Source organism: Rutidosis leptorrhynchoides, chromosome 4 (assembly GCF_046630445.1).
Source record: "Rutidosis leptorrhynchoides isolate AG116_Rl617_1_P2 chromosome 4, CSIRO_AGI_Rlap_v1, whole genome shotgun sequence".
NCBI classification, from domain to species: Eukaryota; Viridiplantae; Streptophyta; class Magnoliopsida; order Asterales; family Asteraceae; genus Rutidosis; species Rutidosis leptorrhynchoides.
In genome coordinates, this window is record NC_092336.1 from 616,131,326 (window position 1) to 616,275,504 (window position 144,179).

At 33.6% G+C, this 144,179-nt stretch overlaps 1 protein-coding gene, 1 long non-coding RNA gene and 2 other non-coding genes across 4 annotated transcripts; 3 read left to right on the forward strand and 1 right to left on the reverse strand.

The window, feature by feature from the left end:
- The first annotated feature begins 2,522 nt into the window (after window positions 1-2,522).
- LOC139846033 (small nucleolar RNA R71) lies at window positions 2,523-2,629 on the forward strand. The gene has a single exon (XR_011758780.1). It is a non-coding gene; the product is annotated as a small nucleolar RNA R71 (small nucleolar RNA).
- A 35,185-nt stretch (window positions 2,630-37,814) lies between these two features.
- On the forward strand, window positions 37,815-111,844 carry LOC139904089 (uncharacterized). The gene is made up of 3 exons (XR_011778653.1): window positions 37,815-37,939; window positions 38,034-38,090; window positions 111,754-111,844. It is a non-coding gene; the product is annotated as an uncharacterized lncRNA (long non-coding RNA).
- On the reverse strand, window positions 42,554-42,660 carry LOC139845959 (small nucleolar RNA R71). Its single transcript, XR_011758709.1, has one exon. It is a non-coding gene; the product is annotated as a small nucleolar RNA R71 (small nucleolar RNA).
- Window positions 111,845-115,750: 3,906 nt separating the features above from the next.
- LOC139843045 (uncharacterized) lies at window positions 115,751-116,479 on the forward strand. The gene has a single exon (XM_071833127.1). The coding sequence runs from the start codon at window positions 115,751-115,753 to the stop codon at window positions 116,477-116,479; it is 729 nt and encodes a 242-aa protein (XP_071689228.1).
- The last annotated feature ends 27,700 nt before the right edge of the window (window positions 116,480-144,179 follow it).

Sequence of the window (144,179 nt, forward strand, 5' to 3'; positions counted from 1 at the left end):
AATACTTGCAATGAAATAATCAACGGTTTCCTTGTCGTTTTATCATTATTCAAAGAGTCTCCATCACAGGCATCAATAACTGTCTATTACTTGTAAAAATGGAAAAGATCAAACCTAGACAGGTGATTAAACTTTAGGTCATAGACTCACTTATTTGCGTTTTGATGAAAAAGAGATATTTAAAAACTTGAGGGTTTCAAAATTAGGTTTTTGAAAATTCAACAAATCAGTATATGACTAAATAGCTTAATCCCACACTTAAAGTGTTGATTGCCTTTCATTTTAAAACTTTTGAAATAATGTAGCAATTAATTCACTTAAGCTCTAGACAAGTAGGAGATGTGCATTCATCCTAAGAAATGTTGAAAATTTTATTTTAAGTTTCACTTTTCACTTATTCAATTAACCTAATTATCATAATCTAACTACTACTAAAGCTATAGAAAAATAAACACACACGGGTTGCCTCCCGAGAAGCGCTTGTTTTTGTTCGAGTCACAAGCTTGACTCTAGCCTTATTTCTAAAGAAATCTAGACGGCTCCCTTGCATCCATCAGTAGACAAGAGGTAATATTGGAACATACCGATGGAATTGATTCGAACATAGAATAAGGTATGTCCAATTAGAGGAGAAGGTGGTTGGAAGTGAATGTTTTGTTTAACTTGAGGTATAACAAAGCTATCAACTTCTTTTACCTCCTTGATTGGTGCGGGTTGGTCAAAGGTGTCCTCATCACTCCATGATGTGTATGCCATTATGTAGCGGAGTTATGGTTTATAAGGTAGCCCTGACGCAAAACCCGTCTTTCTTCTTTGTGACTTCGGGTTGGTCGTAATGTTGTATTCTAAGGATGGAGGTGGGACGATGTCCATTGACGTCTCTAATATGGTAGCAACATTAACAACTACTTCGGTGATAGAATCCTCCATCTCTTTCTTCTTATCCGGGCTTTCCATTTCTATTTCTTCATCCACCTCCTCGTCACTCTGGTCGGGAGATTTAAGTATAATTGGTTCAGAGAGTTCTTCTAGAACGAAATCCTCTACAGTCATTAAAAGATCAAAATAAGGTGGGAGTAAAGATTGGGTTGGTGTAGAGTGGTTATTCTTCTTGTCTGCTACTTCTATTTTCTTCTCTTCATTCTCGGAATAGAAGGCGAATTTCCAAGTGGAGATGGTATTTACTTCGGCGTTCTCATCAGAAGGACATATAGACTCGTCGGTCGTGAAAGTGACCTCTACTCCACGGCTCTCAGGGTGATAGTCCATGAATAAACGTCAACGATTGATTTGGCTGTATTCATGAAAGGCCTTCCTAAGATGATAGTGGTTTTCATGTCTTCTTTATAGTCCATAACCACAAAGTCGGTCGAAAAAAGGAATTTGTCGACCTTAACCATGACGTTCTCAGCTATTCCCTTAGGATATCTAGTGGATTGGTCTGCTAGCTGGATGCTAATTTTGGCAGGGTTAAGGTTTCCAATTTTGAGTCTCTGGAATAGTGAGTAGGTCATGAGATTGATGCTAGCACCAAGTTCAGCGAGAGAATAGATAGTACCAGATTGGTAGATAGAACAAGGAATGGTAAATCGTCCGGTATCCCCTAGTTTTTCAGGAAGAGTATTTAAGAGAATGGCTGAACCATCCGCGTTCAGCGGGACATTGGGTACTTCGGGTACCTTATCCTTGGATGATAGGAGTTTCCTAAAATACTTCTTACTATGAGGATTTTTAGATACAGTGTCCAAAAATTTACCGTCAAACTTGAAAGATTTCATCTTGTTATGTCTTTGCTTGAGATGGCTTGGGAATGGAATGGGTGGTTTCTCAGTAGGTTTAGGTGATGACTCAATGACTACTACCGAATGGGTATTAGTTAGTTTCTTCTCCTTAGAAGAAACTGAAAGTTGGCTATGTGCCACCTTTAAGTCATTTTTAGGACAACCTAAAGAATCGAGACGTTGATTTAGCTGACTTATTTGATTTTCAAGACTACTCAAGTGATTAGTCATGACTAAGTCAGCTGCTTCTTGTCTTGCTGTGATCATGGAGATGATTCGCAGTAGGACATCATCTGGACTTATCTCTGGTGGGGTAGTAGATTTTGTGAGTGGGTTGTGCGGATGAGCTAGGATCTTATCGGAGTAGACAACAGAGTCCTCACATTCAGCCTCGTATACCTTGGCCGAATGTGGTTCAGTACAATTCTGGCATAATTGCACTTGAGACACATGTTGCGGGAGTTTCTTTAGCTCTCTGACTTCTTTGGTGAGGTTTTCTATTTGGTCCGAGAGAAATTTGATGGTTTTATTTTTGATAGGATCGGAGGCGGAGAGCGGTGTTACTGATGAAATGTGCTCTTCCGTGTTCCAATCGTGATGGTGCATAGTCATCTCCTCGATCAATCTCCAAGCCTCGTCTGCGGTGAATTTCATGAAGTTACCTTGAGAAACAGCATCAAGAGTAGACTCGTTGTTCTGATTCAGACCTTGCAGAAGGTCAAAATCTGATCAGAGCTCTCAAGATTGTGGTTCGGGCATCTCCGAAGCAAATGTTTAAATCTCTCCCATGCAGTGTAGAGTGATTCATCGTATGCTTGTTGAAAGTTTACGATATCATTCCTAAGTCTGATTTGTTTTGATGGGGGAAAGTACTTGATTAAGAAAGTTGTTGACATTTCCCCCTATGAGGTGATAGAGTTGGGTTCTAACCCCTCGAACCAGGTTTTTGCATGAAGAGTTAAAGAATAGGGGAACAGATACAGATGAACTATATCTTGTTCATGTAACGACCTGACAAAATCTCCATTGACGGAACTTAGGTCCCAATACGTGGTCATAGTCCCTAAATGAGACGCGTTTAACCAAAATTATGTCGCATTCATTTGAAACGTGTATGACTTGCAAAGTTTTAAGTTACCAAACAGTTCGACAACAGGTTTAAGTTTACGAAAGTTGTAAAGTATAATGAAATAACTTGCGACATAGCATAAGTTGAAAATCAAGAATGCTATCAATAGCGTATGCATGTAAACATTAAGCTTGAATCCAAAGGTGCTATCACTAGCGTATGCATGTATGCTTGACCCCAAGCAAGTAATCAAAGTGTGCGGAAGCATGTATCAAGTAGCCAAGTATGAACCTGAGAAACATATAGAAAACTGTCAACGAAAAACGTTGGTGAAATCATAGGTGTATTTGTAAATGTTGTTTTTGAACCACAAGATTTAGTATAAGTTGATTATCAAAGCGTATACATCCCAAAAGATGTTGTCTATATCACGAGCACCCAATTACCAAAGCTTAACTGAATCTTACCTCTGCATAATAGTGTTAGAACCTACACTATATACCGAAAATACGATTCATTCATCCGAATGAGGGTTCGTCAAACCTGTATGGCCACACAACATAAGTTCTCACTTACACTGAAATACCCCGTTCATATTAATTATAAACGTTTCATATTAATTGGTTTCATTGCGAGGTTTTGACCTCTATATGAGACGTTTTTCAAATCTTGCATTCGTTTTTAAAAACAACCATAACCTTTATTATTGAATAAAGGTCTTAATGACATAATTTAGATTGTCTATCAAAGACAATCTCCTCAAATAAATAAGTTTTTACACAACCCATTACAATATGATCAAATATATTACAACAAATACTCTGAATGCAAGTTTAAATAATATAAACAATTATGCCGACTCCAAATCTTGACCTTGGGTTGGCATACGACAGCGGAAGCGTTTTTAATATTCACCTGAGAATAAACATGCTTAAAATGTCAACAAAAATGTTGGTGAGTCATAGGTTTAATTTCTATATAATAATCATAACATTTAATAAGCCACAAGATTTCATTTAATTAAATGCATAGGATCATTACAACTGCAAAAATCATTCATACGATGAGTCGCCTGGTAACCGACCTTAACATAAAGCGCTTAAGATATCTGGCACCATATATTCCACTATTCAAATGTATGACAAGAACCCTTCGAAGTACTAAAGCATTTCCACTATTCGAAAATGGGGGTGGTTGGTGCCCGTAGAACTACCTTTAGGATTCGCGTCAATTAATGTTTTTCACTAATTCTTAGGTTACCAAGCATAATAATAATAAGTACAGATATCTGGTATAACAATTCAATCGTAGAATGTAGTTCCATGAACTTGTGCTTATTTTGTAAAACTTTTATAAATTTTGCATGTATTCTCATCCCAAAATAATTTAAATAGTAAAAATGAGACTATAACTCACTTGTGATGATTTCTGAATAGATGGTGATAAGACTTGGCCTCTTGACAAATTCACGAACCTAATAATAATATTCTTGTGTCAAGATATATATATATATATATATATATATATATATATATATATATATATATATATATATATATATATATATATATATATATATATATATATATATATATATATATATATATATATATTTAATATTCCATACTTATGATACTTGTGATAATTTTAATTGTCCATTGTTAGTAGTCCAACGTTCGTAGTCCAATAGTCCAATAGTATAAATATAAATGCGTATATTGTGTTAGAATTCACTAACACTATAATATATTGTCTTAATATAATAAGACACATAATATGTATATTGTCTGAAGCAATCCGTGACCCATTGTATACATGTCTCAGGCTCGATCACAACTCAAAGTATATAATATTTTGGAATCCACTTTGACCCACAGCTAACTCGAGATTACTTCCAATGGTGTCTAATAGTTCGTTCCAATAATATATATAGAAGAAATCAAAATGATATGTCAAAACTTTGTATACGAGTCCACGGTGGTCAAGTCATATATATATATGGTGCCTTACGATCTTTATTAAGAGTATAATATATTGTCGTAGAACTTAATCATGACTATTATAAATTGTATTTCCATAAGTTCGGGAACAAGACATGTATAAATACATGTAGGATACAAGGTAAGTTAGCTAGGATAAGGTTAGCATCCATTTTTATAAATCATGTCAGTAGCTAAAAATTAAGAAAAATATCCAATTTTGTTTTACCCATTATTTCTTCGTTACAAATCCGTTTTGAGTGATTCGAGTTGCCATGGTTTCGTATTGAACTCAACATTATTAATCTTAACAGAAAAAGTATAGGTTTATAGCCGAAAATACATCTTAGGTGTCAAATAAGAGAAGATAGTCATATCCGTCGTAAGAACGGCATCTTGATGACCCTTTTTGAAAAACATACTTCCACTTTGAGTTTAACCATGGATTTTGGATATATTTCATATCCATATAAAATAAGAGTTTTTACCAAAGGAAATCTTTTAATTCAAAGTTTAAGATAGGTTTTTAAAATTAAACCCAAAAAGCCCCCGTTCGACTAAGACGGCGTATATTCGATTTTAAGGTGTTCTTCGTGTTTACAAGTTTTATATCCTTATGTTAGCTTGACATACTGTCATAATACATGTGTTGAAGTATTTTAAAAGTCAAGTTAGAAGGATTAAGTTTATTTGCAAACAAGTTTAGAAATAATCAAAACTATGTTCTTGTTGTTATTAGTTATAACTCAAAATAAGATAGCTATATGAATACGAATCGAATAAGATTATGAATAAGGTTACTATCTTAAATAAAATGAGTAAAGTTGCTAGAGAAATAAGGAGAATGTCTTGAGTTCAAAGATACCCTTGATGGCTTGGAATTCTTGAAGTGTTCTTGATCAAGCTTTGTTATGATGATTATAACTTGGATTATGAGACCAATACTTGCTGAATTAAATGGAGGTTTGAGAGAGTGTTTGAGTATGTGTTTAGAGGGTAAAATGATGTAGTTAATTGGAATGAAATGGATGGTTATTTATCCTACATGTTGGCATCAAAATGGGGACAACAACATGGCTCCATGGTTTGTAATTTTATGCATTTAGTCATACTAGTTTTCAAGCCATGGTTCTCACAATTCTACATCATGTTTATACATGTCTCACAACTGATTGAGGGCTGCTAAGATCAATGATTTGGTATGCATATACCTATAGTAAATACGTATAGAAGCTGGGTATTATTCGGGTATAAATACCGTATGAATACGAAATAGGATTCTTGATAAAATTGAATGAGAAAATGAGTATAGCTATCTTTATTAAGTATAAATATATTGATATATATTATTAAGTCTTTCAAAAGTGTATTAATACATATTAATACAATACATATACATACATTTTAATTTAGAAGTTATTACAACGTTAATCGTTATATATATGTATATAGTCTTGAAGTCTTTAAGTTAGTAATCTCATTTTATGTATATAACCAATTGTTATTATATATAATGAGATACTTAAATATCATTTTAACAAATCATAAGTATATATATATATATATATATATATATATATATATATATATATATATATATATATATATATATCCATATATACATCATTATATAATTATTTCAAATTATGATGTTCGTGAATCGTCAGACAGACTGGGTGGTCAAACATTTGCATAAAATCAATTCCAAATATATATATCTTGACAAGTTTGATTGCTTAACATGTTGGAAACATTTAATTATGTAAATATTAATCTTCAATATATTAGCGGAAAAATCCGGGTCGTTACATTACACACCCGTTAAATTAAATTTCGTCCCGAAATTTAGAATAGTACCTAGTTAACGTGCGATATCGGAAAAAAAATGTGGGTACTTCAGCTTCATTTGGTCTTCTCGTTCCCAAGTGAATTCAGGTCCTCTACTAGCATTCCACCGAACCTTAACGATTGGTATCTTACTTTGTTTGAGTCGTTTGACCTCACGATCCATAATTTCGATGGGTTCTTCGACGAAATTTAGTTTCTCGTCAATCTTAATTTCGTCTAAAGGGATAATGAGATCTTCGGTAGCTAGGCATTTCTTCAGGTTCGAAACATGAAAGATGTTGTGAATCTTTTCTAATTGTGGAGGTAATTCAAGTCGATAGGCCACCAGCCCAATGCCTTTTTCGATCTTGAATGGCCCAATGTATCTTGGGCTCAATTTCCCTCGCTTTCCAAAATGAGTAACACCTTTCCAAGGTGATACCTTAAGCATAACCATATCACCCTCCTCAAACTCTAAAGGTTTCCTCCTAACATCAGCGTAGCTCTTTTGCCGACTCCGGGCTGTTTTCAATCATTGCTGAATCTGAATGACCTTGTCGGTAGTTTCCTGGATAATTTCTGGACCTGTAGTCTATTTTTCCCCCACATCACTCCAACAAATCGAAGACCTGCACTTCCTCCCATAAAGTGCCTCGAATGGTGCCGCCTCAATACTAGAATGATAGCTGTTGTTGTAGGAAAACTCAGCTAATGGTAGATGTTGATCCCAACTGCTTCCAAAATCAATAACACATGCTCGTAGCATGTCTTCGAGTGTCTGAATCGTCCTTTCACTCTGCCCATCAATTTGTGGATGATAGGCAGTACTTAAATCTAGACGAGTTCCCAATGCTTCGTGTAATGCCTGCCAGAATCTAGAAGTAAATCTGCTATCACGATCAGAGATAATAGATATTGGTATACCATGTCTAGAAACAACTTCTTTCAGATATAATCGTGCTAATTTATCTATACCATCCTCTTCTTTTATTGGCAGAAAGTGTGCTGACTTATTAAGACGATCGACTATTACCCAAATCATATCATAACCACCTGCGGTTCTCGGTAACTTAGCAATGAAATTCATGGTAATGTTTTTCCATTTCCATTCTGAGATTTCAGGTTGTTGAAGTAGACCTGATGGTTTCTGATGCTCAACTTTGACTTTAGAACAAGTCTAACATGCTCCTACATATATGGCTATATCGGCCTTCATTCCTAGCCACCAAAAGTTTCTCTTGAGGTCTTGGTACATTTTCCCCGCTCCGAGATGTATTAAATATCTGGTTTTATGTGCTTCATCTAGTACCACTTTCCTCAAATCACCATTCCTTGGTACCCAAATTCTTTCAGCTAAATACCTGGTTCCGTCTTCCCGAATATTAAGCTGTTTTTCTAATCCTTTGGGTATTTCCCTTCCAAAAATTCCTTCCTTCAAAACCTCATGTTTTGCCTCTTTTATTCGAGTAGTAAAATTAGTATGAATAATCATGTTCATAGCTTTTACTCGAATAGGTTCTCTTTCCTTTCGACTCAAGGCATCGGCTACCACATTTGCTTTCCCCGGGTGGTAACGGATTTCACAATCATAATGATTTAGCAGCTCAACCCACCTACGCTCACTCATATTTAGTTGCTTTTGATTTAAAATATGTTGGAGACTTTTATGGTCAGTGTATATGATGAACTTGACCCCATATAGATAATGTCTCCACATCTTTAATCCAAAAACAACGGCGCCCCATTACAGATCGTGTGTGGTGTAGTTTTGTTCATGAATTTTGAGTTGTCGAGAAGCATATGCAATCACCTTCTTCCGTTGCATAAGAACACACCCAAAACCCATTCTTGATGCGTCGCAGTAGATAACAAAATCTTCTATTCCGTCAGGTAACAATAAAATAGGTGCCGTAGTCAACTTCTTTTTCAACAATTGGAAGGCACCCTCTTGTTCGGAAGTCCATTCATACTTCTTCCCCTTATGTGTCAATGCGGTTAAAGGTTTAGCTACTCGGGAGAAATCTTGAATAAATCTCCTATAATAACCGGCTAAACCCAAAAATTGACGTATTTGCATTGGAGTTTTCGGGGTCTCCCAATTTTTGATGGCTTCAATCTTGGCGGGATCAACTTTGATTCCATTACTACTAACTACGTGGCCAAGAAATTGTACTTCATTTAACCAAAAAGCACATTTAGAGAACTTGGCATAAAGTTGTTCTTTTCTTAACAGCTCTAACACAAGTCTCAAGTGTTATTCGTGTTCTTGGTTATTCTTCGAATAGATAAGGAAGTCATCAATAAAGACGATAACAAACTTATCTAAATATGGACTACATACTCAGTGCATGAGGTCCATGAAAACTGCGGGTGCATTGGTTAAACCGAATGGCATAACCATGAATTCGTAGTGGCCATAACGAGTTCTGAAGGCTGTTTTCGGTATATCGGCTTCTATAACCCTCAGTTGATGATAACCCGACCTTAAGTCGATTTTGGAGTAAACGCTCGAACCTTGGAGTTGATCAAATAGATCATCGATTCAGGGTAAAGGGTATCAGTTTTTGATGGTTACTTTGTTCAGCTCACGGTAATCGATACACATGCGAAAAGACCCATCTTTCTTTTTAACGAAAAAATTTGGAGCTCCCCATGGTGACGTACTCGGTCGGATAAAACCACGTTCTAATAATTCTTGTAGCTGACTTTGTAATTCTTTCATTTCGGTGGGCGCAAGTCTATATGGAGCACGAGCTATTGGTGCGGCTCATAGTACAAGATCTATATAGAATTCAATGGATCGGTGTGGAGGTAGTCCCGGTAATTCGTCCGGAAACACCTCAGGAAATTCTCTTGCAACGGGAACGTCATCGATTTTCTTTTCTTCTTTTTCAACCTTCTCGACGTGTGCTAGTACGACATAACAACCTTTTCTTATTAATTTGCGCGCCTTCAAACTACTAATAAGATTTAATTTGGCATTACCCTTTTCTCCGTACACCATTAAGGGTAACCCGTTTTCTCTCGGAATGCGAATCGCCTTCTCATGACAAACAACTTCGGCTTTCACCTTGGACATCCAGTCCATTCCAATAATTACGTCGAAGCTTTCCAATTCCACCGGTATTAAATCAATTGCAAACGTTTCGCTAACTAAACTAATTTTTTGATTTCGGCAAATTTTATCAACCTTAATTAGTTTACCGTTTGCTACTTCAACTATACACTTTTTATCCAAAGGCGTTAACAGTCAATTTAATTTGGCACAAAATTCTCTACTCATATAACTTCTATCGGCACCCGAATCAAATAAAATATAAGCAGGTGTATTGTTGATAAGAAACGTACCCGTAACAAGCTCCGGGTCTTCCTGTGCTTTCTCCCCATTAATGTTGAAGGCTCTCCCACGGCCTTGCCTATTTCCATTCCTGCACTGGTTTATGGTATGGCCCGGTTTTCCACATCCATAGCAAACAACGCCGTTATTATTTGTTCCGGCATTATTTACTCCTTTGTTTCTATTTGGTCCGTAGACTTCACACTTTGCTGCAATATGGCCATTCCTATTACACTTGGTACATAATTCTCTACAAAACCATTCCGGATGAAACGTATCACACCTGGGGCATATAGTTCTTTGCCTTTTGTCGTTGTTGTTGTTGTTGTTGTTGTTGTTGTTGTTGTTGTTGTTATTGTTGTTGTTGTTGTTGTTAGGGTTATTGTTGTTGAGTCGTTTGTTGTTGTTATTGTTGTTATTGGGATTGTTGTTGTTATTATTATTGAGATGGTTGTTGCAGTTATTGTTGCGGTTGTTGTTGCGATTATTGTTGTTGTTGGGGTGGTTGCGATTGTTGTTGTAGTTGTTGTTTTAATTGTTGTTGGGTTACTGGTGACCCTGATCACTACTTTCCTCCCACTTTCTTTTTCCCTGTTTCATTATGGCCTCCTCGACCGCTTCTTCTTTATCCTTCCTGTAATTTGGCCTATCAATTTGTGGGCTATACGGCTCGCTTTCTGCATTGTTGCAGGGTCGTTAGCACCTACATGCTCTTGGATTCATTCCGGCAACCCTTTTATGAATGCTTCAATTTTTGCTTCTTCGTCCTCAAATGCTCCAGGACACATTAAAGCCAGTTCATTGAAACGTCGCTCGTAGGTAGTGACATCTAACCCTTGGGTTGTCAGTGCTTTAAGCTCTGCCTCGAGCTTGTTGATTTCGGTTCTGGGACGGTACTCTTCCATCATCATGTGCTTGAAAGCGGACCATGGAAGTGCGTAGGCGGTATTATGTCCTACGTAATCCATGTAGGTATTCCACCATGTCAAAGCAGTACCCCTGAAAGTATGTGTGGCATACTTAACTTTATCCTCTTCTGCACTGTTGCTGATTGCGAACACGGCTTCAACCTTCTCTGTCCACCGCTTTAGTCCAACGGGTCCTTCAGTTCCTTCAAACTCATTGGGTTTGCAGGCCATAAAAGCTTTGTAGGAACATCCTACCCGGTTGCCATTGTTTCCTCCACTGCTGGAACCCGATTGGTTATTGTTGTTCATTGCATTCACCACTGCAGCCATATTTGCAGCGAAAGCTTGAAGTTCTTCTATGTTCAATTGTTGTTGTCTAGTAGCTGGAGGTGCCATTTCCTTCAAAAATAGCCAACTGAGTTAATCATATAGAATTTTAGAAGTAGCCAAAAAGTATTTTGTAGCTTAATATGAACTTATTATTATAAAAGCCTTTTCTTCATATTAGCGTTTTATAACTATAATAATGTTCATACTTAGCAGCTAACACACAAATTAACTACTAAAATTCTAATATGAAAAACTATGGTAAGTTATTACGTTACTACGTAATAATAAGTTGTAATAATAATAATAAACCTTCCATACTTATTCTTATTATTATACAATCATAAGGAAAATTACATTGTGGATTTTTTTTACAAACTTAAGCACACAATATAATACATATTATACAATGCATGGAATACAGGATAGCTGCCGATGGTTCAAGAACGGCGAGATTTCTTAGATGTTGACGTTGTTTCTTTCTCGGCCAAATGTTTGGATTTTCGTTTGGATAGTTCTTTTTCCAATTCCTCCCAATTGGTTCTTTCGGCTAATTATTTGGGAGCAAAACCAACAGTCATTATACGAGCAGTAATTTTATAAACTGATCTCTTAGATGGTTCAGGTGGATGATCACAAACATTTTGGGTCATAATAGGTTCATCGGGTTTGGGATCGGGTATAATAGCCAAAGATTTTCCCAAATCACATTGTGGTTCGGTAATTTCCACAACTTCTTAAGGATCCTCTTCTTCGGGTTCCTCTTTGGGATCTTCTTCCGGATCCTCTTCTGGATCCTCTACTGGCAATTGTGAATCTTCCCAATTTTCCCAACAATTTTCCACTTTAATGGTAGCACCAAAAGTTAACTTTTCCGTTGATTCATAAATCGTATGCTTTGACTCAGCCTCCGAATCACTTGATAAGTAAATGAAATCTGAATCACTAGAGATGCTTATATGATCGGATGAAGTCATCTATCACATAATGGCAGGCACGTTAAGAGAAAGATATATCTTATAATATTTATATGTTAATAATCTTATGTTTCCAACAATTATATTAAGCAATCATTTTTAAAATAATTACGGTCGAAGTCCAGACAATGCATCAAAAATCAGTTAGACACACTAATGAAAAATTTTCTGATTCTCTAAGACCAACGCTCGAATACCAACTGAAATGCCCCGTTCATATTAATTATAAACTTTTCATATTAATTGGTTTCTTTGCGAGGTTTTAACCTCTATATGAGACGTTTTTCAAATCTTGCATTCGTTTTTAAAAACAACCATAACCTTTATTATTGAATAAAGGTCTTAATGACATAATTTAGATTGTCTATCAAAGACAATCTCCTCAAATAAATAAGTTTTTACACAACCCATTACAATATGATCAAATATATTACAACAAATACTCTGAATGCAAGTTTAAACAATATAAACAATTATGCCGACTCCAAATCTTGACCTTGGGTTGGCATACGACAGCGGAAGCATTTTTAATATTCACCTGAGAATAAACATGCTTAAAACGTCAACAAAAATGTTGGTGAGTCATAGATTTAGTTTCTATATAATAATCATAACATTTAATAAGCCACAAGATTTCATTTAATTAAATGCGCAGGATCATTACAACTGAAAAAATCATTCATACGATGAGTCGCCTGGTAACCGACCTTAACATAGAGCGCTTAAGATATCTGGCATCATACATTCCACTATTCAAATGTATGACAATAACTCTTCAAAGTACTAAAGTATTTCCACTATTCGAAAATGGGGGTGGTTGGTGCCCGTAGATCTACCTTTAGGATTCGCGTCAATTAGTGTTTTTCACTAATTCTTAGGTTACCAAGCATAATAATAATAAGTACAGATATCTGGTATAACAATTCAATCGTAGAATGTAGTTCCATGAACTTGTGCTTATTTTGTAAAACATTTATAAATTTTGCATGTATTCTCATCCCAAAATAATTTAAATAGTAAAAATGGGACTATAACTCAATTGTGATGATTTCCGAATAGATGGTGATAAGACTTGACCTTTTGACAAATTCACGAACCTAATAATAATATTCTTGTATCAAGATATATATATATATATATATATATATATATATATATATATATATATATATATATATATAATTAATATTCCATACTTATGATACTTGTGATAATTTTAATTGTCCATTGTTAGTAGTCCAACGTTCGTAGTCCAATAGTCCAACAGTATAAATATAAATGCGTATATTGTGTTAGAATTCACTAACACTATAATATATTGTCTTAATATAATAAGACACATAATATGTATATTGTCTGAAGCAATCCGTGACCCATTGTATACATGTCTCAGGCTTGATCACAACTCAAAGTATATAATATTTTGGAATCCACTTTGACCCACAGCTAAGGTGTCTAATAGTTTGTTCCAATAATATATATAGAAGAAATCAAAATGATATGTCAAAACTTTGTATACGAGTCCACGGTGATCAAGCCATATATATATATATGGTGCCTTACGATCTTTATTAAGACTATAATATATTGTCGTAGAACTTAATCACGACTATTATAAATTGTATTTCCATAAGTTTGGGAACAAGACATGTATAAATACACGTAGGATACAAGGTAAGTTAGCTAGCATAAGGTTAGCATCCATTTTTATAAATCATGTCAGTAGCTAAAAATTAAGAAAAATATCCAATTTTGTTTTACCCATAATTTCTTCGTTACAAATCCGTTTTGAGTGATTCAAGTTGCCATGGTTTCGTATCGAACTCAACATTATTAATCTTAACAGAAAAAGTATAGGTTTATAGTCAAAAATACAGCTTAGGTGTCAAATAAGAGAAGATAGTCATATCCGTCGTAAGAACGACATCTTGATGACCCTTTTTGAAAAACATACTTCCAATTTGAGTTTAACCATGGATTTTGGATATATTTCATATCCATATAAAATAAGATTTTTCACCAAAGGAAATCTTTTAATTCAAAGTTTAAGATAGGTTTTTAAAATTAAACCCAAAACAGCCCACGTTCGACTAAGACGACGTATATTCGATTTTAAGGTGTTCTTCGTGTTTACAAGTTTTATATCCTTATGTTAGCTTGACATACTGTCATAATACATGTGTTGAAGTGTTTTAAAAGTCAAGTTAGAAGGATTAAGTTTATTTACAAACAAGTTTAGAAATAATCTAAACTATGTTCTTGTTGTTATTAGTTATAACTCAAAATAAGATAGCTATATGAATACGAATCGAATAAGATTATGAATAAGGTTACTACCTCAAATCAAATGAGTAAAGTTTCTGGAGAAATAAGGAGAATATCTTAAGTTCAAAGATACCCTTGATGGCTTGGAATTCTTGAAGTGTTCTTGATCAAGCTTTGTTATGATGATTATAACTTAGATTATGAGACCAATACTTGCTGAATTGAATGGAGGTTTGAGAGAGTGTTTGAGTATGTGTTTAGAGGGTAAAATGATGTAGTTAATTGGAATGAAATGGATGGTTATTTATCCTACATGTTGGCATCAAAATGGGGACAACAACATGGCTCCATAGTTTGTAATTTTATGCATTTAGTCATACTAGTTTCCAAGCCATGGTTCCCACAAGTCTACATCATGTTTATACATGTCTCACAACTGATTGAGGGATGCTAAGATCAATGATTTGGTATGTATATACCCATAGTAAATACGTATAGAAGCTGGGTATTATACGGGTATAAATACCGTATGAATACGAATAGGATTCTTGATAAAATTGAATGAGAAAATGAGTATAGCTATCTTTATTAAGTATAAATATATTGATATATATTATTAAGTCTTTCAAAAGTGTATTAATACATATTAATACAATACATATACATACATTTTAATTTAGAAGTTATTACAACGTTAATCGTTATATATATGTATATAGTCTTGAAGTCTTTAAGTTAGTAATCTCATTTTATGTATATAACCAATTGTTATTATATATAATGAGATACTTAAATATCATTTTAACAAATCATAAGTGTGTATATATATATATATATATATATATATATATATATATATATATATATATATATATATATCCATATATACATCATTATATAATTATTTCAAATTATGATGTTCGTGAATCGTCAGACAGACTGGGTGGTCAAACATTTGCATAAAATCCATTCCAAAAATATATATCTTGACAAGTTTGATTGCTTAACATGTTGGAAACATTTAATTATGTAAATATTAATCTTCAATATATTAGCAGAAAAATCCGGGTCGTTACATACACCCTACAAGTGTAACTAATGATAATTGGACTTGAGGATTTTTGTTCTAACCCGTATGTATCTTTGCTTTAGTATTTGTGTTCAAAATATAAAAGTATAAACCGTATATGTTTCTCATCCCATGTTTTAAAAGTATAAAAGTTGTTGAAAGGATGGGACTATGATCTCACCGTAGTTGCACGCCAAAGTATTTGAAATTAAACGTTGTGCAAACGAAAGTTGCTTAGCCTTGACCTAAACAAATAAGTTGTATCAATTACGGGTTACGACACAAGGTCGGGCAAAATGTGTTCAATTGGTCATATGGCTCGTTACGACTCGATTATATAGCATGTGAATCAAGTTGTCAAGTTTCATGCAAGAATCAAGTATAAAAGAGGATTAGAACGATTGCACACGTATTTGGTTAAGTTTGACTAAAAGTTAAACTTGATCAAAGTCAAAGTCAACGGGGTCGGGTCGGGGATTCTACAATTTTTCTTCAATTAGTAATCATATATAAACATGTTGGCCAAGTTTCATGTTAATCGGAGGTGCGTAGCATAGTTAGAATTAAACGGTAAACGACCAATCAAAACAGAATTTTGCAGTTCATTTGGACGGCATCCAGATTGGCTGGACGGCATCCAGCAATGAAGGCCTGGATGGCGTCCAAAGGTTGGGATGGCGTCCAAACACCTGGGCAGTTGCAGTTTGCTGAAACTTCACAAATCTCGAACCAAAACTCAAACAAACACAAATTGTGAACCGAAAACACTTAAAACATGTATCTTATATCATTGAAAAGGTATTTTGACAAGGAATACAACTAAACACATATCATCAATCAAGTTAATCATTTACAACAACAAAAACCTCGTCAAATGATCGTTAAAAGTTCATTATTCAAGTTTCAAGTTCGTAAAACGCATTTCATGATTCGGGAACCCAATTTACACATACAATATGCCGTTTCGTAGGTAATTATACATAAAATACAACTAAACACTTAAAAATAACATTGCAAAGCATTTAATGCATCAAAAGTTCGTTTTAAGATCTATCAAACCCTAACCAAGAATCACAAAATCAATAATCATGTTAATGTAAGGTTTTCATGTCATCCAACATACCAAAATGAAGCTAACGATGATAGTAACACTTTTAATACATGAACTTTAACATTTAAACAATATTTAATCATCCAAAACTCAAGATTAAACACACCCATTTCAAGTTCATGCTAGTTTATGCAAAACAACAAGATCGAGCAAATAAATTACATATTCATGCTAGACTCGAGCCATAGACACTAACTAACACCATTTCAAGTCTATAAACTGAATTAGAGAAATTTAGAGTTCTTAGAAACTTTACCCCAGGTAGTGAAATTGGTACCAAATTGAAGATGATGATGCAAGGATCACAAAAGTACAATTCGTTTTGATGTTTGATTGCTAGATTGGAAATGGATGATGAATCTTTGTTTGAAGAAATGAGAGAAAAAGTGGAAGTAAGAAAGAAGAGATAAGAGTGAAATGAGAGGTGGGAGGTGAGTGGTGGTTGACTAGTCAACCACTAGTTACATTTTTGGTCAATTGGCTAAGTTAGTCCCTCGAGTTTAAAAGCGGGTGCGTGAATTAATCGAACGAATTATTCCAAAACGCTAGTGTAAATGAGAGATGTTATAATTAAATAACGAAAATATTGAAAACACTTATTAACGGGGGATACAAATTTAGATAACGAAAGATATTATTTTAAAAAAAATGGGCGTTAAAATAATTTAACGAAAAAATGCGAGATGTTACAGTTCAACCCCGTTTTGCTTATATGAGTTGGATAAGGAGAGGAATCTATCTAAGTGAGAGTTGGGATCGTCAATTGGTAAGCCAGGGAATAGACAGTAATTCTGAATGAGTTGTATGATGCTATGCTTAAGCACAAAAGACGCTCCGTTAACCTCTGGATAGAGTATCGGTCAAAAGGGTCTCTTAAAAACTAATTAATCTAAACAGGCTCCAAATTGTACTACCGCTCCCCGGCAGCGGCGCCAAAAATTAACTCTACCCGTGATATGCCCGAATCGGATGGTTTATTTATGCGGTGGCGTTAGGTCGCAAAACGTCAATTCAGGATATCAACAGAAGAAGTTGATTGTTTAATTTATATATGCTGGGCCTAAATCTATTATTCCTTCCTATGGGTTAGCAAGGGCAAATATGACCTAGGGTCGTTCCTTGAGCGGTCAAATTTGAAGCGGAGCTTATTCAGATAATTTAGTAATTAAGATTGGGTTTGTACACAATTTAGTATCCAAGACTAGTGGCCAGGTTCACCTTGTGTGGAGACTACAATAAATTTAGTATCCAAGACTACAATAAATTGGCGACTGTTCGGAAAATCCAACAACCAAGTCCAACCGGTTTATTCTAGACACCACTTTATCCGGAATATCAAATTATGTAAAAGGAAATAGTTGGATTGATTTGATTTATAATTAATTAAAATATTAAAGTAATATAATTAAAATAAGCTAGCTAGCATGCAACAACTAAGGATAGAGAAGACATGGTTCACCATGATTTAAGATAACATAGTGTCGGGATATTATGAGACACTTCCTGGATAGATATACCTCGGTGTGAAAACTAGTTTCCCTACTAAGCAGTTTCCCGATTAGCATGTCACGAGGAACTAGGCTTTGAAGATTCTGATCGAATGGACTATGCTCAACTCCCGACGTTTTATCCGGTTTAAGGATATAAGCGGCCCACCTTGGATGCAATGCATACCTTGGGCGCATGAATAAAGTAGCATAGCCATATAATATCCAACCTTTCTTAACACCTTAGTGTATCACCCAAGTGAGTGGTTATGATTGTGTTTCGAATTCCTTTCTGTCAATGGTTTGGTAAAATCTAAGGATTTATAGATAAATTAGAACCTCTGATGGTTCTCAGTCATCCTTAAAGACTTATAAGCTTAGTTTGTATTATAGTGCGTTAAATTTCCATTTATGATTTCAACCAGCCCTTACTTAAATCTACCTAATAAATCCCTTAGTTATCTACCATTTACTAGACTTATAGTGGTTCCATAGCTTCTAACCTTGACCATGCGCAAGTGGTCCTATAGTACATCAACACTGTACTCTACTGTTGCAACAGTATTTCCTCGAGTCTTATACTCTTGACCAATGTCATGATCTGGTCCTACGGTAATTCCCCATGTACTTTATAGTATTTACAATGGGTTCATACCTTGACCAATGTATAAACACAGATAATTAATTACCTTATAATTTTTGACTTTATAAAAGGTTTTAATCACGTTTATTGGTGGAAGGACGATAATAACGAGGTTTAAAATCATAGACAGAAAGCGAGTACGTAACGATAATTATCCCTAACTAATATTATTAAATCATGGAAAACAATCAAGCAATTACTCACACATCATGGCAACAAGCATTTCTAATATTAATAAATCACAACATCAAACAAGAATATTATAATAAATTAATAAAAGAAAGGATAGATGTTACCGAATAATGTCGGCAGAATAACACTTGTATTTCTTCATAATATCCATAGCGTTACAATGCTTGATAGCTTCTACTACTAACTACATACTATTCTCCTATTGATCACTAGAGAGCGCCAATAGAGAGATAATTATTTTCCTAATCTCTGTACTTTACTCTCTCTAGAATCTAGAGAGAGAAAGTAGAGAGAGAACTAATCTCCTATAGATCACTAGAGAGCGACTATAGAGAGATATTTAGAGAGAGAAGTGAAGAATGGTGTGTTTTGAAATGGTGGGATGAAGCCCCCAATTATAGGAAATGCATAGTGGCAAAATTGTAATTAAATTTCTGAAAAACCCCTAGCAGGTGGTTTGGCAGGAGGTTTGGCAGGTGGTTTGGCAGGGGTTTGGCAGGTAGGATTTTTTGTTGGAAAATGACTGGCAAACGGCTGGCAGGCCATTTGGCAGGCCGTTACTAGGCCCGTTTGCAAGGGCAAGTCGTTTTGTGTGCCCGTTTGCCAAGGCCGTATGGCAAGCCGTTTTGCATACTGGCAGGCCGTTTGGCAAGCCGTTTGGTAAGCCGTTTAGCTGCCTGTTTCCTGGATCGTAACTTGATTTCTTGTCTTTCACCGTTTTCGCTCTAGAATATTTGTTTTAGCTCCTATTCTCTTGATTCTTTTTGCATCGTATTCGTAATTACTTTATCTACAAATTTAACCAAAAAACGATTATTTTTCCAAGAAAGTTTTGAACTTTATGCTTTTGGGACTCAATATCGGGGGTAAAAACGTGACTTTTTAGCCGATATTCGTAATTACTTTATCTACAAATTTAACCAAAAAACGATTATTTTTCCAAGAAAGTTTTGAACTTTATGCTTTTGGGACTCAATATCGGGGGTAAAAACGTGACTTTTTAGCCGATATCACCGCCCTACGAAATGTTATATGGCAGAAGATGTGGAACTCTGACTTGTTGGTTAGAGGTCGGGGAGATACAGTTTGCGGGTACTGATGTTGTACAACAAACCACTGAAAAGGTTGCTACTAGGTGTGAAAAGTTAAAAGCTACAAACGATGGACAGAAAAAGTATGCAGATCCACACAGACGACCAATGACGTTCGTGGTTGGCTAGCGTGTGTATTTGAAGGTATCTCATTGGAAAGGATATATTCATTTTGGCAAATGTGGAAAGTTAGCGCCGAGGTATACTGGTCCATTTAATATCTGTCAAGTGTTCAATGATCAAACTGTAGTATTGGATCTTCCATCAGGATTATTTGGTATTCATGACACGTTCAATGTATGTTATCTTCGCAAATGTAAGGTGGATGATGAAAGTTGGATCCTTTCATTAAAAAATTAAAAATTTGATATGAATAAGAAGTTAATGGAAGAACCTATCAGAATCGTGGACAGAAAAGTGACCAAGTTGTGCAAGAAAAAGATACCAATGGTGTTTGTAGAGTGGAAGCACAGTTTGGTTGCGAACTTGACGTGGAAAACAGAAGAACTGGTGAAAGAAGATATCCTCAGTTGTTTGAAAGTGACCAGATTTTGAGAATGTAATCTTCTTAAGGAGGTATGTTTGTAACAACCTGGATTCAGTCCTAGTGGTAATGACCCATTTACCCTTACTTAATATTAATTTATTAATATTAGTGGAATTTTAATTATGTGTTTTATAATTATTTATGTATGGGATAAAGTGCGTTTTGTGACAAGGGTCACAGAACATATCTCGTTATGTGAATGGATCTTGTTAGGACCACTTAATGAGGTAATTGTATTTCAGATAACTGGTAATACCCGTGTGAAGTGGGGAATGATATTTCCTCACAATAAAGAAACCCCAATTTGTTTAAATACTTTGTACGTCCCCTACTTGCCATTTTCGGCAACAATAAACTCTAACAATACCCTTTCTTATTCTCTAATCCATAAATTCAAAAGTGAGAAATCAGATATTGTCATTTCGTGTACCTGATTCTAGCATTTTCAATGATTCAAACATGATAACCATCTCAGATTTTGATGAATTAAACTTGAGTTTTCGGTTAAAATGCGATTTGATGGTTTTTGGGGTTAATTCTGGTTTTTGAGTGTTTGTTTAGGTTGTTTGTTACATGAGTATTGTTCTATGTAATTTTATGTAACTTCGTGAGCCTTAAATCGTCATGAAACATTACGAAATCGTGATTTTAGACTTAAACCTGAGAGTAGAATGCTGGTGGATGTTCTTCATCAGTTGCGCCCGTAAAGCTCACGTGCGCGTGAGACAATGTTCCATACGTGGATAAGTCATACCCGTGTTCTTAAGTTCAGCCGTACATGTAAGCTTGTTACACACGCGCATATGTATGTTTTTCCGTGTGTGTAGAACTTTAGCCGCACGTGGAAGGATTGTCAGACCAAGGGGAATGTGTGTGACATTACCCGTGCGCGTGACTGATTTATACGCACGTGAAGGAGTACTCACGCGCTTGTACTGTAGTGACCCGAACTTTTCCATATTTATATATATATTAAATGAAATTGTTATTTACATGATTAAGTGTTTCCAACATGTTAAGCAATCAAACTTGTTAAGACTTGATTAATTGAAATAGGTTTCATATAGACAATTGACCACCCAAGTTGACCGGTGATTCACGAACGTTAAAACTTGTAAAAACTATACGATGACATATATATGGTTATATATATAGTTAACATGATTTTATTATAAGTATGTATCTCATTAGGTATTTTAACAATGAGTTATATACATAAAAATGAGACTATTAATTTAAGGAACTCAAAAACGATATATATAACGATTATCGTTATAACAACGTCTTACTAGGTACATATGAATCATATTAAGATATTGATACACTTGGTTAATTATGTTAAATGATAAGTAAATATATTATTAAGTGTATTAACAATGAAATACATATGTAAAAATAAGACTACTAACTTAATGATTTCGAAACGAGACATATATGTAACGATTATCGTTGTAACGACATTTAACTGTATATATATCATACTAAGATATATTATATATCATAATATCATGATAATATAACAATTTAACTTCTCATTTGTTATAATAAACAATGGGTTAACAACATTCAACAAGATCGTTAACCTAAAGGTTTCAAAACAACATTTACATGTAACGACTAACGATGACTTAACGACTCAGTTAAAATGTATATACATGTAGTGTTTTAATATGTATTCATACACTTTTGAAAGACTTCAAGACACTTATCAAAATACTTCTACTTAACAAAAATGCTTACAATTACATCCTCGTTCAGTTTCATCAACAATTCTACTCGTATGCACCCGTATTCGTACTCGTACAATACACAGCTTTTAGATGTATGTACTATTGGTATATACACTCTAATGATCAGCTCTTAGCAGCCCATGTGAGTCACCTAACACATGTGGGAACCATCATTTGGCAACTAGCATGAAATATCTCATAAAATTACAAAAATATGAGTAATCATTCATGACTTATTTACATGAAAACAAAATTACATATCCTTTATATCTAATCCATACACCAACGACCAAAAACACCTACAAACACTTTCATTCTTCAATTTTCTTCATCTAATTGATCTCTCTCAAGTTCTATCTTCAAGTTCTAAGTGTTCTTCATAACTTCTACAAGTTCTAGTTACATAAAATCAAGAATACTTTCAAGTTTGCTAGCTCACTTCCAATCTTGTAAGGTGATCATCCAACCTCAAGAAATCTTTGTTTCTTACAGTAGGTTATCATTCTAATACAAGGTAATAATCATATTCAAACTTTGGTTCAATTTCTATAACTATAACAATCTTATTTCAAGTGATGATCTTACTTGAACTTGTTTTCGTGTCATGATTCTGCTTCAAGAACTTCGAGCCATCCAAGGATCCGTTGAAGCTAGATCCATTTTTCTCTTTTCCAGTAGGTTTATCCAAGGAACTTAAGGTAGTAATGATGTTCATAACATCATTCGATTCATACATATAAAGCTATCTTATTCGAAGGTTTAAGCTTGTAATCACTAGAACATAGTTTAGTTAATTCTAAACTTGTTCGCAAACAAAAGTTAATCCTTCTAACTTAACTTTTAAAATCAAATAAACACATGTTCTATATCTATATGATATGCTAACTTAATGATTTAAAACCTGGAAACACGAAAAACACCGTAAAACCGGATTTACGCCGTCGTAGTAACACCGCGGGCTGTTTTGGGTTAGTTAATTAAAAACTTTGATAAACTTTGATTTAAAAGTTGTTATTCTGAGAAAATTATTTTTATTATGAACATGAAACTATATCCAAAAATTATGGTTAAACTCAAAGTGGAAGTATGTTTTCTAAAATGGTCATCTAGACGTCGTTCTTTCGACTGAAATGACTACCTTTACAAAAACGACTTGTAACTTATTTTTTTGACTATAAACCTATACTTTTTCTGTTTAGATTCATAAAATAGAGTTCAATATGAAACCATAGCAATTTGATTCACTCAAAACGGATTTAAAATGAAGAAGTTATGGGTAAAACAAGATTGGATAATTTTTCTCATTTTAGCTACGTGAAAATTGGTAACAAATCTATTCCAACCATAACTTAATCAACTTGTATTGTATATTATGTAATCTTGAGATACCATAGACACGTATACAATGTTTCGACCTATCATGTTGACACATCTATATATATTTCGGAACAACCATAGACACTCTATATGTGAATGTTGGAGTTAGCTATACAGGGTTGAGGTTGATTCCAAAATATATATAGTTTGAGTTGTGATCAATACTGAGATACGTATACACTGGGTTGTGGATTGATTCAAGATAATATTTATCGATTTATTTCTGTACATCTAACTGTGGACAACTAGTTGTAGGTTACTAACGAGGACAGCTGACTTAATAAACTTAAAACATCAAAATATATTAAAAGTGTTATAAATATATTTTGAACATACTTTGATATATATGTATATATTGTTATAGGTTTGTGAATCAACCAGTGGCCAAGTCTTACTTCCCGACGAAGTAAAAATCTGTGAAAGTGAGTTATAGTCCCACTTTTAAAATCTAATATTTTTGGGATGAGAATACATGCAGGTTTTATAAATGATTTACAAAATAGACACAAGTACGTGAAACTACATTCTATGGTTGAATTATTGAAATCGAATATGCCCCTTTTTATTAAGTCTGGTAATCTAAGAATCAGGGAACAGACACCCTAATTGACGCGAATCCTAAAGATAGATCTATTGGGCCTAACAAACCCCATCCAAAGTACCGGATGCTTTAGTACTTCGAAATTTATATCATGTCCGATGGAGGATCCCGGAATGATGGGGATATTCTTATATATGCATCTTGTTAATGTCGGTTACCAGGTGTTCACCATATGAATGATTTTTATCTCTATGTATGGGATGTGTATTGAAATATGAAATCTTGTGGTCTATTATTATGATTTGATATATATAGGTTAAACCTATAACTAACCAACATTTTTGTTGACGTTTTAAGCATGTTTATTCTCATGTGATTATTAAGAGCTTCCGCTGTCGCATACTTAAATAAGGACGAGATTTGGAGTCCATGCTTGTATGATATTGTGTAAAAACTGCATTCAGGAAACTTATTTTGTTGTAACATATTTGTATTGTAAACCATTATGTAATGGTCGTGTGTAAACAGGATATTTTAGATTATCATTATTTGATAATCTACATAAAGCTTTTTAAACCTTTATTGATGAAATAAAGGTAATGGTTTGTTTTAAAATGAATGCAGTCTTTGAAAAACGTCTCATATAGAGGTCAAAACCTCGCAACGAAATCAATTAATATGGAACGTTATTAATCAATAAGAACGGGACATTTCAGTTGGTATCCGAGCGTTGGTCTTAGAGAACCAGAATTTTGCATTAGTGTCTTATCGAGTTTGTTAGGATGCATTAGTGAGTCTGGACTTCGACCGTGTTTACTTGAAAAATGATTGTTTAACAAATTTTGTTGGAAACTATATATTTTTAACATGTGAATATTATGTGATATATTAATCTCTTAACGCGTTTGATATTATGTGATAGATGTCTACCTCTAGAACAAGTCCCATTGACTCACCTAATAATAATGAAGAGTCAAATGTAAATTGGAATGATTCGTGGACTGATTCACAAGTTCCCGAAGAGGAACCAGAAGAAGAGTCGGAACCGGAAGAAGAATCGGAACCGGAAGAAGAATCGGAACCGGATGAAGAAATAGAACTGGTGGGGGAAATAATAAAACGGTTAAGTAAAAGGAAATCCTCAACCAACCGACCAAGGTTAATTATGGTCAATGGTGTTTCCGCCAAGGAAGCAAAATATTGGGAGGATTACCAATTCTCCGATGAATCGGATTCCGACGAGAATTCCGATGATGTTATAGAAATTACCCCAACTGAATTTAAAAAGGCAAAAGAAAATAATAAGGGAAAGGGCATAAAAATAGAGAAATCTAATTCCAACCCCGATGAACTTTATATGTATCGTCAACCCCCGAAGCCCTTAAGTTGTAACAATGACCCGGGAACCTCTAAACCACCAGGTTTTTCTAAACCAATGTGGAAAACGATGGCTCGTATTAGGGGAACATCATATATCCCTAGAAACTTGGCAAAACGAACCAAAACTGAAGAAGAAGAAACAAGCGAGTTGGAATAAGATAGTTGTATTCGTGTGGTGTAATATATGTAATATAGTGTGCTTATGCTTTATGATATATGTAAAAATTGCTTGTATTAATAAGTATTTTTTTTATGAATCTAACTCTTGTCTATTTTACAGTATAAAAACACAAAATGGATAGACAACCCAATATTTTAAGAGACCTACCCGGAGACATGATTGATGAAATCTTGTCTAGAGTCGGTCAGAATTCTTCGGCACAACTATTTAAGGCGAGATCAGTTTGTAAGACATTCGAAGAACGTTCCAAGAATGCCTTGGTTTATAAAAGGCTTTCGTTCGAAAGATGGGGGATATCACATTGGGAAATCCATAAGTTACGATGTGTTTACTTTGACGCATATATTGCGGGGAACCCAAATGCTATTTTACGCAATGGGTTAAGAAATTATTTTGACTCAATATATCCGAATATTTGACTTCGTGATTTAGAAAAAGCGGCTAACATGCAACATAAAGAAGCATGTTATGCTTACGGATTAGTAATGTTCGCTTCTCACCAAAGTGAGAACAAGAACATCGGGCTACAACTATTAAACAAAACGTTCCCACAAGTGACGGAGTAGGTAATTGGGGTAAGAAATGATGTTTTTAGATTGTTACGGGACTGTTGGACATTACGTAACCCTCGTCCCTTTGACGATGTTACAACACGCTGTCTTATCAACGGACATAACGGTTATGTTCCACAAGACCAAGGATGGGAAGTAATCCTAGTAAAACCAGAATACATGACTTGTTTCTGGACGTATGAATTACGTGTCTTTATTGTCTTTGCTGAACGACTTGTGTACTAGCTAGAATTATCTTCACAACCATCTTGTATCAAATTTATTGTGTGCTATATTTCATGCTATATGTAAAATAAGCGGTATTGTAAGTTTGTAAAATATTGTGTAAAAGTTTGAACGCGAAATATTATTATAATCAGTTTTTCATATAGAATTGTAGTAGTTGAATTGTATATTAGCTACTAAGTATGAACTTAATGGGTAGGTACTACCCGAATTTAAACTTATAAAACGCTAATATGAAGAAAAAGCTTTTATAAATGAGTTCATATTATGCTAAGAAATACTATTAACTACTCTTAATATTCTGTATGATTAACTTGTTCCATTTGACTATTTTGAAGGAAATGGTACCGACTACTCGACACACCGTGAATATGAATGAAGAGGAATTCCGTACTTTTCTAGCTTCAAACATAGCCGCAGTAAAGGCTGCGCTACATACCAACAATAACCTTGGATCTAGCAGTACAGGAAATCGTGTAGGATGCACTTACAAAGAATTCACTGCCTGCAAACCTTTGGAATTTGATGGAACCGAAGGACCGATCGAATTGAAATGGTGGATCGAGAAGGTCGAATCGGTGTTTGCCATAAGTAAGTGTACTGAAAAGGACAAAGTGAAGTACGCTGCGCATACCTTCACAGGTTCTGCGTTAACATGGTGGAATACCTATCTAGAGCAAGTGGGACAAGACGATGCGTACGCACTACCGTGGTCAGCATTCAAGCACTTGATGAACGAGAAGTACCGTCCCAGAACCGAGGTCAATAAGCTCAAGACAGAACTTAGAGGGTTACGTGATATTACCACGTACAAAAGACGATTCACAGAATTGTGCCTATTGTGTCCGGGAGCATTCGAAGATGAGGAAGAGAAGATCGACGCGTTTGTGAAAGGATTACCGGAAAGAATCCAAGAAGATATAAGTTCACACGAGCCCGCCTCTATACAACAGGCATGTAGAATGGCTCACAAACTAGTGAATCAGATTGAAGAAAGAATTAAAGAACAGACTGCTGAAGAGGCCAATGTGAAGCAAGTCAAAAGAAAGTGAGAGGAAAATGGTGATAAGAATCACCAATACAACAACAACAGCAATTACAACAATAATCGCAACAATTATCCCAACAATCGCAACATCAATCGCAACTACAACAAACGGCCCAACAACAACAACAACAATAACAACAACAACAACAACAACAATAATAACCGCAACAACAACAACAATAAGAAGCAGCTATGCCAAAGGTGTGAAAAGTATCACTCGGGGTTCTGCACCAAATTTTGCAACAAGTGTAAAAGAAATGGTCATAGCGCGGTGAAGTGTGAGGTCTACGGACCAGGGGTTAATAGAACGAAAGGAACAAATGGTGTCGGAACGAGTAATGGCGGAGCAAGTAGTGTCGGAGCAAGTTATGCCAATGTAGTTTGTTATAAATGTGGAAAACCGGGCCACATTATTAGAAATTTCCCGAACCAGGAGAACACGAATGGACAAGGCCGCGGAAGAGTTTTCAATATTAATGCGGCAGAGGCACAGGAAGACCCGGAACTTGTTACGGGTACGTTTCTTATTGACAATAAATCTGCTTACGTTTTATTTGATTCGGGTGCGGATAGAAGCTATATGACTAGAGATTTTTGTTCTAAATTAAGTTGTCCATTGACGCCGTTGGATAGTAAATTTTTACTCGAATTAGCAAACGGTAAATTAATTTCAGCAGATAATATATGCCTGAATCGAGAAATTAAACTGGGTAGCGAAATATTTAAGATTGATTTGATACCAGTAGAGTTAGGAAGTTTTGATGTAATAGTTGGCATGGACTGGCTGAAGAAGGTGAAAGCAGAGATCGTATGTTATAAAAATGCAATTTGCATTGTACGAGAAGAAGGAGAACCCTTAATGGTGTACGGAGAAAAGGGCAACATGAAGCTACATCTTATTAGTAATTTGAAGGCACAAAAACTAATAAGAAAAGGTTGCTATGCTGTTCTAGCACACGTCGAGAAAGTACAAACTGAAGAAAAGAGCATCAATGATGTTCCCGTCGTAAAAGGATTTTCCGATGTATTTCCGAAAGAATTACCGGGACTACCTCCACATCGATCTGTTGAATTTCAAATAGATCTTGTACCAGGAGCTGCACCAATAGCTCGTGCTCCTTATAGACTCGCACCCAGCGAGATGAAAGAACTGCAAAGCCAACTGCAAGAACTATTAGAACGTGGTTTCATTCGACCAAGCACATCACCATGGGGAGCTCCTGTTTTGTTTGTCAAGAAGAATGATGGTACATTTAGGTTGTGTATTGACTACAGAGAGTTGAACAAACTTACCATCAAAAACCGTTATCCACTGCCGAGAATTGATGACTTATTTGATCAACTACAAGGCTCGTCGGTTTATTTGAAGATCGATTTACATTCTGGATATCATCAAATGCGAGTAAAGGAGGATGATATTCCAAAAACTGCTTTTAGGACGCGTTATGGTCATTACGAGTTTATGGTTATGCCGTTTGGATTGACTAACGCACCAGCTGTGTTCATGGACCTTATGAACCGAGTGTGTGGGCCATATCTTGACAAGTTTGTCATTGTTTTCATCGATGACATACTTATTTACTCAAAGAATGATCAAGAGCACGAAGAACATTTGAGAAAAGTGCTAGAAGTATTGAGGAAAGAAAAACTGTACGCTAAGTTTTCAAAGTGTGCATTTTGGTTGGAAGAAGTTCAATTCCTCGGTCACATAGTGAACAAAGAAGGTATCCAGGTGGACCCGGCAAAGATCGAAACCGTTGAAAAGTGGGAAACCCCAAAAACTCCGAAGCATATACGTCAATTTTTAGGATTGGCTGGTTACTACAGAAGATTCATCCAAGATTTCTCCAAAATAGCAAAACCCTTGACTGCATTAACGCATAAAGGGAAGAAATTTGAATGGAAGGATGAACAAGAGAAGGCGTTTCAATTATTGAAGAAAAAGCTAACTATGGCACCTATATTGTCATTGCCTGAAGGGAATGATGATTTTGTGATTTATTGTGACGCATCAAAGCAAGGTCTCGGTTGTGTATTAATGCAACGAACAAAAGTAATTGCTTATGCGTCTAGACAATTGAAAATTCACGAACAAAATTATACGACGCATGATTTGGAATTAGGCGCGGTTGTTTTTGCATTAAAGACTTGGAGGCACTACTTATATGGGGTCAAAAGTATTATATATACCGACCACAAAAGTCTTCAACACACATTTAATCAGAAACAACTGAATATGAGGCAGCGTAGGTGGATTGAATTGTTGAATGATTATGACTTTGAGATTCGTTACCACCCGAGGAAGGCAAATGTGGTAGCCGACGCCTTGAGCAGGAGGACAGAGAACCCATTCAAGTAAAATCTATGAATATAATGATTCATAATAACCTTACTACTCAAATAAAGGAGGCCCAACAAGGAGTTTTAAAAGAGGGAAATTTAAAGGATGAAATACCCAAAGGATCGGAGAAGCATCTTAATATTCGGGAAGACGGAACCCGGTATAGGGCTGAAAGGATTTGGGTACCAAAATTTGGAGATATGTGAGAAATGGTACTTAGAGAAGCTCATAAAACCAGATACTCAATACATCCTGGAACGGGGAAGATGTACAAGGATCTCAAGAAACATTTTTGGTGGCCGGGTATGAAAGCCGATGTTGCTAAATATGTAGGAGAATGTTTGACGTGTTCTAAGGTCAAAGCTGAGCATCATAAACCATCAGGTCTACTTCAACAACCCGAAATCCCGGAATGGAAATGGGAAAACATTACCATGGATTTCATCACTAAATTGCCAAGGACTGCAAGTGGTTTTGATACTATTTGGGTAATAGTTGATCGTCTCACCAAATCAGCACACTTCCTGCCAATAAGAGAAGATGACAAGATGGAGAAGTTAGCACGACTGTATTTGAAGGAAGTCGTCTCCAGACATGGAATACCAATCTCTATTATCTCTGATAGGGATGGCAGATTTATTTTAAGATTCTGGCAGACATTACAGCAAGCATTAGGAACTCGTCTAGACATGAGTACTGCCTATCATCCACAAACTGATGGGCAGAGCGAAAGGACGATACAAACGCTTGAAGACATGCTACGAGCATGTGTTATTGATTTCGGAAACAGTTGGGATCGACATCTACCGTTAGCAGAATTTTCCTACAACAACAGCTACCATTCAAGCATTGAGATGGTGCCGTTTGAAGCACTTTATGGTAGAAAGTGCAGGTCTCCGATTTGTTGGAGTGAAATGGGGAATAGACAGATTACGGGTCCGGAGATTATACAAGAAACTACGAGAAGATCATCCAAATTCAACAACGGTTGAAAACCGCCCAAAGTCGACAAAAGAGCTACGCTGACATTAAAAGAAAAGATATAGAATTTGAAATTAGAGAGATGTTCATGCTTAAAGTTGCACCTTGGAAAGGCGTTGTTCGATTTGGTAAACGAGGGAAATTAAATCCAAGGTATATTGGACCATTCAAGATTATTGATCGTGTCGGACCAGTAGCTTACCGACTTGAGTTACCTCAACAACTCGCGGCTGTACATAACACTTTCCACGTCTCGAATTTGAAGAAATGTTTTGCTAAAGAAGATCTCACTATTCCATTAGATGAAATCCAAATCAACGAAAAACTTCAATTCATCGAAGAACCCGTCGAAATAATGGATCGTGAGGTTAAAAGACTTAAGCAAAACAAGATACCAATTGTTAAGGTTCGATGGAATGCTCGTAGAGGACCCGAGTTCACCTGGGAATGAGAAGATCAGATGAAGAAGAAATACCCACATTTATTTCTAGAAGATACGTCAACACCTCCAACTACTTAAAATTTCGGGACGAAATTTATTTAACGGGTAGGTACTGTAGTGACCCGAACTTTTCCATGTTTATATATATATTAAATGAAATTGTTATTTACATGATTAAGTATTTCCAACATGTTAAGCAATCAAACTTGTTAAGACTTGATTAATTGAAATAGGTTTCATATAGACAATTGACCACCCAAGTTGACCGGTGATTCACGAACGTTAAAACTTGTAAAAACTATACGATGACATATATATGGTTATATATATAGTTAACATGATTTTATTATAAGTATGTATCTCATTAGGTATTTTTACAATGAGTTATATACATAAAAATGAGACTATTAATTTAAGGAACTCGAAAACGATATATATAACGATTATCGTTATAACAACGTCTTGCTAGGTACATATGAATCATATTAAGATATTGATACACTTGGTTAATTATGTTAAATGATAAGTAAATATATTAGTAAGTGTATTAACAATAAAATACATATGTAAAAATAAGACTACTAACTTAATGATTTCGAAACGAGACATATATGTAACGATTATCGTTGTAACGACATTTAACTGTATATATATCATACTAAGATATATTATATATCATAATATCATGATAATATAACAATTTAACTTCTCATTTGTTATAATAAACAATGGGTTAACAACATTCAACAAGATCGTTAACCTAAAGGTTTCAAAACAACATTTACATGTAACGACTAACGATGACTTAACGACTCAGTTAAAATGTATATACATGTAGTGTTTTAATATGTATTCATACACTTTTGAAAGACTTCAATACACTTATCAAAATACTTCTACTTAACAAAAATGCTTACAATTACATCCTCGTTCAGTTTCATCAACAATTCTACTCGTATGCACCCGTATTCGCACTCGTACAATACACAGCTTTTAGATGTATGTACTATTGGTATATACACTCCAATGATCAGCTCTTAGCAGCCCATGTGAGTTACCTAACACATGTGGGAACCATCATTTGGCAACTAGCATGAAATATCTCATAAAATTACAAAAATATGAGTAATCATTCATGACTTATTTACATGAAAACAAAATTACATATCCTTTATATCTAATCCATACACCAACGACCAAAAATACCTACAAAAACTTTCATTCTTCAATTTTCTTCATATAATTGATCTCTCTCAAGTTCTATCTTCAAGTTCTAAGTGTTCTTCATAACTTCTACAAGTTCTAGTTACATAAAATCAAGAATACTTTCAAGTTTGCTAGCTCACTTCCAATCTTGTAAGGTGATCATCCAACCTCAAGAAATCTTTGTTTCTTACAGTAGGTTATCATTCTAATACAAGGTAATAATCATATTCAAACTTTGGTTCAATTTCTATAACTATAACAATCTTATTTCAAGTGATGATCTTACTTGAACTTGTTTTCGTGTCATGATTCTGCTTCAAGAACTTCGAGCCATCCAAGGATCCGTTGAAGCTAGATCCATTTTTCTCTTTTCCAGTAGGTTTATCCAAGGAACTTAAGGTAGTAATGATGTTCATAACATCATTCGATTCATACATATAAAGCTATCTTATTCGAAGGTTTAAACTTGTAATCACTACAACATAGTTTAGTTAATTCTAAACTTGTTCGCAAACAAAAGTTAATCCTTCTAACTTAACTTTTAAAATCAACTAAACACATGTTATATATCTATATGATATGCTAACTTAATGATTTAAAACCTGGAAACACGAAAAACACCGTAAAACCGGATTTACGCCGTCGTAGTAACACCGCGGGCTGTTTTGGGTTAGTTAATTAAAAACTATGATAAACTTTGATTTAAAAGTTATTATTCTGAGAAAATTATTTTTATTATGAACATGAAACTATATCCAAAAATTATGGTTAAACTCAAAGTGGAAGTATGTTTTCTAAAATGGTCATCTAGACGTCGTTCTTTCGACTGAAATGACTACCTTTACAAAAACGACTTGTAACTTATTTTTCCGACTATAAATCTATACTTTTTCTGTTTAGATTCATAAAATAGAGTTCAATATGAAACCATAGCAATTTGATTCACTCAAAACGGATTTAAAATGAAGAAGTTATGGGTAAAACAAGATTGGATAATTTTTCTCATTTTAGCTACGTGAAAATTGGTAACAAATCTATTCCAACCATAACTTAATCAACTTGTATTGTATATTATGTAATCTTGAGATACCATAGACACGTATACAATGTTTTGACCTATCATGTCGACACATCTATATATATTTCGGAACAACCATAGACACTCTATATGTGAATGTTGGAGTTAGCTATACAGGGTTGAGGTTGATTCCAAAATATATATAGTTTGAGTTGTGATCAATACTGAGATACGTATACACTGGGTCGTGGATTGATTCAAGATAATATTTATCGATTTATTTCTGTACATCTAACTGTGGACAACTAGTTGTAGGTTACTAACTAGGACAGCTGACTTAATAAACTTAAAACATCAAAATATATTAAAAGTGTTATAAATATATTTTGAACATACTTTGATATATATGTATATATTGTTATAGGTTCGTGAATCAACCAGTGGCCAAGTCCTACTTCCCGACGAAGTAAAAATCTGTGAAAGTGAGTTATAGTCCCACTTTTAAAATCTAATATTTTTGGGATGAGAATACATGCAGGTTTTATAAATGATTTACAAAATAGACACAAGTACGTGAAACTACATTCTATGGTTGAATTATTGAAATCGAATATGCCCCTTTTTATTAAGTCTGGTAATCTAAGAATTAGGGAACAGACACCCTAATTGACGTGAATCCTAAAGATAGATCTATTGGGCCTAACAAACCCCATCCAAAGTACCGGATGCTTTAGTACTTCGAAATTTATATCATGTCCGATGGAGGATCCCAGAATGATGGGGATATTCTTATATATGCATCTTGTTAATGTCGGTTACCAGGTGTTCACCATATGAATGATTTTTAACTCTATGTATGGGATGTGTATTGAAATATGAAATCTTGTGGTCTATTATTATGATTTGATATATATAGGTTAAACCTATAACTCACTAACATTTTTGTTGACGTTTTAAGCATGTTTATTCTCAGGTGATTATTAAGAGCTTCCGCTGTCGCATACTTAAATAAGGACGAGATTTGGAGTCCATGCTTGTATGATATTGTGTAAAAACTGCATTCAAGAAACTTATTTTGTTGTAACATATTTGTATTGTAAACCATTATGTAATGGTCGTGTGTAAACAGGATATTTTAGATTATCATTATTTGATAATCTACGTAAAGCTTTTTAAACCTTTATTGATGAAATAAAGGTAATGGTTTGTTTTAAAATGAATGCAGTCTTTGAAAAACGTCTCATATAGAGGTCAAAACCTCGCAACGAAATCAATTAATATGGAACGTTTTTAATGAATAAGAACGGGACATTTCATGTGCACCCTGTCAGTTAATGGTTCTTGTGCAATTATGACCCAAATGGGTTAATGTATTGTGTCGTGTTATGCGACTGATTTATTACCATTCTGAATGACTTGAACAGTATATTAACTCCGTGTATGATGTTCTCAGGTGAAAGAGCAAAAGAAGGCTCCGTAAAATAAGAACTTTGAGTGTCTTCTAGTGTTGGTAATCGGTGAGTGGGACCATCTTTGAAAAAAGTATAAAGTAGCAAATTATGCTATCGTGTATAGGTATAAGCAGATTGGTAGAATTGTCATGTGTTAGACTATTGTTAGTATGTGATGATTATGAATGTGATACTAGGTGCACTTTTTGTAAGCACCAACAGAGTCAGGAAGGTTAGGGATCGACCAAGTCAGGAAGGTTGGGGACAGACCAAGTTAGGAAGGTTGGGTCCAATTGAGGTCAACCGAGCCGGGAAGATTGGGTTCAAACGTTACTATTTGTGTAATATAGTGTGAATGACGCATCTGCTACATCCAGATTACTATATATACGAGAGAGTTAGTAACGGAACTATCGGTAAGCTCTAGCCCGATCAGCTAGTGGTTCCTGGCCCGTACAAGCCGTTGATCCTCATGATGCAATTGATTTAATTGCTATTAGATGTTAGTAATTATATTGGTCGATGCATGATTGATACGGTATGCTTGTTTTGTTAGTTGGTCTCATTCACTTAGCGGTACGCAAATCCCCCACATCTTTTCCTGCAGATTGTTGACTTTGATATGCACGCTAGATTTTTGGGTGTAGATGCAATAATGAAGATATGTTTGATACTGTGAACTCTCATATCGTTTTTGTAGTACAATACTATTTTGATTAACGTGACACCAGTTTAGTATGTGCGTTGATAAACGAATACTTTTTATGTTTAAATAATAAGATTTGTTTAATTAATCCTTTCGTTGTGACATAAAAAAAATGGACGTTGTTACACCTGAAATCTAAACCCTGAACCAAAAAAACTAAATCCTAAATCTAAACCCTAAAATATAGAAAATGAATGTAGAACAAGATTGTAGAACCAAAAGTGAGATGCATTTTACAATTTGTTCGACTATACCCAATTTCGTTTGATTGTCCCCTTTTTTGTCCGACCCATCGATTTATCAGATTTCTCTCCTCTAAAAAGTTCTTATTAGATCCTTTTATATATATATATATATATATATATATATATATATATATATATATATATATATATATATATATATATATATATATATATAGTCATAATCAAAAGGGAGGCACGTTTTTTTGGGGGGGGGGAAGAGGGAAGTAAAATTATTTTTTCTTTTTTTTTTTCCAGTTTTTTCGAACTTTTTTTTTCCCAACATTAAGAGCACACGAAAATGTGAACATTTAAAAAAGACATTTTCTGATGAATGTTATTATTTTGGTAGGAAAATGCTCGAAGAAAAAACTGATAACATTCATCATGCGTAATGTTATTCCTGAATGTTATTCTTCGAGCGTTTTTTTTCCATCATATGTGAGGTTTTTTTAAGATTTAGCCCGATTTAGAGTTTAGGATTTAGGGTTTAGTCCCTAAACCCTAAGCCTTAAATCCTAAACTCTAAACCATTCGTATTAAAAATTCAATCTAAACCTTAATTTTAAACCCTAAACCCTAATTTCTAAACCCTGATAGCTAAACTCTAAGTTTTAACCCTTAATTTCTAAACCCTAATTTCTAAATCCTAATTTTTGTTTTGAAAGGTAAACTCACACACCCATTACACGAATATTTACGATATTCCACGAAATATGTCCAAAACAGGACTTGAACCCCCAACCTCTTGGTTGAAAGGGCTACCACGATACCGCTAGGCCAATGGCCCTTTGGTCTAAATCCTAATTTTTAAACCCTAAAAAAAAAAAAAAACTCAAAAGCAAACTATTCAATGCAATGAATGTTATCATTTATTTCTTCGAACGTTTTCCCGCAAGAATAATAAACTTCATCACGAAGTGACTTTGTTAAATTTTCATATTTTCATGTGATATTAATGCATGAAAAAGAAATTTAAAAAAAAATGAAAAAAAATTAGTTCCCCCACTTTCCTTCAAAAAAGTACATCCCTCTTGATTAAAACATTATACATATATATATATATATATATATATATATATATATATATATATATATATATATATATATATATATATATATATAACTACATATAAATCTATAAGCATATGTCTTATGTGTCATCAAACTCATGAATTAAGGGACACTTAGGAGAAAGGTTTGTCTCACAAAAAACCTATACATACACAACATTTGTTCCTATTTTTTTTTTACCTCACACCATACCAATACATATAGATAGATACACCACATCACCATCTCATGTGGCCCAAGTTTTTAAAATCAGATTCAAATTTAAATTTTTAATCCCCTTCACAAGATTTACTTTTTCTAGGGCAACATGTGCAAAAAGCATTTTTTAAGCTGAACACATTTATCAAAAAAAAGTTAAAATTTAAAATTTGAAATGAAAGTAATTCTCTCTCCATTTGTTTTAATCGTCTGAAACCATCTTCATCTTTGTAACTTTTACGGTTTTTGTTTCCTTATTTTTTGGTAACCATCGACGGTGTATAACTCAAAATTTAGGCTACCACTTTTACAAATTGGGGGAAAACAACTGCATACTCTATGAGAGCTGACGAAACAAACCCAGTACCACCTCCAACAATTCAATCGATCGAGCAAGCAGTAAGAGTATATTCATTTATCTAAAGTTCGATAATTTATATTTATATTTATAATATATAGGATATTTATTTGCTGTTTCAATTAGACTTCTTCTACAAACTCTTAATTAGGGTTCTTCAAATCTCACCTGTGCTTTTTCTAAAACAGGGTTCATCTATGAAGATGTAATATACGAAGATGTAATATACGTTCTATGAAGATGTGTAATCGATACTCAGTAAGAGTATATTAATCGAATTGCATTGTGCAGATCTATAATTGAATCACAAAAAAATAGGGGATAAATATAATCGGTCAAACGAATTTTACAGGAAGTCAAAGAGATGCAATCCAATCCTTCCGATGATTTCATGAGCCTTCCTCTTGAGGTATACTAAATCTATTTTTTTTACCTTCATTCAAATTATGGTATTGGATGTTGATTGTATTAGCTCACAGTGTGTGATTTGGTTAATTACTTAGAGTAATTTTAAAATTTTCAAAATTTGTATGATAATTATCACAGTTTTAGCCATTTTTCCAAAATTAAGCTTCTTTTAACCTTAATTTTGGCGTTGATTGCTGTTATCATAGAGAATGATGGCTGACTTATTAAGTTATGTGAACTATATGTATATTTAGTAACATTTATAGCTTAAGGCTAAAAAACTTATGCCAATATCTCATTTGAAACTTGTGTTTGTGAACCTTTTTTTTGTTGTTGATTATGTTAAATTATTGGAAATTAGGGTTATTGATAATGCTAAAAACGAACATATATTTCATAGTATTATCCCTCAAGAAAGATAAGCTTTTAGTTGCAATTGTTCTATTTACAAATGATATTCGTTTAAATAATAAAAGGTGAAGACAAAAGACAGATTCGACGAATTGAAGACGCAAACGATCAAAAAGCTCAAAAGTACAAAGTACAATCAAAGTGGTTCAAATTATTGGTGAGAAACGTCTCGAAATTACAAAAGTACAAGACGCAAAACGCAAAATACAAGATATTAAATTGTACGAAAGGACGTTCGAAAATCCGGAACCGGGACCAAAGTCAACTCTCAACGCTCGACGCAACGGACTAAAAATTACAAGTCAACTATGCACATGAATATAATATAATATATAATTTATTCTTAAAATTATATATATATTATATTATATTTATAAAACCGTCGGCAAGAAGAAACAAACTCATGTGAGCTGGAAAAAGAGGCCATGCGATCGCATGGCCTGGCAGTTATAATACCATGCGATCGCATGGTGAACAGTAGCTGGCCACACTCCTATAAATTTCGTAGTTTGGTGATCAACTTAACACATCTTTTTCTTTATCTATCTTTCACTCGTGTGTGTGTGTGTATATATATATATATATATATATATATATATATATATATATATATATATATATATATATATATATATATATTATATTTTAATTTTAATTTTAATTTTAATTTTAAATTCTAATAATAAGGGTATGTTAGCGAATGTTGTAAGGGTGTAAGTCAAAATTATGTCCGTGTAACGCTACGCTATTTTTAATCGTTGTAAGTTATGTTCAACCTTTTTAAATTAATGTCTCGTAGCTAAGTTATTATTATGCTTATTTAAGCCGAAGTAATAGTGATGTTGGGCTAAATATTAAAATTGGGTAATTGGGCTTTGGACCATAATTAGGGTTTGGATAAAAGAACGACACTTGTGGAAATTAGACTATGGGCTATTAATGGGCTTTATATTAACTAAATGATACCTCGTTAATTTAATATATAGACTTATAATTTGACGTATTTATATATAACCACATACGCTTGACTGGGTACGGTGGGCGGGATATCTATAAATACCAATAATTATTCATTTGACCGGACACGGGGATGGATTAATAATCAATAGACTTGTTGAAACAGGGGTGGATTACATTCAATGGTAATTGGTGTAATTGGTAACAAAGTAGTAAAACCTTGGACTACACGCAGTCGATAACCTGGTGTATTCATTAAACAAAGTATTAAGACCTTGTTACAATTCGAATCCCCAATTAGTTAGAATATTTGACTTCGGGAATAAGAATAATTTGACGAAGACTTCCGCATTTTATGATTATGACTGATGGACTATTATGGACAAATCCGTATGGACATATTGAATAATCCAGGACAAAGGACAATTAACTCATGGTAATAAACTAAAATCAACACGTCAAACATTATGATTACGAAAGTTTAAATAAGCATAATTCTTTTATTTCATATTTAATTGCACTTTTATTTATCGCACTTTTATTTACTGTCATTTTATTTAATTGCACTTTTAATTATCGTACTTTTTAATTATAGCAATTTTATTTATCGCACTTTAATTATCGTTATTTACTTTACGCTTTAAATTAAGTTGTTTTTATTTTTAATATTTTACATTAGGTTTTAACTGCGACTTAAGTTTTAAAATCGACAAACCGGTCATTAAACGGTAAAAAACCCCTTTTTATAATAATAATATTACTTATATTTATATTTATACAAATATAGTTTTTAAAAAATATAGCGTTAAACTTGGCTAAGATCCATGTGGAACGAACCGGACTTACTAAAAACTACACTACTGTACGATTAGGTACACTGCCTATAAGTGTTGTAGCAAGATTTAGGTATATCCATTCTATAAATAAATAAATAACTTGTGTAAAATTGTATCGTATTTAATAGTATTTCCTTGTAAAAATTACTACTATTTTGTATACACCTCTACGCACATCAAGTATTTTTGGCGCCGCTGCCGGGGACACTAAAACGCCGAAAGCGCAACGCTATATATAAAAAAAAGATTCTTAGTTTACTTTTGTAAAAATACGTTTTTGTAAAAATACATTTTAATTATTAAAAATACAAAAACCATAAAAAGAAAAGAAAAACAAAATTTATATATTTTTAAGAGTTTGTTATATATATATATATATATATATATATATATATATATATATATATATATATATATATATATATATATATATAATTTCTTTTTGTAAAAGTTTCTTTATTTTTATTTCAGTTTGTAAAAATATAAGTTTTATTTAATTTATATAAATATATAAAACAGAGAAAAAAAAATATATAAAAGTATAATCTCTCGGCCCGGTACTGTAGCAGCCTATATTCTGGCCTGGAAACTTAATCCATGCGACAGAATTGAGTTTTAACTCCAATATCATGCGATCGCATGACTGGCCCTGACACGCCAGGTTTGACCTCTTTCAGCATTAATTACGGTGTAATAATTATTATTATTTTTATTAATTAAAACCCTAATTAGGGTTTATTATAATAATAGTAATTAAGTTTTAGTTTTACATTTTTGTATTTTAAGTTTAATTAGTTTTTATAAATATATAAAATTAATACTTTTATAAATAAATAATATAAAAATAATATTTTTATAAAAATTGTACTTTTTACAACTTTAAGTTTATCTTTATATTTTGTATCTTTTTATTTGTTTTAGCGTAATATTTGTATTTTTCGTTCGTATTTAGTTTTAAGTCATAGTTTTTGCCATAGTTATTTTTATTTCTAGATTCTTAGGCTTTGCCGTAAAATCCCTTAAGTGCTTTTTCTTTAGACTAAGATTTAGATGCTTTAGAATTTTGCGACGCCGTTTTAATATTTTAGTACCTTTTTAAGTAATTACCGTTTTGGATATAGAATTTCTTTTAAGCTTTAATACCTTTAGACGCAACTTTTAATTCTTAGTTTTTAGACTTTTAAGTTTCGACGTGCTACGTTTTAGTTTTTATTTTTTGACCTTTTATTTTTCGACGTTTTCCGACGCGCTCTTTTTCTTTCTTATTTTTCGCCGCTCTAGTTTTTAGGACATAGAATTTTCTATTTCTTCTCTAAAATTTCTTTAAATTTCAACGAAAAATTATTTTAAGCAGTTAAATTGATAGACATCCAAAATTTTCTGCTTCGTAGTAATAGTTGGATTTGTTAGTTGCTGAGTTGTGAGCTTCCGATTTAAAGGGTTCTGGCTCCGTGCTACATCTTTTGGCTATTCGAAACGTGGGCAAAAGCAGAAAAGTCTATTAATTTGATGACTTATATTATTTTTTTATCTTTTATAACTAATAGGATATTCAGTGAATGCACTGAGCAAAACGTTCACCACCTTTTATACGTTCACCACCTGTAACTCGATCAAGACATCTAGCTAATATTTCCGCCGTTGATTTTTCTTTAGAATCGTCATCCAGTCGACCAAGTACTCCAATTCAAATTTCCGATAATCCATTTTTTGAACCCGACCTCACAATTGAGAACCCGGAGGATTTCAGGGACAATTTAGAGATCCTGAACCACTAATCTTTCCTCCGGAACCACCAATCATTCAAACAGAGATTGTTGAGGAACAACCCATTAAATCAGAATCCTCTAGTGATTCAGATTCAACAAATTCAATCATGGAGAATCTGGAACCTCTAAGTATGGAAGACCGAATGAGAGCTAAACGCACTGGCCAAGGTCACGCAATTACTCAACCAGACATTAATGCGCCACATTATGAAATCAAAGGACAAATCCTACACATGGTAACTAATCAATGCCAATTTAGTGGTGCGCCGAAGGAAGACCCAAATGAACATCTTCGTACCTTTAATAGGATCTGTACTCTATTTAAAATCAGAGAAGTTGAGGATGAACAAATATATCTCATGTTATTTCCCTGGACTTTAAAGGGAAAAGCCAAAGATTGGTTAGAATCGTTACCTGAAGGGGCGATTGATACATGGGACGTTTTAGTTGAAAATTTTCTTAAACAATTCTTTCCGGCATCTAAAGCCGTGAGACTTCAAGGAGAAATTGTTACATTCACACAAAAGCCAAATGAAACTCTATATGAAGCGTGGACAAGATTTGAAAAGTTATTAAGAGGATGTCCGCAACATGGTTTAGACACCTGTCAAATAGTACAAATATTCTACCAAGGATGCGACATCACTACAAGAAAAGACATCGATATAGCAGCCGGTGGTTCCATTATGAAGAAAACCGCAACTGACGCTTACAAAATTATTGATAACACTGCTTCCCACTCGCATGAGTGGCACCAAGAAAAAGATATCATTAGATCATCTAAAGCAGCTAGATCCGATTCTAGCAGTGATTTTGATTCCATTTCTGCAAAGATAGATGCTGTTGAGAGATTAATGGAAAAGATGACTAAAGATATTCACACAATACGAATTAGTTGTGAGTAGTGTGGAGGACTGATGTGTGAAAAGTGGTATATGAATTGTTGTATGGAAAATACCGGTTTTAAAGATTACACACACTAACGGGCAGTGTACCCGACCGTGTAGTAGTATAGATAATGGTAAAATCCGTGTATCGTTCCAAGGACAGTTGTATTAGTCAAACTAGAATTATAAACTATATTATGATTAACTAAGCAAATGAAGCTTAAAGGTACAAGTTTTATGTTTTGTGGCTTATTTAACGATTAGCCAAATCAGAGAAGAGTAAAAGTAAAAACAATATTTTTGGTCTTTTAAATTTATAAGTGCAAGGAAAGCAATTAAGATAGTTTTGATATCAAAGAGATGAAATATGCTCATCTAGACTTTTTACCCTCGATGTGAATGTTTATTTATGATTAAGATCGGATTGATTGGTTATGCACGAGAACTAATTGATCGGTTTACCAAGAGTAGTCTTGAATAAACACTCAAACGGGATTACACGACGCAAGTGATGTTCTTGTCATCTAAGACCTCCTATTTGTAATCAACTAATTCAACTAGTCTAAAGACTTGAAGAATGATCAAGTCAATGGTGTGTTGATCATGATCCACTCCTATGTCAACTAATGGTTTAGCTTAGTTCATTCCCTTAGTCTGGTTAAATGTTCAATTCACCCAACCCAAGTAAACAAATAAGTGTGGTAATAAGATCCCTATAAACGTCACTAGATAAGGCAAATTACTAACACCTATTAGTTATATGGAATTGAGTAGTGAAAATATGTATAACAGATTCTAGGGAATTGATCGTTCACCTAGACAACTACACATATCAATTAAGCTATCTGAGAGTATCTACAAGAGTCGTTCTTACATTCCTATATAGATTAACCGTTTGAACGCAACTTACCCCTTTTGGTAAAAGATGGGTAAACACTTGTCACTAGGTGTAAATCAATATACTAAATCAGCAAGATGGTGTTTCTTAGTTGAACAAGTATACTAACTAGTTGAATCGAAAAGATTAAACATAACAAGTATGGTTCTTGTATTCAAACATCAAACTATCGTGCATGGTAACTATCAATCAAAAGTAAACATTCAACATCTCGGTTATTTATCTAGATGAACATAAAAGGAACTAGCCAACAATCATGCTAGAAAACTTAAACATAACAGTAACAAAGATAGAATTCATTGTAAATACAAGATTGACCTTTTTAGAGTAATCTTGGATGAAGCCCTTGAATGATCCTTGAATCTTCAATAATTTTAGTGTTTAGATGCAATTTGATAAGCTCAAGAACTGTTTTGAATGATATGTTTTCGTCTCTGAACAGAAAGAAAACTGGCACACTTGGAATGAAGCTGGAAAGAGGTTTAAAAAGGCTGAAAAGTAGCTGGAAAGCACTGTGCGCGGCGCGCACATAAGGGGTGCGCGGAGCGCACCACTCACCTACCACACTTTTACTTTCCAGTTCACGATCGCACTCCAATTAGAACGTTTCAGGTATTTGTGCACGGCGAAGTGCGCGGCGCGCTCTCTTGTGCGCGGCGCGCTCTGTTGAAATTGCGCGGGGCGCTCTCTGGTTTCCATTTTAATCAAATGTTCTAATCAAAGTCTTAAGTGCGCGGTGGTGTGCGCGGATAGTGCGCGGCGCGCACTGTAGCTTTCATTTTTCTGTTTCTTCATTTCTTGTTCTGGTTTTGATCTTTGAGTTGTTTCATTCATTATCTTCAACATTTCTTCAAGTATTTAATGATTCTATGCTTAATTACAATACAACGGAATAATAATGGAAATATTACATATTCGTATGAAATAACCGACGATAGGACTTGATATTGTGACTAATGATATGTCTATTTTGAGTAATATCAAAATCCCCCACACTTAACTCTTGCTTGTCCTCAAGCAAGTCTTGTTCTAATCATGCGTATACAAAACACAAATATATATGAATAAAAAAAAAACATTGGTTGAAGTACATTATACACAAATCACACGAATCACGCAAAACACACACAAAGACTCACGCTATATGGTACACAATTTTCACACGATTCACATGAAGTACACAAAACACACGCATTATTTTGTAACACAACTCACGCTATATGAACACATGTTTACACAATTGGAATACACACTCGTGAGGGTACAACACACAATTTATGAAACACACGCACACATTTGGATTGCTTGGGAGAGGTGAACTTCGATGAAAGTTCTTTAAAAATTTGGATCCTTAGGGAAAATTGGATCTTTGAGAAAACGTTTTAAGATTTTGAAAATGTCATTGCTAGTTTTAACTAGACACGTTTTCCGGTTTTAACCTCAAATTCCGGTTGAGGGTAACTGAAAATCGAAGTCTCAGTCGGCGAGTAGCAAGCTATTCGCCCCCATGATTGTAGTATCATGGAACTCTTAACCGGGCGCCCCCTGACGCGATATAAATATCGGTCTTTTATGTCAATTTTGTACAATTAAGATCAAGGGTTAAAACTGCGAAGACTAAGCTATCGCGCGGGACAGATCATGCTCCAGCTTATACACCGTAATCGGTCTTGCACTGGATAGCGACTTGGATTTACCCTACCAAGTTTATTTTCGGGTTTGAAAGTTCAAGACTTTCCCTTCCCACTGTACTTTATATCGTGAAATGATATTAGTATGAAATGACATAGTTTAGGAAGTTTGCTATATCAAGTAAGGCGAAATTCGGAAGACTTTACTTCCTTCAAGGATGAACTAGATGCATCCTTTCGTTTAGTGACTTTTATTCCTTTTTCAAGCCAAACGTACTTTAATCGTTTTAATTTTGCAAAATTTTGTGATAGTAATTCGAAAAGATTGGTAAAATCCCCCACACTTGGCTTTTTCGTTAAGGCTTTAATAATTATTTCCATTAAGAATGTGGAAGTAAGCCAAGATGTACCCGAGAGAATTAACCCCCACACTTGAAATTAAGTAAGGCCCTCATTACTTAAATCTTATTACTTAAATTCACGAGGGCATTTGTGTGAAAAGAGTTCGAAAAAACCTTGATAATAAGCCTGAGATCGTGAAACTTAGGTGAGCGATGCCGCTGAACTTAATGCCAGCATAAGAACATCGTTCATTCCTTGATCTTTATCACAAATTCCAAAATGTTTGTACGTTGCTGAACTTAATGCCAGCATCACTAAACCTTAACAATAAGAAATAAACAAGCACACAAAATAAAAATAGAAAAAAAAAATGGTGTTTTTAACACAACCACCACAAACATTAGTCTACAATACAAATATTCAAATAATTACAAACCAAAGCTTCTGAAAAATCACCAAATTGTTACCAATCATCAAATAAAGTACATTTGCCCTCTAATCATCACTAGAGAAATTACCAAAAGGCCATCCGGAGTAGGTTCCCGAACCATCATTTCGAGGTCTCCCGCGCGGGTATTGGTCCTCAAAGCGCGTCTGTGCATCCTGCATAGCCGCTTTCTCATCGTATAAGGGAGGACTCGGAACTCTGTTCGGTGTGTTATAATAGGTCGGGTTTTGGTAGGAAGTGGCATAATAATCCTGTGGGTGTTGCATATACAAACTAACATTATGGCGAAGCCAATCGCCCCTGTAATTCCCCCACCTTTGATCATACCTTGAAGCCCTATTATGTTCCCGTTGTTCTTCCTGAAATTCGTTAAATTGTCGCCTTTGTTCTTCATATTGGTCGTCTCTGTGTTGATAACCAACCTGAAAATCATGAAAACCGGAAATCACTTCCTCCAACTCTTCTTCCCGTGTCCTTTGCATCTGCCTACGCCTTCTCCTTTGAAACTGAGGTAATTCTTCTTCACTTTCAGGTTCCTCCATGTGAACCTCCTCCTGCACATTTTCTCGTCCGACACCGCTACCGCCTGCTTCATGATCGTGGGCACGGGGTGGGTTTTGAGGTGGTTCCATCCTAGGAACAAAGGGAATGAGCCGATTGTGTTGGTTGAGCTGCAAAAATTGGGCATTGATATAGTATATACTTCCCAAAGGTTCCATCATGTCCGGATTTGCTACTAGCCGGTCAAAGTTAATTCCAAACGAGCTCGCTATTCGAGTGATATAGTGACCACCTACAATAGGGTTTATATTTCTTGTCCCTGTTTCGTTTATATATTTTGCCACTGTGGTTGGAATATCAACTGGACTTTTATTGTAGATTTTGTCCATCAGAAAAACGTCTAGCCTCGTTACCTTGTTGTTTCCTTCTCTTCTTGCATTGAATGTGCAAGAAACCAACCTCTAAATTAACTTCGCCTCTTGATGATGTATTTTCGTGAATGTGCTTCGACTAGCAGCGAATTGGTAATTACTTATGTCGCTCCAAAAAATTCTGGGATTGTAGCTGGAGTCGTAATACTCTGTCTGTCGGAGATATGCGTCCAATTGATCGTCATCTAGCTCGTTATATATGTCCAAAGCACGAGCTAAATCGATTTGGCTCATTGATCGAGCCAAACCTCCCAATCTAAACCTCATAAAATCCTGCCCTCTCGGATTTAAAATGCATTGAAAGTTCAGAGTTGCGATGAATTCCTTGCACAACTCGGGGTAAATGGTTTCATTTATCCGCATAACCCGTTCCCATGCCCGAATTGTGATTTCTTGTCCGGATGACAATTGGTGTTTCACCTCTAACATTCGTGCGACTCTATTGTACTCTCTTGCTTGAACCAATGGTTCCGGGTCAAAATACCAAGTGGCTTCACATTTTTTTCTTACCACCCATTCATATTCTTCCGCGTAGTCCTCATGATCCCGGACATAAGCTAACCAAACAGCAGGATCATTTTGATCCGGTACGGGTGCTTGTTGTCTTCCTTGGTTTGAACCTTGTCCTTGTTGGGCCGCTTGACTAGATGACCTTGTCTACACATAAGAAACATCACCAAAACAAAAAGGCATATAGAAATAATACCTTGTTAGTGTTAGGTTAAATCAAAATACATGTTCAAAGATACATATAGCAATAGTTATGTTAATCCTTCAAGCAAATAAATCATTTTAAGAGCAAAGATTATCATGACTAGTATAGCATTATAGAAACCAAATTTGAACATAATCCTTAAGCACAATTTAACTCATCATGTTATTGTTACCCAAAAATCTATTAATCATATCACAACAAGCATAATTAAGTGGACACTAAAATTTTTCATGCTTACATTATCAAATTTTCATTCAATTCATGTTAGCATTCCAACTTTGAGACTTTTATTCAAGATAACAAGACTCATAAAACATCCAAAATCATCTTCAATCAACCCACAATTACTAATTACAAACTATCCTTAACACATTATCAAGCTAGCAATTCTATTGGCATGTAAACCCTAGAATATCATAAAAATACAATGGAATCTTCAATTTTAAGGCATACAAGGTGTACATAATATTTATAGCATGTTAATGTTCACAAAAATCATGAATTTAAAGAAAACCCACTTAAATTCTTCAACAAATTCGAATTTAAGAGATTAAAATCGATGTATTAAAAAGAATAAAAAGTAGAAGAACATGAACATACTCTCCTCATCTTGAATTTGCTTGAAAATGGAAGAGATTTTGTGAAGATTGGATGAAAATTGGTTAGGGTTTGGTAGGTTTTTGAGTTTGGAAGAGATAGATGCAGAATTTGGGGATGAAAAATGGTAGAAGTCGGGGTTGGGATTTTTGTGGTTGAGAATTAAAAGTGGGCCCCACAATAATTGAACCAGTAAATAGCTGAACGGAGGGGTGCGCGGAGTGCACACAGAAGTGTGCGCGGCGCGCACAAGCTTGCACGGTGTTTTTCTTTTTGGTTTTGCGCGGAATGTACCAGAGACTAACTCAGGAAGCTTGCTGATCAAAATTTTTCCCGATATAATGAATTCAGTGGTGTGCGCGGGGCGCACAAACAAGGGTGCGCGGCGCGCACCATGTTTTCTTCACTGTTTTTTCGCTTTTGATCAGTTTAGCTTTAGTTGGTAACTTTTAAGGTTATCACAGAAGTAAAAATCACACAGAATCACTCAAAATCATGCAATCCTAATTCTACCATTCGTGAAGGTTTAAAATTTGAGTCGCTTCACTCGACTCTTCCCCCAAACTTAGGTAGCTTTGGGGTCGAAGATGAGGTTGACCTCATCTTCAATATTCATGGGTCCATCAACATATAGTTTGACCCTGTGCCCGTTTACCTTAAACGTGTCACCTTTTGCGTTTCTTAACTCCACCGTTCCATATGGAAAAACCTTATTAACCACAAATGGTCCCATCCATCGGGACTTGAGTTTTCCAGAGAAAAGATTAAATCGTGAGTTAAATAACAAGACACGATCACCCTCTTTAAAATCTTTTGGATTCCTGAGACGGTTATCGTGCTAAACTTTGGTCTTTTCCTTGTAAATGAGTGAGTTTTCATAGGCATTTTGTCTCAACTCATCCAACTCATTAAGTTGGTTTAGACGGAGGTTTCCCGCTTCCGTAAGATCGAGATTACATGTCTTAAGAGCCCAATGTGATTTGTGCTCTATCTCCAAAGGGAGATGACATGCCTTCCCATAGACTAAGCGGTAAGGTGTGGTTCCAATAGGAGTTTTGTAGGCGGTTCTAAACGCCCACAAAGCATCGTCAAGCTTTGTTGACCACACCTTAGGATTTGATCCAACTGTTTTCTCAAGGATCCTTTTCAATGCCCGATTTGTGTTTTCAACTTGCCCACTTGTTTGTGGGTGATAAGATGTAGAAATTTTATGGGTTACCCCATATCGTTTCAACACCTTTTCCAATTGGGTGTTGCAAAAATGGGTACCACGGTCACTAATTAATGATTTCGGGGTACCAAATCGGGCAAAAAGCTCTTTAAGAAAAATTATAACAACTCGTGCATCGTTTGTGGGGAGAGCCTTTGCCTCCGCCCATTTTGACACGTAGTCAACTGCAACGAGTATGTATTGGTTGGAATTAGATTTTGGGAATGGTCCCATGAAATCAATGCCCCAAATGTCGAAAACCTCACAAACTTGGATTATGTTTTGAGGCATTTCGTCTTTCTGACTAATTTTTCCCGCCCTTTGGCAAGAATCGCATGATTTACATACTTGGTGGGCATCCTTGAAGATGGTAGGCCAATAAAAACCGGCCTCATAGACTTTTCTCCCCGTGACTTGGGGTCCGAAATGTCCACCAGTGGGACCAAGATGACATTGGAGAAGAATCTGATTGCATTCTTCCCCGGAGACACATCGACGGATTATCCCATCGGGACACCGTTTGAAGAGATACGGGTTTTCCCAAAAATAGTATTTTATGTCACTGAAAATCTTTTTTCGTTTCTGATGTGACATACCGGTTTCTAGGAATCCACCCGCAAGATAGTTGGCTATGTCTACAAACCATGGATCATCAATTTTCTCAATCTTCATGAGATTTTCGTCTGGAAAGTTATCTTGGATAACAGTCTCATGGAGAACCCCAAGATTCGGGTTCTCAAGTCGAGAAAGGTGATCGGCAGCTAGGTTTTCGGCCCCCTTTTTGTCTTTAATATCGATGTCAAATTCTTGCAAAAGCAAGACCCAACGTATTAACCGGGGTTTAGCATCTTGCTTAGCAAGCAAGTACTTCAATGCCGAGTGGTCTGTATAGACAACCGTCTTTGCTAGTACCAAATAGGATCGGAATTTATCAAACGAAAAGACGATTGCCAGGAGTTCCTTCTCGGTGGTAGTGTAATTAAGTTGGGCTCCTTGCAATGTCTTGCTAGCATAATAAATGGGCTTGAAATGTTTTTCAATTCTTTGCCCCAAGACGGCACCAATAGCAAAGTCACTAGCGTCACACATAAGTTCGAATGGTATTGACCAATTCGGTGATATGAGAATGGGTGATTGTGTGAGCTTTGCCTTAAGTAGGTTAAAGGCGGTAAGACACTCGTCCGTAAAGACAAATGGAGCGTCTTTCTCAAGAAGTTTGTTCATGGGGGTTGCAATTTTGGAAAAATCTTTAATGAACCGCCGGTAAAAACCGGCGTGCCCCAGAAAAATTCTTACGCCTTTTACATTTGACGGTGGTGGTAATTTGGCTATGACTTCCACTTTAGCTCTATCCACCTCCAGACCTGCACAAGAAATTTTATGACCCAATACAATGCCCTCTTTTACCATAAAATGGCATTTTTCCCAGTTTAGCACAAGATTTGATTCTTCACACCTAATCAACATACGCTCAAGATTATGAAGACATGAGTCAAAAGAATCACCGAAGACTGAAAAGTCATCCATGAATACTTCCATAAAGTCTTCAATCATATCATGAAAAATAGCTACCATACACCTTTGAAAGGTAGCAGGAGCATTGCATAAGCCAAAGGGCATACGTCGATAGGAGAAAGTACCATAAGGGCATGTAAAGGTCGTTTTCTCTTGGTCCTCTGGTGCTATAGGGATTTGGAAATATCCCGAGAAACCGTCAAGAAAACAATAAAAGTTCTTTCCTGCCAACCTTTCCAACATTTGATCAATGTAAGGAAGAGGAAAATGGTCTTTTCGGGTAGCATCATTTAATTTTCTGTAATCAATACATACCCTCCAACCCGTGATAGTCCTGGTAGAAATTAATTGGTCGTCTTCATTTGTGACAACGGTCATGCCACCCTTTTTGGGCACGCATTGGACCGGACTCACCCAAGGGCTATCCGAAATTGGATAAATGAGACCTGCCTCTAGGAGTTTGACAATCTCCTTTTTAACAACTTCTTGCATATTAGGGTTGAGTCGCCTTTGTCTTTGTACACATGGCTTATAGTTATCTTCCATTAATATCTTATGCGTACAATAAGAGGGACTTATACCCTTGATGTCATGAATTTTCCATGCTAGAGCCGTTTTATGGGCTTTTAACATGGAAACAAGTTTAGACTTCTCACTTACAGAGAGTTCGGATGAAATGATAACCGGGAGAGTAGAACCTTCTTGTAGGTAAGCATATTCCAAGTGTTTTGGAAGTGGCTTGAGTTCTAAAACGGGAGGTTCTTCAATCGATGTTTTACATCGGTACTCATTTCCTAAATTCAACTTTCTGTATTCTTCATCATTTGGCTCATAACCGTTAGCCATCAAGGTGGTCAACATCTCCACTTCTTCCAACATATTCTCTTCATCACCTTCCGCAAAAATGCATTCTCCCGTACCTTGCAATTCTGGAAATTCCTGCAACAACTCCGAATATGTGTCTATGGTTTGCACATAATAACATTGATCATCATTAGACTCGGGGTATTGTAGGGCATGGTCAACGGAAAAGGTAACCTTCATATCCTCAATACTAAGGGTCAATTTCTGCCCATGAACATCTATCATAGCTCTAGCGGTATTGAGGAAAGGTCGACCTAATATAAGAGGCACACGTGTGTCCTCATCCATGTCCAAAATTACAAAGTCAGCCGGAAATACTAGGGTACCTACTTTTACTAACATATTCTCTAAAATTCCACGAGGGAATTTAACAGAGCGGTCCGCTAGTTGAATTGCCATTCGGGTTGGTTTTAGTACCCCGGGGTTTAGCTTAACATATAATGAATAAGGCATTAAATTTATGCTAGCCCCTAAATCCGCTAATGCTTTAATGCATTCCAAATCTCCCAGGAGACATGGTATGGTAAAACTTCCAGGATCTGCTAATTTCTTTGGTATTTTGTTCATTAAAATTGCTGAACAATTAGCATTCATGGTGACGGATGAAAGTTCCTCCATTTTCTTCCGATTAGTAAGTAAGTCTTTTAAGAACTTAGCATACTTGGGCATACCTGAGATTACATCAATGAAAGGCATATTTATGTTAATTTGTTTAAACATATCTAGGAATTTTGACCTTTCGGCCTCTAGCCTTTCTTGTTGTTGTTTTCTTGGGTATGGGAGCGGTGGTTGATATGGTTTCACTACGGGTTTTTCCCGTTCTTCCTTTTCAACCACTTTTTCCGGCTCCTTAACCGGTTCATCATTTCGGTTCAACGGAACACTAAAATCAGAATTTTCGGGCATTTTTGGAGCATCATATGCTAAACCACTCCGTGTGGTGATAACATTGGCGTGCTCATTTCGAGGGTTCTTATTTGTATCGCCCGGTAAACTGCCTGGTTTTCTCTCACTAAGTAAATTAGCTAAACCACTCATTTGTTTCTCTAAATTCTGAATTGAGGCTTGTTGATTTCGAAACTGGTGTTCGTTTTTCTCGTTGGTTTGGTTTATATTTGTGACAAGCTGAGTTTGTGATGAAATCAACTTTTCCAACATACTCTCCAAATTTGACTTTTTTTCTTCCTGTTGGGGTTTTTGATAAAAACCCGGAGTTTGTTGTTGGAACCCACTACTTGACCCTTGTTGGTAATTGGAATTTTGACCTTGAGGGTTGTAGGGGTTGTTAAAGTTCCGGTTAAATTGGGCTCTTCCTTGAAATTGATTGTTATTTCTTTGGCTTATGAAAGCCACTTCTTCTTTTTGAGCCATTGTTAAACCGGCATCACAATCTTTTCCTAAATGAAGACCACCACAGTATTCACAACCTACTTTCATACTATGAATTTCCTTGGTGATTTTATCCATGGTTCGAGCAACACCGTCTATTTTAACACTTAGGGAACTAAGGTCATCATAGGCGCCGGCGCTCTGGACTTGAGCATTACGAGTAATTGGGCGTTCTTGATGCCACTCATGAGAATAATCGGCTAGCTTCTTGATTATTTCATAAGCCTCTTGCTCGGTTTTGTCCATAAGAGAACCACCGGCCGCTTGGTCAATTGAAATTCGGGTTGCTACATCACAACCTTTGTAAAAGATTTGGACCTTTTGAAAGGTATCCAAACCATGGTTTGGACAACCTCTTAGCATTTTGGAAAATCGATTCCATGCTTCGTACAGAGTTTCCATCGGCTTTTGACAGAATTGGGTAATTTCGTGTTGGAGTCTCGCGGACTTGGATGCTGGAAAAGATTTCTTAAGAAATTTTTCCAACATACCATCCCACGTTTCTATCGTAGCCTCGGCCAATGAATCTAACCAACTTCGTGCTTCCCCTTGGAGTGTCCAAGGGAAAAGTCTTAATAATATAGCCTGGTCAGTTTCTGGTTTAAGTTTAAAAAGAAGACATATCTCTTGAAAGAGACGAATATGTTCGTTTGCATCTTCATTCGGACCACCACCAAATTGACACCTGTTATTAATCATTTGAAGAATAGGTCCTTTTATTTCAAAAGTTACCTCACCAGTAGGTGGAGTAATAGCACTACCTTGTCCGGTCCGGGTTGCTTTCATCTTTGCTGCCATTGATTGTCGTGGTACCAACGGTCTTTCTCCTTCCATTTCAAAATTTGGGGGTTGAACGGGTTTACCAAAGTCTGAATATCGAGGCTTGGTCGTACTTGATTCTGAATCAAAGGTTTCTTGCTTTGATGAAGATTCAAAAATTTCAAGTACTTCTTTTGAAATCCTACCAAGCTTTCTATCAGGTTCTGTAAACGGAGTAAGTAATGGAGATTCTGAACTTCGGGTATGTGGCATATGCGACCTATAAACTGTCAATCACACAACTAACAAAAACTATTAAACATACCGATTCTATAAGTTTAAAAAAAAAATCAAAGACTATTAATAATTTAAAATAATTAAGAAACTACTTAATCACGAATCAGTTAATAATTCTATTTTGACACAAAACTGCTCCCCGGCAGCGGCGCCAAAAAACTTGATGTGTGAAAAGTGGTATATGAATTGTTGTATGAAAAATACCGGTTTTAAAGATTACACACACTAACGGGCAGTGTACCCGATCGTGTAGTAGTATAGATAATGGTAAAATCCGTGTATCGTTCCAAGGACAGTTGTATTAGTCAAACTAGAATTATAAACTATATTATGATTAACTAAGCAAATGAAGCTTAAAGGTACAAGTTTTATGTTTTGTGGCTTATTTAACGATTAGCCAAATCAGAGAAGAGTAAAAGTAAAAACAATATTTTTGGTCTTTTAAATTTATAAGTGCAAGGAAAGCAATTAAGATAGTTTTGATATCAAAGAGATGAAATATGCTCATCTAGACTTTTTACCCTCGATGTGAATGTTTATTTATGATTAAGATCGGATTGATTGGTTATGCACGAGAACTAATTGATCGGTTTACCAAGAGTAGTCTTGAATAAACACTCAAACGGGATTACACGACGCAAGTGATGTTCTTGTCATCTAAGACCTCCTATTTGTAATCAACTAATTCAACTAGTCTAAAGACTTGAAGAATGATCAAGTCAATGGTGTGTTGATCATGATCCACTCCTATGTCAACTAATGGTTTAGCTTAGTTCATTCCCTTAGTCTGGTTAAATGTTCAATTCACCCAACCCAAGTAAACAAATAAGTGTGGTAATAAGATCCCTATAAACGTCACTAGATAAGACAAATTACTAACACCTATTAGTTATATGGAATTGAGTAGTGAAAATATGTATAACAGATTCTAGGGAATTGATCGTTCACCTAGACAACTACACATATCAATTAAGCTATCTGAGAGTATCTACAAGAGTCGTTCTTACATTCCTATATAGATTAACCGTTTGAACGCAACTTACCCCTTTTGGTAAAAGATGGGTAAACACTTGTCACTAGGTGTAAATCAATATACTAAATCAGCAAGATGGTGTTTCTTAGTTGAACAAGTATACTAACTAGTTGAATCGAAAAGATTAAACTTAACAAGAATGGTTCTTGTATTCAAACATCAAACTATCGTGCATGGTAACTATCAATCAAAAGTAAACATTCAACATCTCGGTTATTTATCTAGATGAACATAAAAGTAACTAGCCAACAATCATGCTAGAAAACTTAAACATAACAGTAACAAAGATAGAATTCATTGTAAATACAAGATTGACCTTTTTAGAGTAATCTTGGATGAAGCCCTTGAATGATCCTTGAATCTTCAATAATTTTAGTGTTTAGATGCAATTTGATAAGCTCAAGAACTGTTTTGAATGATATGTTTTCGTCTCTGAACAGAAAGAAAACTGGCACACTTGGAATGAAGCTGGAAAGAGGTTTAAAAAGGCTGAAAAGTAGCTGGAAATCACTGTGCGCGGCGCGCACATAAGGGGTGCGCGGAGCGCACCACTCACCTACCACACTTTTACTTTCCAGTTCACGATCGCACTCCAATTAGAACGTTTCAGGTATTTGTGCGCGGCGAAGTGCGCGGCGCGCTCTCTTGTGCGCGGCGCGCTCTGTTGAAATTGCGCGGGGCGCTCTCTGGTTTCCATTTTAATCAAATGTTCTGATCAAAGTCTTAAGTGCGCGGTGGTGTGCGCGGATAGTGCGCGGCGCGCACTGTAGCTTTCATTTTTCTGTTTCTTCATTTCTTGTTCTGGTTTTGATCTTTGAGTTGTTTCATTCATTATCTTCAGCATTTCTTCAAGTATTTAATGATTCTATGCTTAATTACAATACAACGGAATAATAATGGAAATATTACATATTCGTATGAAATAACCGACGATAGGACTTGATATTGTGACTAATGATATGTCTATTTTGAGTAATATCAAGGACCACATTTGACAAAAGATTGTCTCAGTATTGAACCAACAATGGAACAAAGAGAGAATGTTTCATATCTAAACCATAGGCCTGGAAATAATTATCAGAATAATTATCAACTGCCAAGACCAATCTACAATCAAAACCAGAATTATAACCGAAATGTTCCATACAACAACCAACAAGGTCCTAACAATCAACAAGTATCCAATAATACTTACAATCAGCAAAGACCTATTTTTCCAAATAAACCACCACAAACCGATGATAAAAAGCCAAATTTAGAAGATATGATGTCGAAACTAGTTGAATCTTAAATGCAGTTTTTCACATCTCAGAAACAAACCAATGAACAAAATGCTCAAGCATTTAGAAATCAACAAGCTTCTATTCAAAATATGGAACAAGAAGTAAGTAACCTAGCAAGGTTAATAGGTGAAAGAAAATCGGGAAGTCTACCTAGCGATACAAATGCTAATCCCCGGAATGAAACAGCTAAAGCCATTACCACAAGAAGTGGTATTACACTTAAACCACCTGAAATACATGTAATCTCTGATGAAGCTATTCCTACTCTACAAGAACTACAATCTGAGCAAGATAAGGAAACAGAACCGGTAGTTGAAAAGGTTAATGAAGATAACACAGTTAAGGCTAAACCTTATGTTAAACCATACCAACCACTACTTCCTTACCTGAGTAAAATGAGAAAAGAGAGACTCGAAGTCGAGCAATCCAAATTCTTGGATATGTTTAAACAAATAAATGTCAACCTTCCTTTTATTGATGTGATTTCAGGAATCCCAAGATATGCTAAATTCTTGAAAGATCTAATCACAAATAGAAAGAAAATGGAAGAACTCTCGGCTGTTACTATGAATGCTAATTGCTCTGCAGTACTATTGAATAAGATACCAGAAAAATTATCAGATCCAGGAAGTTTCACGATTCCATAATTTCTGAGTTGTCTTAGTTCAATAGAAGCATTGGCAGATTTAGGTGCTAGTATAAATTTAATGCCGTATTCACTAAACGCTAAACTAGACCTTGGAGAATTGAAACCAACACGAATAAGCATACAACAAGCCGATCGATCAGTAAAATATCCTAGAGGGATAATGGAGAACATGCTAGTTAAAGTTGGTACTTTAGTATTTCCAGTAGATTTTGTTATTCTGGACATGGAAGAAGATTCTCGAGTTCCTCTCATATTAGGAAGACCATTCTTAAACATGGCTAAAGCAATAATAGACGTGTTTGGTAAGAAACTGACCCTAAGTATAGAGGACGAGAGTGTTACCTTTTCAGTTGATAGAGCAATGCAACAACCGCAATCTGCAGATGATACATGTTATTATATTCAAACTATAGATTCACATGCAGAATTGTTAGAAGAATTTCCAGAATTACAAGGAACAGGAGAATGTTCTTTAGGGGAAGGAACTGAACCAATTGATGAAACTGAAATGTTAGCTACACTTATGGCTAATGGATATGAACTAACAACAGAAGAAATTCAAATGCTAAAAGAGGAAGACAGATATCGATATAAATCATCGATAGAAGAACCACCGACATTAGAGTTAAAGCCACTTCCAAACCATGTGAAATATGCTTATTTACATGGTGAATCTGAATTACCTGTAATAATATCGTCTTCTCTTACTGAAAATGAAAAATCTCAACTCATTTCTGTGTGGGAAGATTCATGATATTAAAGGCATAAGTCCTTCGTATTGCACACATAAAATCCTTATGGAAGAAGGTCATAAAACGTATGTGCAACGCCAACGAAGACTAAATCCTAATATGCAAGATGTTGTTAAGAAAGAAATTTATTAAATTGCTTGATGCAGGTTTAATTTATCCAATCTCTGATAGTCCATGGGTAAGCCCAGTTCAATGTGTACCTAAGAAGGGTGGCATAACTGTCATCACAAATGAAAAAAATGAGCTTATTCCTACTAGGACTGTAACAAGATGGCGTGTTTGTATTGATTATAGAAAATTAAATGACGCCACCAGAAAAGATCACTTTCCCTTACCTTTCATTGATCAAATGTTGGAAAGATTAGCCGGAAACAGTTACTATTGTTTTCTTGACAGTTTTTTCGGATATTTTCAAATTCCAATAGCACCCGAAGATCAAGAGAAAACCACATTCACGTGCCCTTATGGTACTTATGCTTACAAACGCATGCCATTTGGACTTTGCAACGCCCCTGCAACCTTTCAAAGGTGCATGATGGCGATTTTTCACGACATGATAGAAGAATGCATGGAAGTTTTCATGGATGACTTTTCAGTCTTCGGTGATACATTTGAATCATGTCTAGTTAATCTTGAACGAATGCTTATTAGATGCGAACAATCAAATCTAGTACTTAATTGGGAGAAATGCCATTTCATGGTTAAAGAAGGCATCGTTCTTGGTCATAAAATTTCAAATGAAGGAATTGAAGAGGATAGAGCTAAAGTAGATGTAATTGCTAAACTTCCACATCCCACCAATGTTAGAGGAGTTAGGAGTTTTCTAGGGCATGCCGGTTTTTACCGACGTTTCATAAAAGATTTTTCTAAAATTGCCACTCCTATGAATAAACTCCTAGAAAAGGATGCTCCATTCATCTTTTCAGATGAATGCATAAAATCTTTTAATATTCTTAAAGAGAAACTCACTAATGCGCCGATCATGATAACTCCAAATTGGAATCTACCATTTGAACTTATGTGCGATGCAAGTGATTTTGCAATGGGAGCCATTTTAGAACAAATGATTGAAAAACGATTTCAACCTATTTATTATGCTAGTAAGACGTTACAAGGAGCACAAACAAATTACACAACTACTGAAAAAGAACTCCTTGCTATTGTCTTTGCTTTTGACAAATTTCCTTCATATCTCGTTCTAGCTAAAACGGTGGTCTATACCGACCATTCTGCTCTTAGATATCTATTTTCGAAACAAGATGTCAAACCACGATTAATCCGTTGGATCTTACTCTTACAAGAATTCGATATTGAAATCCGAGACAAAAGGGGAGCAGAAAATCTCGCCGCTGATCATCTTTCTCGTCTTGAAAATCCTGAATTAGAAGTTCTAAATGAATCGACTATACAAGACAACTTTCCTGATGAATATCTATTAAAGATAGATTATAATGAAATTCCATGGTTTGTAGACTATGCAAACTATTTAGTATGTGGATTCCTTGAAAAAGGGTTGTCATACCAAAAACGAAAGAAATTCTTTAGTGATATAAAACACTATTTCTGGGAAGATCCACATTTGTTTAAAAGTTGTCCCGATGGAATAATACGCCGATGTGTATTCGGAGATAAAGCCAGTCAAATCTTAAACTATTGTCACACAGGACCAACAGGAGGGCATTATGGGCCTCAACTTACAGCAAGAAAAGTTTACGATGCTGGATTCTATTGGCCTACAATTTTCAAAGACGCACACCTTCTTTGCAAATCCTGTGATGCTTGTCAAAGGGCCGAAAAAATAAGTCAACGTGGTGAAATGCCACAAAATGTCATTCAAGTATGTGAAGTATTTGACATTTGGGGTATTGACTTTATGGGTCCATTTCCAAAATCTCATAATAATCTCTACATTCTCGTTGCTATTGATTATGTATCTAAATGGGCGGAAGCACAAGCTCTCCCAACTAATGATGCACGAGTTGTAGTCAACTTCTTAAAACGTCTTTTTGCTACGTTTGAAACACCGAAAGCTTTAATAAGTGATCGGGGTACTCATTTCTGTAATAATCAACTTGAGAAAGTTCTCAAAAGATATGGAGTAACTCATAAAATCTCAACCGCTTATCATCCACAAACAAGTGGACAAGTTGAAAATACCAACCGAGCTTTAAAACGTATTTTAGAAAAACCGTAGGATCAAATCCGAAGGAATGGTCCATGAAATTGGAGGATGCACTTTGGACTTTTAGAACAGCCTACAAAACTCCAATTGGAACCACACCTTTTAGACTCGTTTACGGAAAAGCATGTCATCTTCCAGTAGAAATTGAGCATAAAGCATTTTGGGCTTTGAAGACATGTAATCTTGATTTGCATGAAGCTGGACGTCTACGGTTAAGTCAACTAAACGAAATAGAAGAATTGAGACATGAAGCATACGAAAATTCATTAATCTATAAAGAAAGAACGAAGAAATGGCATGATAAAAGAATCAGAAGTTCAAAAGAATTTAAAGAAGGAGACAGAGTTCTTCTTTTCAATTCAAGATTCAAGCTATTTCCTGAAAAATTGAAATCAAGATGGTCTGGACCATTTATAGTCAAAAGAGTTTTCCCATACGGAACAATAGAGTTAATAAATTCAAATGGGATTGAATTTAAAGTTAATGGTCACAGAGTTAAACATTACATACATGGTCTGATGGAAGTTGACAGTGAATTTAATCATAATTTCACCACTCAAGAAAACCCTCAAAATGAAAACATAAATATGTTATCAACAACATATGAAAATTCAAAATTAAAAAATGAGGAGGATTCAAATTGGAATGATGAAGAAGAATTTCTATACAAACCTCTCATTCCAAGAAATGAAGAAAAAGAAGTTCAAATAGAAGTGAAAGAACCAAGAAAAGAACACCCGAAAAAGGTTAACAAACCAACTCGACTTACTAAAGTAGGAGATCCGGGTGAATTTATCATTTCTTACTTGCTTAATGATGGTGCTATATATAATGGACTCGCAGATTTAGGAGCAAGTGCAAATATTAGGCCTCTTTTCTTATACAAAAGATTAGGTATGGGTAAATTAAAACCAACCAAAATAGGTGTTCAATCATTTGACCTAACCATTAAACACCCGGTTGGAATAGCAAATAATTTACTTGTTAACGTGGGAAGTTTGACATTTGTTGCAAACTTCATAGTGATTAATATGGAGGAAAACCTTTATATTCCTCTAATTTTAGGTCGCCCATTTTTAGCAACAACCAAGGCGTTCATTGATGTAAGAGAAGGTAGAATGACACTTAGGGATGGTGATAAATTGATCACCTTTGTGAACCGAAAGTTTAGATCTCCACCAACCAAAACTGTTAGACCAATAAAAACACATAAGTGTGGGGAAGATGAAGAAACACTTAATGATGATCCGATCACAAAGAACCCTGTTGATGATACGAAATTAGATGAACCCGTTTTTAACAGTTCAACGAAGAAACTTTATAAACGGATTCATGATGCTAGGATTAAGGGAAACTTTAAGTTATGTAACCGATTAGTATCCAATTTATCGCCAAAAGAAAAGGCGATGTTAGTTGAATTTGTGAAAGTTACGGAGGAAATCAACAAATGGATTGAAGCAAAAGTCAGAGATATACAAGTTGTTGATGATCCAATTGAAAATAACGTTAATCACAATTTCAACACCACATCTAACTAAGTGTGGGGAGGTTCGAATCTTTTTAGAGTAATATGTATTTCTGTTAGAGTTAGATATTCTGTTTTCGTGTAGTTCTCGAGAATGGAATCCGAATGGTCTTTCCCTAGCAGACCCTAAAGAACTAGTCTTCTCCCCCCATTCTGAATTTTTATTTTTTTAGGTTTTACGAGATGAAGAATTCCTTTGATCTGAACCATGGTCTAATGCTACATGCAATGATTACTAAACGTAATAATGACACACTTCCGAGTGAACTGGTATCATTAATAAGAGAAAAAATGGACGGAGTAAGAAAAGAACTCAGAAAAGATCATCATACGATACATTTTGGTAAAGGAAAATCAAAATCTGTAACAAAAAGAAGAGCACGACACCTTGAAAGATGTTACAAATGCGGAAAATGGTCACACGAAGGCAAATGTTCAAATAATCAAACATATTCAAACACCGATTTTGTTACTCTATGCAGAGAAGGACCGTTCATATGTTTAGAAGAAAAAATATTGAAGATTCGAGGTTATGCTTACGTAGCTATGGAGAACCAAATCACACGACTCTCCTATGAGTCGGCTAAAGCAGGTCTCTGAGAATTCTTTTTCACAGGTATGTATGTACAGTTTTTTTTTTTTTTGCTTTTAACCTTTTGATAATAAACGCTGAATCATTCGTTATAAAGTATTAAATTGGTATTCAATAAAATTAGGTATGCGTAACCGAAATTATTGATATCATACAAAAATTTATTACATCACTGCGAAATTTACCGTTTATTCTTAAGGTATAAATATCTTTAATCAATCAACCCAAAATATTTCAGAAATTTGTCAGGAGTAAAACTAGGTCATTGAACAGAAATTACTTTACCGAAAAGAGGGGCGTATATTTTTGATAATATTTGATTGATTAAAGTGGGATAAAAGATCAAAAAGATTTTAATTTTTAATTTTTACCATGTTTTTTTAAAATTAATATATAAATATTAAATTAATATTGTAAACTTTTTAAAATCAATATATTTAAGTTTGTAAATATTTGAACTTTTTAAAATCAATATATTTAAGTTTGTACCTATTTGAAATATTAATTTTTAAAATAAGTTTGTATGTATAAAAACAAAAATATAATATAAGTTTGGTGTGAATTTTTAATTTTAATAATATGAATTTTTAATTTTATACATTCTAAATTTAAGTTTGGGGTGAATTTAAAAACAAAAATTTACTTTATTTCACTAAGTTAAAAATTTGACTTTTAAAATTCGTCGTGAGTTGAAAACTAGGTCGTTGAACCGAAATTGCTCTACCCAAGGGAGGGACGAGAACTTTTATTATCATTATTTTTAATCTTATTGAATTAAAGTATGCCAAAAACATTTAAAAAACCTAAAACTCTTTGCTTTTAAAACGACGCTTAAAAAGTAACAAATTTTAAAACTTTGTTGAGAGACGGACTAGGACAACGATCCGAAACGCCCTCACTCCTAAAAAGAAACAAAATTTTAAAATTTTATTAATTTATGTTTCAAAAGTATAAGGTTTTTATAAATAAAAAAAAACAACAGACCCCATGCGATCGCATGGGGTTTCCCCTTAAAATCCATGCGATCGCATGGGAGGAAAATACTGGGCAGATCAAAAAGGCCACGAGCTCTCTGCTCTTCACACCACCACACACACAAACACCCGAAAATTCTCCCAAATCACCTCTAAAATTCGCAAATTTTCACCATAATTCGTCAAATTTCTCGCTCTAATCATGAATTTGATAAGAAGTTTATCAAGAAGGGTAACAATTTCACCCCTAAACCTCTTTAAATTTGATTTTTAGTGTTCTTGAGCTAAAATTTTCCTAATTTGATTTTGTTAATTTTTAGTGTAATTAGAGTTAAATTGTTAGTATTTTATGCATGTATAACCTAGATTGATGCTATTTAACATGATTTGAAGCCAAAAACTTTAAAATTTTTAGGAATCTAGGGTTTGTGTTCTTGAGCAATTTGGGGCTTTTTGATATAAACAGGTTATGGCCGATTTTTGTCATGAATTATTGCTAAATTAAGTAGTGTAACATGTTTAGGTAGCTAAATGATCCAAACTTTAATCCTAAACATGATTTTTGAGAATTAAAGTGGACTTTTTAGGTCTAAAATTCGTGAACTTGATTAAATTGATGTAAATGTCATTGGAAACTTGTTTAATTGTTAGTAATGGTTATTTTAACATGTTATTTGAGTTAAATGCTTACGAACTTTGTAACCATTTTCATAAATGCTTATTTGAAAAAGTGTAGAATTGTTAAAATTGTGAAAATGCGTATAAGTTTAATTTTGATTTAACATGTTATTGTAATTATGTTAATTTGTTATTTTGCTAACACTAATGCATATTTGGATGCACAAAATTTGTGTTTAATGTGTTTTGCAGAGATTTACTAATACTGATGGTGCATCATCATCATCTAGACAACCTGCTCCAGAACCTGAACCAGAAATGCAATATGAACCGGAGCAACAACAAGAACAACAACAACAACAAACTGATCAACACGTACCTTATTATGATCCGCATCAAGAATATGTTGATGCTTACGTAGTATTTTCGATGCATCCGATAGTAGCTCACCCAACGATTCATGAAGAACAGTTGCATCCTAATCTAAGATTTGATCGAAGCTGGAAAGATTACCCAACATATCAAAGTAACAAATTCAAACTGATACCGAAAAATGTAGAAGTACCGAGGGTAATCGATTGGGATCCTTTGGAAAGGGTCCAACTAGCTAACGTGTTAGACTGCTACTAATCCAAAGGTATGGCAGTTCTTCTTTTCCCGATTGGGAACGTTTATTCACCATTCGTAGACCTGTATATAAGGAATGGTGCATTGAGCTTATGAGTACTATTTCACTTAATGCGGATGTAGATAGGATAGATGATAGAAGTTTTCTTAGATTTATACTTGGCCGTAGGATGTACAGGATGTCCATGTTGGACATGGCCAGGGCTTTACAGATATATATGCCCACTGAATTGCTATTACCCGATTGTACAAACTTGATTTATCATGGTGAAAGGGTAGATAGAAATTTTGATGCTAACGCCGTTTGGACGCGTATGTCAGATTATAATTTTTTTGGGCGGGCAGGAGCACATACCTACTTACATATTAACAAAGCCGAGCTTCGTATAATTCATAGATTTCTGGCTAACTCGATTACACAGAGAGGTCACAACAAGGAGAAAATGACCTTACATAATTTATTTTACCTTAAGTGTATTCGAGACCCAAGAGGCTTTGTTAATATCCCTTACTGTGTTGGTTTTTATTTGTCTAAGATGGTGGAAGGAATACAGGAAGGGGGAATAATAGGAGGAGGTATTTTTGTTACTCTCATTGGAGAGTATTTGGGTGTAGATAGGGATCAAGGGGGTCCACTTATGGTATGTAGGGAACATGTTGAGCGTTTAGGATTGCGGGTCTATCAGGGTGCTAAGGTATTAAAGAGCAGACGCAATCAGGCAATACCCTATATTGGTCGTCATCCACAGGTAGAGAGAGATTCAGATGAGGAAATGGAGGAAGTGGATGACATTAGGGATGTCATTAGGGTGGCTATGACTGACATCTACCAGCGTGTAGATGAAGTAGAAATGACAAACGAGGAGAGACATAGACGGTACGAGCAGTGGCAAGCCCCGAATGATTACGACCATTCCAGGCAACGACAGCATGATAGATGGGACTATCATCAGCGTCAGATCATGAGTCGGCTATCACCTTAGGATCACTACGTACCGACCCGGCCCGCTTACTATCCTCCACACCAGCCCGAGATGAGACCGCCATATACTCTCTACGACCCTAACCAGACCTACCAGTACACCTATCACCAACCATGAAACCCGACCGACGACATGAACTGGAACCCCTATCCAGATTGATATAGTTCCATTGGTGATTTTTATGATTTTTATCTTTTTATTATTTCTATTTGTTTATGTTTAAACATATAATATTGTGATACTTTTATTGTAATGTTTAATATTTTTATTATGTTGTACTAATATTTCATATTTGATTTGAAAGTGGGATTTTAAGTCCCATTTTCAAATTACCATGCATGTTTATATTTATATGTATGTATATTGTCAATTGTACACAATATGGTAAAACAGCGCATTTTCAAAGACTGGCATTAAGTTCAGCAAAAGCTACTAATTTTGACGACAAAATGAAAAACAAATGTGATGTAACAACAAGACGGAATGAACAAATGATGTGCACCATTTATCATTCAGCAAACAAACGCCAATATGTTTGGAAACTTTGGTAAAATTTAATCATTTTCTACGCTAATCACCCTCAATAATTTAAATTGTTACTGATTTCTTGCAAATGAGGGCATTGCAAGATCTTAAGTGTGGGAAGGGGTTAAATTCTTTCAGATTTTTAAAATTTTAACTTATACACTTGGTTACCATTAAAAATATGATAATGCTAAAAACGAACATATATTTCATAGCATTATTCCTCAAGAAAGACAAGCTTTTAGTTGCAATTGTTCTATTTAAAAGTGATATTCGTTTAAATAATAAAAGGTGAAGACAAAAGACAGATTCGACGAATTGAAGACGCAAACGACCAAAAAGCTCAAAAGTACAAAATACAATCAAAGAGGTTCCAATTATTGATAAGAAACGTCTCAAAATTGCAAGAGTACAAGATTCAAAACGCAAAGTACAAGATATTAAATTGTACGCAAGGACGTTCGAAAATCCGGAACCGGGACCAGAGTCAACTCTCAACACTCGACGCAACGGACTAAAAATTACAAGTTAACTATGTATATAAATATAATATAATATATAATTAATTCTTAAAATTAATATATATATTATAATATATTTATAAATCGTCGGCAAACAAAGAGCCAAAGCTGGGTGAGCTGTAATTTCAAACTCCGCGAGTTGCGGAGTTTGAAAGCAAAAAATTACGCGACTCGCGGAGTTCACCTGGACTCAAATTCCTATAAAAGCCAACGCAGTTGGACGAAAAATATATCCAAAAATATCAATCTCTCTATATCTATACGTAAATATTTATATTTATATTTTAATTTTAATTTTAACTTTAATTTTAATTCTAATAATAAGGGTATGTTAGCGAATGTTGTAAGGGTGTAAGTCGAAATTCTGTCCGTGTAACGCTACGCTATTTTTAATCATTGTAAGTTATGTTCAACCTTTTTAATTTAATGTCTCGTAGCTAAGTTATTATTATGCTTATTTAATCCGAAGTAATCATGATGTTGGGCTAAATATTAAAATTGGGTAATTGGGCTTTGGACCATAATTAGGGTTTGGATAAAAGAACGACACTTGTGGAAATTAGACTATGGGCTATTAATGGGCTTTATATTTGTTTAACTAAATGATAGTTTGTTAATTTTAATATAAAGATTTACAATTGAACGTCCCTATAAATAACCATATACACTCGATCGGACACGATGGGCGGGATATTTATATGTACGAATAATCGTTCATTTAACCGGACACGGGAATGGATTAATAGCCACTAGAATTATTAAAACAGGGGTGAAATTATGTACAAGGACACTTGGCATAATTGATAACAAAGTATTAAAACCTTGGGTTACACTCAGTCGACATCCTGGTGTAATTATTAAACAAAGTATTAAAATCTTGTTACAGTTTAAGTCCCCAATTAGTTGGAATATTTAACTTCGGATATAAGGATAATTTGACGAGGACACTCGCACTTTATATTTATGACTGATGGACTGTTATGGACAAAAACCAGACGGACATATTAAATAATCCAGGACAAAGGATAATTAACCCATGGGCATAAAACTAAAATCAACACGTCAAACATCATGATTACGGAAGTTTAAATAAGCATAATTCTTTTATCTCATATTTAATTTCCTTTATTTTATATTTAATTGCACTTCTAATTATCGCACTTTTATTGTTATTGTATTTAATTGCACTTTTAATTATCGTACTTTTTAATTATCGCAAGTTTATTTTATCGCACTTTTATTTATCGCAATTTCATTATCGTTATTTACTTTACGCTTTAAATTAAGTCTTTTATTTATTTAATATTTTACATTTTGTTTTAACTGCAACTAAAGTTTTTAAAATCGACAAACCGGTCATTAAACGGTAAAAACCCCCCTTTATAATAATAATATTACTTATATATATATTTGTATTTTTATAAAATAAAACTAATATAGCGTTAAGCTTTGATTAAAAGATTCCCTGTGGAACGAACCGGACTTACTAAAAACTACACTACTGTACGATTAGGTACACTGCCTATAAGTGTTGTAGCAAGGTTTAAGTATATCCATTCTCTAAATAAATAAATATCTTTTGTAAAATTGTATCGTATTTAATAGTATTTCCTTGTAAAATATAAGCTATTTTATATACACCTCGCAGAACATCAAAATACTAGTAACGCAGTAGTTGTATTAGAATCTAGTCTCTCTGATAATAAAGAACAGCCCTAGTCTTATATACTAACTACCCAATTCTAGAAAAAATTTCAAAATTTTCAATTAAATGAATTCAAAATCATGTTTATACATATTTATGAACGATAAAATTAGGTGTTAACACCGAAATTATTGTTACCTCGGAAAGGACATAAATTGAGAAACAACCCAAAATGTTAGAATTCATTTAAAATGGAATAGAGGACAATAAAAAGGCAAAGAAAGGAAAATAAAAGCCAAGTGTGGGAAAAATTTACCAAGTTATTTAAAACATATATCACATATTTTTGTATAAATAATTGAAGATACTTTTGTTTTGGACAAAATTAACCGTTTTACCCGGTAAATTGTAAGATATTTGAAAGAAAGATGGATCTACACGATGAATCAATTCCATCATTAAAAGGAAGTAAAGTCTTCCGAAAAAGACACGCGCTTCTTGATTTAGGTCAGGAAGTTGTCGTCCAGACCAGTTGTAGAGTCTACAAAAAACCTTGAAAAGTTTTCTCGAAAATCAACTGGAAATCCACGGACCTCAGCATCAAACAGGGTCGCCAAGTGGTCAGACTTATCCTAACCATGAGAGGATCTGTCTCGTAAAATGGGGAGGGCGCCGTGCAAATTAGCTTGATAAGACTAATGAATCAGATCCCCAGAAAGGATAATCTCCTTAAAGATCAAAAATCAGCTTTTAAGACTGATATTACTCAATCCTTGAGATTGACTTTTAAAGATTGAGAATTACAAACTCATAGAATTCAATGATATCTAAACTCGAGCTTGAACGATAAAATATTTTGATCAAAATTACAAACCGATTTGTTTTCTGAAAACCCATTTTTAATGCGTTCATTACCATTGAACGTAAAATCCTAGGAATTCACCTGGAATTCATTAGGTCACCTGAACCAAATCGGGTGTCAACCGTAAGAACGGTGGTTGCATAGCATGGTTAAAGATAGGACTTCGTGCCAGACCGAAAAACTATAGGGTGAGCTTTACTATTGCTCCTACCAAGGATAGTAATTGCATCCGACACGTTATAGACCATAATTAAAAGCATGTCACGGGACGTTGCCTTAACAGTTGATTGTTCAACGCTTTCCTTTACAACCGGACGGTAGTTTACCGAAAGGTAATATACGGAGCAAGTAAACTGGACGTGTTGCTTTCCCAATACAAAGGTTAGCAAGTGGGTGACACAAAACCGCAAGTTTTGAGCTAAAATTTTCAAATCTGAAACCCAACAAATCTACAAAAAGATTTTGCAAACACCGGTGAAGGGTTATTCCGAAAAACTTATCTAGGGTAAAAGCTAGATTGAATTTTCAAAAGATCAAATGTTTTCATAAAGATCCAATTTCCTAAAGGATCTAAATTTTTATAGTCATGTGGGACTGTAAATCACATCGTTACTATCATTGTTCATACCGCCGTATAGAAATCACTGATGTACACAGTGTGAAGAATAAAGAAGTGATTCTAGTATTTTTATTTCAAGAATATATTGCTTGAGGACAAACAACGCACAAGTGTGGAAATATTTGATAATGCTAAAAATGAACATATATTTCATAGCATTATCCCTCAAGAAAGACAAGCTTTTAGTTGCAATTGTTCTATTTACAAGTGATATTCGTTTAAATAATAAAAGGTGAAGACAAAAGACAGATTCGATGAATTGAAGACGCAAATGACCAAAAAGCTCAAAAGTACAAAGTACAATCAAAGTGGTTCAAATTATTGGTGAGAAACGTCTCGAAATTACAAAAGTACAAGACGCAAAACGCAAAATACAAGATATTAAATTGTACGAAAGGACGTTCGAAAATCCTGAACCGGGACCAAAGTCAACTCTCAACGCTCGACGCAACGGACTAAAAATTACAAGTCAACTATGCACATGAATATAATATAATATATAATTAATTCTTAAAATTATATATATATTATATTATATTTATAAAACCGTCGGCAAGAAGAAACAAACTCATGTGAGCTGGAAAAAGAGGCCATGCGATCGCATGGCCTGGCAGTTATAATACCATGCGATCGCATGGTGAACAGTAGCTGGCCACACTCCTATAAATTTCGCAGTTTGGTGATCAACTTAACACATCTTTTTCTTTATCTATCTCTCACTCGTATATATATATTATATATATTTTAATTTTAATTTTAATTTTAAATTCTAATAATAAGGGTATGTTAGCGAATGTTGTAAGGGTGTAAGTCGAAATTCTGTCCGTGTAACGCTATGCTATTTTTAATCATTGTAAGTTATGTTCAACCTTTTTAAATTAATGTCTCGTAGCTAAGTTATTATTATGCTTATTTAAGCCGAAGTAATAGTGATGTTGGGCTAAATATTAAAATTGGGTAATTGGGCTTTGGACCATAATTAGGGTTTGGATAAAAGAACGACACTTGTGGAAATTAGACTATGGGCTATTAATGGGCTTTATATTAACTAAATGATACCTCGTTAATTTAATATATAGAATTATAATTTGACGTATTTATATATAACTACATACGCTTGACTGGGTACGGTGGGCGGGATATCTATAAATACCAATAATTATTCATTTGATCGGACAAGGGGATGGATTAATAATCAATAGACTTGTTGAAACAGGGGTGGATTACATTCAAGGGTAATTGGTGTAATTGTTAACAAAGTAGTAAAACCTTGGACTACACGCAGTCGATAACCTGGTGTATTCATTAAACAAAGTATTAAGACCTTGTTACAATTCGAATCCCCAATTAGTTAGAATATTTGACTTCGGGAATAAGAATAATTTGACGAAGACTTCCGCATTTTATGATTATGACTGATGGACTATTATGGACAAATCCGTTTGGACATATTGAATAATCCAGGATAAAGGACAATTAACCCATGGTAATAAACTAAAATCAACACGTCAAACATCATGATTGCGGAAGTTTAAATAAGCATAATTCTTTAGACTAAGATATAGGTGCTCTAGAATTTTGCGACGCCTTTTTAAGTTTTAGTTCCTTTTTAAGATATTGCCATTTGGGATATAATTTTTTCTGTAAGCTTTAATATTTTTAGACACCTTTTACCTATGTATCAATTATCATTCCAATTAGTAATCTCAATTTGCGATTATAATTTTAAGTTAGTGGTAGTAATAAGGTTGGTTTAATCGAGTGTTTTTAAGTTTTATAAGTCTTTTTTTTTTTCGACGCCTTCTATTTTTCAACCCTTTTCTTTTTCGACGCGCTCTTTTTCTTTCTTATTTCTCGTTATTCTAGTTTTTAGGACATAGATTTTTATTCTACTTCTTATCTAAATTTCTTAAAATTACGAAAATTTATTTTAAGTGGTTAAATTGATAGACATCAAAATTTTCTGGTTCGTAGTAATAGTTGGATTTGTACGTGGACCGGGTTATTGGAGCCAAACAGTCCAAACGAATCCTGCCCCTCTGCTGCATCTTTTGGCTATTCGAAACGTGGGCAAAATCAGAAAAGTCTATTAATTGGATAACTTATATAATTTTTCTTTCCTTTTAAAAACTAATAGGATATTCAGTGAATGCACCGAGCAAGACGTTCACCACCTTTTGTACGTTCACCACCTGTAACTAGATCAAGACATTTAGCAAATATTACCGCCGTTGATTTTCCTTTAGAATCGTCATCCAGTCGACCAAGTACTCCAATTCAAATTTCCGATAATCCATTTTTTGAACCCGACCTCACAAATGAGAATCCGGAGAATATTCAGGGACAATTCATAGATCCTGAACCATTAAATTTTCCTCCGGAACCACCAATCATTCAAAATGAGATTGTTGAGGAACGAACCATTAAATCAGAATCCTCTAGTGATTCCGATTCAACAAATTCAATTATGGAAGTAATGGAACCTTTAAGTATGGAAGACCGAATGAGAGCTAAACGCACTGGCCAAGGTCACGCAATTACTCATCCAGACATTAATGCGCCAGATTATGAAATCAAAGGACAAATTCTACACATGGTGACTAATCAATGCCAATTTAGTGGTGCGCCGAAGGAAGATCCAAATGAACATCTTCGTACCTTTAATAGGATCTGCACACTATTTAAAATAATAGAAGTTGAGGATGAACAGATATATCTCATGTTATTTCCCTGGACTTTAAAGGGAGAAGCCAAAGATTGGTTGGAATCGTTACCTAAAGGGGCGATTGATACATGGGACGTTTTAGTTGAAAAATTTCTTAAACAATTCTTTCCGGCATCTAAAGCCGTAAGACTTCAAGGAGAATTTGTTACGTTCACACAGAAACCGAATGAAACTCTATATGAGGCGTGGACAAGATTTGGAAAATTATTAAGAGGATGTCCGCAACATGGTTTAGACACCTGTCAAATAGTACAAATATTCTACCAAGGATGCGACATCACTACAAGAAAAGACATAGATATAGCAGCTGGTAGTTCTATTATAAAGAAAACCGAAACTGATGCTATAAAATTATTGATAACACTGCTTCCCACTCACATGAGTGGCACCAAGAAAAAGATATCGTTATCTAAAGCAGCTAGAGCCGATTCTAGCCATGACTTAGATTCGATTTCTGCAAAGAAAGATGCTGTCGAGAGACGAATGGAAAAGATGACTAAGGATATACACTCAATACGAATTAGTTGTGAGCAGTGTGGAGGACCACATTTGAAAAAAGATTGTCTCAGTATTGAACTAACAATGGAACAAAGAGAGAATATTTCATACATAAACCAAAGGCCTGGAAATAATTATCAGAATAATTATCAACCGCCAAGACCGATCTACAATCAAAACCAGAATTATAATCGAAATATTCCATACAACAACCAACAAGGTCCTAGCAATCAACAAGTATGCAACAATACTTACAACCAGCAAAGACCTAATTTTCAAAACAAACCACCAACCGATGATAAAAAGCCAAATTTAGAAGATATGATGACGAAGCTAGTTGAAACTCAAACGCAGTTTTTCACATCTCAGAAACAAACCAATGAACAAAATGCTCAAGCATTTAGAAATCAACAAGCTTCTATTCAAAACTTGGAACAAGAAGTAAGTAACCTAGCAAGGTTAATAGGTGAAAGAAAACTGGGAAGCTTACCTAGTGATACAAATGCAAACCCCCGGAATGAAACAGCTAAAGCCATTACCACAAGAAGTGGTACAACACTTAAACCACCTGAAATACCTGTAACTTCTGATGAAACTATTCCTACTCCACAAGAACCACAACCTGAACAAGATAAGGAAAAAGAATCGGTAGTTGAAAAGGTTAATGAAGATAACACAGTTAAGGCTAAACCTTATGTTAAACCATACCAACCACCACTTCCTTACTCGAGTAAAATGAAAAAAGAGAAACTTGAAGCCGAGCAATCTAAATTCTTGGATATGTTTAAACAGATAAATGTAAATCTTCCTTTCATTGATGTGATTTCAGGAATGCCTAGATATGCTAAATTTCTGAAAGATCTAATCTCAAATAGAAAGAAAATGGAAGAACTCTCGGCTGTTACTATGAATGCTAATTGTTCAGCAGTGCTGTTGAATAAGATACCAGAAAAATTATCTGATCCAGGAAGTTTCACAATTCCATGTTTTTTGGGTAGTCTTAGTTCAATAGAAGCATTGGCAGACTTAGGTGCTAGTATAAATTTAATGCCGTATTCACTATACACTAAACTAGACCTTGGAGAATTGAAACCAACAAGAATAAGTATACAACTAGCCGATAGATCAATAAAATATCCTAGAGGGATAATGGAGAACATGCTAGTTAAAGTTGGTACTTTAGTATTTCCAGTAGATTTTGTTGTTCTGGACATAGAAGAAGATTCTCAAGTTCCTCTCATATTAGGAAGACCATTCTTAAACACGGCTAAAGCAATGATAGACGTGTTCGGTAAGCAATTGACCCTAAGTATAGAGGACGAGAGTGTTACCTTTTCAGTTGATAGAGCAATGCAACAACCGCAATCTACAGATGATACATGTTATTATATTCAAACTATAGATTCACATGCAGAATTATTAGAAGAATTTCCAGAATTACAAGGAATAGGAGAATGTTCTTTAGGAGAAGGAACTGAACCAATTGATGAAGCTGAAATGTTAGCTACACTAATAGCTAATGGATATGAACCAACAACAGAAGAAATTTAAATGCTAAAAGAAGAAGATAGATATCGATATAAATCATTGATAGAAGAACCTCCGACATTAGAGTTAAAGCCACTTCCAAACTATTTGGAATACGCTTATTTACATGGTGAATCTGAATTACCTGTAATAATATCGTCTTCTCTTACTGAAAATGAGAAATAACAACTCATTTCTGTTTTGAAAGCTCATAAACCAGCCATTGCATGGAAGATTCATGATATAAAAGGAATAAGTCCTTCGTATTGCACACATAAAATCCTTATGGAAGAAGGTCATAAAACGTATGTGCAACGCCAACGAAGACTAAATCCGAATATGCAAGATGTTGTTAAAAAAGAAATAATTAAACTGCTAGATGCAGGTTTAATTTATCCAATTTCTGATAGTCCATGGGTAAGCCCAGTTCAATGCGTGCCTAAGAAGGGTGGCATGACTGTCATCACAAATGAAAAAAATGAGCGTATTCCTACTAGGACTGTAACAGGATGGCGTGTGTGTATTGATTATAGAAAATTAAATGACGCCACCAGAAAAGATCACTTTTCCTTACCTTTTATTGATCAAATGTTGGAAAGATTAGCCGGAAACAGTTACTATTGTTTTCTTGATGGATTTTCCGGATATTTTCAAATTCCAATAGCACCCGAAGATCAAGAAAAAGCCACGTTCACGTCCCCTTATGTACTTTTGCTTACAAACGCATGCCATTTGGACTTTGTAACGCCCCTGCAACCTTTCAAAGGTGTATGATGATGATTTTTCACGACATGATAGAAGAATGCATGGAAGTTTTCATAGATGACTTTTCAGTCTTCGGTGATACATTTGAATCATGTCTAGTTAATCTGGAACGAATGCTTATTAGATGCGAACAATCAAATCTAGTACTTAATTGGGAGAAATGCCATTTCATGGTTAAAGAAGGCATCGTTCTTGGACATAAAATTTCAAAAGAAGGAATTGAAGTGGATAGAGCTAAAGTAGATGTAATTGCTAAACTTCCACATCCCACCAATGTTAGAGGAGTTAGGAGTTTTCTAGGGCATGCCGGTTTTTACCGACGTTTCATAAAAGATATTTCTAAAATTGCCACTCCTATGAATAAACTCCTAGAAAAGGATGCTCCATTCATCTTTTCAGATGAATGCATCGAATCTTTTAATATTCTTAAAGAGAAACTCACTAATGCGCCGATCATGATAACACCAAATTAGAATCTACCATTTGAACTAATGTGCGATGCAAGTGATTTTGCAATGGGAGCCGTTTTAGGACAAAGGATTGAAAAACGATTTCAACCTATATATTATGCTAGTAAGTGATAAGGCTAAAAAGGAACATATATTTCATAGCAAAATCCCCCAAGAAAGACAAGATTTTAGTTGCAATTGTTCCATTTTCAAGTAATATTCGTTTATTTTAAATAAGTGCGAAGACAAAAGGCGAAAACGACGATTTGAAGATAAAAAGGTCCAAAAAGCTAAAAAGTACAAGATACAATTAAAAAGGTTCAAATTATTGATGAAGAACGTCTAAAAATGACAAGAGTACAAGTTACAAAACGCAAAGTACAAGATATTAAATTGTACGTAAGGACGTTCAAAAATCCGAAACCGGGACATGAGTCAACTCTCAACGCTCGACGCAACGGTGTAAAAATTACGAGTCAACTATGCACAAGAATAAAATATAATATTTAAATAATTCATAATAAGAATAATATTAAATAATAAAAAGTTGTTAATTGAGCATAGTTCAGGGGTCGTAAGTGAAAAATCAAATTCAGAATTCGCCTATAAAAGGCAGTGTATTCGATCGATGAAAACACAACTTTTTCTATCCTCTTTTTATCTATATATCGATCAAATATCTATATCTAATATCCAATATCTATATTCTATATCTCTATCATAATGTTAACTTAATAAGATATAACAATAATCTTAATTTTAATTTTAAATTATGATAATAATAAGATTTATGATAGAGATCGTTTGAGTGTGTAAGTCGAAATTCTGTCCGTGTAACGCTACGCTATTTTTAATCATTGTAAGTTATGTTCAACCTTTTTACATTAATGTCTCGTAGCTAAGTTATTATTATGCTTATTTAAAACGAAGTAATCATGATGTTGGGCTAATTACTAAAATTGGGTAATTGGGCTTTGTACCATAATTGGGGTTTGGACAAAAGAACGACACTTGTGGAAATTAGACTATGGGCTATTAATGGGCTTTATATTTGTTTAACTAAATGATAGTTTGTTAATGTTAATATAAAGATTTACAATTGGGCGTCCCTATAAATTACCATATACACTCAATCGGACACGATGGGCGGGGTATTTATATGTACGAATAATCGTTCATTTAACCGGACACGGGAATGGATTAATAGCCACTAGAATAATTAAAACATGGGTGAAATTATGTACAAAGACACTTGGTATAATTGATAATAAAATATTAAAACCTTGGGTTACACTCAGTCGACATCCTGGTGTAATTATTAAACAAAGTATTAAAATCTTGTTACAGTTTAAGTCCCCAATTAGTTGGAATATTTAACTTCGGGTATAAGAATAATTTGATGAGGACACTCGCACTTTATATTTATGACTGATGGACTGTTATGGACAAAAACCAAACGGACATATTAAATAATTCAGGACAAAGAACAATTAACCCATGAGCATAAAATTAAAATCAACACGTTAAACATCATGATTACGGAAGTTTAAATAAGCATAACCCTTTTTTTTCATATTCTATCACAATTTTATTTATTGTTATTTTATTTATCGTCATTTATATATTTTACGCACTTTAATTATTGTCATTTATCTTTACGCTTAAAATATAGAATCGACAAACCGGTCATTAAACGGTAAAACCCCCCTTTTATAATAATATTACTACTTATATAATTATATATATTTTGTATAAATATAGTTGTTAAAAATATAGTAAGTATCACCAGCTCCCTGTGGAACGAACCGGACTTACTAAAAACTACACTACTCTACGATTAGGTACACCGCCTATAGTGTTGTAGCAAAGTTTAGGTATATCCCATCCGTAAATTAATAAAACTTGTGTCATATTTTGTAGTATTTTGTATTAAAAATAATACTATTTCGTACCCTCACGCTACATCATCAAGTTTTTTGGCGCCGCTGCCGGGGAGCACTAAAACGCTATATTTTTAATTTATATTTGCAAAAATATAAAAAAAAAAAAAACGTAAAAAAAAACGCAAAAAACAAAAACGTAAAAAAAAAACGTAAAAAAAACAAAAACGTAAAAAAAAAAACGTAAAAAAAAACAATTATTTTAAGTTTTATTACCTTTAGATTTTTAGACTCAGTCACAACTTTTAGTATTAAGTTTAGTTTTGCCATAGTTATTTTCATTTTTAGATTTTTAGGCTTTGCCGTAAAATCCCTTAAGTGCTTATTCCTTAGACTAAGTTTTAGGTGCTTTAGAATTTTGCGACGCCATTTTTCGCGCTATTTTCTTATTTTTATTTTTCGACGCGTTTACCTATGTATCAATTACAATTCCAATTAGTGATCTCCATTTGTAGCTTTAATTTTAAGATAGTGATCGTTATAAGGTTGGATTAACCGCGTGTTTACAAACCACTCTTCGTCTTTTTCATTTTTCGACACTTTTCGACGCGCACTCTTTTTCTCTCTTATTTCTCGCCATTCTAGTTTTTAGGACTTAGATTTTTTTCTACTTCTTCTCTAAATTTCTTAAAATTACGAAAATTTATTTTAAGTGGTTAAATTGATAGACATCAAAATTTTCTGGTTCGTAGTAATAGTTGGATTTGTACGTGGACCGGGTTATTGGAGCCAAACCGTACTCAATTATATTGAGACCAAACGAATCCTGCCCCTCTGCTGCATCTTTTGGCTATTCGAAACGTGGGCAAAATCAGAAAAGTCTATTGATTAGATAACTTATATAATTTTTCTTTCCTTTTTAAAAACTAATAGGATATTCAGTGAATGCACCGAGCAAGACGTTCACCGCCGGTCATACGTTCACCACCTGTAACTCGATCAAGACATCGTTTAACAAATATCGCCGCCGTTGATTTTTCTTTAGAATCGTCATCTAGTCGACCAAGTACTCCAATTCAAATTTCCGATAATCCATCTTTTGAACCCGATTTCACAACTAAGAACCCGGAAGATATTCAAGGACAATTCCAAGATCCTGAACCCCAAACCGTTAAATCAGAATCCTCTAGTGATTCGGATACAACAAATCCAATCATGGAAAATCTAGAACCTCTAAGTATGGAAGAACGAATGAGAGCTAAGCGCACTGGCCAAGGTCACGCCATTATTAAACCAGAAGTTAATGCTCCAGATTATGAAATTAAAGGACAAATCCTACACATGGTAACTAATCAGTGCCAATATAGTGGTACGCCGAATGAAGACCCAAACGAACATCTTCGTACGTTTAATAGGATCTGTACACTATTCAAAATCCGAGAAGTGGAAGACGAACAAATTTATCTCATGTTATTTCCCTGGACTTTAAAGGGAGAAGCCAAAGATTGGTTAGAATCGTTACCTGAAGGGGCGATTGATACATGGGATGTTTTAGTTGAAAAATTTCTTAAACAATTCTTTCCGGCATCTAAAGCCGTGAGACTTCAAGGAGAAATTGTTACGTTCACACAAAAGTCAAATGAAACTCTATATGAGGCGTGGACAAGATTTGGAAAGTTGTTGAGAGGATGTCCTCAACACGGTTTAGACACTTATCAAATAGTACAAATATTCTACCAAGGTGTCAACGTTGCTACACGAAAAGACATCGACATAACAGCTGGTGGTTCCATTATGAAGAAAACCGCAACTGAAGCTTACAAAATTATTGATAACACAGCCTCCCACTCTCATGAGTGGCACCAAGAGAAAGATATATATCGTTCATTTAAAGCGGCTAGAGCCGATTCTAGCCATAACTTTGATTCCGTTTCCGCAAAAATAGATGCTTTCGAGAGACGAATGGAAAAGATGAATAAAGATATTCACGCAATACGAATTAGTTGTGAGCAATGCGGTGGACCACACTTAATGAAAGACTGTCACATTGAACAAACGATGGAACAACGTGAGAATGTTGTCTACATGAACCAAAGGCTGGAAAATAGTTATCAGAATAATTATCAACCGCGAAGGCCAAACTTCAATCGAAATCAAAACATTCTTTACAATCCAAAAGGACCCGACAATAACTCGTATAACCAACAAGGTCCGAATAACCAACCAACTCAAAACAACACTTTCAATCAACAAAGACCTGGCTTATATAAACCACCACAACAAACCGAAGAGAAAAAGTCAAATATGGAAGAAGTGGTATTTAAGCTAGTTGAATCTCAAACACAATTTATTGAAACTCAAACTCAAACGAATGAGAGGTTTGATCAGTCATTTAGAACTCAACAAGCTTCTATTTTGAATCTAGAAAAACAAGTAGGTACTCTTGTTAGATTGATGAGTGAAAGGAAACAAGGAAAGCTACCGAGTAATACTGAAGTAAATCCTCGGAATGAGAATGTTAATATGGTGTCAACAAATTCTGAAAAACCAGCACCAGAAGATGGGAAGATTTTAGATGTGAGTAACAATGAAGAAGTTACACCACCACCACCCGAGTATGTAAAGACAGTGGTGGCACCATACAAACCACCCATCCCGTTTCCAAGAAAAGGAGTTGAGTATGAGCAAGTGATAGGTAATAAAGATTGTGATACCTCTGGAAAGAAGAAGAAGAAGAAGAATAAAAAAGTGCAAGAAACAAAAACAGTAGAAGTAAACCCGGTGAAGACAGTTCCACCAAATCCTCCACCTAGGGTAGGTGATCCGGGTGAATTTATTGTTCCTTGTCTACTTAGTGACTGTGTCATGTATGATGCACTAGCAGATTTAGGTTCAAGTGTGAGTGTTATGCCTCTTTCATTATATAAGAGATTAGGTGTATGTGAGTTAACTCCAACGGATATGAGTGTTCGACTCCTTGATCAAACCATTAAGCACCCAGTTGGAATTGCTGACAACCTACCCGTTCAAGTAGGTAATTTAACCTTTCTAGTCGAATTTATTGTCATTGACATAGAAGAGGACCTAAACATTCCTCTAATTTTAGGTCGACCATTCTTTGCGTCCACCAGGGCGTTATTTGATGTAAGAAATGGTAGAATGACACTTAGTAGTGATGACAAATCAATCACCTTTATGATTCGAAAGACTAAATCTCCACCAACCAAAACCGTTGAACCAACAAAAACGATTGGTAAGAACCATGTTGTTTTACCAACTCCAACGGTAATACTTAGCAATAATGAAACGCCTAAGTGTGGGGAAAATGAAGTAACACCTAATGATGACATGATAACAAAGAACCCCGTTGTTGATACGAAATTAAATGATCCCGTTATTAATAGTTCAATGAAGAAACTTATTAAACGGATTCGCGATGCTAGAACCAAGGGGAACTTTAAGTTATGTAACCAGTTAGTATCCAATCTATCACCTAAAGAAAAGGAGAAACTAGTTGAAATTGTGGATATTACACAGGAATCCGACCAATGGCTTAAAGAAAAAGTCACGGATATGCAAGTTGATTATGGACCAAGAGAAATTAACGATGAAGTTAATCACAATTTTGACACCACGGCTACCTAAGTGTGAGGAGATTCAAATATTCTAAAAAGAAAATACTGTTTGGAGTTAGTTGTTCTGTTCTCGTGTAGTTCCGAGAATGGAATCCGATTGGTCTTTTCCGCTAGCAGACACTAAAGAACTAGTTTTCTCCCCCCATTCTGATTTTTTTTTATTTTGTAGGTTTTATATGAAATTAATATGCTTTTTAAATTTAAGTTTTGTGTGAATTTAAAAACAAAATTTACTTTATTTCATTAAGTAAAAAAATGATTTCTAAAATTCGTCGTGAGTTGAAGATTAGGTAGTTGAACCGAAATTACTTTACCCGAGGGCGGGGCGACAAATTTTGTTATCATTATTTTTAATTTTATTGATTTAAAGTATGCCAAAAATATTATACTTTATAAATTTTTGAAAAGTGGGGTTATAAACCAAACTTCAAAATATATATATATATATATATATATATATATATATATATATATATATATATATATATATATATATATATGTTTGTATTTTATCTTATGTACAAAACAGGGTAAAACAATGCACTTTCAAAGACTGTCATTAAAGTTCAGCAAAAGGTACTAATTTTGACGACAAGACGCAAAACAACAAATATGATATAATAGATGAAGGAATGAACGATGAGGCGAGCCATCTATCATTCGACGAGCTTTGTAATTACAAACTGGGTATTTTTAATCACTTTTCTACACTAATCACCCTCATGAATTTATAATTATAGTCTGATTTCATGCAAATGAGGGCATTGCATGATCTCAAGTGTGGGGAAGAGTTATAAATTCTCTCGGGTTTATACTTGGCTTATTTTCTAAATATTATGAAAATTTTAAAATTTTTTAACTAAATGAATTCAAAATCATGTTTATACATATTTATGAACGATAAAACTAGGTGTTAATGCCGAAATTATCGTTACCTCAGAAAGGACATAAATTGAGAAACACCCTAAAACGATTGAATTCATTTAAAATGGAATAAAGGAGAATAAAAAAAGCAAAGAAAGAAACTAAGTGTGGGGAGAATGTACCAAGTTATTCAATTAAAAACTATCTATCACATGTTTCTGTAAAGTTATTGCAGGTACTTTTGTTTTGGACGATTTTAATCAGTTTTACCCGATTTACTGTAAGAAAGATGGATCTACACGATGAATCAATTCCATCATTAAAAGGAAGTAAAGTCTTCCGAAAAAGAAACGCGCTTCTTGATTTAGGTCATGAAGTTGTCGTCTAGACCAGCTGTAGGTTGACGAAAAATCTAGAAAAGTCATCTCTAAAATCAGCAGGAAATCCACGGACCTCAGCATCAAACAGGGTCGCCATGTGGTCAGATTTATCCTAACCATGAGAAGGATTTATCTCGTACAATGGGGGGGGGCACCGTGCAAATTAGCTTGATAAGACTAATGAATCAGATCCCCAGAAAGGATAATCTCCTTAAAGATTAAAAATCAGCTTTTAAGACTGATATTACTCAATCCTAGAGATTGACCTTAAAGATTGAGAATTCAAACTCATGGAATTCAATGAAATCTAAACTCGAGCTTGAACGAGAAAATATTTTGATCAAAATTGCAAACCGATTTGTTTTCTGAAAATCCATTTTCAATGCGTTCATTACCATTGAACGTAAAATCCTAGGAATTCACCTGGAATTCATTAGGTCACCTGAACCAAATCGGGTGTCAACCGTAAGAACGGTGGTTGCATAGCATGGTCGGAGACAGGACCTTGTGCCAGACCGAAAAAAAAATATAGGATGATCTTTACTATTGCTCCTACCAAGGATAGTACTAGCATCCGACACGTTAATAAGACCATAATCATCTGCATGTCACGGGACATTGCCTTAACAGTTTCTTGTTCATCGCTTTCCTTTACAACCGGACGGTAGTTTACCGAAAGGTAATATACGGAACAAGTAAACTGGATGTGTACTTTCCGATACCGGGATAGCAGTGGATTACACGAACCTAAAAGTTTTTAGCCAAAATATTGATCCACAAATAAATTTTGCAACACCGATGGTGGATCAAATCAGAAAACTTATCTAGGGTAAAAGCTAGAATGAATTTTCAAAAGATCAAATGTTTTCATAAAGATCCAATTTCCTTAAGGATCTAAATTTTTATAGTCATGTGGGACTGTAAACCGCCTTTCAAATGTGCACTTTGCTTTGGAAACCGAAAGTAAATCGGCTATTTGATTGCAAGTGTCGTTGACCTAAACCCAAGGCAACTGTGGATGACACACCCACCTTTAACCATGGTTCTATTGTTAATATCATTGTTTATACCGCTCTATCAAAATCACTGATGTACAAAGTGTGAAGAATAAAGAAGTGATTCGTGTGATGTATTATATTATTTCAAGACTGTATTGCTTGAGGACAAGCAATGCTCAAGTGTGGGGATATTGATAAGGCTAAAAAGGAACATATATTTCATAGCAAAATCCCCCAAGAAAGACAAGATTTTAGTTGCAATTGTTCCATTTTCAAGTAATATTCGTTTATTTTAAATAAGTGCGAAGACAAAAGGCGAAAACGACGATTTGAAGACAAAAAGGTCCAAAAAGCTAAAAAGTACAAGATACAATTAAAAAGGTTCAAATTATTGATGAAGAACGTCTAAAAATGACAAGAGTACAAGTTACAAAACGCAAAGTACAAGATATTAAATTGTACGCAAGGACGTTCGAAAATCCGAAACCGGGACATGAGTCAACTCTCAACGCTCGACGCAACGGTGTAAAAATTACGAGTCAACTATGCACAAGAATAAAATATAATATTTAAATAATTCATAATAAGAATAATATTAAATAATAAAAAGTTGTTAATTGAGCATAGTTCAGGGGTCGTAAGTGAAAAATCAAATTCAGAATTCGCCTATAAAAGGCAGTGTATTCGATCGATGAAAACACAACTTTTTCTATCCTCTTTTTATCTATATATCGATCAAATATCTATATCTAATATCCAATATCTATATTCTATATCTCTATCAAAATGTTAACTTAATAAGATATAACAATAATCTTAATTTTAATTTTAAATTATGATAATAATAAGATTTATGATAGAGATCGTTTGAGTGTGTAAGTCGAAATTCTGTCCGTGTAACGCTACGCTATTTTTAATCATTGTAAGTTATGTTCAACCTTTTTACATTAATGTCTCGTAGCTAAGTTATTATTATGCTTATTTAAAATGAAGTAATCATGATGTTGGGCTAATTACTAAAATTGGGTAATTGAGCTTTGTACCATAATTAGGGTTTGGACAAAAGAACGACACTTGTGGAAATTAGACTATGGGCTATTAATGGGCTTTATATTTGTTTAACTAAATGATAGTTTGTTAATGTTAATATAAAGATTTACAATTGGGCGTCCCTATAAATTACCATATACACTCAATCGGACACGATGGGCGGGATATTTATATGTACGAATAATCGTTCATTTAACCGGACACGGGAATGGATTAATAGCCACTAGAATAATTAAAACATGGGTGAAATTATGTACAAGGACACTTGGTATAATTGATAACAAAATATTAAAACCTTGGGTTACACTCAGTCGACATCCTGGTGTAATTATTAAACAAAGTATTAAAATCTTGTTACAGTTTAAGTCCCCAATTAGTTGGAATATTTAACTTCGGGTATAAGAATAATTTGATGAGGACACTCGCACTTTATATTTATGACTGATGGACTGTTATGGACAAAAACCAAACGGACATATTAAATAATTCAGGACAAAGGACAATTAACCCATGGGCATAAAATTAAAATCAACACGTTAAACATCATGATTACGGAAGTTTAAATAAGCATAACCCTTTTTTTCATATTCTATCGCAATTTTATTTATTGTTATTTTATTTATCGTCATTTATATATTTTACGCACTTTAATTATTGTCATTTATCTTTACGCTTAAAATATAGAATCGACAAACCGGTCATTAAACGGTAAAACCCCCCTTTTATAATAATATTACTACTTATATAATTATATATATTTTGTATAAATATAGTTGTTAAAAATATAGTAAGTATCACCAGCTCCCTGTGGAACGAACCGGACTTACTAAAAACTACACTACTCTACGATTAGGTACACTGCCTATAGTGTTGTAGCAAGGTTTAGGTATATTCCATCCGTAAATTAATAAAACTTGTGTCATATTTTGTAGTATTTTGTATTAAAAATAATACTATTTCGTACCCTCACGCTACATCATCAGTAAGACGTTACAAGGAGCACAAACGAATTACACAACTACTGAAAAAGAACTCCTTGCTATTGTCTTTGCTTTTGACAAATTTCGTCCATATCTCGTTCTAGAAAAAACGGTGGTCTATACCGACCATTCTGCTCTTAGATACCTATTTTCGAAACAAGATGCTAAACCAAGATTAATCCGTTGGATCTTACTCTTACAAGAGTTCGATATTGAAATCCGAGATAAAAGAGGAGCAGAAAATCTCGCCGCTGATCATCTTTCTCGTCTTGAAAAACCCGAATTAGAAGTTCTAAATGAATCGGCTATACAAGACAACTTTCCTGATGAATATCTATTAAAGATAGATTATAATGAAATTCCATGGTTTGCAGACTATGCAAACTACTTAGTATATGGATTCCTTGAAAAAGGATTGTCATACCAAAAACGAAAGAAATTCTTCAGTGATATAAAACAGTATTTCTGGAAAGATCCACATTTATTTAAAAGTTGTCCAGATGGAATAATACGCCGATGTGTATTCGGAGATGAAGTTAGTAAAATTTTAAACCATTGTCACACAGGACCAACATGAGGGCACTATAGGCCTCAACTATCAGCAATAAAAGTTTATGATGCTGGATTCTATTGGCCTACAATTTACAAAGACGCACACCTTCTTTGCAAATCCTGTGATGCTTGTCAAAGGGCCGGAAAAATAAGTCAACATGATGAAATGCCACAAAATGTCATTCAAGTATGCGAAGTATTTGAAATTTAGGGTATTGACTTTATGGGTCCATTTCCAAAATCTCATAATAATCTCTACATTCTCGTAGCCATTGATTATGTATCTAAATGGGCGGAAGCATAAGCTCTCCCAACTAACGATGTACGAGTTGTAGTCAACTTTTTAAAATGTCTTTTTGCAAGGTTTGGAACACCGAAAGCTTTAATAAGTGATCGGGGTACTCATTTCTGTAATAATCAACTTGAGAAAGTTCTCAAAAGATATGGAGTAACTCATAAAATCTCCACCGCATATCATCCACAAACAAGTGGACAAGTTGAAAATACCAACCGAGCTTTAAAACGTATTCTAGAAAAATCCGTAGGATCAAATCTGAAGGAATGGTCCGTTAAATTAGAGGATGCACTCTGGGCTTTTAGAACAGCCTACAAAACTCCAATTGGAACCACACCTTTTAGACTCGTTTATGGAAAAGCATGTCATCTTCCAGTAGAAATTGAACACAAAGCATTTTGGGCTTTGAAGACATGTAATCTTGATTTACATGAAGCTGGACGTCTACGGTTAAGTCAATTAAACGAATTAGAAGAATTAAGACATGAAGCATACGAAAATTCGTTAATCTATAAAGAAAGAACAAAGAAATGGCATGATAAAAGAATCAGAAGTTCAAAAGAATTCAAAGAAGGAGACAGAGTTCTTCTTTTCAATTCACGATTCAAGCTATTTCCTGGAAAATTGAAATCAAGATGGTCTGGACCATTCATAGTCAAAAGAGTTTTCCCATATGGAACAGTAGAGTTAATAAATTCAAATGGGATTGAATTTAAAGTTAATGGTCACAGAGTTAAACATTACATAGATAGTCCGATGGAAGTTGACAATGAAGTTAATCACAATTTCAATATCACAGCTAACTAAGTGTGGGGAGAATCAAGTCTTTAAAGGATAATATGTATTTCTGTTAGAGTTAGATTGTCTGTTTTCGTGTAGTTCTCGAAAATAGAACCCGAATGGTCTTTCCCTAGCAGACCCTAAAGAACTAGTCTTCTCCCCCCATTCTGAATTTTTATTTTTATTTAGGAAATGAAGACTTCCTATGAACTAAACCATGGTCTAATGCTACACACTTTGATCACTAAACGTAATAATGACACACTTTCGAGTGAACTAGTATCAGTAATCAGAGAAAGATTGGACGGAGTAAGAAAAGAATCCAGATGCGAAGATAATAAGTTACAATTTGGTAAAGGAAAATCAAAATCCGCAGCGAAAAGAAGAGCACGACACCTAGAAAGATGTCACAAATGCGGAAAATGGTCACATGGAGGTAAATGTTCAAATAATCAAACCTATTCTAACACCGAATTTGTTACTTTATGCAGAGACGGACCGTTCATATGTTTAGAAGAAAAAACACTGAATGCTCGAGGTTACGCCTATGTAGCCATGGAAAATCAATTAAACCGACTATCTTATGAATGGGATAGATCGTATCACTAAGGATACTATCTCACAGGTAAGTCTGTACAGTTTTTATTTTTTTATTTTTATTTTTAACCTTTTGATAATAAACGCTAATTTGTTCGCTATAAAGTATTAAATTGGTATTGAATAAAATTAGGTTTGGCGACCGAAATTATTGATATCATTCAAAAATTTATTACATCACTGCGAAATTTAACGTTTATTCTTAAGGTATAGATATCTTTAATCAATCAACCCAAAATATTTTAAAAATTCGTCATGAGTTAAATTAGGTCATGGAACCAAAATTACTTTACCGAAAAGAGGGGCGCATATTTTTGATAATATTTGATTGATTAAAGTGGGATAAAAGCCAAAAAGATTTTTAATTTTATTTTTACCATGTTTTTAAAATTAATATTTTGAAGTTTGTATGTATAACAACAAAATTAAATATAAGTTTGGTGTGAATTTATAATATGAATTTTTAATTAAGTTTGGTGTGAATTTAAAAACAAAAATTTACTTTATTTCGCTAAGTTAAAAATATGATTTTTAAAATTCGTCGTAAGTTGATGACTAGGTCTTTGAACCGAAATTACTTTACCCGAGGGAGGGACGAGAACTTTTATTATCATTATTTTTAATCTTATTGACTTAAAGTATGCCAAAAATATTTAAAAAACCCAAAAATCTTAGCTTTTAAAACAATCGCTACAAAAAGACAAATTTTAAAATTTTGTCGAGGGACGGACTAGGACATCGATCCGAAACGACCTCGTCCTAAAACAAAGGAAAACAAAATTTTAAATTTATTTTATATTTGTTTTATAAGTTAAGGCTTATTAAAAAAAAATATGGTCGCGACTCGCGGAGTTTGAAGAACACAAACACCGCAAGTCGCGGAGCTTGCAAAATCCAGAAAAAATAAAAAGCTGAACGAACAGATCAGTCCACAAAACCCAACTCAAAAATACTGCGAAAAACACACACAAACACATCACAAAATTGAATTTTTTCATCGAAAATCATCACATTTTTTACTAAAATCATGTTGAGAAGGATGCTATCAAGGAATTACTCAAGGAAAACGGTAAATTTCTACACCTAAACACCATTTAATTCGAAAATTAGTGTTCTTGAGCAATTTTATACCCAATTCGATTTTGATGCTTTTTAGTGTAATTATGCTTAAATTGCTTGTGTATTATGCTTGTATAACCTAGAATGATGCTATTTAACATGATTAGAAGCCTTAAACTTCAAATTTTGAGTAATCTAGGGTTTGTGTTCTTGAGCAATTTGGGGCTTTTTGATATAAACAGGTTATGGCCGATTTTTGTCGTGAATTGTTGCTAAATTAAGTAGTGTAATATATTTAGGTAGTTAAATGATCCAAACTTTGAGCCTAAACATGATTTTGAGAATTAAAGTGAACTTTTTGAAGTCTAAAATTCATGAACTTGATTTTTAAGAGATAATGCCATTTGAAACTTGTTTAATTGCTAGTAATGATTATTTTGACATGTTATTTGAGTTGAATGCTTATGAACTTGGCGAACATTTTCGTATATGCTTATTTGAAAAAGTGTAGATTTGATAAATATATGAAAATGAGCTTAAGTTTGATATAAATTGAACATGTCATTGTAATTATTTTGATTGATGATTTTGCTGACACTAATGCATATTTGGATGCACAAAAATTGTGTTTGATGTGATTTGCAGACTGAAAGGGGTGAATCTTCATCCCAAGCTCGCAATGGTCCTGCTGAGAATGCGGAACAACATGAGTTGGATAACTACTACAAACAAGATATACCTCATCCAGTTATGACATTTTTTGATATGCACTTGGAAGATTTGCACCCGAACTTGAGATTTGACAGACGTTAGATAGATTATCCAAAATACCAAAGGGGCTTGCATACTCTTCATTCTAAAGCTGTTGAAGTACCTAGGGTAATAGAATGGGAACCGTTAGAAGCTGTAGAATTGGCCGGGCCAATTAGGGAATTACTTACACAGAGGTATGGTAATTCTACTTTTAACGATTGGGTACGATTATTCAGCATGCGTAGACCTGTATATAAAGTATGGTGTGAAGAATTATTGTGTAGTAAAGAAATAAATGATCGGGTAGCTAGTTTAACCGATCGATCTTTTATTAGATTTTTGTTAGGAGGTTCGATGCGCCACATGTCTCTACTAGACATGGCTCAGGCTTTACGTATATATACGCCTGAGGAGTTAGCGTCTGCCGATTGTAGAGGGTTGATACTAAATGGTAGAAAGATAGACGAAAATTTTGATACGCATGGTGTATGGAGTCAAATGACTAGCCATCACCGATTTAAAGGGGGAAATTACTCTTATTTGGATATAGATAGAGCAGAGTTAAGAGTAATTCATAGGTTTTTAGCTAATTCGATTACACAAAGAGGTAAGAATAAAGAAAAGGTAAATGAACAGGATTTGTTTTACCATATGTGTATTCGAGACCCACAAAGCGCTGTAAGTATACCGTATTGTGTGGGTTATTATTTATCAGCTATGGTTAGGGGGATGAGACCGCACAGTATAATAGGAGGTGGTATATTTATTACACTAATTGCTGAGTATCTCAATGTGGATATAAGTCGGGGGGATTATTAGTCGAAGAACCAGAACCCCGCGATACAATAGGTTTAAATGTATACCATGGTGCTAAAGTTTTGAAGAGACGAAATAACGCCGCAGTACGATATAATGGTAGACATCCACAGGTTGAGAGAAACCAACAGCCAGGTAATGTGGGAGGGGGAAATGAAATGACAGAAATGCAAAGGTTTATAGCTTCACAAGAGTATGAAAATGCTAGACATAGAGCATTTGAAGATTGACAAGTTCATCAAAACCAAATCATAGCTCATTGTCAACATGTAGGTAGAAACTATATTCCTACTCCATCGCCCGTATTTCCTCCCTGGTCTATAGAGATCCAACCACCGTATCCTACGTATAACCCAGCCGAAGCATTTTATAACACATATGGTTATGCATGGAACCCCTACTGGTATCAGTATCATCCATAGTTTACTTAGTTTTATTTATTTTATAATTTGTAATGTTGATACATTTAATACTTATGTTAATATTGTAATAGTTTTTATAATTTTCTAAATTTTTTTATTAGATTTTAATAATTTTTTAATGTGGGGTAATATACCAAACTTCAAGAATATGTATATATGTTTGCAGTTTATCTTATGTATACAACAGGATAAAACAACGCATTTTCAAAGACTGGCATTAAGTTCAGCAAAAGCTACTAATTTTGACGACAAGATGACAAATAAATGTGATGTAACAACAGACAGAATGAACAAATGATATGCACCATTTATCATTCAGCAAACAAACACAAATATGTTTGGAAACTTTGGTAAAATTTAATCATTTCTACGCTAATCACCCTCAATAATTTAAATTGTTACTGATTTCTTGCAAATGAGGGCATTGCAAGATCTTAAGTGTGGGAAGGGGTTAAATTCTTTCGGATTTTTAAAATTTTTTATCTTAAACACTTGGTTACCATTAAAAATACTAGTAAAGCAGTAGTTGTATTAGAATCTAGTGCTCTCTGATAATAAAGAACAGCCCTAGTCTTATATACTGACTACCCAATTCTAGTAAAAATTTTCAAAATTTTCAATTAAATGAACTCAAAATCATGTTTATACATACTTATGAATGATAAAATTAGGTATTAACACCGAAATTATTGTTACCTCGGAAAGGACATAAATTGAGAAACAAACCAAAATGTTAAAATTCATTTAAAATGGAATAGAGGACAATAAAAAGGAAAATAAAAGCCAAGTGTGGGAAAAATTACCAAGTTATCTTAAACATATGTCACATATTTCTGTAACAAATAATTGAAAATACTTTTGTTTTGGACTAAATTAACTGTTTTACCCGATTTACTGTAATGAAAGATGGATCTACACGATGAATCAATTTCATCATTAAAAGGAAGTAAAGTCTTCCGAAAAAGACACGCTTCTTGATTTAGGTCATGAAGTTGTCGTCCAGACCAGCTGTAGGTTGACGAAAAACCTAGAAAAGTCATCACTAAAATCAGCAGGAAATCCACGGACCTCAGCATCAAACAGGGTCGCCAAGTGGTCAGACTTATCCTAACCATGAGAGGATCTGTCTCGTATAATGGGGGGCACCGTGCAAATTAGCTTGATAAGACTAATAAATCAGATCCCCAGAAAGGATAATCTCCTTTAAAGATCAAAAATCAGCTTTTAAGACTGATATTACTCAATCCTAGAGATTGACCTTAAAGATTGAGAATTACAAACTCATAGAATTCAATAATATCTAAACTCGAGCTTGAACGAGAAAATATTTTGATTAAAATTACAAACCGATTTGTTTTCTGAAAATCCATTTTCAATGCGTTCATTACCATTGAACGTAAAATCCTAGGAATTTACCTGGAATTCATTAGGTCATCTGAACCAAATCGGGTGTCAACCGTAAGAACGGTGGTTGCATAGCATGGTCAAAGACAGGACCTTGTGCCAGACCGAAAAATCATAAGGGTGAGCTTTACTATTGCTCCTACCAAGGATAGTAATTGCGTCCGACACGTTATAGACCATAATTAAAAGCATGTCAGGGGACATTGCCTTAACAGTTGCTTGTTCAACGCTTTCCTTTACAACCGGACGGTAGTTTATCGAAAGGTAATATACGGGACAAGTGAACTGGACGTGTTGCTTTCCTAATACAAGGTTAGCAAGTGGGTAACACAAAACCACAAGTGTTGAGCTAAAATTTTCAAATCTGAAACCCACACAACCCATAAAAATATTTTGCAAACACCGGTGAAGGGTTATTCCGGAAAACTTATCTAGGGTAAAAAACTAGATTTAATTTTCAAAAGATCAAATGTTTTCATAAAGATCCAATTTTCTTAATGGATCTAAATTTTATAGTCATGTGGGACTGTAAACCATATCGCTACTACCATTGTTTATACCGCCGTATAGAAATCACTGATGTACAAAGTGTGAAGAATAAGAAGTGATTATATGATATTAATCTCATTTGCTTTTCGGTTTGAGCTAGAATAAGAAATCTCTAAAACTTTTTGAAACCACATATTCTTCGCAGAATATCAATGAAGTTATGGATCAATACTTCATCGTTCATTATTGTTGGTACTCCTTGGTATCAATGGTGCGTATGATGTTGATGTTTGTGGGACAGATTATGATGTCGAGACGTGTGATGCGGATGTTGTTTGTTAGTGGTGATGATGGTATTGTTGATGTTATTGATGGTGGTGCTGATTATGCTGCTGGTGTTGCTGCTGGTGTTTGCAACCTTCGCACCATGTTCTCCAAAGCCGTCACGCGAGCGCGAAGTTCGTTAACTTCTGCTAGTACACCGGGATGATTGGCGGTTGGAGCAAGCGAATGAACAAGATTTGTAATATGGGATAGTATATAATCGTGACGAGATACTCTAAAAATGAGAGAGAAAATGATGTTTCGAATAGGTTCGCCGGTAAGTGCTTCAGGTTCATCGCCAAGAGGGCAATTTGGTGGATGGAATGGATCACCTTCTTCTTGTCTCCAGTGATTTAGTATATTATGAACCCATCCCCAATTCATCCAGAATAGATGATGGGAAATTGGTTGATCCATTCCGGTGACGCTGCTTTCGAAGCCCGAATGGAAATCCATATCGGCATAACTGTCGGAATCTGAAGAATTCGAACTAGATGCGGAATCCATCTTGTATAATGGGGAAAATGAATTTTTGGTATGGAATAGATTATAGGAGTTAGATTTGGTACTCTTCAATACATAATTTACATATGTATATATAATACCAAAATCCCGTAAATTACGGAGAATCTTTGAAAAGATATCAGTCAAAGTTCGCAATAACAGATATGCTAAGATAAGAATTCGTCTATACACTATTAATGCAGTAAATGCAGTAAAACGTGTCTAGACTTATGAATGATAAGCAGGTAATTTCCTAAGGATGATAAGCAGATGATTTCGGACTAGAAATGATAAGCAAAACTTTTGACATGTAGACACGGTCGAAGTCCAGATTCATTAATGCATCCTAACAACTACTAGTTAGACACACTAATGCAAGACCTGGTTCACTACGACCACCGCTCTGATACCAACTTTAAGGACCCGTCCTAATCCACCTGGACGAAGTCATCAACATTTGGTCCCATTGCGATGATCAGCTCCAAGTAATGTCCTTATATTGAGCAAATGCACAACGGAAGACTTAATTCGTACCTGAGAATAAACATGCTTTAAAGTGTCAACCAAAAGGTTGGTGAGTTCTTAGGTTTATCATAACAATCATTTCAATATGTTAATTGTGACGATCGCTCCAAATCCATATGGACGAACACGTCATTCATTGATTTCATTGCGAGGTATTTGACCTCTATGTGATACATTTTGTAACATTGTATTCATTTGAAAAAGTATTTCATAAATGAATATATAAATTCCAGGTTTTTAACATCTGATGATTCCTATGTATAGACAATCACCATTTAAATGGTTTACAATAATACATCTGTTGACAATACAGACAAAATAAGATACATGGTAATGGTTTGGTGAATGCAATTTTCTTGTATATAGCATGTATGACTCCAAGCACATATCTTGTATCACGTATAAGCAAACAGCGGAAGACTTCTAGAATCCTGAGAATAAACATGCTTCAAGTGTCAACACAAAGGTTGGTGAGTTCATAGTTTTAATATTACACATAATCCGTATATCAATGTGGATTACAAAAGTTCAGTTGTTTTATTCAAAACGTTTATCAATAGGTTTTACATAAAAAGTGGATCACAAGATTTCAGTTGTTTCATCCGAAACGTTTATCAATCGGTTCTACAAAATTGAGCACCCTGGTAACTAAACTTTAACGTTTATATAATTTGTACCCTTTGTATAATCATCTTAATAATACACGCAAACCAACGTGTACGCTTCTCAAATAGCATACGTCCGTTAAAAGGCTAGTGCTCTAGCTCGGACGGGGATATCAAGCCCTATGGATCCATATACCTCTATTCGCGCCCATCGGTTCTTATAACCGACAGTTACTAGTTACCAAAGATAAGGGATTTTCGGTTCAAACTCGGTGTAGAATTTAGTATGTACTTGTATCCATTGCGTATAAAATAAAGTGCATGTATTCTCAGCCCAAAAATATATATTGCAAAAGCAATTAAAAAGGGAGCAAATGAAACTCACGTATATAAATATTGTATATTGGTTAATAAAGCATTTGCATGTATTCTCAGCCCAAAAATGTAGAGAGTAAAAGGGATCTTATGAAACTCACCTTAGCAGCATATAAAGTCGTAACAGAGATAATAAACACTAGATTTGATTCATAAATATACCCCCGAACATTATCCATAACCTCCATGGCAATAACCCATAATTTCCTTAACTCTATCCCGCTTGAAAACATATTTTGAAAGTGACACGCTCATGACCTCGTCGTAGTATTTTATGTATAATACTAATAATAATACAAATACTACTAATAATAATAAGATTAATCTTAATAATAATAATAATAATAATAATAATAATAATAATAATAATAATAATAATAATAATAATAATAATAATAATAATATAATTAATAAATATAATACGGAGTAGGAATGAAATCATAAGCACAAAACATCGGCTTTTATAGATGTGGCCTGTCCAGGGTTGCCATGCGATCGCATGGCTGGACAGTGTAATTCCCATGCGATCGCATGGGAAGCTTTTCCAGCTCACATATGATTTTGTCATGACTCTTGTCGACATATTTATTTATATTATATTTATAATATATAATTTATATAATTAATTATATATTATATTAAATTCACGTGCATAGTTGACTTGTAATTTTTGTTCCGATAAGTCGTACGTCATCACTCGACTTATGTCCCGGTTCCGGTTTTTCGAATGTCCTTTCGTACCTTTAGAACACTTGCATTTTACGTTTCGTGTCACGTACCTTTGTCAAAATATAGCCTTAAATTATTCATAAACTATACCACTCATAGTATAACTTAAACTTTCAAATGTTTTGGTCATTTACTTCTATAAATCATCGCCTCGCTATTTGTTAATATATATATAAAGTTTTCTTGATGGATCTACACGATGAATCAATTCCATCATTAAAAGGAAGTAAAGTCTTCCGAAAAAGACACGCGCTTCTTGATTTAGGTCAGGAAGTTGTCGTCCAGACCAGTTGTAGAGTCTACAAAAAATCTTGAAAAGTTTTCTCAAAAATCAACTGGAAATCCACGGACCTCAGCATCAAACAGGGTCGCCAAGTGGTCAGACTTATCCTAACCATGAGAGGACCTGTCTCGTAAAATGGGGAGGGCGCCGTGCAAATTAGCTTGATAAGACTAATGAATCAGATCCCCAGAAAGGATAATCTCCTTAAAGATCAAAAATCAGCTTTTAAGACTGATATTACTCAATCCTTGAGATTGACTTTTAAAGATTGAGAATTACAAACTCATAGAATACAATGATATCTAAACTCGAGCTTGAACGAGAAAATATTTTGATCAAAATTACAAACCGATTTGTTTTCTGAAAACCCATTTTTAATGCGTTCATTACCATTGAACGTAAAATCCAAGGAATTCACCTGGAATTCATTAGGTCACCTGAACCAAATCGGGTGTCAACTGTAAGAACGGTGGTTGCATAGCATGGTTAAAGATAGGACATTGTGCCAGACCGAAAAACTATAGGGTGAGATTTACTATTGCTCCTACCAATGATAGTAATTGCATCCGACACGTTATAGACCATAATTAAAAGCATGTCACGGGACATTGCCTTAACAGTTGATTGTTCAACGCTTTCCTTTACAACCGGACGGTAGTTTACCGAAAGGTAATATACGGAGCAAGTAAACTGGACGTGTTGCTTTCCCAATACAAAGGTTAGCAAGTGGGTGACACAAAACCGCAAGTTTTGAGCTAAAATTTTCAAATCTGAAACCCAACAAATCCACAAAAAGATTTTGCAAACACCGGTGAAGGGTTATTCCGGAAAACTTATCTAGGGTAAAAGCTAGATTGAATTTTCAAAAGATCAAATGTTTTCATAAAGATCCAATTTCCTAAAGGATCTAAATTTTTATAGTCATGTGGGACTGTAAATCACATCGTTACTATCATTGTTCATACCGCCGTATAGAAATCACTGATGTACAAAGTGTGAAGAATAAAGAAGTGATTCTAGTATTTTTATGAAAGGACCCGTCCTAATCCACCTGGACGAAGTCATCAACATTTGGTCCCATTGCGATGATCGGCTCCAAGTAATGTCCTTATATTGAGCAAATGCACAACAGAAGACTTAATTCGTACCTGAGAATAAACATGCTTTAAAGTGTCAACCAAAAGGTTGGTGAGTTCATAGGTTTATCATAACAATCATTTCAATATGTTAATAGACAACAAGATTTCATAATCATAAACATAATACACTCGCAAGTGTATGTAAAGCATTCTAAGTGGTTGAGCACTTGGTAACCATACTTAACATTTAATCAACGTCGCATATTCCCTTTATTATGAACTCTCACTACACCGTACCAAGTGTAGTCACCAAAACGAAGTACTGTGCAACCGTTGAATACTGGTCGTCCAGTCCGGTTGGGGTTGTCAGGCCTGATAGATCTATCAACAGGATTCGCGTTTACAATACCCATGTAAATAGTAGTTACCAAGCTACAGGGAAATATGCCAGTGGTACAACTCAACGTAGAATATATTTTTAAGTACCTGTGTCTATTTTGTAAACATTTATAAAAGCAGCGCATGTATTCTCAGCCCAAAAATATATATTGCAAAAGCAATTAAAAGTGAGCAAATGAAACTCACTTTTGCCTTGAAGGTATTTAATTCGACTTGGTCTCCGATAGATATCACGAACCTAACCATATATATAATATATCAACATATTTTCTTTTTAAGTAATCGTTACATATATATATACTTTTAATACTTTTAATATTTTCTTAGTCCGTAGTTAGCAGTCCGATGTTAGTGGTCCACAATTAGTTGCTTAAATAAAATAAATAAAGACCCCATCGTATTCCTATTGATCAGAATTAATCTCGACCCATGGTACCATGTTGTCAAATGACGTGTTGCGTACATAAAGTACCGTGTTGTCAAATGACGTGTTGCGTACAATCATGAGGTCTTATGATTAATCTTCTCGTGTTGTTTACGGGTGGTCCTGAAATATATAAAATCAAATCATAAGTAATTATATATAAAATATCATATTAATTAGAAAAGATATGATTAATTTACTTTTTCTCCAAATATTTTCGTAGCTAAACTAGCTTCGGATACCCAATCTTGTTTTAGTCGTAGTTTCTTCATTTCAACTTCGTTTTTGTTGGTTCAACTTGCCATTTCCTTGGATCGAGTCAAATTTTAAGAATATGAACTGAAAATACCTTAGTTTATATTTGAAATCATAGGTTATAGGTCAAACTTTGGTGAAACTTATGAAAGTGATCATTTTCCATCATAAAAACAACATTTAATGATCATTTTTCTAAAAATACTTACACTTTGAGTTAAACCATGAAATTTTTATGTGTTAACATATTCATAAGAAATATCATTTTTCCAGAACATGAACTTCCAATTCAAAGTTCAAGATGGTTTTAAATTATCTAACCCAAAACAGCCCCCGGTTGCACTCTGACGACGTAGATTCAGTTTTTAAGATGTTCTTTGTAAAACCAAGTTATATCTTGTTAGGTTAGCATATCATTATGATATATTACAGGTCTTGAAGTATTTTAAAATTCAAGTTAGAAGGATCTATTTAGTTTGCGAACAAGTTTGAAATCATTCAAACTATGTTCTTGTTGTTAAAATTTTATACCACAAAATAAGATAGCTATATGAATATGAATTGAATAAGATTATGAACAAGGTTACTACCTCAAGTTACTTGGACAAAGTTACTGTAAAAGATAAAAAATAATCTTGGAATCAAAGAGTGGTGGAGTTAGATCAAAAGGTTGGAAGTAAACTTCTTCAAATGGGTGGTTATTTTGATATGTTCTTGAAAGAGTTTTCTTATGGTGTTTAAGGCTTGTAATTGAAGCTAAATGATGGGGAAAATGCTTGGAGATGATCAAGTATGAAGTTAGGAGTATTTTGAGAGAGAAATGAGGGTGTAGGTATGAGAAAATGGAGTGAAGAAATGGTGTTCATTTATAAAAACGTTTTTAGTTTATAAAGAAAGAAAAGGATTCCTAATTTTGTTTTCTTACTAATAATTCATACTACTTGACAAATTCTAGTTACCTCATATCTAGGGCAGTAATAATGTTGATTAGGATATTGATTTGATGTGTATATACCAATAGTAAATACGTATAGAAGCTGGGTATGATACGGGTACATATACCCTAGATATACGTATAGAAATCTTGAGGAAACGGAACGAGAATTCAAATATAGCTATCTTTTGTTAATATACTTATATTGTTTTATGTATTTAAGTCCTTAAAAAGTGATTAGATACATTATATATACGATACATGTATAAGCATTATAGATTATATGTATATATATCAAAGAATGTTACGTATAGTTATCGTTTTGAAAACTTAAGTTAGTAGTTTCGAAATATACTTATAACTCATTGTCATTAGTACACAATGAGATGTTAAACCATCCTTAAATCATGTTAAATATATATATATATATATACATAAACATATAATTATCGTATGTTATATAGTTCGTGATATCATCGGTCATATTGGACGGTCAAACGTTGTGTAGAACTCTTTTCAAAAACACAAGTCTCAACAATTTGGATTGCTTATCATGTTGGTATGGTTTAATTTATGTAAATATTAATCTCATAAGTATAATTTGGTCGGAAAATTCCGGGTCATTACAGTACCTACCCGTTAAAGAAATTTCGTCCCCGAAATTTGATAGAGGTTGTTATGGATAACAATAAGAAGGTTTTCATGACAAATATAAGGTGATAATGGAGTTTTATCATCATTGAGTAATGTAGATAAAACGATTCGATTATACGAAGAATATAAATGAGACTACCGTAAAAGAGTGAGATGAGTAAAATATATTTGTCTTAACCGATGACGTAGTTATGATTGATTTCCGGGATTTAAGGGATTTAAAGAGAATCTTACGTGATAAGATTTGGTTCTTTGGTGATTAAGGAAATCAGGATCTTCTTTGATTATATGCAATAATCTGTTTCAATTGCTCTATCGGATATTTCACTATAAATTCACCCCTTCGTTTCCTTATTTTCCATGACTCACACCTTCTATTCTTTCTCCCTTGATTCTTACTTTAAAGCATTCATCAATATGCTCCATCCAGTCCGGATTCTTGATATACTCCTAACTTTTATATCTGTCATTCTTCTTTTTCATCTACCACCAGAAGAATCTATTTACTTCTACTATACTCTTGTGTTTATAGTGTTTCTAATTCTCCCGTGTCTCTATATTGCTATCTGCATCGATATACACGGTTTGTAAATTTCGGGGTTATTATCGGAGTTTATATTCTTCATTATTTTTCAGAGCTTCATGCTTTCGTTTTCTCTTCCCGACTTCGAGTCAAGCGAGTAATGGTCCGGAATTCGTAGATATGAAATTCAGAATGAACATAGCTAATGCTCTAAGAAGAAAATGATAATAGAACGATTTTGATTTGTTAAATTACTAGAATACCCTGGAGATGACCGAGTCATCCAGAAAAATATTCTCTTGATATGTTTAGAGATTAGATAGAATGTAAGAGTCGTGTAAATGGCACATGATGACGGTACTGTAAATCATCATGCTTCATTAGAAACTCAGCATGACTTATTGTAATATAATGACGTTGATCAAGTGTCATTATATTATACTAATCCATGCTTCAGTTCCCAACACTACTTCAAAACATTCATATTTTAAACTCGAAGGTTTCAGAATTTAGAAACTAACACAGTTTCTTTTATGTTGCAGATATTACGGAGAGATAAATGATCTCAGATAAGAATAGTTGTGAAAATATCGCCAGAAATATGGAGGATATTTATAATAGAACATACGAGAATATCTTAGAATTTCTAATATCAATGGATGATGAAGAAGATTTGTCTGTGAAGGTTTAGAATGAGAAATAAGATGTTTGCTAACGATTTCAGCAGGCACAAAATCATTTGGATTCTTTGAAGGCAAACTTATTCTTTGTGATTTGTCCACGGCTTTCTTCATAGTTTCGCATAATCCACTTTTCGGTACTAAATTTTCTATCGAGCGTTCCTAACACTCCTTTCTTTATCATCAAACTTTTGGCCATTAAGATCATCTACAACATGCTGCTTCATCAGTATTTTCAAGGTTAACTGATCTGGGTCATCGGTTATCAAACCGAGGTAGTTTCAGGAGAATTGTGTTTTTAGAATGATTAATCGCTGATGGTAATATTGTGGAATATAAAAGGTTCCCCAGTAACAATAAAGAGTACGCATATATATCGCGGTTATAATAAAGTTGTTTCGGATGAAAAGTCAGAGTTGACTTGCTGGAGCTGTGACAAAATTAGCTACTTTGGAAAGGGATTGCAAAACGATCTTCGGTAATAACAATGTCAAAGGAACTAGAACAGATACGTGTCAAACGTTTACTCAGTTTCCGAGGGTTTTTCAGGTGCATAACTATATGCATCAAACTTTTCTTTCGTAGATGAAGTGCGGTTGGTTTATCCTCTCGATTGAGTTGTTTTTAAGAATCATGATAGATTTGAACGCTGATTGTAATCGTCAAGATACAATGAGGTTTAAGATGAAATCAAGTGGCAATCTTGAAGAAATGTTTAGTTTCATATGTTATAATCAATATTTTAATTCATTTTAATTGTCCAATGTCATTAGTCCACAGTAACAGTCCAATAATTCATATATAGTTTAATATATAATATACGAATTAATTAATATGTGTCGTGACCCGTATACGTCTCAGACTCGATCACAACTCAAACTATATATATTATTGTAGAATCAACCTCAACCATGTATAGAGAAGTCGATCATTACTGCATATAGAGTGTCTATGGTGATTCCAAATAATATATATAGATGCGTCGATATGATATGTCAAAACATTGTATACGTGTCTCGATATTTAAAGTGCGTAAAATAATTACAGAAATTAAATGACGATAAATAAAAGTGCGATAATTAAATTGCGATAAATAAACTGCGATAAATAAAATGTAATCAGTTAGCTAGGAATAATTAGCTGGAACAGTTAGCGTGGATTCTTAACAAAATTTTTCATAGTTAATTTGTTTGTTTCTAACAGATTTTATTTTGTCATATGTTTTCTTCATATGCCACTTGTTGGATTCTGGGAAGTCAAAATCCAAATATGAAATTGAATGAAAATGGTTATTCTGCGATGAACGGATACGTATATCGGTGGTTGTAAGTAGGATAGTAAATGACTGTTGAATCAGCTTCGACGAATGTACAATGTAACTTATTAAGATGAAATCTAATTATTTCTCGGGTATTACCTACCCGTTAAAAAAAAATTTCACCATTAATATTTTGTACAAAAGAACTTTTAATTACAATCTTTATGAAAATATATATACATATATATTTTCTTCAGATGAAATCATGAATTTAATGAGTTAATATGATATTAATCTCATTTGCTTTTCGGTTTGAGCTAGAATAAGAAATCTCTAAAACTTTTTGAAACCACATATTCTTCGCAGAATATCAATGAAGTTATGGATCAATACTTCATCGTTCATTATTGTTGGTACTCCTTGGTATCAATGGTGCGTATGATGTTGATGTTTGTGGGACAGATTATGATGTCGAGACGTGTGATGCGGATGTTGTTTGTTAGTGGTGATGATGGTATTGTTGATGTTATTGATGGTGGTGCTGATTATGCTGCTGGTGTTTGCAACCTTCGCACCATGTTCTCCAAAGCCGTCACGCGAGCGCGAAGTTCGTTAACTTCTGCTAGTACACCGGGATGATTGGCGGTTGGAGCGAGCGAATGAACAAGATTTGTAATATGGGATAGTATATAATCGTGACGAGATACTCTAGAAATGAGAGAGAAAATGGTGTTTTGAATAGGTTCGCCGGTAAGTGCTTCAGGTTCATCGCCAAGAGGGCAATTTGGTGGATGGAATGGATCACCTTCTTCTTGTCTCCAGTGATTTAGTATATTATGAACCCATCCCCAATTCATCCAGAATAGATGATGGGAAATTGGTTGATCCATTCCGGTGACGCTGCTTTCGAAGCCGGAATGGAAATCCATATCGGCATAACTGTCGGAATCTGAAGAATTCGAACTAGATGCGGAATCCATCTTGTATAATGGGGAAAATGAATTTTTGGTATGGAATAGATTATAGGAGTTAGATTTGGTACTCTTCAATACATAATTTACATATGTATATATAATACCAAAATCCCGTAAATTACGGAGAATCTTTGAAAAGATATCAGTCAAAGTTCGCAATAACAGATATGCTAAGATAAGAATTCGTCTATACACTATTAATACAGTAAATGCAGTAAAACGTGTCTAGACCTATGAATGATAAGCAGGTAATTTCCTAAGGATGATAAGCAGATGATTTCGGACTAGAAATGATAAGCAAAACTTTTGACATGTAGACACGGTCGAAGTCCAGATTCATTAATGCATCCTAACAACTACTAGTTAGACACACTAATGCAAGACCTGGTTCGCTACGACCACCGCTCTGATACCAACTGAAAGGACCCGTCCTAATCCACCTGGACGAAGTCATCAACATTTGGTCCCATTGCGATGATCAGCTCCAAGTAATGTCCTTATATTGAGCAAATGCACAACGGAAGACTTAATTCGTACCTGAGAATAAACATGCTTTAAAGTGTCAACCAAAAGGTTGGTGAGTTCTTAGGTTTATCATAACAATCATTTCAATATGTTAATTGTGACGATCGCTCCAAATCCATATGGACGAACACGTCATTCATTGATTTCATTACGAGGTATTTGACCTCTATGTGATACATTTTGTAACATTGTATTCGTTTGAAAAGGTATTTCATAAATGAATATATAAATTCCAGGTTTTTAACATCTGATGATTCCTATGTATAGACAATCACCATTTAAATGGTTTACAATAATACATCTGTTGACAATACAGTCAAAATAAGATACATGGTAATGGTTTGGTGAATGCAATTTTCTTGTATATAGCATGTATGACTCCAAGCACATATCTTGTATCACGTATAAGCAAACAGCGGAAGACTTCTAGAATCCTGAGAATAAACATGCTTCAAGTGTCAACACAAAGGTTGGTGAGTTCATAGTTTTAATATTACACATAATCCGTATATCAATGTGGATTACAAAAGTTCAGTTGTTTTATTCAAAACGTTTATCAATAGGTTTTACATAAAAGGTGGATCACAAGATTTCAGTTGTTTCATCCGAAACGTTTATCAATCGGTTCTACAAAATTGAGCACCCTGGTAACTAAACTTTAACGTTTATATAATTTGTACCCTTTGTATAATCATCTTAATAATACACGCAAACCAACGTGTACGCTTCTCAAATAGCATACGTCCGTTAAAAGGCTAGTGCTCTAGCTCGGACGGGGATATCAAGCCCTATGGATCCATATACCTCTATTCGCACCCATCGGTTCTTATAACCGACAGTTACTAGTTACCAAAGCTAAGGGATTTTCGGTTCAAACTCGGTGTAGAATTTAGTATGTACTTGTATCCATTGCGTATAAAATAAAGTGCATGTATTCTCAGCCCAAAAATATATATTGCAAAAGCAATTAAAAAGGGAGCAAATGAAACTCACGTATATAAATATTGTATATTGGTTAATAAAGCATTTGCATGTATTCTCAGCCCAAAAATGTAGAGAGTAAAAGGGATCTTATGAAACTCACCTTAGCAGCATATAAAGTCGTAACGGAGATAATAAACACTAGATTTGATTCATAAATATACCCTCGAACATTATCCATAACCTCCATGGCAATAACCCATAATTTCCTTAACTCTATCCCGCTTGAAAACATATTTTGAAAGTGACACGCTCATGACCTCGTCGTAGTATTTTATGTATAATACTAATAATAATACAAATACTACTAATAATAATAAGATTAATCTTAATAATAATAATAATAATAATAATAATAATAATAATAATAATAATAATAATAATAATAATATAATTAATAAATATAATACGGAGTAGGAATGAAATCATAAGCACAAAACATCGGCTTTTATAGATGTGGCCTGTCCAGGGTTGCCATGCGATCGCATGGCTGGACAGTGTAATTCCCATGCGATTGCATGGGAAGCTTTTCCAGCTCACATATGATTTTGTCATGACTCTTGTCGGCATATTTATTTATATTATATTTATAATATATAATTTATATAATTAATTATATATTATATTAAATTCACGTGCATAGTTGACTTGTAATTTTTGTTCCGATAAGTCGTACGTCATCACTCGACTTATGTCCCGGTTCCGGTTTTTCGAATGTCCTTTCGTACCTTTAGAACACTTGCATTTTACGTTTCGTGTCACGTATCTTTGTCAAAATATAGCCTTAAATTATTCATAAACTATACCACTCATAGTATAACTTAAACTTTCAAATGTTTTTGTCATTTACTTCTATAAATCATCGCCTCGCTATTTGTTAATATATATATAAAGTTTTCTTGATGGATCTACACGATGAATCAATTCCATCATTAAAAGGAAGTAAAGTCTTCCTAAAAAGACACGCGCTTCTTGATTTAGGTCAGGAAGTTGTCGTCCAGACCAGTTGTAGAGTCTACAAAAAACCTTGAAAAGTTTTCTCAAAAATCAACTGGAAATCCACGGACCTCAGCATCAAACAGGGTCGCCAAGTGGTCAGACTTATCCTAACCATGAGAGGACCTGTCTCGTAAAATGGGGAGGGCGCCGTGCAAATTAGCTTGATAAGACTAATGAATCAGATCCCCAGAAAGGATAATCTCCTTAAAGATCAAAAATCAGCTTTTAAGACTGATATTACTCAATCCTTGAGATTGACTTTTAAAGATTGAGAATTACAAACTCATAGAATTCAATGATATCTAAACTCGAGCTTGAACGAGAAAATATTTTGATCAAAATTACAAACCGATTTGTTTTCTGAAAACCCATTTTTAATGCGTTCATTACCATTGAACGTAAAATCCTAGGAATTCACCTGGAATTCATTAGGTCACCTGAACCAAATCGGGTGTCAACTGTAAGAACGGTGGTTGCATAGCATGGTTAAAGATAGGACATTGTGCCAGACCGAAAAACTATAGGGTGAGCTTTACTATTGCTCCTACCAATGATAGTAATTGCATCCGACACGTTATAGACCATAATTAAAAGCATGTCACGGGACATTGCCTTAACAGTTGATTGTTCAACGCTTTCCTTTACAACCGGACGGTAGATTACCGAAAGGTAATATACGGAGCAAGTAAACTGGACGTGTTGCTTTCCCAATACAAAGGTTAGCAAGTGGGTGACACAAAATCGCAAGTTTTGAGCTAAAATTTTCAAATCTGAAACCCAACAAATCCACAAAAAGATTTTGCAAACACCGGTGAAGGGTTATTCCGGAAAACTTATCTAGGGTAAAAGCTAGATTGAATTTTCAAAAGATCAAATGTTTTCATAAAGATCCAATTTCCTAAAGGATCTAAATTTTTATAGTCATGTGGGACTGTAAATCACATCGTTACTATCATTGTTCATACCGCCGTATAGAAATCACTGATGTACAAAGTGTGAAGAATAAAGAAGTGATTCTAGTATTTTTATGAAAGGACCCGTCCTAATCCACCTGGACGAAGTCATCAACATTTGGTCCCATTGCTATGATCGGCTCCAAGTAATGTCCTTATATTGAGCAAATGCACAACGGAAGACTTAATTCGTACCTGAGAATAAACATGCTTTAAAGTGTCAACCAAAAGGTTGGTAAGTTCATAGGTTTATCATAACAATCATTTCAATATGTTAATAGACAACAAGATTTCATAATCATAAACATAATACACTCGCAAGTGTATGTAAAGCATTCTAAGTGGTTGAGCACTTGGTAACCATACTTAACATTTAATCAACGTCACATATTCCCTTTATTATGAACTCTCACTACACCGTACCAAGTGTAGTCACCAAAACGAAGTACTGTGCAACCGTTGAATACTGGTCGTCCAGTCCGGTTGGGGTTGTCAGGCCCGATAGATCTATCAACAGGATTCGCGTTTACAATACCCATGTAAATAGTAGTTACCAAGCTACAGGGAAATATGCCAGTGGTACAACTCAACGTAGAATATATTTTTAAGTACCTGTGTCTATTTTGTAAACATTTATAAAAGCAGCGCATGTATTCTCAGCCCAAAAATATATATTGCAAAAGCAATTAAAAGTGAGCAAATGAAACTCACTTTTGCCTTGAAGGTATTTAATTCGACTTGGTCTCCGATAGATATCACGAACCTAACCATATATATAATATATCAACATATTTTCTTTTTAAGTAATCGTTACATATATATATACTTTTAATACTTTTAATATTTTCTTAGTCCGTAGTTAGCAGTCCGATGTTAGTGGTCCACAATTAGTTGCTTAAATAAAATAAATAAAGACCCCATCGTATTCCTATTGATCAGAATTAATCTCGACCCATGGTACCATGTTGTCAAATGACGTGTTGCGTACATAAAGTACCGTGTTGTCAAATGACGTGTTGCGTACAATCATGAGGTCTTATGATTAATCTTCTCGTGTTGTTTACGGGTGGTCCTGAAATATATAAAATCAAATTATAAGTAATTATATATAAAATATCATATTAATTAGAAAAGATATGATTAATTTACTTTTTCTCCAAATATTTTCGTAGCTAAACTAGCTTCGGATACCCAATCTTGTTTTAGTCGTAGTTTCTTCATTACAACTCCGTTTTTGTTGGTTCAACTTGCCACTTCCTTGGATCGAATATGAACTGAAAATACCTTAGTTTATATTCGAAATCATAGGTTATAGGTCAAACTTTGGTGAAACTTATGAAAGTGATCATTTTCCATCATAAAAACAACATTTAATGATCATTTTTCTAAAAATACTTACACTTTGAGTTAAACCATGAAATTTTTATGTGTTAACATATTCATAAGAAATATCATTTTTCCAGAACATGAACTTCCAATTCAAAGTTCAAGATGGTTTTAAATTATCCAACCCAAAACAGCCCCCGGTTGTACTCTGACGACGTAGATTCAGTTTTTAAGATGTTCTTTGTAAAACCAAGTTATATCTTGTTAGGTTATCATATCATTATGATATATTACAGGTCTTGAAGTATTTTAAAATTCAAGTTAGAAGGATCTATTTAGTTTACGAACAAGTTTGAAATCATTCAAACTATGTTCTTGTTGTTAAAATTTTATACCACAAAATAAGATAGCTATATGAATATGAATTGAATAAGATTATGAACAAGGTTACTACCTCAAGTTACTTGGACAAAGTTACTGTAAAAGATAAAAAATAATCTTGGAATCAAAGAGTGGTGGAGTTAGATCAAAAGGTTGGAAGTAAACTTCTTCAAATGGGTGGTTATTTTGATATGTTCTTGAAAGAGTTTTCTTATGGTGTTTAAGGCTTGTAATTGAAGCTAAATGATGGGGAAAATGCTTGGAGATGATCAAGTATGAAGTTAGGAGTATTTTGAGAGAGAAATGAGAGTGTAGGTATGAGAAAATGGAGTGAAGAAATGGTGTTCATTTATAAAAACGTTTTTAGTTTATAAAGAAAGAAAAGGATTCCTAATTTTGTTTTCTTACTAATAATTCATACTACTTGACAAATTCTAGTTACCTCATATCTAGGGCAGTAATAATGTTGATTAGGATGTTGATTTGATGTGTATATACCAATAGTAAATACGTATAGAAGCTGGGTATGATACGGGTACATATACCCTAGATATACGTATAGAAATCTTGAGGAAACGGAACGAGAATTCAAATATAGCTATCTTTTGTGAATATACTTATATTGTTTTATGTATTTAAGTCCTTAAAAAGTGATTAAATACATTATATATACGATACATGTATAAGCATTATAGATTATATGTATATATATCAAAGAATGTTACGTATAGTTATCGTTTTGAAAACTTAAGTTAGTAGTTTCGAAATATACTTATAACTCATTGTCATTAGTACACAATGAGATGTTAAACCATCCTTAAATCATGTTAAATATATATATATACATATATATACATAAACATATAATTATCGTATGTTATATAGTTCGTGATATCATCGGTCATATTGGACGGTCAAACGTTGTGTAGAACTCTTTTCAAAAACACAAGTCTCAACAATTTGGATTGCTTATCATGTTGGTATGGTTTAATTTATGTAAATATTAATCTCATAAGTATAATTTGGTCGGAAAATTCCGGGTCATTACATTTTATTTCAAGACTATATTGCTTGAGGACAAACAACGCACAAGTGTGGGAATATTTGATAATGCTAAAAACGAACATATATTTCATAGCATTATCCCTCAAGAAAGATAAGCTTTTAGTTGCAATTGTTCTATTTACAAGTGATATTCATTTAAATAATAAAAGGTGAAGACAAAAGACAGATTCGACGAATTGAAGACGCAAATGACCAAAAAGCTCAAACGTACAAAGTACAATCAAAGTTGTTTAAATTATCGGTGAGAAACGTCTCGAAATTACAAAAGTACAAGACGCAAAATGCAAAATACAAGATATTAAATTGTACGAAAGGACGTTCGAAAATCCTGAACCGGGACCAAAGTCAACTCTCAACGCTCGACGCAACGGACTAAAAATTACAAGTCAACTATGCACATGAATATAATATAATATATAATTAATTCTTAAAATTATATATATATTATATTATATTTATAAAACCGTCGGCAAGAAGAAACAAACTCATGTGAGCTGGAAAAAGAGGCCATGCGATCGCATGGCCTGGCAGTTATAATACTATGCGATCGCATGGTGAACAGTAGCTGGCCACACTCCTATAAATTTCGCAGTTTGGTGATCAACTTAACACATCTTTTTCTTTATCTATCTCTCACTCGTATATATATATTATATATATTTTAATTTTAATTTTAATTTTAAATTCTAATAATAAGGGTATGTTAGCGAATGTTGTAAGGGTGTAAGTCGAAATTCTGTCCGTGTAACGCTATGCTATTTTTAATCATTGTAAGTTATGTTCAACCTTTTTAAATTAATGTCTCGTAGCTAAGTTATTATTATGCTTATTTAAGCCGAAGTAATAGTGATGTTGGGCTAAATATTAAAATTGGGTAATTGGGCTTTGGACCATAATTAGGGTTTGGATAAAAGAACGACACTTGTGGAAATTAGACTATGGGCTATTAATGGGCTTTATATTAACTAAATGATACCTCGTTAATTTAATATATAGACTTATAATTTGACGTATTTATATATAACCACATACGCTTGACTGGGTACGGTGGGCGGGATATCTATAAATACCAATAATTATTCATTTGACCGGACAAGGGGATGGATTAATAATCAATAGACTTGTTGAAACAGGGGTGGATTACATTCAAGGGTAATTGGTGTAATTGTTAACAAAGTAGTAAAACCTTGGATTACACGCAGTCGATAACCTGGTGTATTCATTAAACAAAGTATTAAGACCTTGTTACAATTCGAATCCCCAATTAGTTAGATTATTTAACTTCGGGAATAAGAATAATTTGACGAAGACTTCCGCATTTTATGATTATGACTGATGGACTATTATGGACAAATCCGTTTGGACATATTGAATAATCCAGGACAAAGGACAATTAACCCATGGTAATAAACTAAAATCAACACGTCAAACATCATGATTGCGGAAGTTTAAATAAGCATAATTCTTTTATTTCATATTTAATTGCACTTTTAATTATCGCACTTTTATTTACCGTCATTTTATTTAATTGCACTTTTAATTATCGTACTTTTTAATTATCGCAATTTTATTTATCGCACTTTAATTATCGTTATTTACTTTACGCTTTAAATTAAGTTGTATTTATTTTTAATATTTTACATTAGGTTTTAACTGCGACTTAAGTTTTAAAATCGACAAACCGGTCATTAAACGGTAAAACCCCCCTTTTTATAATAATAATACTACTTATATTTATATTTATATTTATATTTATACAAATATAGTTTTAAAAAAATATAGCGTTAAACTTGGCTAAGATCCCCGTAGAACGAACCGGACTTACTAAAAACTACACTACTGTACGATTAGGTACACTGCCTATAAGTGTTGTAGCAAGGTTTAGGTATATCCATTCTATAAATAAATAAATAACTTGTGTAAAATTGTATCGTATTTAATAGTATTTTCTTGTAAAAATTACTACTATTTTGTATACACCTCTACGCACATCAGTTATTAAAACAAGATACTGGAGGTCCTCCAGTAAAGAGAAGTTTTATTTTAAATACGTTCTGCTGTAAGTTTTATTTTACTTGATTAAATTATGAAATCAAGAAAGGAAATAAATTGTTTCTGATTATGAATGTTTGTTAATGGTGCAGATATGTGATATGGTTGCAATTGCAAGATATTTAAATGTTACACTTATAGTTCCTGAGCTGGATAAAACTTCATTCTGGGCTGATCCCAGGTATTACTGAGTTTTGTACATTTCTTATGTATCTTGATTTATGTAATATGATTTTAATTGTTGTGGTTATTGAATTGCAGTGAGTTTGAGGATATTTTTGATGTTGATCATTTCATTACATCGTTTGGTCATTATCTTCTTTTTGTTAGGTTTCTTTTTTGTAAATTTACAATAAAAAATAATGGAATTTTTTTTATTCTTCAGGTTAAAAAAATAAAGCTTTTTGATCTTATAAATGTGGGCATACGATTAATTCAAATTAAATATGTTTGTTATTGTATTTCAGGTTACAAAAATAAAGCTTTTTGATCTTAAGTTGAAATCTGGTTTCGTTTTACAAGGCTAGATACATATCACATGTGGATATAATAAAGTGGACTTGGTGATAATGGTTCGAGGTATGTTCAGATAGTTTCATGTTTCATTTGTGTTAAATATGCTTATGGTTATGTTGTAACTACTTAGTTTTGAATCATATTATAAGTAATCAAAACTGATCTTTGTTAAATAATGCAGATAGTCACAACTTTTGGACAGCCTTCCACTTCCAAATATAAGCGTACATATAATCTTATCTTTTCGTTATCGTTTTTGCAGGTACCATCTCTGGACAGCCTTCCACTCATCTCTTTCTTATATAGTATATGAAGACTACCAGTTACCAAGGTCACGGAGTTAAAAGATCGTTTAGTTTAAGCAAGACTGATTACTTGGCCTAATATTTTGCTACTTTTTTAGTCTTATATTATTAGTTCATATTCACATGTACAAAATTTTATAGGATTTAAGAATTTGGGTCAGGTTCTATAGATGGATATTTATCCACAAGTTTAACCGTACATGATCAACCTACTGATTAGTTAATGGGTCAACATCACCACCATGTCTAAAAGGTACTAACTGCATTATCAAGTTTGAGATACCAGTGATCATACTTACACAGTAATGAACTCGATAATATATATTGTGGGTCCTTATATCATTCGTCCATTTTTTTCTATCTAAATATTTATTGTTGGTTCATGTTTTGCATTTCTTTGTTCCGTCCTGTTTTTTCTTCTATGTTTTTATATATCAATTGTTTATTCTAATAAACTTTCAGAGGCCATTTTCGAAGTAATCGTTCAATTTGTGAATTATCTGTTATCCATATGTTTGGTTTATATAGTTCCTATGTGTTTTATGTTTCATAATCATATACTGCACAAAATATTTATTTAACTTACTGTCATGTCTTTATTACATTCTTGCTGTTGAAGTATTGAATTGTTATTTTCCTTTTTAGCTGCTCATTTTGGTATTTAATTGTGTAAGAGTATCGATTTTTTATCTAAATTATGTCTTACCTTTTCCTTTAGACCCGCGAATACCTAGCCAATTTCTGAAGTTTTAGATGTATCCTAAGAAGACGCCTTTATGCAATAGGATAATCCTTCAGGTACGGTTCTATATACTTAACCTTGCAATGTTCTCCTTGGACTCTTAATGAGTAATGTGATATAATGCATAATCTTGAAGTGATAAAATGGGTCAGTAGATGGCCAAGGAAACAAGTTAACAACTTAAAACGGATAATAAGTTGCTACAGGTCGAAATGGGCAGAGAAGCATTAAGCAAAACGGCTAACACCATTTGAGCTGCTACGTTACGAAGTTTTGTTGACCATGAATTATTAATAATCGGATGACAAAAATTAGATGGTGTAATTTAATTGTAAAAATTTCAGTTTTAGGTTTACTTATCTTTCAATAGCCTGTTTTTGTATGAGTTATTGATGTATCTTATTTCTTTGCAGTGTGACCAACAACACTATATATAAAGCGAGTTTACTTAATGTGATAAAAAGATTCAGGCATAAGGAACCTTATTTTTTTGTATTGAAATACTTGAAAAAACATGTATTACCAATAGTGTTGTGATTGTAAGCATTGAAATCGATCTATAATAACTAGAGCCAACTTCACCTTATTTTTTTGTATTGAAATACTAGAAAAAACATGTATTACCAATAGTGCTGTGATTGTAAGCATTGAAATCGATCTATAATAAATAGAGCCAACTTCACCATACAATGTATAACATTTGGTGATTAAAAAAAATTATATCATTTGTTGATGTTGTTACATCTAGACGTGTTGAAAAACACGTCTAATTAGCCTTTTTAACACGTCTAATTGATCATTTTTGTAGTAGTGTACGTAAGTCATCAAACCATTGTTCGGTGTTTGGGGCCATAAAAAATATGTTTTAAATACAATTGCAAAGTGTTTTACACATTTGAATGTTTTAAATATAAAATATGTTTTTAGATTTTTATTGGCTCCTATGATGTAAGTTTTCTAATGTGAACCATTACAACCAATGATTTACATTAGAATTTTTTTGTTTTTGTTAAATTTGCATATTTATCAACTCAATGACCACGAGCTCTTAAACTCAAAAAGAATATTTAAATTTTGTCAATAGCACGAGCTCTTAAATAATTCTTATATTTTTTATATTTTTAGTATCACTATTTACATACCAATATGAACTGCAAATCCCTTTTATTGCACAGTTTTTTACACACATATGCAATGCACGGGCTCAGAGAAATATTTAATACAAAGAAGTCTTGAAAACAACTACCAATTGTTGCTCCAATTAATGAAGTAGCTATAATCATTAATCATAGAATAATCGAACAATTTACAAAAAATATTTGTTCGACAAATTTAAATAAATTTATTTGGTGATTAAAAAAATTATATCATTTGTTGATACTAATTTAATAAAAAAATTGTTTATAATCATTATATATATATATATATATATATATATATATATATATATATATATATATATATATATATATATATATATATATATATATATATATATATATATATATATATATATATATTAACGTCACTGCTTAATTTTGAATAGAATCCTCATATATATTACATCACTTTAGGTTCCACTGATATCATTATACATGCGTTCCAAACCATACCATTCCAAATTCTTTTCTGAGACTTAAATGTTTTTACTTTATTTGACATGTTTTATTATATTTATGAAAGTTAAGAAATCAATATTTGTTTTATCAACCAATTTGAAACATTATACGTAAAATACATTCCATGGTCATATATATTAACTTTTGTATTAATCTATACATAAAAAAGAAGAGTTAGTTAAATCAATTGGCAACCAATTTTAAATCAAAAGTGGATTTGAAATCTAACTAAGACTTGATGTATTATCGTTTTTACCAGTTTTCATGAATCTATATAGTTATAGAAAGCTCTAAAATGATGATTAAATCATTAAATTAATTACCATTTAATTTTTATAATGATGATGTCATAATTTTATATTAAATTAATAAAAAAAATAATACGAAATCTTTTATAAAAGGAAATACTAATCTCTCCTAAATTGTAAAATCTTTTACAAAACACCCAAATTTTAAAGCATATTGTACAACTTTTATATAATAGTTGTATTTTAATTTTCTAAAAAATTTAAAAGACATTTATTATTACTAATAATAATAATTATTATTAAAATATAAATACTCAACTTTGAGCGAAGTTTATTATTATTATTATTTACTTTTAATATAATAATTATAATTATTATATTATTAATACTCAAATATGGATTCTTTTTACGAAATTAATTACATTACATATGTATGCGAAATTACATGTCTTTATATATTTGTAAAAACAGTACTTGAAAAAACATCATCATTGCAGGCAACATCATCGACGAGCTGTATGTGACATTTCGAAATTCATACATCAAAAGTGTGGGTAACGTGTCTTGTACAGCTTTTTGGCATGATCACTGGATCGGCAACACCAGGCTGAGTGAAATCTTCCCGCGACTTTATCGGCTAAATTTGTGATCGCATCAACATGACTGCTCCAAATACTATTTTCGTATGGGGTTGGTCTCGAGATCCAGGTGGCCGTACCGCAGGCGAGTTGCAAGGACTTATCAACATGTTATCAGGGTATGCGTTTGATCTAGGGAATGAAGACAAATGGAAGTGGACCTTAGCTTCAAATGGACGATTCACAGTTAATTCTCTTTCTTCACAGCTTGATGAACGAATACTCTCGGGCATCACTTCATCGCACGAAACATATCGCAATAGTTTGGTTCCTAAAAAATTTGAAATCTTTGCGTGGAGGGTATTGAAGAAACGTATCCGGGTTAGATTGAAACTTGACAAACAGGGTATCGATCTCCATTCCGTCCGATGCTCAATTTGTGATGACGATTTAGAGAGTGTGGACCACTGCCTAATCTCTTGCAAATATTCGATGGAAGTTTGGAATAGAGTCTATAGTTGGTGGAAGATTGGAAGCTTCTCAAATTTAAGTATCGGCGAGATTCTTCGAGGGAACGCTCCGATTCCATTGACAAATTTCGGAAGATTAATTTGGCAAGCTGTTGAGTGTGTTTGCGCCTACTATAATTGGAAGAATCGTAACAACTTAGTCTTCCGTGGGAAATCGTGGACAATCCCGGTTATGTTGAACGAAATACAATCCAAGTCGTTTGAATGGATTTCACAACGGTTGCGAAAAAAGATCTTCAATTGGCATGCGTGGTTGAGTGATCCTTACATTTATCTCTGAGCTACTTAATTGTATAGTTTTCGTGTGTACGTGTATGTTTAGTTTTCAAGCTTGCACTCTCTGCAAAGCCTTTCGTGATCATTGAGCAAGCATGAGGCTTTTCTTGGCCTTGCAATTGTTGTAACATGAGTGTTAGCAATAAAATTCTTGCTTTTCAAAGAAAAAAAAAACAACGACAAGTTTCTTAGTTAAACGGGTCATTAAAATAAATGACATTAGCATTTACATTCACTTAATACATAAAACATGTTATTAAATTGTTACGTTTAAACAAACCCGTGATTTCACGGGTCATTTCACTATTATAAAAATAAAATTCATTATATATATCTTTACAATATAAAAATATTGAAGCTAATTAATTGGGAGATATTTAGGACACGTTTAGTCATGTCAAAATTTCCCGTATATAAGTGAGATATATAGTCTTCTTTTTTAATGAAAAATTAGAGATAGAAAACTTAGTGAACTATAAAAACTTTTAACCTTTTAGTAATGAAAATTATAATAGATTTAAGAATATTTGTTAATTTCTTACAAAACTCGAATTTGAACATATTTTATGGAGTATTTTCTCATTAAATTTAAAAGCTCTAAAAATAATAGAGTTCTATGTAATAAAGCCCGACTTACATTACAAAATGAAAATTAGTATTGAGTTATCCGTAATATTTTTGTTCCATAAAGCAGTGGGTAAGGGGAATGCATTCAACAACACATGCGTTCCAATCATTAAGCTCTTTGGTAAATTTTAAGATATTCAATTATTCATATCTATTTTATTATAGTTTCTTTCAATTATTTATATGCCCTCCGTTGGTTGCATATCATGTTTTTCCAAGTACGTAATATGCGATTTTTGTAACATTTCGAAGTTTTCCTTATTGAATTACAGAGTATCATAATTATAGTAGCTAGTTATATAATATAAAAAATGTACTGTATGTAATATAATATAATATAATATAATATAAATGATATGATATAAAATAATAATAATAATAACAATAATAATAATAATAAACTACCGAGTATTAATAGGGATGACAATGGATACTCGATCCAGTGGATAGCCTCCCGATTATTCGTGGATATGGACGATTTAAATGGATATGGATACGGATATAGATGAACTGAAATGGATAAGGATATGGATATGGATGAAAAGTTTCATCCATGGATAAACCCGCTTTCACCCGAAATAACTAAATATATAAATTTTCACTCGAATTAATATCATTTATATAGTGATATTTCATTAATTATATTCATCTTTCTGTATATTTTCTCTAAAATATATATTTTTTCTTATATTTTGTTTTGTTTAAATCATTAAATGTATTTATCGTACTTTGGTGGTTAAATGTGATTCTATTTAACTAAAAAGTAAGCAACTTACAAGTAATCGATATCTTTACACATTTAATACTCTATTTGTTGACTATTTATTACATAGATTAGTAAAAATGTGACTTTCGGTCGCATAAACAATTAAGAAATAATAGTTTTGATTATACAGTGAATCACCCACTTATAATTATGAAAAATAAAATAAATTTAATTGAATATGGATGATTATCCATTAACCCGCTTCATCCGACGGATATGGATATGGATGAATGAAATTTTTATAAATGGATATGGATATGGATATGGGTTTTGAAAAAAATAAATGGATATGGATATGGATACGACCTCATCCGATCCATATCCGATCTATTGTCATCCCTAAGTATTACACTGCTACTTGATGTAATTATGTTCTAAATATCTATGTGTATCACTTCTTTCATATGAAGGTAAAGACTTGAAACTGGAGGTTATTAATCCATAGTACAGAAGTAGAATATTATTTATTACTATATTTATAAGTTACTCGCGGTCGGACGTACTCGTGGCCGGACTTAAAAAAAAAAGATAAAATATATGATGTGATTCTAAGTTGTGAAATTGATGACGACTTGTAAACAAGCAAGGAATTGGCGTAGTGGTGGTAACCTGACTTCTCATATTGGATTCGACTCTCACTCGTTGCCTCTGAGGTTGCGCGGACATCTAGCTTCCGAACCTCACCCGATGGGGTTGTTACTACACATGATGTCTGTATAAACTCGTCGTACTGGTTTCCTCCTGAGAGGTGGTAGGACAGTAATAGTTCGACCAAAGAAATGATTATTGGAGTTATATTATAGTTAGGATACTTTATTTATCTCGTTCCTTAAGAATAGGTAGAATAGTTTCCTATTACAAGTCAATCTTCTCTTGTATTTATACGGTTCCCTATTATTCAATAAACATAACCTTTGAGTCCAGATTTTTATATGGCACCAGAGGAGGTTCTAACCTAACCCTAAAACCCACGACAATATTAAACAAATCGAAACCATGGGCGGCGATGATAGTTCGTCCAACAAGAAAAATGATGGTGTCATTGACACCAATTCTTCGATGTATATCCATCCATCGGATTACCCAAAACAGATGCAAGTCAATGAAAGCCTTACCGATAACAATTATGCTGATTGGCCTCAGGAGATGATAAATTTCCTTTATGCTAAAAACAAGGTAGGGTTTATTGATGGTTCAATCAAGAAACCTAATCCTGAATCCAATGAATATATGCCTTGGATGTAGTGTGATGTCATGGTAAAGGGATAGTTAACCACCGCAATGGAAAAGGAGATAAGAATCAGTGTCAAGTATGCCAACTCTGCATACGAGATATGGAGTGATCTCAAGGAGCGTTTTAGAAAAGAAAGTGCTCCGAGAGCATATGAGTTGAAACAAAACCTCTCCACCACACAACAAAACGGGACTTATGTGTCCATATATTACACAAAATTACATTGCTTGTGGGATGAAATACTCTATTATGCAGGTTCCAAAGTGCTCATGCAGCGGGTGCAAGTGTGAAATTGGCAAAAAGATCGGTGTGCTTAAGGATAAATAAAGATTATACGAGTTCCTTATGCGATTAGATAATCAGTTTTCAGTCATCAAAGCACAAATTTTGGCAATGAGCCCTATCCCAACTCTTGGAAACACCTATCATCTTGTTGCCGAAGATGAACGTCAAAGGAACGTATCTTCTGAAAAGAAACCGATTATGGAGTCTGATGCCTTTAGAACGTATACACGACGAGAGGGAGACAAGAATCAAGGGCATGAAAGACAAATTCCAAAGGATAACAAACGACAAGATACCACTGAAAGTTGCACCCTTTGTGGAAAAGAAGGTCACCTGCGTGAAAGGTGTTTTAAGAAAATAGGTTATCCAGAGTGGTGGCCACGAAACAAGAAGCGTAATGAGACGAAGCCCAAGGCTGCATTTACTGAAGGAACCAGTGCATCTCTTATTCCTGGTCTGACTAACGAACAATATCATATGTTCATAAAACATTTTCAAATGCAAAGGTTTCTGGTAAGGAGATTCATACACCAAAGGCTTACATGAACACCAAATGTAATGTAGATAATGATTAGGTTGTTGACTCGGGATCAACATAACATATCACCAATGATGAACGAGTTCTTGAAAATAAAAGAAGCACTCCTTTTAAGCAACATGTAGTTATTCCAAATGGGGTTGCTATCCCTGTTAAAGGGAAAAGGGAGTGTGTCTTACCTAGAGGGACACGAATAGATGACGTTATACATATAGCAAATTTTACTTGTAACCTTTGTCCGTTAGCAGGTTAAGTAAAGATCTCAAATCTGCCATAACTTTTTTTTTCTGATTTTTGTGTTATGCAGAAACTGTCAACGAGAAACTTGATTGGTGCGGGTGATTGCAGGAAAGGTTTATATCGAATGGGGATGGTTGGAAGACAAAGGACTGCCTTGACTACCACTGTCAACATCTGGCATAAATGACTACGGTACGCATCTGGTGATAAACTCATTAAGTTAGATTTTCTCAAAAATAGTTCTTTTGATCAAGCTTGTGATTCTTGTTTTAAAGCAAAGCATACTAGAATTCCTTTTCCGAATAGTAGTATTAAAACCAATGATTATTTTGATTTAATACATTATGATATTTGGGGAAAATATCGTGTTGCTTCTATGACTGGTGCAAGTTATTTCCTTACTATTATTGATGACTTTAGTAGAACAGTATGGGTATTTCTTTTAAATTTCAAGCATGATGCAATTGGTTGTCTAGTAAATTTTAGTAACTTGATTAAAACACAATTCGAAAAATCTATAAAAAGGATTCGTAGTGATAATGATGGTGAGTTCACCTCCAACAATATGCAACAATTTTATAAAGATAATGGAATTCTGCTAGAAACTTCTTGTCCACATACCCCACAACAAAATGGGTTGTGGAAAGAAAACATCGACATTTACTTGAGACTGCTAGGGTACTGATGTTTGAAGCCAAGTTGCCCAAGTGTTTTTGGGGAGAGTGTGTCTTGACTTCCACATTCATTATTAATCGTTTACCTTCTAAGGTAATAGGAAATAAAACCCCTTACGAGGTTGTTTTTGGCCATAGTCCAGATTATGATCGTATGCGAGTCTTTGGTTGCCTAGCTTATTACAAGAACAATATGAGAAATGGTGACAAGTTTGAAGTGAGGGGGAGACCGGGATTGTTTTTGGGATATCCTCAAGGAACCAAAGGTTATACGATATTTGATCTAAAAGATAAGAAAATTGTTGTTTCTAGAGATGTACGATTTTTTGCGAATGTTTTTTCCCTTCGATACCGTCACCAAAATGAATGACATATCTTCACAAATTATGCAGCAGCATTATGATGATCCGAATGAAGTGTTTAGTGATCAGAATGATGATGATCATTTAGAACAAGAACTAGTGAATGATCATCATAACAATGGAGATGTCACTCCTGAAATGTCCCGTTCATATTGATTATAAACATTTCATATTAATTGATTTCGTCGCGAGGTTTTGACCTCTATATGAGACATTTTTCAAAGACTGCATTCATTTTTAAAACAACCATAACCTTTATTTTATCAATAAAGGTTTAAAAAGCATTACGTAGATTATCAAATAATGATAATCTAAAATATACCGTTTACACATGACCATTACATAATGGTTTACAATAAGAATATATTACATCAAAAATAAGTTTCTTGAATGCAGTTTTTACACAATATCATACAAGCATAGACTCCAAATCTTGTCCTTATTTTAGTATGCAACAGCGGAAGCTCTTAATAATCTCCTGAGAATAAACATGCTTAAAACGTCAACAAAAATGTTGGTGAGTTATAGGTTTAACATATATATTATCAAATCATAATAATAGACCACAAGATTTCATTTTTATAACACATCTCATATCAGGCATTTCGCAAACTGCATAGAGATAAAAATTCATTCATATGTTGAACACCTGGTAACCGACGTTAACTTAATGCATAGAATATCCCCAAAACAGAACCTCTCGTCTGTATAATAATCTCAAAGTACTAAACCATCCATAACTTGAATGGGGGTTGTTAAGCCCAATAGATCTATCTTTAGGATTCGCGTCAATTAGGGGCCATTTCCCTAATTCTTAGGTTACCAGACTTGAAGGGCGATATTCGGTTTAATAATCCAACCATAGAATATAGTTTTGCATACTTGTGTCTATTTTGTAAAACATTTATAAAGCTGCATGTATTCTCATCCCAAAAAATAATATTAGATTGTAAAAGTGGGACTATAACTCACTTTCACAGATTTTTACTTCATCGGGAAGTAAGACTTGACCACTGGTCGATTCACGAACCTATAACAAATATGTACATATATATCAAAGTATGTTCAAAATATATTTACAACATTTTTATTACATTTTAACGATTTGAGTTTGTTAAGTCAGCAGTCCTCGTTAGTAACCTATAACTAGTTGTCCACAGTTAGATGTACAGAATAAAGCAATATATACTATCTCGAATCAATCCACGACCCAGTGTCTACAAGTCTCAGACTCGATCACAACTCAAAGTTGTAGAGACTCGTCCTAATCCATCCGGACAAAGTCCATATCGATTATAAACGATTCACAACAGTTGATTACATCGCGAGGTACTTGACCTCTATATGATACATTTTACAAACATTGCATTCGTTTTTTGAAAAGAAAATCCTTCATTACATCGAAAGTTGACGACATGCATAACATTTCATAATATATCTTACTATAATTGACTTAATAATAATCTTGATGAACTCAACGACTCAAATGCAACGTCTTTTGAAACATGTCATGAATGACTCCAAGTAATATCTCTAAGATGAGCAAATGCACAGTGGAAGATTTCTTTCGTACCTGAGAATAAACATGCTTTAAAGTGTCAACTAAAAGGTTGGTGAGTTCATTAGTTTAACATAAATAATCATTTCCATCATTTTAATAGACCACAAGATTTCATATTTCCATTTCTCATAAACATACATCCCATGCATAGAGACAAAAATCATTCATATGGATTGAACACCTGGTAACCGACGTTAACTTTAATGCATAGAATATCCCCAAATAGAACCTCTCGTCTGTATAATAATAATCTCGAAGTACTAAAGCATTCGTACCCCGAATGGGACTTGTCAAGGTCCATAGATCTATCTTTAGGATTAGCGTCAATCGGGGGCCATTTCCCTAAATTCTTAGGTTACCAGACTTGAAGGACGATATTCGGTTTAATAATCCAACCATAGAATGTAGTTTTAAGTACTTGTGTCTATTTCGTAAAACATTTATAAAAGCAGCGCATGTATTCTCAGTCCCAAAAATATATATTGCAAAAGCATTTAAAAAGGGAGTAATGAAACTCACCTAATGTATTTTGTAGTAAAAATACATATGACTATATTGAACAATGCAGGGTTGGCCTCGGATTCACGAACCTATATCATTCGTATATATATTAAAACGTATAATCGAAATCGAACAATTTATATGTATATATTTTTATTAGTGATTTTTATCTCAATATCTTATATATTTTATTATATATTTTCAATTTTGTATATTTTAAATAAATGAAAGTATTAATAGTTTTTAAATTATGTTTTTTATATATAATATGTGTTTGCAAAATAATAGTTATAATAATATTCGAATAAGTATATTAATAGTAATAATAATTTTAATACTAATCATGATAATAATAATAGCAACAATAATAGTTTTAATAAAAATTGTAGATTTAAAGTAATGATATTTTTAGTAATTATAATAATCTCTAATAATAACAATACTAATATTGATAATCATATTAATATTAATGTTAATATTAATAATAATACTTATGCCAATAATAATACTAATAAAGTGATACTAGCACTAATATTAATGAAGTTACTAATAAATATGATTATTTTCCTAGTAATAATATTAATAATACTTAAATGATAAAATTAACAATAATATTAATAATACTTATAAAAATAATAATAATAGTTATGTCTTAGTATTTATAAATCTAAGCATGATAATGGTGATAGTAAAAATTATAATAATAACAATAATAACAATAATAATAATAATTATAATAATGAAAAATGATAATAATAATAATAATAATAATAATAATAATAATAATAATAATAATAATAATAATAATAATAATAATAATAATAATAATAATAATAATACTAGTAAAAAAAATGGTGCTACCTTTAAGGAAATTGGCTGGAAAAAAAAATACTAAACTGCCCAAGCCGGGACTCGAACCCATGACCACCCGCTTATACACAAACACGATCAACCATCCCTCCATCTTAGCTTTTCTGTTTACTTTCCCATCCTAAATCTATATAATCCATCTCTTTCTGTTTATCTTCTTCCTCTCAAATTCAATTCTAAATTTACCAAAAATATACAAATCATCAAAAAAAGAGATTTAACTACTATAATAATAATAATTGATCAATATCAAGTGTTTATTGATTGTAAACGAAAAAAAAATTTAAAAAAATACTGCTACTGCAGTTACGGTTTTGAACAAAAAAATAATAATTCTTGAACTTGATTTTAAGAAAGTTTTAGACAAATGTTATATCATGAATTGTGTTTCAAATGGTCCATAAAAACGTTTTCAATCATCAATTGAACTTAAATCTTAACAGGTAATCCGAATTCATACAAAGAAAATTGTTTGACTTTTAATACCAAAACTTTGACTTCAAGAATTCGAAATCAATCAATGAAATTGAAAATTGAAAACTTGCAGGTATATTAATTAAATGATTCCTAATACAATAGCATTTATAGATTTGATATATAGTTCGAATTTGTATTATGAAAAAAAAAATTGGAATGTACAGAGGAAAAAAAATAAGTTGTTCTTCATCTCCTTTTTTTTTCTTCTCTAACTCGAATTGCAGTGAAAAAATAACATTACATAATTGATATCAATTATAGAAATGGACTGATCGATCGTTTGTAGTGTTATGGAGGGTCGACAAAGTTTTACGGGTGGGGGAAGAAACAAACAAAGAAGAAGAAAAAAAATATTTAAAGGTGAAAGTGATACCCACAAATTCACGCGTTTATATCCTTATTTATATTTTTTTTACGGAGTAATTAATATTTATAAATTATACACATATATTAATATTAATAATAATAATAATAATAATAAAATTACTAATAATATAATAATAACAATAATAATAATAATATAAATGATAATTATAATAAGTTGTATTATAATAATAATGATACTAATAATAACAATGATATTAATGATAAGGATACTAATAAAAAATAAATAATAATAATAGTAATAATAATAATAATAATAATAATAATAATAATAATAATAATAATAATAATAATAATAATAATAATAATAATAATAATATGATATTATCAATAAGTAGTAATAATAATAATAATAATAATAATTATACCCATATAATAACTATATATAAAAAAATATTATAAATTTTTACATACAATATTTATAAATTACGATATACATATAATAGTTATGTATAGAACTTATAGTATATAATATGATATCTACAATTGTTTATATATAATTATTCACTTATTAATTTTGTATTTAACTTGTTTAATATCAAACGAGATGATAAACGAGTGTTAAAGCTAGTTAATAGTTATGTTCAATATATACTTTATATAGGTATATATATAGATTCATAATAATTTTATTATATCTTATTTTATTTTACATATTTATTTTTAATAATTAAGTCTTATATTATTTCAAATTATAGTACAAATTATTACACATACATATATATGTATATATATATACATATATATATATATATATATATATATATATATATATATATATATATATATATATATATATATATATATATATATATATATATATATATCTATTTACAAATAGTTGTTCGTGAATCGTCGGGATTTGTCGAAGGTCAATTGAATATAAGAAACAGTTCAAACTTTTTGAGACTTAGTTTAACAGACTTTGCTTATCGTGTCGAAACCATATAAAGATTAAGTTTAAATTTGGTAGGAATTTCCGGGTCGTCACAGTACCTACCCGTTAAAGAAATTTCGTCCTGAAATTTGAGTGAGGTGGTCATGGTTAACAATAAAAATGTTTTCATGACGAATATGAGTTGATAGATAGAGTTTTATCATCATTGAGTAATATGGATAAAACAATTCGATTATTCAAAGAGCACGAATGAAAGCTATCACAAAAGAGTGAAATGAGTATATGCAGGTTTGTCCTAACCGGTGACGTAGTCACTGTTGATTTTAGAAAATAAGGTGCGTCTTAGCTTTTGACGTTGTTTTGCTTGAATTCCGGAATTCAAGGGATTAAAAAAAAAAATATTCCAAATCTAAAAGATTTGATTCTTCGGTGAATAAGGAAATTAAGATTTCTATAATCAATTACGGTGATCTGTCTCGATTGTTACGTCTGATTTTTCCTTTATAAATTAAGCCCTTCCGCTCCATTATTCACACCATTCCTATACTTTCTTTCTTATTTCATACATCTAAACGACTATGAAAATGCTTAATCCAGTTCTAATCCTTGTCCTTATCCTGGCTATCGCAACACTCATTCTCCTTTTTCAATTTCCACCGGAGAATTCTATTTTCTTCTACTTCGTCCTTGGTGTTATATTGTTTTTAATTCTCTCGTGTCTTTATGTTGCGATAAACATTGATATACGCGGTCTGTAATTTCCATGTTGTTATTGGATTTTATATCTCCCCTTATATTTCAATGTCCCTATTTCTGTTTCCTATAATCATTGTCACTCACCGATAATGTTCTCTCTTATTTGCTGCGATTTATACCCCCTTTCTATTTCGGAGCTTCATGCTTTTGTTTTCTTTTCGCAAGTAATGGTCCAGAATTCATAAGTATGAAGTTAAGATTGATCATAATGTTCTAAGCAGGAAGAAACGTAGTAGCACGATTTGATTTGTCAAATTACCAGAATCACTAAAAATAGAACTATCAAGAATATACTTTCTTGATATGTTCGGAGATTGAACAGATTGAACGAGTCGTGTAACATGGCACATGATGACGTTATAGTCTGTGAATCATCATGTTTTATTAGAAACTCAGCATGACTTACTGTAATATAATCACGTTGATCAAGTGTCATTATATTATACTAACTCATGCATCAGTTCCCAACATTACTTCAATAACATTCATATTTTAAGCTCGAAAGTTTACAGAATATAGAAACTAACAGTTTCTATATGATGTAACACTGATAGCACGAAGAGATTAATGATTTCAGATAAGAATAGTTATGAAAATATCTTCAGAAATATGGAGGATATTTATAATGAAAGATACGATGATATCTTGGAATTTCTAATATCGAAGGATGGTGAAGAAAATTTGTCCGCAAGAGTTTGGAGTCAAAAGAAAGGTATTCGCTAAAGATTTCATCAGAAACAGAATCATCAGGATTCTTAATGTACAAGTTTAGTCCTTGTGTTTTGTTCAGAGACTCCTTCGTAGTTTGCTCAATCAGTTTTTCAGTTTTAAACTTTTTCTAAGCTTTGCCAAGATACAATTCTTTATCATCAACTTTTGGTTGTTGAGGTCGTTTACAGTTTTTGTTGCTTCATTCAACTTTTCAAAATTCAGAGTATTAATTCGCAGACTGAGTGCTTTTCAGAATTTTCAGAATGGAAGGTCATAGTTCTAAGAGATAAATGTTATATGGATACATATAACTGTTGATGTGGAAACGTTGCGAGACTCAAAATACAGATTTGCTGATTTCCGGTAATTGGTATGGCAATTCTGGTTACAAGATGCGGATGAGTACATGATGAGACTCCAATAGATAAATATAGTGATTTGTCGAAGGGATTTAAACCAAGGAGTGACGAGGTTGCTGGTACATCTGCTGGTAATATGGTGGAAAAACGTTCTATGGTAACAATAGAAGAGCATGTATATAAATCAAGGTGATAATAAGGTTGTTTCGAACGAAAAGTCGAAGTTGACTTGCTGAAGCTGTGACAAAATTGGCTATTTTGAAAAAGAAAAAAAACTGCAAAGTTATTTTGGGTAATAATAACACTAAAGGAATTAGCACAGTTATGTGTTAAACGTTTACTCATGTTCCGAGTGTTTTCAAGTGCATAACTATATGCATCAATCTCTCCTTAAGTAGATGAAGTGCGGTTGGTTCATCCTCTAGATTGAGGTGTTTTCAAGAATCATGAAAGGTTTGAACGCGGATTGTAATCGTCAGGATACAAATGAGGTTTAAGATAAAATCAAGTGGCAAACTTGAAGAAATGTTTAGTTTCATATGTTATAATCAATATTTTAATTCATTTTAATTGTCCAATATTATTAGTCCACAGTCGATAGTCCACAGTTACAGTCCAATAATTCATATATAGTTTAATATATAATATTCGAATTAATTAATACGTATCATGACCCGTATACATCTCAGACTCGATCACAACTCAAACTATATATATTATTGTAGAATCAACCTCAACCATGTATAGCTAACTCCCGCATGACTGCATATAGAGTGTCTATGGTTATTCCAAATAATATATATAGATGCGTCGATATGATATGTCAAAACCTTGTATACGTGTCCCGATATTTAAAGTGCGTAAAATAAATAACAGAAATTAAATGACGATAAATAAAGTGCGTAAAGTAAATAACAGAAATTAAATGACGATAAATAAAATTGCGGTAATTAAATTGCGACAAATAAAATGCGATAAATAAATTGCGATAAATAAAAAGTAATACGGAATTAACAGTTAGCTAGGAACAATTAGCGTGGATTCTTAACAAAATTTCTCATAGTTAATTTGTTTGTTTCTAACAAATTTTATTTTGTCCAATGTTTTCTTCATTATGCTACTTATTGGATTCTGGTAAATCAAAATCCAAATATGAAATTGGATGAAAATGGTTATTCTTTGGTGAACGGATATGTATATCGGTGGTTGTAAATAAGATAGCAAATGACTGTTGAATTAGATTCGAAGAATGTGCAGTGTAACTTATTAATGTGAAATCGAAATATTCCTCGGGTATTACCTACCCGTTAAAATATTTTCACCATTAACAGTTTGTACACAAGAATTTTTAATTACAATCTTTATGAAAATATACTTACATATATATTTTCTTCAGATTTAATCATGGATTTATGATATTAAACTCATCTGGTTTACGGTTAGAACTAGAGTACATAATCTCTAAAACATTGGAGATTACATAATCGTCATGTCGAACGAAGATCAAGGATGTAGAACGATACGTAGAACGAAGATAATCGATGTAGGACAAAATGTAGAACAAAAATTATGCTCGAGGTATAGATTGCGATGTTGAGGCATGTGATGTTGAAACTTGGGTTGTTGGTGGTACTGATGTTGATATTTGTCATACCCCCAAATAAGGCCGGGGAAATATGACTTCACAATATCACAACACAAGTATGTATAAATGAGAACGACTCTATATGAGACGTCTTTAATATAAACCAATGTATTAAGGTAGCAGAAAGTATTATGTCATTACAATTGTAAACTTAAATGTTCTAATGCAAAAGTATAAATGTATAAATGCGGATTCCAAAAGCAGCAAATTCCAAATAGCAAATAATCTTTAGCAATCTTCACCTGAAACAAAACATGCTTAAAGTGTCAACCAAAATGGTTGAGTGAACAACATAGGTTTAATATTAAAACAAGTTTTTAGACCACAAGATTTAATAATAAAATTCAATCAGTTCGGTAGTAGTGCTGAGGTGTATGATATCGAGACTAAACAAAGTTACCCCGTGATCACTGTATTCATTTGTGTCGTTAAATCATTATTATGTAACCAAAGACCAGTGGTCAAATGGTTAGAGACGTCACTCTCAATAGGCCTATTCACAATAATTAAGCTTGCCAAAATTCCAGCAACTAACGATATCATGGCAGGGATTAAGCATGAATCAAAGCATGTCATAGCACAGTTTGAACTAATCAAAAAAAAGTTTTCGTGTACTTGTGTCTAAGCTTAAAACAGTTTGAAAGCAAGCATGTGTCTCACCCCAAAGTTATAAAATAGTTAAGAAATAGTAAAAAGAGGGGCTATGAAGTTCACCTTAATAGTAGATAGATATTCCACGCAAGTTATATGATTGGAGTGTTGAACACGGAGATCTCAACCTAGAGATATTATGTTCGATTAGTTAATGTCTAATAGACATAAAGTTTGTTTATTAATATAGCAAACTATATTAACAGTGACCGTTCTCAAGAAAAGTTATATTTATATAAGTGATAATATTATTAGTGTTATTAAGTGTTACTATATAATTAAGTGTATAAGTTATAATAGTATTATTATTTAATTAATCAACTATCATGTATACTTGTTCATTATATGTTACATAGATAATATACACCTATGTGATACATATATATATAGATTCTTTATTCATTATTATACAAGTATGTTATATATATATATATATATATATATATATATATATATATATATATATATATATATATATATATATATATATATATATATATATATATATATATTAGGTGTGTGTGTTACATATATATAAGTGTAAGATGATACACATATATATAGCCTTTATTATGATCATACAAGTATGTGTTTAACTATATGTTATATATGTATATATTATTTGTAAGTGTTATATATACATTAGTGTAGAAGTGGTACTTATATATATACTTATTACCTTTTCTTATTATTTACTAGCTTTATAACTTACATGATACACATTTATACATACATACACACGTACACATACATACATGTATGTATATATCTAAATATATACAAAAGCATATACCTACCTATACATATGTACGTACATACGTATATCATTAACTCTTAACCAACTTCACATAAAATCATACCCTTTTTCCATAATCATAACTTAATAACATTTACATACAATCATAAACTTAACAATTATTCTTAACCTTCATTACATCTTTTAATCACAATCTTTTACCATAATTGCAACCTTATTCATTATCTTTTACTATAGTCATGTTCATCATATCTATAACTTTTATCTATTTCAATTAACTTTCTAATCATAATCAACTTATTTTCATACTAAATTTACTAGTTCCTAATTTAATCTATTCTTTTAATTTACAAATATAATCTTATTACTAACAAATTTTATGATCATAATTTATCACCATTATTCTTTTCATTATCAAAATCATAATTCAACAACCTTAACACATAAAATCATAACTTTTATCATAACCTTTTAGTTTTTTTTTTAATCATTTACATGTCTCATAATTCCTAATCCCATTAAGCATAATACTTTTAGTTCGACAATCTTAATCTTATTACTAATACTCCTAATCCCTCTTTATGCCTTTTAACTTTATCAAATCATTATCATACTTTTAATCTTAATCATAATCATTCTTTTAACTTAATCTTATTAGTCACATTCAAAAACTAGTTCATTATTTTATTTATGATCACCATCATAGTCCAATACCCCTAAACTTATTAATCATATTCATTATCATCTTTTAACACATAAAATCATAATCTTCTTTATTTTTATCTTCATAACACTTAATTATATTAACTAGCTCAACTTTTATCAACCATAACTAATTCATAATCCTTTTCATAATTTATTCATAATCTTTACTCATATTTCATACTTGATTTTTATAACATAGCAACATGATCTTAATAACCATGATCATCCTTATTATAATACTTATATAATTATTCTTACATGATATTGATAATCATACTTTTATCCTTTTCTCATTAATTCACAACTAATCAAGATCATACATCATTATTCATACATAAAATCATAAACTTTTATCTTAACACTTATAATTATTATCTAATAGACTTAAGTAGGATTAAACTAGGATCATTAGGTATACCTTAGAGTTAAGATCAAGGATTGTGATGAGGATAGTGATGCGAAATCAGTAAACAGAATCCAGTAGCTAGCAGCAACAATAACTCACGAACAGAACTTGATTACAGTAGTATCACAACGACCCAAAACACAGGTTTTCTTGACCCGTTTTATCACGACAGAACCAGTAGCACACAGCAACAAGATACCAGAAGAATGCAGCAAGAATGGATGGTTCTTGGACTTGTTTTTGGCTCGAAAACACAGCAGGTTCAGCAGCAACAGACACAGCACTTGGATGGTTTGTAGGGTTGTTTTGGTTCGCGATTTCAGCAGGAAAACAAGAGGGTTTTAATGATGATTTTTATCGACTGGAAAGCAGCCTGGATGAGGGTTTTTGGGTGGGTTTAGTCGATAGAAGAACAGGTTGGATGCAGGCTGTTTAGTCGACTGGTTTGGAGAGGGTTTATTAGTCGACTGAAAAAGGATAGAAAGCAGGAAGCTAGTCGACTTATTTTGCAGCAGATTTGTGGTGATTTCATGATGAATACTTGAGGGTATTTATAGTTGTTATAGGTTTCCTAATTGCACTCTAATACTTGGAGATTAAGGACTTCAATTAGTATTAAACTAGGACATGGAAACTTAAGGATCAAGACTAAAAACCCTACAACCTCTTAAACAGCCGATTACCTTGTTACATGTATTTTATTTCCTTTTTTTTACGGCTTTTCTTTTTATTTATGTAATTTATATATATTTTTCTTTTATTATTATTATTATTATTATTATTATTATTAAGGTTATTATTATAAATATTAGGGTTATATTTTATTTAATTGCATTTTTATTTTATTAGTAACCCCTAACTTTTATAAATTTTATTAAGTTCCAATTAGTTTACATTAATTCTTATTTATTTCATGTCACTTTTAAGTATTAGTATATATATATATATATATATATATATATATATATATATATATATATATATATATATATATATATATATATAATTCATATTATTTATTTAGTATTATGATTAGGGTTTAATTTTTAAATATTAGATGGTATTAGGGTTTAGTATTTTATGCATAGGGTTAGGTTTTAAGATTCGATATTAAATGAGATTGGGGTTTTGTAGTTAGTAAGAGGGGTTAGGTTTAGGGTTTTATGAACTTTCAGGGTTTTAACAATACACGCGATCATTTAATGAAAGCATAAATGCTCGTTTGTCGACATGGATAACAACCCTAAATCGATTACACGGAGGAACAAATGAAAAAAACCCTAAGGGTATTTTGGAAATTTCATGATGGGAAAATGAGGGTTGTTATAGTACCTCCCCGTTAATTTAAACTTCATCCCGAAGTTTCAGTAAGACTTCTCGGATGCATCAACGTTTGAGAATAGTTGGGGATATTTTCGCTCCATTCGGTCTTCACGTTCCCAGGTATACTCGGGGCCTCTACGTGAATTCCAACGGATCTTAACAACAAGAATAGAGCATTGTTTTATACGTTAAATCTTACGATCCATAACTTCTTTAGGTTTTTCGATGAAGTGAAATTAATGTGAAGATCATTCAAGGGAGTAATCGAGTTTATCGTCAACAAGACACATTTTAAGATTCGAGATGTGAAATGTATGAACTTTATTTAACAGGAAGTGTTGACTTAGAATTATCATTCGGTCAACGTTTTGTTAAACCAAAGTCTACACTAAATTACAGTGGGAATCTATTTGTGTGAGAGCTGATGTTGTATGAAATATCAGCTAAAAGAGACTGGGGGATCGGAATATCTAGTCTTATGGACTTCACCCATAACTAGCTCTTGAAAAATTTCTAAATAGCGGTGATTTTTATAGAATCGACATGTACTCCTTCACTATTAACTACATGTCCAAGGAATTGTACGATTCGTAGCCAAAGTTCACACTTGGAAAACTTGGCATACATTTGTTCGTTCTTTAAGAGCTCTAGAATAAATCGCAGAGGTTGCTCATACTCTTTCTTGCTCTTGGAATAGATTAAGACGTCATCAATGAAAACAGTTACGAATTTATCAAGATAAGGTTTGCATACACGGTTCATAAGATCCATGTATACAGTGGGTGTATTGGTTAAACCAAAAGGCACGACAAGAACTCATAATGTCTATAACGAGTTAGGAAAGTAGTCTTAGAAACGTCAACTTCATTGACTCTCAATTGATGATAACCCGACCTAAGGTAAATCTTCGAATAGATACTTGATCCTCACAGTTGGTCAAACAGGTCATCAATAAGCGGGAATGGATATCGATTCTTGATGGTTAGCTTGATGAGTGAAATGTCCCGTTCTTATTGATTAAAAATGTTCCATATTAATTGATTTCGTTGCGAGGTTTTGACCTCTATATGAGACGTTTTTCAAAGACTGCATTCATTTTTAAAACAAACCATAACCTTTATTTCATAGATAAAGGTTTTAAAAAGCTTTATGTAGATTATCAAATAATGATAATCTAAAATATCCTGTTTACACACGACCATTACATAATGGTTTACAATACAAATATGTTACAACAAAATAAGTTTCTTGAATGCAGTTTTTACACAATATCATACAAGCATGGACTCCAAATCTCGTCCTTATTTAAGTATGCGACAGCGGAAGCTCTTAATAATCACCTGAGAATAAACATGCTTAAAACGTCAACAAAAAATGTTGGTGAGTTATAGGTTTAACCTATATATATCAAATCATAATAATAGACCACAAGATTTCATATTTCAATACACATCCCATACATAGAGATAAAAATCATTCATATGGTGAACACCTGGTAACCGACATTAACAAGATGCATATATAAGAATATCCCCATCATTCCGGGACACCCTTCGGATATGATATAAATTTCGAAGTACTAAAGCATCCGGTACTTTGGATGGGGTTTGTTAGGCCCAATAGATCTGTCTTTAGGATTCGCGTCAATTAGGGTGTCTGTTCCCTAATTCTTAGATTACCAGACTTAATAAAAAGGGGCATATTCGATTTCGATAGTTCAACCATAGAATGTAGTTTCACGTACTTGTGTCTATTTTGTAAATCATTTATAAAACCTGCATGTATTCTCATCCCAAAAATATTAAATTTTAAAAGTGGGACTATAACTCACTTTCACAGATTTTTACTTCGTCGGGAAGTAAGACTTGGCCACTGGTTGATTCACGAACCTATAATAATATATACATATATATCAAAGTATGTTTAAAATATATTTACAACATTTTTAATATATTTTGATGTTTTAAGTTTATTAAGTCAGCTATCCTCGTTAGTAACCTACAACTAGTTGTCCACAGTTAGATGTACAGAAATAAATCGATAAATATTATCTTGAATCAATCCACGACCCAGTGTATACGTATCTCAGTATTGATCACAACTCAAACTATATATATTTTGGAATCAACCTCAACCCTGTATAGCTAACTCCAACATTCACATATAGAGTGTCTATGGTTGTTCCGAAATATATATAGATGTGTCGACATGATAGGTCAAAACATTGTATACGTGTCTATGGTATCTCAAGATTACATAATATACAATACAAGTTGATTAAGTTATGGTTGGAATAGATTTGTTACCAATTTTCACGTAGCTAAAATGAGAAAAATTATCCAATCTTGTTTTACCCATAACTTGTTCATTTTAAATCCGTTTTGAGTGAATCAAATTGCTATGGTTTCATATTGAACTCTATTTTATGAATCTAAACAGAAAAGTATAGGTTTATTGTCAGAAAAATAAGTTACAAGTCGTTTTTGTAAAGGTAGTCATTTCAGTCGAAAGAACGACGTCTAGATGACCATTTTAGAAAACATACTTCCACTTTGAGTTTAACCATAATTTTTGGATATAGTTTCATGTTCATAATAAAAATCATTTTCTCAGAATAACAACTTTTAAATCAAAGTTTATCATAGTTTTTAATTAACTAACCCAAAACAGCCCGCGGTGTTACTACGACGGCGTAAATCCGGTTTTACGGTGTTTTTCGTGTTTCCAGGTTTTAAATCATTAAGTTAGCATATCATATAGATATAGAACATGTGTTTAGTTGATTTTAAAAGTCAAGTTAGAAGGATTAACTTTTGTTTGCGAACAAGTTTAGAATTAACTAAACTATGTTCTAGTGATTACAAGTTTAAACCTTCGAATAAGATAGCTTTATATGTATGAATCGAATGATGTTATGAACATCATTACTACCTTAAGTTCCTTGGATAAACCTACTGGAAAAGAGAAAAATGGATCTAGCTTCAACGGATCCTTGGATGGCTCGAAGTTCTTGAAGCAGAATCATGACACGAAAACAAGTTCAAGTAAGATCATCACTTGAAATAAGATTGTTATAGTTATAGAAATTGAATCAAAGTTTGAATATGATTATTACCTTGTATTAGAATGATAACCTACTATAAGAAACAAAGATTTCTTGAGGTTGGATGATCACCTTACAAGATTGGAAGTGAGCTAGCAAACTTGAAAGTATTCTTGATTTTATGTAACTAGAACTTGTAGAATTTATGAAGAACACTTAGAACTTGAAGATAGAACTTGAGAGAGATCAATTAGATGAATAAAATTGAAGAATGAAAGTGTTGGTAGGTGTTTTTGGTCGTTGGTGTATGGATTAGATATAAAGGATATGTAATTTTGTTTTCATGTAAATAAGTCATGAATGATTACTCATATTTTTGTAATTTTATGAGATATTTCATGCTAGTTGCCAAATGATGGTTCCCACATGTGTTAGGTGACTCACATGGGCTGCTAAGAGCTGATCATTGGAGTGTATATACCAATAGTACATACATCTAAAAGCTGTGTATTGTACGAGTACGAATACAGGTGCATACGAGTAGAATTGTTGATGAAACTGAACGAGGATGTAATTGTAAGCATTTTTGTTAAGTAGAAGTATTTTGATAAGTGTCTTGAAGTCTTTCAAAAGTGTATGAATACATATTAAAACACTACATGTATATACATTTTAACTGAGTCGTTAAGTCATCGTTAGTCGTTACATGTAAATGTTGTTTTGAAACCTTTAGGTTAACGATCTTGTTGAATGTTGTTAACCCATTGTTTATTATAACAAATGAGATGTTAAATTGTTATATTATCATGATATTATGATATATAATATATCTCAGTATGATGTATATACAGTTAAATGTCGTTACAACGATAATCGTTACATATATGTCTCGTTTCGAAATCATTAAGTTAGTAGTCTTTTTTTACATATGTATTTCATTGTTAATACACTTAATAATATATTTACTTATCATTTAACATAATTGACCAAGTGTATCAATATTTTAATATGATTCATATGTACCTAGTAAGACGTTGTTATAACGATAATCATTATATATATCGTTTTCGAGTTTCTTAAATTAATAGTCTCATTTTTATGTATATAACTCATTGTTAAAATACCTAATGAGATACATACTTATAATAAAAACATGTTAACTATATATATAACCATATATATGTCATGCTATAGTTTTACAAGTTTTAATATTCGTGAATCACCGGTCAACTTGGGTGGTCAATTGTCTATATGAAACATATTTCAATTAATCAAGTCTTAACAAGTTTGATTGCTTAACATGTTGGAAACATTTAATCATGTAAATATCAATCTCAATTAATATATATAAACATGGAAAAGTTCGGGTCACTACAGTACCTACCCGTTAAATAAATTTTGTCCCGAAATTTTAAGCTGTTGAAGGTGTTGACGAATCTTCTGGAAATAGATGCGGGTATTTCTTCTTCATCTGATATTCACGCTCCCAGGTAAACTCGGGTCCTCTACGAGCATTCCATCAAACCTTAACAATTGGTATCTTGTTTTGCTTAAGTCTTTTAACCTCACGATCCATTATTTCGACGGGTTCTTCGATGAATTGGAGTTTTTCGTTGATTTGGATTTCATCTAACGGAATAGTGAGATCTTCTTTAGCAAAACATTTCTTCAAATTCGAGATGTGGAAAGTGTTATGTACAGCCGCGAGTTGTTGAGGTAACTCAAGTCGGTAAGCTACTGGTCCGACACGATCAATAATCTTGAATGGTCCAATATACCTTGGATTTAATTTCCCTCGTTTACCAAATCGAACAACGCCTTTCCAAGGTGCAACTTTAAGCATGACCATCTCTCCAATTTCAAATTCTATATCTTTTCTTTTAATGTCAGCGTAGCTCTTTTGTCGACTTTGGGCGGTTTTCAACCGTTGTTGAATTTGGATGATCTTCTCGGTAGTTTCTTGTATAATCTCCGGACCCGTAATCTATCTATCCCCCACTTCACTCCAACAAATCAGAGACCTACACTTTCTACCATAAAGTGCTTCAAACGGCGCCATCTCAATGCTTGAATGGTAGCTGTTGTTGTAGGAAAATTCTGCTAATGGTAGATGTCGATCCCAACTGTTTCCGAAATCAATAACACATGCTCGTAGCATGTCTTTAAGCGTTTGTATCGTCCTTTCGCTCTGCCCATCAGTTTGTGGATGATAGGCAGTACTCATGTCTAGACGAGTTCCTAATGCTTGCTGTAATGTCTGCCAGAATCTTGAAATAAATCTGCCATTCCTATCAGAGATAATAGAGATTGGTATTCCATGTCTGGAGACGACTTCCTTCAAATACAGTCGTGCTAACTTCTCCATCTTGTCATCTTCTCTTATTGGCAGGAAATGTGCTGATTTGGTGAGACGATCAACTATTACCCAAATAGTATCAAAACCACTTGCAGTCCTTGGCAATTTAGTGATGAAATCCATGGTAATGTTTTCCCATTTCCATTCTGGGATTTCGGGTTGTTGAAGTAGACCTGATGGTTTCTGATGCTCAGCTTTGACCTTAGAACACGTCAAACATTCTCCTACGTATTTAGCAACATCGGCTTTCATACCCGGCCACCAAAAATGTTTCTTGAGATCCTTGTACATCTTCCCCGTACCAGGATGTATTGAGTATCTGGTTTTATGAGCTTCTCTAAGTACCATTTCTCTCATATCTCCAAATTTTGGTACCCAAATCCTTTCAGCCCTATACCGGGTTCCGTCTTCCCGAATATTAAGATGCTTCTCCGATCCTTTGGGTATTTCATCCTTTAAATTTCCCTCTTTTAAAACTCCTTGTTGCGCCTCCTTTATTTGAGTAGTAAGGTTATTATGAATCATTATATTCATAGATTTTACTCGAATGGGTTCTCTGTCCTTCCTGCTCAATGCATCGGCTACCACATTTGCCTTCCCCGGGTGGTAACGAATCTCAAAGTCGTAATCATTCAATAATTCAATCCACCTACGCTGCCTCATATTCAGTTGTTTCTGATTAAATATGTGTTGAAGACTTTTGTGGTCGGTATATATAATACTTTTGACCCCATATAAGTAGTGCCTCCAAGTCTTTAATGCAAAAACAACCGCGCCTAATTCCAAATCATGCGTCGTATAATTTTGTTCGTGAATCTTCAATTGTCTAGACGCATAAGCAATCACCTTCGTTCGTTGCATTAATACACAACCGAGACCTTGCTTTGATGCATCACAATAAATCACAAAATCATCATTCCCTTCAGGCAATGACAATATAGGTGCCGTAGTTAGCTTTTTCTTCAATAATTGAAATGCTTTCTCTTGTTCATCATTCCATTCAAATTTCTTCCCTTTATGCGTTAATGCAGTCAAGGGTTTTGCTATTCTGGAAAAGTCTTGGATGAACCTTCTGTAGTAACCAGCTAGTCCTAAAAACTGGCGTATGTGTTTCGGAGTTTTCGGGGTTTCCCACTTTTCAACCGTTTCTATCTTTGCCGGATCCACCTTAATACCTTCTTTGTTCACTATGTGACCGAGGAATTGAACTTCTTCCAACCAAAATGCACACTTTGAAAACTTAGCGTACAATTCTTCCTTCCTCAATACTTCTAACACCTTTCTCAAATGTTCACCGTGTTCTTGGTCATTCTTTGAGTAAATAAGTATGTCATCAATGAAAACAATGACAAACTTGTCAAGTTATGGTCCACACACTCGGTTCATAAGGTCCATGAACACAGCTGGTGCATTAGTTAAACCAAACGGCATGACCATAAACTCGTAATGACCGTAACGTGTTCTGAAAGCAGTCTTTGGAATATCATCTTCTTTCACCCGCATTTGATGATACCCGGAACGTAAGTCAATCTTTGAATAAACAGACGAGCCTTGTAGTTGATCAAATAAGTCCTTGATTCTCGGTAGTGGGTAGCGGTTCTTGATGGTAAGTTTGTTCAACTCTCGGTAGTCGATACACAACCTGAATGTACCATCTTTCTTCTTGACAAACAAAACAGGAGCTCCCCACGGTGATGTGCTTGGTCGAATGAAACCACGCTCTAAAAGTTCTTGTAATTGGCTTTGCAGTTCTTTCATCTCGCTGGGTGCGAGTCTGTAAGGAGCACGAGCTATTGGTGCAGCTCCTGGTACAAGATCTATTTGAAATTCAACGGATCGATGTGGGGGTAATCCCGGTAATTCTTTCGGAAATACATCGGGAAATTCTTTTGCAATGGGAACATCATTGATGCTCTTTTCTTCAGTTTGTACTTTCTCGACGTGTGCTAGAACAGCATAGCAACCTTTTCTTATTAGTTTTTGTGCCTTCAAATTACTAATAAGATGTTGCCCTTTTCTCCGTACACCATTAAGGGTTTTCCTTTTTCTCGTATAATGCGAATTGCATTTTTGTAACAAACGATCTCTGCTTTCACTTCTTTCAACCAGTCCATACCGATTATCACATCAAAACTCCCTAACTCTACTGGTATCAAATCAATCTTAAATGTTTCGCTAACCAGTTTAATTTCTCGATTCCGACATATATTATCTGCTGAAATTAATTTACCATTTGCTAATTCGAGTAAAAATTTACTATCCAAAGGCGTCAATGGACAACTTAATTTAGCACAAAAATCTCTACTCATATAGCTTATATCCGCACCCGAATCAAATAAAACGTAAGCAGATTTATTGTCAATAAGAAACGTACCCGTAATAAGCTCCGGGTCTTCCTGTGCCTCTGCCGTATTAATATTGAAAACTCTTCCGCGGCCTTGTCCACTCGTGTTCTCCTGGTTCATGCAATTTCTAATAATGTGGCCCGGTTTTCCACATTTATAACAAACTACATTGGCATAACTTGCTCCGACACTACTTGCACCGCCATTACTCGTTCCGACACCATTTGTTCCTTTCGTTCTATTAACCCCTGGTCCGTAGACCTCACACTTCGTCGCGCTATGACCATTTCTTTTACACTTGTTGCAAAATTTGGTGCAGAACCCCGAGTGATACTTTTCACACCTTTGGCATAGCTGCTTCTGATTGTTGTTGTTGTTGCGGTTATTATTGTTGTTGGGATGATTGTTGTAGTTGCTGTTGTTGTTGTTGTTGTTGTTGTTGTTGTTGTTGGGCCGTTTGTTGAATTTGTGATTGATGTTGCGATTGTTGGGATAATTGTTGCGATTATTGTTGTAATTGCTGTTGTTGTTGTATTGGTGATTCTTATCACCGTTTTCCTCCCACTTTCTTTTGACTTGCTTCACATTGGCCTCTTCAGCAGTCTGTTCTTTAATTCTTTCTTCAATCTGGTTCACTAGTTTGTGAGCCATTCTACATGCCTGTTGTATGGAGGCGGGCTCGTGTGAACTTATATCTTCTTGGATTCTTTCCGGTAATCCTTTCACAAACGCGTCGATCTTCTCTTCCTCATCTTCGAATGCTTCCGGACACAATAGGCACAATTCTGTGAATCGTCTTTCGTACGTGGTAATATCAAATCCTTGGGTTCTTAACCATCTAAGTTCTGTCTTGAGCTTATTGACCTCGGTTCTAGGACGGTACTTCTCGTTCATCAAGTGCTTGAATGCTGACCACGGTAGTGCGTACGCATCATCTTGTCCCACTTGCTCTAGATAGGTATTCCACCATGTTAACGCAGAACCTGTAAAGGTATGCGTAGCGTACTTCACTTTGTCCTCTTCAGTACACTTACTTATGGCAAACACCGATTCGACCTTCTCGGTCCACCGTTTCAATCCGATCGGTCCTTCGGTTCCATCAAATTCCAAAGGTTTGCAGGTAGTGAATTCTTTGTAGGTGCATCCTACACAATTTCCTGTACTGCCAGATCCAAGGTTATTGTTGGTATGTAGCGCAGCCTGTACTGCGGCTATGTTTGAAGCTAGAAAAGTACAGAATTCCTCTTCATTCATATTCACGGTGTGTCGAGTAGTCGGTGCCATTTCCTTCAAAATAGTCAAATGGAACAAGTTAATCTTACAGAATATTAAGAGTAGTTAATAGTATTTCGTAGCATAATATGAACTCATTTATAAAAGCCTTTTCTTCATATTAGCGTTTTATAAGTTTAAATTCGGGTAGTACCTACCCGTTAAGTTCATACTTAGTAGCTAATATACAATTCAACTACTACAATTCTATATGAAAAACTGATTGTAATAATATTTCGCGTTCAAACTTTTATACAATATTTTACAAACTTACAATACCGCTTATTTTACATAAAGCATGAAATATAGCACACAATAACTTTGATACAAGATAGTTGTGAAGATAATTCTAGCTAGTACACAAGTCGTTCAGCAAAGGCAATAAAGACACGTAATTCATACGTCCAAAAACAAGTCATGCATTCTGGTTTTACTAGGACTACTTCCCATCCTTGGTCTTGTGGAACATAACCGTTATGGCCGTTGATAAGACAGCTTGTTGTAACGTCGTCAAAGGGACGAGGGTTACGTAATGACCAACAGTCTCGTAATAACCTAAAAACCTCATTTCTTATCCCAATTACCGACTCCGTTACTTGTGGGAACGTTTTGTTTAATAGTTGTAGCCCGATGTTCTTGTTCTCACTTTGGTGAGAAGCGAACATTACTAACCCGTAAGCATAACATGCTTCTTTATGTTGCATGTTAGCCGCTTTTTCTAAATCACGAAGTCCTATATTCGGATATACTAAGTCAAAATAATTTCTTAACCCGTTGCGTAAAGTAGCATTTGGGTTCCCCGCAATATATGCGTCAAAGTAAACACATCGTAACTTATGGATTTCCCAATGTGATATCCCCCATCTTCCGAACGAAAGCCTTTTATAAACCAAGGCATTCTTGGAACGTTCTTCGAATGTCTTACAAACTGATCTCGCCTTAAATAGTTGTGCCGAGGAATTCTGACCGACTCTAGACAAGATTTCATCAATCATGTCTCCGGGTAGGTCTCTTAAAATATTGGGTTGTCTATCCATTTTGTGTTTTTATACTGTAAAATAGACAAGAGTTAGATTCATAAAAAAATACTTATTAATACAAGCAATTTTTACATATATCATAAAGCATAAGCACACTATATTACATATATTACACCACACGAATATAACTATCTTATTCCAACTCGCTCGTTTCTTCTTGTTCGGTTTTGGTTCGTTTTGCCAAGTTTCTAGGGATATATGATGTTCCCCTAATACGAGCCGTCGTTATCCACATTGGTTTAGAAAAACCGGGTGGTTTAGAGGTTCCCGGGTCATTGTTACAACTTAAGGACTTCGGGGGTTGACGATACATATAAAGTTCATCGGAGTTGGAATTAGATTTCTCTATTTTTATGCCCTTTCCCTTATTATTTTCTTTCGCCTTTTTAAATTCAGTTGGGGTAATTTCTATAACATCATCGGAATTCTCGTCGGAATCCGATTCATCGGAGAATTGGTAATCCTCCCAATATTTTGATTCCTTGGCGGAAACACCATTGACCATAATTAACCTTGGTCGGTTGGTTGAGGATTCTCTTTTACTTAACCGTTTTATTATTTCCCCCACCGGTTCTATTTCTTCTTCCGGTTCCGATTCTTCTTCCGGTTCTGATTCTTCTTCCGGTTCCGACTCTTCTTCCGGTTTCTCTTCGGGAACTTGTGAATCAGTCCACGAATCATTCCAATTTACATTTGACTCTTCATTATTATTAGGTGAGTCAATGGGACTTGTTCTAGAGGTAGACATCTATCACATAATATCAAACACGTTAAGAGATTAATATATCACATAATATTCATATGTTAAAAATATATAGTTTCCAACAAAAATGTTAAGCAATCATTTTTAAAGAAAACACGGTCGAAGTCCAGACTCACTAATGCATCCTAACAAACTCGATAAGACACACTAATGCA

Bases quoted from the DNA above. Each gene is read 5' to 3' on its own strand.
- LOC139843045 (XM_071833127.1), top strand. From the start codon at position 115,751: ATGACTGCTCCAAATACTATTTTCGTATGGGGTTGGTCTCGAGATCCA.